Raw genomic sequence first — 143175 nt, 5'->3', positions numbered from 1 at the left:
TTAGTCTCACATTTGTTATTGTGGGTCTCATACTTGTGTTTGTGTTCGTAATTTCGAGTCGCGTTTGGTTAGCATTATCCTCATAGACTGTGTGTCCACGTTTGTTTCGTGACTTCCGCTGCGTTTGGTTACTTACTCTCGTGAACTGTGTGTCCATGTTTGTTTCGTGTCACAAGCCGCGTTTGGTTATTTACTCTCGTAAATTATGTATTCACGTTTATTAATTGTTCTGATAAGTCCCTATAATTATAAATTCGATTATTTAATTATTTATATTCCATTAGTTTTTATTTAGAAATTTGTTTATAAAAAAATTTTATTTTGTAGATATGCTGGGTGAAAAACTGATCGAAATTTCTCTTTTTATGTAACGATAAATGTTTACGTATTTTATTTTTGAAGAAGTTTGATTAAGTATTCCACATATGTTATATTTAATGTTGTTTGTTTTTGGAAGAGTTAAATTCCTGATTGACATGAAAAACAAAAACAAAAATTAAAACAAAAACATTGAGGCTTTGTTATGACAACTATTATTAAAAGTATTAAAATTTTTATATAATTTCATTATTTTTAAAAAAATAAAATAAAATAAATTTTTATTTTAAAGCTTATGAAAATATGTAAAGTAATTACATGTATATTAGTCATTTTTTATTTTTGGGATGTGATCACATGAGTTTTGAGGATCGGCAACAAGTTGTAATCTGGCTCGAAATAGATGCTACGAGGATTCTCTGAAGATATTTACGTGCCCTTGCCCTCTCAACAATGACGTTTTAACTGGAAAACCGAAACATCAAGTATGCGTCCTTTCAATAAAATAAAATGAAAAAAGAGATTATGATGGATAATTCTGGAATGATGCTGGTTACTGGGCCATGCCGTCCGACCAAATATTTTCTCCCGACTTTATTTTTATGATTTTCCTCGCTAAATTTTGCGATATAGATATTTAAGGGAATGCCGATCAATCTTAAAATCTCGCTAGCATTCTTTCCCGGACATTGGAGCATCGGCCACCAGGTGGTCAATGGTCAAACTCAGTTTTTGGAATTTCGTTTTTTTGCACTTACATCGTCCATTTTAAAGATTATAAGTTAATTGAATAAATTACTTATTGAATTTTATATTCAGCAGTAATATAAATTTTAAATTTATTTATTGTGTAAATTGTCCCACGATTTTAAAAAACGATACAATCTAACTCTGTTATTAGTAAAAGTTAACTTTAACTATTAATTAGCCACAAAATAAAGGGAACAAAATCAAAAATTACAAAAAATGATTATTATTATTTTGTAATTTTTGGATCTTTGCCTATAATTTTTAGATCATTTATTATGATTTTTTTATGTAATTTTTGGAGTATTCTTCCATTATTTTTTAGTCAACTAACAATCAAGATTGATTTTTGTTAACAATAAAAGCCAAACTGTGCCGTATTTAAAAGTTTGAAAAAACAATTTGCATAAGGATCAAGTTTAGGATCTACAATGTCATTTGATTTAAAGTTCATAGAGTAATTTGTTTATTTAGCAAAGATTATATGCTAGCATTCTTTTAATTAATTTCAATCAAATAATATATTTGTCTAGTTAAAAAACTATGCAAATTTTTTCTTTTACTTTCAAAATTATATAACTTTTTAAAATGAAAAAATTGCTAAATGGCTTCATTTTAATTCTTAATTACAATATATTCAATTAACTTAGATATTTTTAGTTAGACAGAATAAATGTTTTATTTTGAGATTCTTGACATAATAACTTTTTAATATAATAGTGCAATTTATATATATTTATTATACGTGTGTGCAGAGTAAGAATTCTCCTACTACAATACTCATAGTCAGTTTTAAAATCTTTATAAAAAATAATCAATGTGTTGAAGTTTACATATTTTTATTAATAATTACTGAAAAAATTTATTTCTAAATATTATGAAAAGAACTTAAGTATCAATGCAAATAATTTCTTATTTGAATATCGTATATCCAACAGAGAAAAATATATTTGTATTTTTTTAAAAAAAAATACAACTATCGATCTTTGTAATTTTCAACTGCAATGTTTATTCCTTTATTTTTAAATATGTTCTTTGGAATGAAAATGTGACACTAACAACATTAAATTATTTAAGTATAACTAATGGTATTAAATTGAATGTTAAAATAAGAAAGAGTCAAGGCAGTCACACATATACAAAATAATAAATATCAGCAGGAATTAATTGAAGAATTTGCTTGGCTGCATGAAGACAAATCAAACTCAAACACCAACATTGAACAAAAATAACAACCAATGATTTCAAAATTAGAAAAAATAAAACAAAGTAATTTGACGTGGTGGGCAAAGCCAAAGCAAAGGTGAATAATACGAATTCAATGTTTATAAAAACGAAAGAAATAAAACATAACCTTCACTTGATGCTCAGTTAAATGATATTGGCTACATGTTATATAATTTAACAATATTAAAGCTACATCATCATCTAAAAAATATAAAGACTAACATTGCAAACAAAAAAATTATAGAGACATGAATAAATAAAAAATAAAAAAAATATGGATCAATAATAAAACACATAAACTTTTAAGAACTAATGGTTATGTTTTTTGAAAAAAAATTGAGAATATTAATACATGAATTTATCTCGGATACCATTTTTGAAAATATATACAGCCACAGCGTCTAGAATATTCAATGCAAACAGTGAGGGTGACGCATCGATGAACAAACATTAACGGGGTTCGGCCAGACTCCAGGCGTCAGTATTGTATTATTGTTTAGGTAGCTTTGGCACTCTTATTTTATTGGGACCCACTCGCAGTTTTAATTTTTAAGTCAGCGGCATTCGGTCTCCCTCGAAGTCACCCTGCTTAGGTATTTTTTGTTCGATCGTCATTGAAAGGTTCACTACTCAGTTGACAATTCGCAAAGCACAAACTAAACAACGTTGACGTACTCCAACAAAGTCCAGATCATGTGTACATAATAATTTTAAAACCCACGATTGGCGGTAGCTTGTGCGTCGTTTCTTATTTGAAGTTGAACGCCTGTGCAGAACGCTCTAGCAGCGAGCCATCGCGCGTCATCAGCCACTAGCAATCCGATGCTCCTTGTTTTCATGTGCATGAATCACATATTCTTTATTTAAAAATATAAAATATTTTTAATTAAATCTCATTATTCAATAAAATAGTTAATTACTTTTAAATTAATCTTATCTTTTCATATTTATCTCCATTAAACACACTCTAATAAATATAAAGTTACTATCAATAGGAGTATTTAAAAAAAATAATAATTATACTTTAAAAGATTAAAAATATTTTATATTTTTAAATAAAGAGAGTATTACCTTATCTTTCTTACAGGACACTTCTTTGACATTTGACATTTGACATTTGATAGGAAGTTAATCATATTTTTTTAATATTATTTTTATTTAAACTCATTAACAATAAAAAAAGAATGTAATAAAATTTTAAAAATTTTCATTTTAACAAGAATAAAGTTATCAATTTATTTTTATTTTTTGATAAAGTTAATAATTTAACTATTCTTTATTAATTTTAGATAACGATACGAGGGAGTATAACGTGAATAGAAAGGCAAAGGAGACTGACGCCATCTCGGCTAGCATATCAGTTACCGAATTCGAATATCTGCTAACATGCCGGACTTTCCACCACCCAATCACAAACTCACAAGCCATGGGATTTCATTCCAGGAAGAATATCAGCATATCTTGGGGCGCACGAGGATGCTTGTGAGTTGTGGACTTCCCTCGATAAAGCCCAATGGCCACACTATAATCTGATTCCTCGGCTGTATTCCTCAGTCCAGCGTCCCCGGCAAGCAAGCCCAAAGTTCCCGACAGAGGGGATCCACACTTCCCCACCATAATTACTAGCATTCTCCCCTTGATTTATTTATTCATCAATCTTAATCTTTTCATACTTTTTATACTCATCAATATATTAAATTCACAAAAAAGTTACGTTATCCAAACATGATAAAAGCCCTCCACCTCTTCTTATAAAAAACTGCCCTCTTAATAAAATAATCAAGAAAAGAAAAATGTATGAAACTAGTCTGGGCATTATAGGTAAAATATGTTACATAACATTAAAACTTAAAGGCCATCTACAAATTCCAAAGGCTCGTTTAAAGCTTGTTTACAGATTTCAAGGATTTAGAATACGCCTTCCATCCCTTTTATCAATTCTATCAAATAAGCTTGCTTTTTAAACCTTTATACCGATTCTCCACAACAAACATTGAATGCTACCAAAAAAAAAAAAAACCAAATAGCAGGTCATTATCAAAAACAATATTATTAAGTATAAAAATAATTAGGGGGTAATAAGAGATAATTATTATTTATTTATTTCGCAGCGCCGTTTTGTCTCATCCCTACGGGTAGCATACAATAACAAAATAGCGCAGCAAGCCGGTGAGGATCAAATCTTCGCAATCGGCCAAACCATCCAGGCCTCCCCCTTCTTCCTCGTAGGTGTCGTCTCTTCAGCCTCTCCTTGCTCATAAGTCATAACCCCACAGCTCTTGCTCCTCACCCAAATATCTGCTCCCAAAATCCCCATGGCCGCATCTATCACATTCTCCAGGCTCCTCTCAACCACCGCCGCCGTCGCCACCTCTGGCAAATCTCGCCTCCCTCCTAAAGCATTTTCCTCCACCCTCTCTTCTAAATTCTCCCTCACCCCTTCTACTCTCAAATTCAACCATCGCCGCCCTATTTCCCTCCCACTCTCTGCTCCTTTCACCGCCAAATCCACCATTTCCGCCACCATCTCCGTCGGCGACAAGCTCCCCGAGGCCACCTTTTCCTTCCTCGACCCTGCCGGCGATGTCAAGACCGTCACCGTCTCCGAACTCACCAAGGGCAAGAAGGCCATTCTCTTTGCTGTCCCCGGCGCCTTCACCCCGACCTGTTCCCAGAAGCACGTTCCGGGCTTCGTCGAGAAATCCGCCGAGCTCAAATCGAAAGGGGTCGACACGATTGCCTGCATTTCGGTTAACGACGCCTTCGTGATGAAGGCGTGGAAGGAGGCCTTGAAGGTCAACGAGGAAGTGCTTCTCTTGTCCGACGGCAACGGGACGTTCACCAAGGCGATTGGGTGCGAGCTCGATTTGAGCGATAAGCCTGTTGGATTGGGTGTGCGCTCTAGGCGGTACGCTCTTCTGGCGGAGGATGGTGTTGTGAAGGTCTTGAACTTGGAGGAAGGCGGTGCGTTCACATTCAGTGCTGCAGAGGATATGCTGAAAGTGCTCTAACTTCTTAAACCACGGTGAGCTAGGCCTTGATTTCTTTCTAGTTTTGCGGATTATGGAACGCCAGTATGAGATTACTGTTTGTAGTTGGCTCAGTGAATGAACCTCAATATTATGAATAAACAGACTCTTTCGTTGGTGTTGTCGCGAAAAACAAGAAGACGACGTTTTGTTGTGATTTGTTATGCTTGATGTACTTGACAAAAAGGAATAGAAAAGGATGGGATTTAACGGTAATCGTTTCCACGTAAATGGTCAAGTGTTTGATGGAACGGCGTTTATTATTATCTACTTATCTTGAGACACAGAATACTATGATCATATTTAAGTTGTGTGACGAAATTTGTGCAAAATCTGCCTTGCTCCGGGAATCATTGAAACATAGCCCTATCATTTCGAAGCACTTTGAAATTGGTATCAGAACATGGAAATGAATACATTACATCATTTCCAGAATGCATGTTCACTTTTCACCGTATTGGTGGCTGCTTTTGGAAAACGTAATTTCCACCATTCATTCTTTGACACACACAACTCACACTGTTGCTACACGAATTATGAAAATATAATCTACTTCTGCCCCTTCTAAAACAAAGCATGACCCCCACGATTTCTCACGAGACTGTGGCCTTGACAAATTAACGATGTAAATTGGAGTGAGAAGCAATAGAAATCGTCTGCAGAGTTTACATTGTATTGTGGCTACAACAAATGAATCTAATACTTCTACTTGATCACTCACGGGCAAAATTGTGACACTGTTCTAGAATGTCGAAGATTTACTACTTGAGCCTTGTACTAGTTATTGTGCTCTGCAACTCAAGTCTGAGGAAATGATTTGAGCTTCTTGTAGCATACCCTTGTGGCTAAGTCCGGAGATAAGTTGATAACAGATGCGTTCATTTAGGGAAAAACCTCTGTCAGACATTTCTGTATACCAAAAGTACGCCTCATTGAAATCCTTCAAGTCGCAATATCCCTTCACCAGTATGTTATATGTATCGGCTTTTGGAACCACTCCTTTAACCTTCATCTCTTGAACAACATGCTTGATTTCCGACACCTTTTTATCTCTAAGCCATACCAGAATTAAGCTGTTATAAGTTACTCTGTCCGAATTAATACCCTGCTCAACCATCCGTTGGTGCAAAGACGTTGCCTTCTCAACATCCCCTTCTTCAGTGTAAGCGTAAATCATTGCATTATATACAACCCGATCTGGAACCAAACCCATTTCTAACATTTCCTGAAACAGCTTCTCTGCTGTCACCGCCCCTTCCTTGATGCTTGCATTGATCAAAGGATGAAACGTCCTAACAGAAGGTTTTATGCCCTCTTTCTTCATATTATCATACAATTCAAGGCATTTCTGGGTGTTTCCTGACCTAGCAAATCCTGCGATCAAGGAGTTGTATGAGATCACATCCGGACTGTATCCATTGCTAATCATTTGGTGAAAAAACTCTTCAGCTTCTGTTATCCTTCCATCTTTTCCGAGTCCATATATGAGCGAATTGTATGTTACAAGAGTTGCACCTGGTCCATTTTTAATCATTTCATCAAAAAATCTCAAGGCGTCTGTCATTTTGCCCATCGTGCAACTGCCTTCGATGAGCATATTATATATTTCTGCGTTTGGAGAAACCCCCCGGTTTGACATATCCGCAAAGATCAGTTCAGCTTCAAGAAGCTTGCCTCCTTTGCACAGGCAATTTACTAGAATACCATAGCTTAAGACACTTGGTTCTATCCCTGTTTTTTCCATTTCCTCGAGGATCTGGAAACATTTGTCAAATTGACTCATGGAGCCGTAGCCATTAATTAAAATGTTGTAAGTCTCCAGACTTGGGAGAACACCCTTTTGTACCATCTTCTTCAACCATCTCTCAGCTTTGTCCACCTCCTTTATTTCGAAGAACTTGTTAATCAGGGTATTGAAAGTCACATAGCTAGCCTCCAATCCAAGTTCTTCCATTTGTTCAATTGTCAGTATGGCTTTCTCTGTGTCATCCTTTTGGCAATATCCATTCACTAATATATTGTACACTATCTTACTTGGTATAAATCCACTCTCTGTTAGTTTGGCCAAAACCTCCATGGCCTTTTCAACCATCCCCGCTCTGCATAATCCATCCAACAAAATACTACAAGTATATTCGTCGATTGTCCACCCTTTGTCCGGTGAAGTATAACCATTTCCACTCGAAACATCATCAAATATAAAACGAATGAATCCATCGGGCAAAAACTTTTGAGCCTCCATCTCTTGCAACAACGTCCTCACTTCTGCCATCCTCTGTGAATCACAAAGACCACTCAGCAAAGTATTGTACGTGACAAGATTAGGCTCCACATCTTCGATCATCATCCTCTTCCTCAAAGCCAAAGCTCTCTCTATTTCTCCCACCTTACAGTACCCACCAATCAGCGTATTATAAGTAACCAAATTCGGAACCAGCTTCCTTTTGATCATTTCATCAAACAGATTGTGGGCATCCGTGGTTCTCCGCGCTTTACACAACCCACCTATTACCAGGTTATAAATAAACGACGATGGGCTAACTCCAACCTCCTCCATGTCATTCATCAATTCCAGAGCCCTTTTCAAGTCCTTCAGCATCACTGCCGCCTGAACAGCTTTGCCGTAGGAGAAAGTGTTGGGTCGAATACCAGACTCCACAAAATCCGAGAAAAGATCAAGAATTTTCTTATACTGTTTCAAAACAATCAAAGTTTCGAGCAACCGATTCACAGAACCAGTCGAAGGAAGCATACCATCTTTCCTCATCAAAGAGTACAACTCCACGGCCTCATCGACCATCTCGGACTCGGAGCAAGCCCGGAAAAGCAAATTTGAGAAGACGGGTTTCAAGGAGGGTGCTGAGAGAGAGAAGTAGGCGAGAATGTCGAAGGGAGAAGAAAATGGGCTTTTAGAAAGAACCAGGGATTTGATGAACTTTTGGACGGCATGTCCGCGACCTTTCTCAAGTAAATTTCGAAAGTTGCTAACTCGTTCAAGCCGTTCCTGTTCCTGTGAATCGGGTTGGTTGCTAAATTCTACAGGAAGCTCATTAATTTGGGTATAGTGGGTTTCAGAAGGTGTCTCTGAAACAGGTTGGGAGCAGAAGGAAAGGGAGAGTGGAACATGTATGGAATTGCAGAGGTCTTTCCCGAGTGATCCATGCAACTTGGGAAGGAGAACATGAGCAGAGCGCCTTCCCATCTGTAGTGCTTCGCGAGGTTGGATCTGTTTTCGTATAAAACTTCTCCTTCTCAACTACGGGCTTCCCAATTCTTATTGGACTTCTTGCTTCATAGTCTCTACCCAGAGTATTAGATTTCTTTTGGGTCTGATCCGCTACGCCCACATGTTTTTCTTGAACAAAAAGGACTTTAGCTGTGATCATGTCACCAAACTTGTGTTTGGAATAATGAGATTTGGAGATGGATTTATACTTAGACCTAATTTTTCATTTGAATATATAAAAATTTATGTATTTATGTTACATTCAAATCCAAATTCATTTTTTATTATAATTTTTAATAATTTTAAATTTTCTTTGCACTATAGTCATTTGAAATTTTATCAACTTTAAATATCTCATTCTCTTTTTATTTTTACTATTAATGTCTCTATGACTATCATTTTTTTTTCATATCACACTCTCATCTTTCATTGATTGAAAAGTAAAGGTATAATCATCACTTTTAATTTTCTATTTTCGTTTTGAATCTTCACTCATTTATCTTTTTTATTTAAAAATTTTTAAATTATACAAACAAAAAATTTAAATACATAAATTTTAAACATGAGATTTAAAATGTGAGATTTTGAATTTATAATTTAAATTCACTAATCCAAATACTAAGTAGAGTTACTGGAATAAGTATGAATATAATAATATTTTTTTAAAATAAATGCGGCTATGAAGATTGAACTTCTAAGGAGACTTGTAAAATGAAATATATTTTCCAAAAAGACTTCTACTCTAAAATAGAGAGTATTATATTATTTTTGGGGGGGGGGGGGGAGAAGATGCCTTCAATTAGTGAAGAAAGAGCGGATGCATGGGATGGCTTGGCTTGGCCGGCCAAAAAGAGAGAGACGATTTAACTTATAATTATTGTTGATCATTATTCGTTGAGATCTTAATTAAAGTGCCAACATCTAAAAAAAAATAGAGATAATGAAATTTTTAACCCCACGAGTTTGATTCAATTATCAATTTAATTTTTATTAATTTAATCTTTTATATTTTTTTAAATTATCGTATTAGTTCTTTAAATTTTAAAAAACAAATTTTATCTAAAATTAATATAATGTATAAAATATTTTGATAACTTATTATGCATGTGTAGCTAAGTGAAAAAAAAAACTCTCAAATCAATTTAATTTTTATTAATTTAGTCATATATGATACGTTTTGTTCTTTTGTTTTTTAAAATTTCTAAGTCCTTTTTGTTTATCTAAATAGTTATACTTCTGTTCATTGATTTATATGACTGCTATTAATATTTATTATTCATGTTAACAGATTTAATAATATTACCTTCTATTTAAATAATAATAACCAAATTGTCTTTAGGCCAAAAAATAATAAAGACAAAATCAATAATTAAAGTAAAATTAAGAAACTAAATTGATAAAAATTAAACTTAAAAGGCTAAGTTGATAATCAAGATAAATTTGATGGGCTAAAATTTTATTATCTCATAAAAATAAAACTTTAAAATTACAGATGTTTTAAAATTGAGACTTGAGAGACTGCACGAGAGTTAGTGTTTTCGAAGGACGCTGGCTCATTAAATAATAATAATAATAATCATAAAAGACGAGGGAGGTAGGAGCCGAGGAGAAGGCTATAACTTATGATGAGAAAGTCGAGTGAGAGAGTTTCGTCACGGCCGTACATGCTTAGATTAGCAAGGGACATTATAGAAAGTTGGTAACCCTAACAGAGGCCTCAATTTTATGAAGGCACGCGACAGGGGGGATGTGAAGTGCTCGAGAACCATTATGGACGACCACTTGCGAGACTATTACAAGCCTATTGAGTCTTGCCTAATGGACTTAGGAATTCCATAAAAATATGATTTTATTAAATAAACTGCTTAATCCGACAGGAGGCTAGTTTGAGATTTAAAAGAAGAAGAAGCATGTTAAGTGATTAACGGTTACCATGCCCAGCCTCCCCCTATGAGGTTGGTCCGTAGCTGCAAGTAAATTTAAGGGGTGTTTGGTTTGAAAAAGGGATTGTTATGGAGAGGAGGGGAGGGTTTTAATGTTATCTTGTTTGGTTCAGAAAGGGAGGAAAAAAAATATAAATATATATAGACAACTTTATCCTTGTTAATTTTTTTTAAATAAAATATAGTTATGAATGTTCTTAACATATAATTATAAGTATATAAAATAATTATCATTATTAAATATATTATTAAAAATTTATCATTGTTAAACTTGTTTAAAAAGATGAAGAATAGTAATTAAAAAGGAGACATATTGATCATTGTATAAAAATATATACCCCTCCCCTCCCAATCCCCCTAATTTGGAAGGGAGGGGAGATTTCTTAAGATTTTCTATGATTATTAAGGCCGGACTGGACCGGTCAGTTTAACCGAGAACTAGCCAAGTAGTTGGTCCAAAACTAACACATAACCAGAGGAGAAGAGAACTGCTTGTGAACCGCTTGAATCGGCTGTGAACTGACTTTGAACCAGAAGAACTGGCGGTTTGAATAGTTCAAACAATTCACTTTATTTTTTTTTCTTCTCTCCAAATTAACAAATAAGCTGTTGCTTTTTTTATTTAAAAAGACATTTTTTTTGGATGAAGGAGACATTGTGACTAAAGTTCTCTCAAGTTGCAAGAATCAAGTGCAAGCATCATCTTCTTCGAGCGCCTTCTTCATGAATCACTGAGTCCTCTTCATTCTTCCTCATCAGTCATCGCACTCGAGCTTTGCATCATCAATCTCTCTCTTCATCTTGCGACTGAAGCTCCCTCTCGATCTGTTACCAGTCGCACCTAACAAGCTCGTGGCACACTTAGTCTTTGAATCAAATGACTCTCTTTGGGGACACTAATATCTATGTAGCTCCTAGCTATTATGTAAGCCATAAGGCATAAGGAGTCAGCCTTATTGGTCCAAGAAGAAGTGAGAAGAACTCGTGAAAAAGCAAAACCATCTTTATGCACGCAAGCTAAATCATATGAGAAACCAAATATAATAAATGTTTTAACTTTTTAGAAAAAAAAAGTCAAATAAATGGAGGCCACAAACTTTAGGATGGTATTGGTGAGGAAGTGTTTAAATTATATTACTTAAAGTAATATTTTTTTATAAAAAATATTAATTTAAGTACTATAATTATAATTTTTAACATATAAATATTTGAAATATATTAATTTAATTATAAACGGTCTGACCTCGGTTCAACCTCAATCCAATTATTAAACCGTGAACTAGTACCTTGATTAGTTTAATATCCGATTCGGTTTTAATGACATTGAGATTTTTTCTTCACTTTTTCAAATCAAATAAAAGAAGGAAAGCAAAATCCCTCCCATCCCTTTCCCTTTAACCAAATAAATTCTTAAATAAGATGAATAGCAATATGGATCAAAATAGATAGGAGAAGATGGCGGGTCTAATTTCTATACATGCACCCTATAAAATTGAGGTCTCTCGCCTATTATCTCATTCTTTTACTAAACCTCTCTCTTTTACCTTCATTTTTTTAATAAAAAAGATAAATATATTAACAAGAAAATGTAGCTACTATGACAACGTTAAAACAAAATTAACAATAAAACTAGATAGAGTAAAAGCGAAAATATAAAGGTTTCAGGACTGCACTTTTGAGCTCTGCAGCTGGTAAAGTCTTGTAAAAATATAAGGACATCCTGATTAAGGAGGTGATTTCGTGTAGGGCATAAGCAAATTCCCTCATTGTGCCAAACATGCAAGACTGCAGATTTGGCCAATTCTGAAAGAAACTTCAAGAGAAATTCTAAATTCAAAGCAAGAAAGTTCAAAAACAGAAAGTCATGAAGAGTGAAGAAGATATATATCCAAATATGCAAAAAATCACCTCAGCACAGACTTTCTCATTGAGAGAGAAATGAATAACGCAGTCGGCTTTTTTCAGTTTCTTGAATAAGTGAAGCTTAACACTCCAAATAGGAAGACCGAGTTGAATATGAGGCTAAAGCAAAATACGCGCTGAACTTTACTCTTGAAATATGTGGCAATTAGTCATTATGACACTGTAAATATTGTCCTTGAAATTGACAATTAACTTGATCAACATGAATAATCTTTCCATAGAACCATATCAAGTGAATTAGAAAAAATATGCTTTCCAAAAGCTGGTCTTGTTGAGTATGATGGAGTTCATAAGAAATCTACAATATTAAAGAAATAAACCACCTATTTAAGAAATTAGAGAAGCGCATAGCCATAAAGCCAAACTAAATAGCTCTAGTATAAGGATAATCACAAAAAATGTGGTTAGGAGATTTTGGAGAATTACAGCCAAAGATACATTGCAAAGTGAAATTGTGATAGTATTTTCGTAAAATATTTCTTGCAAGAATAATCTCATGGACAAGCTTCAAGATAAAAAGGAGAGTTTTAAATGAAAGACAAAGCTTTCAATTGAAACTTCAAATGCTTTCTTTAAATAGAGCACTTGCCTAAATTGAAGAAGATGTTCTTTGAAAGCCTTCCTTAGCAAAAGGAAAATTCTTTTTTTCCCCCTACCTAAGAGGGTGGTTCTAGATTAAGGAACACTTAAAACATGAATCTGGCTCTTTTGGCCAAGCAAATTTGGAGAGTGCTTAATGTTGAGGAGCATTCTTTCTTAGAAAAACAATCAAAATCAAATATTTTAAAAATTCTAAGCTATAGTTAAAAATACCTCACAATGCCTCTTGGTTTTGGAGGATATTTTTAAAGCTTCTAATCTTACCAAGAAGCATCTTTGTTGGCATGCTAGGAGAATCTCTCTTTACCTTCTGTTTGATTTGAGGGAAAAGAAGATCAGGATTGATTTTAATGGGTTTTATTAAAAGAAAGGAAAGAAAAGAAAAGAAAGTTTTAAAGTTTTAAATTATTTCGAATTACTTTTTTATCTTACATCATCTTTCTATTAAAATTTTATAACATAAAATTTCATTTTTAAAAATAGAACCCATTAAAATCTCCATTCTATTTATCAGATGGAAGAATTGACAGCTATCTTAAATAATGGTTTCGTGGAGCATTAATGGGATAGATAGAAAGACACAGATCCTTTGGATATGCCATTTACAAAAATATATATCTTTATAAGGCAAATGACTTTATTTTTTCTCTGTTTCTCCAGCAATAACTCTTGTCCACTTACCATCTGCAAAGCGGACTCTAATAAATGCATTCACAAGCTAAAGTGGGATGAGCCTTTATTCCCTATTGGCTTCCTTTTCCATTCAATTCACAGATATGAATAGAAAGGGGATACCAAGAAAGAAAGAAAGAAAATAATATTTGTGTAATCTTTTCCCATCTCTTCAAACTGTAAAAACGAATACACTGTAGAGAAACCCCCCGAAATAGAAAAAAGTAATAATGGTGAAGAAATACTGCAAAATCTAAGAAACAATCCATCCAATAGCAAAGATGTTCTGCTCTCTAGAGGATCCGACGCCCCCAGTGCTGTGTTTCTTCTCTTCTGTATACTTCATTTCCATGGCAACAACTTTGTAATCTCCGTATCTTTGCTCACTATTCACAAGAAAAACAACTCAATTCTTTCAAGTCACTTTCTGACCATGCATATAGTTGAGAAGTGATCGCCTTTTTTCTTTTCTTTTGTACTAACAACCTATATAATTGACAGAACCTTGCTGAAAGCACAACACTATTTTACAAAGAAGAGAGAATCATTGCACAGAAACTGGAATTGCCGAACGAATAGAGTCTTCTAGGAGTTGGGAACGAAGGTGCCAACATATCCAAAAGCCAAGATGAAGAAGGCAATTGCTTGCATATAAAGGAATATAAAGTAGTGATTTTTCCCGAACAAGAGATCATAGCAGCCACAGAAGAAGAGGTAGAATCCGACTCCAAGTTCCAGCAAGTGAATCCTATCATGATATGATATTTTCACGCAGACCACTTATATCGGTAAGTAATTCTGATTCGGAAAGCTAGCAGGGAATCTTATGAGACAATTAAGCCAAAAATGTTACCTGTCTCCAATCCTGAATCGAGGTTTCTTGGGTGCTTTAGCCGCAGCTTTAGCCTTGAAAGCATCTCCAAGCTTCTCAGTGACAACCCATTCATTCACTCGACTCGCCTCAAGCAGACCAATAATCGTTGCCTTTGTTCGATGTAGAGACATGCAGTTCTCAAAAAGAATCCAGAAGACAAGCAAGTGAAGCGACCTTAAAACAGGAAACATGTTCAACAAAATCAATACAAGTACGAGAATCACAGCAAAAGGTTGTCTTCAAGACCTTCTAGATACATATGCTAGCTTGGGTTACGAGGAGAAACCTTGGAGTTCCGACCGCATTGAGGAGGGTGATGATGGAAGGGATATACACAGCTCCCCATTTTGGGACAACAACCTCTGGCACCAAAACTGTCGCTGGTAATACAATGCAATAGAACACGAACGTGTTGATGTGGGCCACCACCTTTCTAACGAAGAAGAAGCTGTAAATGACGTGTAACTTCTTCCACAAAGACACTTTCTGCACAGCAGATACACACACTTGCCAACTCAGAGGATGAAGAACAGAGAACGTGCTCTTTGGTGAATACAGGGAAGGCAATAGCTCACCTTGTTTCTGACAATCTCCGCTACCATTTTCCTGAAGAGATTTGCCGGGCCACAAGACCACCTGTGCTGTTGGAAGCGGTAGGCCTTGAAAGTGCTAGGCAGTTCATTCTTGACCTGTTACAGTAAAAACAAGTTTAACAAGACATGCATTTGTAGGAATGACCGTATTCAAGAGCATAAAAATGTTGAAGAGAAGAGAAAGTAAACCTGGATTTTGCCCAAGTAGAGGAATTTCCAGCCCTTGAGACTGGCTCGGACGGCAAGGTCCATATCTTCTACAGTGGTCCTATCCTTCCATCCACCAGCCTCATTCAGCGCTGCAATCCTCCATACTCCAGCAGTCCCTGACGTTAATATTCGCTTCTCATTTCATTTTCAACGTAAAACTCATCCCAACGTGATTGGATTTTTTATTCCTGATCTGATGTAAAAGACGGAAAGTAAATCATATTTGGAATCGTGTGGCTTACCGTTGAAACCGAAGAAAGCGTACGTGGAGGACCCCACTTCCTGTTCCACGGTAAAATGGTAATCCAGCGACATCTCTTGCATCCTGGTCATTAAACACTCGTCGGAGTTCACTGCAAAGAAGGAAAAAGGCCACGTCAGCGTTTCCAACGTGGTATGCTGCTAGTTTTAGAATGATTTTTGCGGAAGAGATGGGGGAAATAAATTCATTGGTCGGCTAGTAGAGAGAGACAGTGACTGGGAAATGAAGTCCACCATTAAAAGCTGCACATGCAGGTGCCGGATACAGAAAGAAGGAAGAGAGGAAGATGATGAGAGAGATGAAGCAGCAGACTAGGAGTAACCACAATGATGACATCAACGACCACAATGATAGCACCATAAGAAGAAGGATGGTGTCAATCACAAGAGACAGATATACCCTTGCTTTGAGACACCTTCCTTTCATATGTGGCCACGACCACGAGCGCCCAACACTAATAATTCAAGGACATGGACCATCCCTTTACGAGTGTTCTGCCTTTGCACATGTCCTTTACTATTCTTGGCTAGTGGAAGAAGTGGACTTTACCCTCTCTTTCTCATCTCAGCATTCTCTACACTCACTCAATTGTCAATAAATGTTCCTCACAAAGTATCATTGCATTTCCGATCTCAAGAGGAGGACATGTTTACCAGATTTATTGTTCTCTCCCCCATACTAATTATAATACAGAGTTAACTAATTTCACGGGCATGAAAGAGTGGTAGTTGATACCTAAAGCTTGTAAAAATTGTTTGACTTTTTCTTCACTTATATTAATAATCATAATAAAGTACTGTATGAAAATTAAAAATAAGCGACTTCATCTAGGCTATAATATAATGCATTGATAATTATCTTATGATTCTAAAAAAAATTAGGAAAAATCTTAATCTCTTTAAAAATTTTATATCTCCCCAATCATACCCTCATTAAATATCTTATATAAATATCTTAATAATAAAAATTAAAATTTTAATGCATTATTTATTCAAAAATAATAATAAATAAGGGATATAGTTGAAAAAATAATTATAAAAACTACCTAATATTCTGTATTTTTTATCAAACATGTCTTCTAGAAGATGTTCTAATCCGAATGGAGTAATTGCTAACAACTTGTTGCAGTTAAGGAGGGGTAAAGTTGAAAAGAAATTAATTATCACATCTCTACCTTCTATTTACAAGTAAGTAAAGTTTTAAAACTTTGCCCTATAATTAAAAAGGAAAGGAGTGTATCTATGTGATTGGTTGTTCAGGTAGAACAAGTGTGATCTCTGTATTATATTAGCCTTGAAAGTATATTATCATTTACTAGTACGTTCCAACAATATATGTAAGAAAATGTTAGCGAATTTAAGGGCCTATTTAATTTTGTTCTCATTTTTTTGTTTTTATAAAGTATTTTGTGATACAATTTTTAGAATTGTTTTTTTCAAAACAAAATGAAAATCTATTTGATTATGTTAATTTAAAAACAATTTTAAAATTACAAAATAGGCTGATAGTTGTGGTTGTGGGTGGTTAATAACAGAGGTTAATAATAGAAATTGATTAAACTTACTAAATTTTCTAGTAATCAAATGTGGTGTGTTTTGAAAACATTAAAAAAAAAAGAAATGAAAATGACTTTAGGATATTTCTATTTTTTAAAGACAAAAAATGATAACAATTTTGAAAATAATTTAATATAAAAAATTTATCCAAATATATATATTTTTTGTTTTTTTAAAAACAAAACATAATTTTTAAAAACAGAAACCAAATAGGCCATGTGTCTCACAGGACTTTCCTCCACAAGGTTGTAAGTAGTGGAGGATGAGCTACGCTAAAATAAGGCTAATTATGAAAAAGGCAAGGTTTCTCTATTTTTCTCCTCTTAACTGATCTTGAACACACTTTCGGAAATATTTACCTCTTCTTTGCCCCCCTAAGATGTGGCCCAACTATTAGCCTACTTTTCGGCTCCAACAGCTATAGAATTAATTGCTGCTGTTTGTTATTATTAACTTATTAACAGCATAAAAGGGGAGAAACTCACGAGAACCATTATTTGTTGTTAACTTGCTATTATTGAAGTGCCCTCTATTACAGGCCATCGGACAAAGGAAAAGAATCAGCCGGAAGCACCGAAGCATTGTGTTCACCAATTTTTATATAATATTTTATTGGAGGGTAGTTTAAACTTTATAGAGCGGGTCCCATCTCAACAACAACAGAAAAGCAAATCAAGGAAGACGATACGAGATGCATACGTGCCTTGGAACGAAGACAACCAGGGAGGCAGGGACGACTCTACTGTAATTTTTGTAATGTCATGGAACCACCAGGTAGGACCCACCTCTCTCCGCCCAGAGAGAATTTCCAAAACAAAAACAAAAAAGTAATAACCCACCGACAGTTTTCTGGAGGAAACTCTGCTTTTAGAACTCTCATCGTGGAAAACGAGATTTAATTAAGAGTATAGAGCCGCCATTGGACAAGAAGAAAAAAAAAACCTAACAAAAAAAGGAAGATGTTTAATGAGAAAGAGTTAATTACCAAATTTCCAGCGAGCCTGAACGAGGGCGATTTCAGGGTTGTGAGCAAGGAAAGGTATTGAACGCCAGAGGAAATCAGGCTCAGGCTGAAAATCAGCGTCAAAAATGGCAACATAGTCGCAGTGCTTAACGTAGCCATGCTTCATTCCCTCTTTTAGAGCACCTGCTTTATACCCATTTCTGTTGTCTCTTACCTCGTACTTTATGTTTATCCCTTTGCTTGCCCATCTTTGGCATTCTAGCTCCACCAGAGCCTGCAATTTATCCGTTCACTTCCCGACATCAATCCTCGATAATGCCATGTTAAATATGTAGTAATATTATAATCCGTGTCTGGATTTTTCTGTTCACCTTGATTGTCGGGTCTGTGGAATCATCGAGAACTTGTATTATGATTCTGTCGGAAGGCCAAGAAAGCCCACATGCTGCTCCAATCGAAAGCTGATAAACCTGCATTAACAAGTAGATCCAACAGAACTTAACCTGAATTCTAATACCGAGAATTAATAATGCAATTCCGATGGACTGTGCGAGCTAGAAACCGAAGTGGGTATATTGGAGTACCTCTCTTTCGTTGTACATTGGGATTTGAACGAGAACCATAGGATAAGCCGAGTTTCCCAGCTCAACGTCGTCCTTTAGTGGTTCCCATTTATAACGCTTCTCTGGTTTTCGGCCGAACAGCTTCACCAAGGTAATGACAATGCCCATATACACCCTCTCCACGAAAAGCATCAGCGACGTGACCAGACACAGAAATACTGCCAGTCTTAGCAGAGGAACCACCAATGGTAATTTGATTTGACCCCAGATGAACCCGAGTTGCATAGTAATATCATCTCTGGCCCCTTGAAATGCGTCTGGAAGAACGGTCGTGGATGAAAGACGATCCATTCTGAAGCTTTTTTTTCCCCCTTCCCTTTACAGTAATGGGTCGTCAGAGAAACAGAGGAGGCAAAACCCACTAGAAGGATTTAAAGAAGCAACTTTTGATAAAGAAGGAGGGATATCTCTGTTTGGTGTTTTGCTTCAGGGCCACGCAAAACAATGGAGGCAGAGCTGGAATGTTTGTCACTGTGGCTAAAACCCCACTGAGCTTGAAGAAAACTGAGGCGGATCTGGAGCAATGAGACCCCAGAAGTAATAGCAGAAGCTAAAGAAGACAGGAAAGGAAGCTAAGTTTGTGTTGCTCGAGTCTATCCTCTTCTCTCTCTGCGTCCTTCTTCTCTGCTTCTGTAATCAATTCAGAGGAATGCGGAAGCAGACAACATTTACAGAAGCGGAAGCAGAGAATTAAGGAGCTTCGTGACTGTAAATATGTAACTAATAAAACAAAAATGTGTGAGAGAGAGAGAGGGGAGGGGTAGAGAGAGAGAGAGAGAGAGAGAGAGAGAGAGAGGCCCGAAGAGTATCGGATGGGTGTTGTGCCTCTGAGTGTTGTTAGGCTTTTATAATGTGCCAGTCTCTGCCTCTCGATGCTGAATCACCCTGGAGCTATAAGTAACACAATCCTTTTTTTCGCGTCAAGCAAGAGGGGGAATAGAGACACAGTGATGTAGTGGCTGGAAAAATAAAAATCTAAAAATCGAAATGAAAAAAAAAAAAACATAATAGTAATGATATTTTTTTTGCCAAAAATAATAGTAATGATATTAATAATACTAATGATGATTACATTCTTGGGCATATGATTTTGCTACAAGGCGTCAGTTTTTCACTTGTGCATTAAAAAAAAAAAACAGAGAGAGAGAGAGAGAGAAATCATACCCGTATTCTGCTCATGGTTTTCTATATAAGAACATAGATACAGAATTATTAATATATTATAGAAAAGTAGCAAGAGTATGTAGTTATTATATCATTCCTAATGATTAACATGAATGTTAATTTATTCCTTAAATTTTATGTGATTTTGAAACAAATAAATCTCCATCAGTATGAAAATCGAGATTAATTAGTTAGTACATTAATCTTTCATCCTGAAGTATTTAATAATAATTACATTTTACACCACTTTTCAGCTAGCTTTCAACTACGTCTGAGCGAATGTTCCCCCCCCCCCCCAAAATAACTGATGGCGTGTATATTTGTATCCTAATTGCTTTCATATTGTTCACAATTAGAGTTTTGTGACTTTTTTTTTTATTTTTTTTGCCAGTAACTTGTAAGTCGTAACAACTTTTAAAATAGCAAACGCAGCAGTTAGTTTTTTTCCCCAGAGTGTATGGCATTTAGTTTGGAAATAAACTAACAAGGGTTTGAATTTAAATTAAATTTTTTATTTTGATATAAAAAACTTATGAATATCTAAATTCACTTGAAATTATAATTCATTTATATTTTAAAATTTTTTATACCCTGATTATTTAAAATTTTAATTTTTTTTAAATATTTTATTCTCTTCACATTTTTACTGTTACTGTTTGTATTATTATCATGTGTTATTAGTTAAAAATATAAATAAAATCATTATTTTTAATTTTTTTACTTTCGTTGCAAATCCCATTTCATCTCTCTTTCTTTATTAATTTTTTTTAAACCATCCAGATAAAAAAAATAAAATATATAAATTTTAAATAAGAGATTTTGAATTTAAAATCAAAATCCCTCAATTTAAACCCTGCCCTAACTTCATAGGATTATATTTTAAAGAATTAAATTAAATAAACGAACTTGACGTGTCCACCTGGTGGCGGCACATTATCATATATTGCGTCATAGTAGTAATTATTTTGTTTATTATAGGATGAAACTTTTTAATTTAATTAAAGTTAAAATATTTTAGCATAATCTCTATATTTAACTGCAATGTGCCAGTGAGTCAACTTCAATAATGTTACATTTTAATATATTATAGTCCTCTTCTTCTAAATTATAAAATATTTTTAAAATAGTTTTAGTATTTTAAAATATAAGATATATTAATAAAAATAAAATTTTATTAATTATACTTTTCTAATATTATTATTCTTTGACATTCTCTCTTTTTAATATTATTTAAAAAATAAAGCATAAAATGAAAAACATTTTTAAACATTTATATTTTGTCTTAAAAAATAATATTACAAAATATATTAAATAAGATTTATTGATTGTACCAAAAAAAATTTATTAATATATATAATTTTATTTAAAATTATTTTATAATTTGAGACGTAGTAAAGTATGCACATTATAAAAATTTTTGTTCAAGAGAATAAATTTTAATCAAATTAAAATTACAGAGAATAGATAGTTAATTAAAGAAGGGATAGTGACAATAAAAGACTTTTAAATTTTGTAACTGACAATTTAATTATTTAAAATGCCATAATAAAAATGAAGGCTCTAGTAACCTTTTTGTCAATAATTTTTTTAAGAAAAAGATCATTTATCTTTATTGAAAACAACAAGATTTAATTACAACTTTTATTTAAAGAATCACAACATTTATTTTGTAAATTATAAAAATTGAATAAGAAATCACAAATTATCATGTGTCATTTTTGTTATTTAAAAAAAGTTTAATCACAATTTTTATTTAAAGAATAACAACTTTTATTCTGTGAATCATAAGAATTGAACAAAAAATTATAATTTTTAAAATATAATTTTTATTATTGAAAAATAAATTCTTAAAATAACAATCTTCACTCACAATTTTTATTTAAAAACTCACAATTCTTTTTTTAAAGAATCACAAAAATTGAAAAAAAAATTATAATTTATTAATAAAAATAAAATGACCTATTCTCTAAAAAAGTTATTGACAAAAAATTTTTGAAAGACTTTATTGACATTATATATTAAATTATTATTTATATGATTTAAATAAATTTTATTATTATTGTTTTATTGAAGAAAGGTTGCATAGGCCAAGTGCAACAACGTCGATGTTTAGAGATGAAACGGCAATATAAGCACGGTTCATAAACAAAGTAGTCAATTGATTTAAGTGCCAGTGGACTATGACCATTCAATCATTAAATGAATTCACGGATTTGCCCTCACTACTATCCACGTGTATGTGACAGCTAAGGAGAGACGGATGGGATGCAAGCAAACTTATACTCCTCTTTAGAAATTTTTAAAATAGATTTTGGCCCCCAATTCAATATTTTATTTTCAGGTTGGCCCCCTCATCTATTAACTTCTAGATCCGCCCCTACAACTATGATGCTTCGGCTGCACAGAAGATGTCTTCTTCTTCTTCCTCTTCTTCTTCTTTTTGGTTTGGTAAACAATGGGTCAAATTCAAAATGCCTTCTTACAAACCTACAAAAAAAAAAAAAAAAGCCCTCTTACAAATAAATGTGTACTCCACACGATACAATATTCATTCAAACAGACGCCTCCCTTTATTTGATTCTCAGTTTTTACATTCTCCCTTTTGCGAATAGCTTGACGAAACATGCCTTCTTTCTGTGGGCCGTGACCTACCTGGTAAATCAAATGGAAGAGTTCTAACTGAGCATAATACACATTAAAATTGTTAGCATTCTTCTTGAGCTAAATCGATCATATTCAGTCTCAATGAATTGAATTTGAATAAGCTAAATGGCCTAAATTTACTTACTCAGTATATGTTTTGTATGATATGATAATAATCATTTAATTTAGCCAAATAATTATTAAAAATTTTGTTGTGCAATATTTAAAAAGTATTAAATTTTAAATCTTTTGAGTGGATGTGAAGTGTTTTTTTTTTTTAACCGAATAAAACGTGGAGTATTCTGATCGGGGGGATTGTTTTAATTTTTTAATGAAAATGTATATTACTACTTTTTAAGTTTTGATAAAAGTTAATGGTTATAATAGAGACGTGTACGCTCATTGAGTTAATAAATTTATGCATTCACTGAATTCAAATCTCAATGAATTAACTGTATTTAAAATAATAGAATAGAATTAAGCTGCTTGTAATTTTTGATTATTTATGGATATTAATTTTGATGGGTTTTTCTTTTAAAAAAACTTTTCAGATCAATCCGGATTTTCTAAGCCAAATAACCTGTAATTCTGTTCGAGGCATTGAAGTATCGAACTCCTTACAAAAGATGATTTCCACCTTTACAAATTATTGAGTGACGATAATAGCGACACCATTTGGAAAAACAAATGAGAATATAGAAGTATCTGAAAATTCTCTGAGACTTAGTACAACAAATTAATTAATTAAATTATGAGGTGATCTCATTAACGTTAAACAAGATTAGTTATCGAAGAGTCTAGTTGGTCAGCGATTATAATTCAATTGATTGGCGATCCTTCGTTTATTGAATTGAATAAATAAAAATACGTTTGAAACGACAACACATATCAACCACCCTTTAGAGGGATTGTTGCGCTTGTGATCCTCTAGCTCACTGCCGAATGCCGATAAACTTCTTCAGGCTTTAATTATAAACCCTATTCACGTTGAATTTAATTAAGGATATATAATCATTATTTCAGCATAGTATTTTTTTTTTATACTTCTATAACATATATTAGTTCATGGAGTGCTTCACAGTATTAGCTCTCACAATGCGTCTGGCAAATGAAAAAAAAAAAAGTCACACTGCGCGAGTTATCATTACATTATTAAATAATTATTAATTATCAGTCAACATGATTTTGGTGATTTTACGGAATTTTAATTTTAGGTCGAATAAATTATATCCGAATATTCGCACATCCACGTGCTCCAACTATCAGGGGCTAGTAGCAAATTTTCTTTGCTGCAGGGATGCGTTTCTAATCTTTTAATTTTATTAAATATTTACTTTTTTTTAAAATTTGTTATAATTCAATATACCCCATTAAAGATGTTCGCATCTTTTCGGTTGCTCTCACAATCTTTTCTTAACACTAAGACCTAAATCTTGCCAATACTTTTTTAATGATGAGCTTGGATCGAGTGAAAAATTATCCAGTATCGCATATATATATTTTTTTAAAAAAAAGGAGTTAATATGAAATTCTAAAGGAGCTTCATTCAAGGAAGACCTGTCCTGACTTTAATTTAAATATCTCAGTATTGCTAAATATCAAATAATTTACTACCCAAAAAAATGTGAATGAAAACAAGAGGTAGAGTAATAAAACTAAAGAAGTAAAAAAAAATTAAATCATAATGAAAAATCAAGTTAGTTTTTTTTTTTTAGCCAATTATTTCTGCCAGTCCCAACGAGGGAATGAGATCCAGAGCCAAGTCAAGATTTTGCCAGATATTCAAAGCTATATTTTTTATTAAAAAAAAACGAAATAAACGTTTGGTTTCTTCCACCGTGATCACGATAATTAATTTAGAAGGGGATGGCCAGAAACTTCAAGCTGCGGTCCAGGCATTGGAATTTCTCCAGAAAGAAAAAATTTACCTTATGCGGAAAAAACAGCACCATTAGTTCTGCATGCCAACCACCTCCCCCTTCTTCTTTTTTTTTTTTTTTTTCCATTTTTTCCCAACTCATGCAATTCGCAAGAGGCTAAGAAAAGAAAAAACCGCATTACCCGAATCTGAACTTTTAAAAGCCTAATGTCACGGATGATATCTTCGTGACCGTGTAAAGACCAAGATAATGAACAATCCGCTGGTTAGCCTCGCATAATATGGGTAAAGGGGGCGACATTGGCATTGGGGGTGTTCTGCCTCAGTCTTCGGACTGAGTGCACAACTGGTCGGGGGCTAGTGCCGCCTCCCTGATGAGCCCATGGCAGAGCGAAACCAGTGTGATCCGTATGTGGTAAGGCTTGTCCTAAGGATTATCGGGTCCTCCAGGACACCGCACGGGCGCCGTGTGCTGCGCCAGACTCTTAGCCCGTGACAGAGTGGTATCAGAATAAGACGTACTTTACTGCCGTGTGCCTGTGGGGTCCCACGTTGGGACTGGTCGACCTCGGCACCACTCCAGAAAGGCCTCCGAGTAGGTGGGTCCAAAAGTGGGGACTCAGGCGGGAAGGTTGACCGTTGTCGACTCCACTCCTGTTGGCTCGCTGGTGCGAGTGGGTCCGAAGAGTGCAGGACTAGGGTGGCCACTCAGTAGTAAGCTGATGTGTTTGTGGCAGTACTGTACGTACGATCTTTGGGCGGAGTCGTTCTCCCCTAGCACGAGGGCGTGCTAGATTGGGTGTGGGAGAATGTCACGGATTATATCTCCGTGACCATGTAAAGACCAAGATAATGAACGATCCGCTGGTTAGCCTCGCACAATATGGGTAAAGGGGGCGACATTGGCATTGGGGGTGTTCTGCCTCAGTTTTCGAACTGAGTGCACAACTGGTCGGGGGCTAGTGCCGCCTCCCTGATGAGCCCATGGCAGGGCGAAACCAGTGTGATCCGTTTGTGGTAAGGCTTGTCCTGAGAATTATGAAGTGCTCCAGGACGCCGCACAGGCGCCGTGTGCTGCGCCAGACTCTCAGCCCGTGACACTAAGCTCTAAAAGTAAAACAAAGTATATAGTTTTGTTCACTAAACTGATCAGGAATAATGCGCTTTGCTTAAAAAGGTAATTATCATACCTGCTGGCCAAAAGAATAAATAGGCCCCTTCAAAATGATTTTAATTTCCAATTACGTTAAGCCTAACATGAAAGGATTCGCTGCTCTAAAAATAGTGTGTTTAACACCTTAACCATTTATATAGATAAAATGGGATTTGACCTAAGCGTTTGTTGAAAGTAATCACGATATAGTCTTTGGTCTTATATAACGATTAATATAAATCACCTTTATATAATCTTATTATTTTTCATTTTTTTCATAGAGATTATATAGTGGTTGTTTATAATCAATTGTTATAAAGTCTGAAAAATACTTAAATAGACCAAGTACATCATATCATTTGTAATCTGTTTAATAAAAAATAATATTTAAATAATATTAAATATAAATTAATTCTAATATTAATTATAATAGAAAAAGATAAGGCAAAAAATTAAGTGTGCATTCTTTTATAAAAAAATAAAATTAATAAAAAAATGTCACATTAAATTTTATTTAGATTATTTGAAGTATTTAATTGGATAAAATACAAATGATATGTTGCACTCAATCCACTTAAGTACTTTTCATAAAGTCTTCATAACTATGTAACGGTTATTTTAAATAATTATTGTATAGAGTTTTTTTTATTTGTTATTTATATCTCATAAACTATATAATGGTTGTTTATAAATAAGCGTTATATAGTTTCAAGACTTTATAACAATTGTTTGAGATAATTGTTATATAGTTTCTGCTAAAAAAAAAATTCAGCTGTCTCTACTTTTATGGATTGTTATATTTTAGAATTTTTAAAATTCTCCCTCCCACAAAACCTCTCTTGTTCACCACAATGACACTCCCCTCAGCCGAGAATCATCGTTTCCAGGCTAACCCCTGCTGTTAACCATCAAAGGTAACACCATGGGTTGTTGTTGTCGTCACCATCGTTATCATTAAGCGTTGGTTTTTGCTTGCCGTGGGTTTCGCGTCTATCAATCCCTTCCATTGCTGCTCATCAAGCTTTCTCTTCTGTTTGTTCTCAAGTTGGTATCAAGGGACCAAATTAATAAAAATTAAATTTAAAGAATCAAATAAATAACTTAAAAAAACTCAAGGAACTTAAAATTGTTTCATCCCTTAAAATTAATACGGTATCCTTTCATTACTCTTCATCTAGTTTTTCCCCATACTTCCAATTCTTAACCATTTCATATAATTTCTCATCCCTTACCCATCAGAAAGAATCTGCCGTTTAATTTAATTATTTTAAAAAATTATATCAGTAACATCTTTCTATTAATATATTGCAGATGAACCTAAGAATATTACGTACATTGTTTACAAACCTACCAAGACACGCAAGTGAAAAAGCTTCACTTTAAAAAAATTAAATCAACTCATCTAGTTTTATTGGCAAATTAAAGCCTACCAACTTAATCATCCCTGAATGAACTTATTAGTTTCAAGTCAGTGTATGTTAATCCTGTTGAAGTTAATCTCAAAGGGGTGTGAACTGCTTCAATCTGAGCATAATTAACTTGGTTTGAAGTCAGAGAACAGGTTACATCAACATGTTATGATTAGCATTTTCTGGATTTTCGTCGTGTCATGTATGTTTTGTAAAGAATACACCAACGACCGATGGTGGGGGAAACGAATTATCTATATATAATCATTTTCAACAGTCACAAATCTTTCTATATCATCACCTAATTCTCCTTTATCCCCAGTCAAATACCGCATAACATTTTTCAACACACTTGCTCGGGACATTAATACACATTGTACATTATCATTATTCATCTAATTAACACTTTAGGAATATACTAATATCACTTCGTTTTTATGTCTCTGTCACACAGACAAAGTAACACAAGTAGAATATTATCAGTGGCCAACAGTTTCAATGTTTTCAATTAAGATCGATTTAAACTGTGATTAGCCAGAAAGCAATATTAATTGGGTAGATAAACTGTCACTGAGATTAAATTAAACATCAAATTCGCTCCATTAAAAATGAATTAACTCATCATGATGTCACTGTTATATAATATTTCAGTTTAGTTTCGTGTGGACTAGAAGTACGTATAGCATAATTCCTAGACAATCGGTATATATTATTAGTCACAAATCTTTATTAATCTTCACCTAATTAACCCAATTAATATTCACTTACTTTGTACTAATTATTAAGTTAAACTAGATTTTTCAACTCTTGAATCATTCCCACTTCCAAAGTACCAACACTCGATGATCTTCAACATAATGATACATCCTCAAGTATATATTATCAATTAAACAGCTAGTTCCATGTCTCCGTCTCATATATAGACAAAGCCAGCGTCGGCAATAGTTTCGTCCACAAAAAAAAAAAAGATACATAAATAAATACACAGTATGGTTAATGTAAGTGTGTAATAATAAAATTAAGGTGAAGTTCGACGAAAGCCAAACTATTTGGTGGAAGGTGATGTGTGTGTCTAATTTGTTCAGGTATTCAAAGGAAGAAGAGATTCCACATCCCCTTTAATCTATTTATTGTTTTCATTGTTATTATTTAATAGCTCAATTAATGATTATATAGCGATAGGAAAACTATATACAAAGATTAAAGTCTGTGCATTTGAAAGAAAGTAGCTTTATATCGACAACAAGTCAACAACAGAGAAAAAGAAGAAAGCGTCGTCGTCGGTGGCAACGTAGAGTATTACGAAATTGATTGAAATATTTGAAGGCCGAGATATAAAGCTGGACGATGTAGGTGCCTCTCTGGTCATAAAACGAATGATACGAAATGATGTGCATATATGTGTATTGTCTCTATAACTTTTAATTCTATCACAAATAAAAATAAAATAGTTGTTGCACACCTATGTAGTACTCGTGATACTATAGATATAAATGCGAATATAAATATTTATTTTGTGTTGTGAACAATGAAAATAAATAAAATATCTTGATAGAGAAGAGGGTGAGTGAGTCAGGGCTTTGATTTCAGATATGTATGTCTGTGTTAGAAATTAGATCAATAACAAGACATCGCATCTTATTCTACACCCATTTATCCCGTTCATTCACATCTTACACTTCAATCTTAAGCCTGTCTTCCCCCTTTCGTCTTCCTCACTGCGTTGACTAATAATATACGTAAATATATTACAAAACATTTAATACACCAAAAATAATTAACGCACAAAAGCAAGTGTCGGTTAGAGATATATACATACAGGTATACATCCACTCCTCGTCTGAATTAAAATTATCTTTTTTTTATAGTTATGAATTAAAATTATTAAGTTCATCATTAGACGTGTTTTTTCTCCCTGGCTAGTATATTGAACAGTTGACACGTTTGAATCAGCATTGATTTGAATTAAATAGATCTTACCTTCAACGGAGGCAAACTCTTTTGGTTAATACTCGAATAAACTATTTCATTTATAGAAACCGACAACGAGGCACAAACGTGATAACATTACATCAGCACGAGATTTTTGTTTTTTTTCCTATTGTGCCCCCCTTTATGCATCTAGCTGGTATCCAATTGTTGAGAGAGTGCTTTTCATTTACACTTTGGATTCTTTATTTGTAATTTCTCTTTCAAGAATTATTGGAATAATAAATAATGGTTTGTCCACATTGGCGGGCAACACCCATACATACCAAACAGAGAGATTCAAATACTTAGCTAATCATGAGCCGAAAAGCTTAGTTAATCACCATTCACCACATACATATTAATAATATTTGATTTGCCAAAAATATACAAACACAAGTCTAACCTATCTCCATGTACTGTTTTGCGAAGTGGATAAATCATCAAATTATATATGTACTGTGTGCTGTATTTAACCAGTTAAAACATAAGAATAAGAAAAGGACGATTCTGGGGGGATAAGATTCGATCGAAAGTATCCTCTGGCTTCACATAGAAGGATGCTCCACAAAACAATCATGAAGACGTATACACACACTCGTACACACGTACTGCTACTAATGCTGTTCCTTCCATCAAAAGATAAAATAAATATTTCACCCAATCAATACAGGCGGGCACCATGAGACGCCAACCATGTGCACTCCATATGCAATGTAATGTGCTGTAGTGCAACGTGGTACCAAAACAGCAGGCACGACAACATATGAGTGTGTCATGAAAGTTAGCTTCCAAGTGCTGGTCGGTATTACAGACAAGTCTGAATTAACAGTGTTCCACAGAGAAGATAAATTTTTATGGATAAAAAAATATATGAATTCAATATTTTGAGGTTTGGGTTAAAATGTGAGGTCAAACTCATTTACACGTCTGTTGGGCAGGTTGGAATACTGTTAATCATAAATATGCCGCAAAGGTAGAAAAGTTGGATGTGGGGGCGTAGATGAGAAATGAAGTTGAGATTTCGTTGTTGGTGGTAAAAGAGAGTGAAGGAGGAGGAAGAGGACATGGAGGAGTGACAGGCTGGAAGAGAATCATTAGTGGGGGTTTCCTAGTTTTGAATATTACGCTGTCAGGCATGGTTGTTGTCGTACACAATTTGACACGGGGGTGTGACGGCAATACACAACACGCACTTACACATGTGTGAGACTCAACAACCACTCTGAAAAATGTTTCACATCTCTCTCTCTCTCAAACACCAGATGACAACTCTAGTGGAGTGTGGCAGCCGAGGTGTCACTTTTGGATTCCAAGATTCAAAGTTCTTCATCCTCAAGTTAAATGTCCTCTTAGTTCTTGTTCCCAACCAATTAAGATGCTTCTTGCTCGCAATGGAAAGCTCACCCTCAGGTCTCATTTCACCCCCTTCTCTTTTTGTCTTCTCTCTTCTTCTTTTTTTGACCGATTTCGACTTCACTCTTGCGCGCCCACATCTGATTTTGACCATTTCAATCAGTAATCTCACTTCTCTGCACTTCACTTTCTCCCACGAATCAAGTTCAAAAGTGATGATATTTTTTTGGTATCTATAGATTTGAAAATTTTAAAACTATGACCTTTTTTTGTTTTAGTGAAACAGGGAATATGTTCGTGAATCAGTCAGAGTACAAAACAACGTATACCCGTATGAACGAAAAGAATCAAAATTGGCAAACAAAGACAAGAATACGACAGGACAAGGGGCCAAGGAGGTTCTACAGGCTCAGAAAGTCCCATGGCTCTGTACATATGGTCGCGATTCTGTATGAAATGGGACCTTTTTTTTTCCGACTCTTTGTACCCTTGACTCGACAGTTAACACTGTCAATATTGCCATACTTGACCCTAGAAGGGGAGAAATACAGCCATAACATGGTCTAATTTATGAAGAAATATGAACATTATAACGCAGCGATGTTTTGACCATTCATGCATTTAAAATCGCCATATTGTATCTGACATGTTTGTGTGTGTGCACGTGGATGCGATTCGAATTTTAAAATCCTAGTCCTTCAAAAGTGATGATAAAAAATGCTCGTGGAAGTATAAATGGAAAAAAGGTGATGAAATTACGTTATTAGTAAAGTTAAAGCCGAGTTACTAGAATTTAAAAATCCACGCGAAGGACAGAGTGAGAGAGAATATTGAATATAATATAGGCGTTGAGTAGTAAAGTGTAGTTTTAAGCCACTTATTATTTGTGTATATTTCTTTTCATTTGTGAGGGGGAGCTGGAAGGTAAGGTAGAACTTTGCCGATCCAGTTTTGCACACAGACACAAATAAAAGAAATAGCTTTTTTTTTAAACTGGGTTTAATCAAGGATTAATTAATGTTTAATAAAGAGCAGAAAGGGAGTTGCCGCCAATTGTTGAATGAGATCTCTAACTTCTGATTAAAAAACAGCAAGACATAACAACCATATATGTTGTAGACTGTTCTCTGAAACTTCAACAGCAGCTTCATTCAAATAATAATAATAATTTATAGTGCGGAAAGTGGGATGATCAGGATAAATAAATTAACATGAAACGTGACCCAATGATGATGGCTAATGTCTAACCAATTCACTTGGTCATTTGTTCCTTTTTTAATTAATTTTTTCCTTTTCCTCTTTTAATTTTTCCCGAACTGTTGTCGGTACGGTGGTGTTCAACGACCTACTTGAGGATTATATCTTATATTCTTATTTACATAACTCGCAGTCTCATATATTCGGATGTGTGCGCGCGCGCGCTTATTGTGCACACGCGCGAATGAGATATAGGCTGGTGTACCAGCAGAGTTTTAAAAGAAATAAAATATGTTGGCCAAAAAGAGTTTAAAAAATTACAATTATTAAATTTAAATTTAAATTTCAGTGAATAAGAATATTTTGACTTTGAAAAAAACACGCACAACATACCAGGACACTCTCCATGTTTTATTTATAAGATAGAGAGAGAATTTTTTTTTATTCTATATACAAGTTATATCATTGAATTTATATTATAAAATGTTTTCACCTTCCATTATATTAAATGTTGGAAGGAGAAAATAAATTATTAAGAGAGAAAATTAGTGCAGTGACCATAAAATATATAGGCTCCAAAAATTCTAGATAGAGTTTATAAAAAATTTAGAGCATGACCCATCGCAAATTTAGTTAGAATGTGATGTTTTTTCTTTGTTCAACAAAAACTCCCCTTAACAAATATAAAATTTTTGGCACCATATATCCAAAATAGAAAAAAAATTTCACATAATTGATCCATGATTCAGAATTCCATATTATATGCACCAAACAATTTTAAATAAAATATAAGATTTTTTTTAGATAACAATAACAATTAAAGAAAAATTTTAGAATTTCACATTGTTGAAAATGGTTATTTATTATTTGGTTGAAGTTGGCTTGGCTTCTCATTTTTGAAAATAGAAGATTAGACTGAGATCTATTATCTATCATCAAATTTTTACTGTCTTTACATCTCTTGGTAACATCAAATTTTTTGCAGACTTTGTTTAATTCGTTTTGGACAAATGATTGTATTTTTTGTATTACTGATCTGCAATACTACATCATTGATATACGACTATATATCATTGATAAACAAGTTGAAAAGTTATCACTGATATGGCTTATATATCAGTGATATATAATAGTATATTACTAATATATTATGGCAAATCAGCGTAATTAGACAATCAAACATAAACTTATTTATCATTAATATACAATCATATATCAATGATGTAGTACCGCAGATCAATAACATGAAAAATACATAATTGTTTACCTAAAATGGAATAAACAAAGTTCAAATAAAAAATTTTGAACTTTTAGCTCACCACAGAGAATCAAATGTCTAAACTAATAAAATAAAAAATCATGAATCTGTAGCTCTGTTCCCTCGTTGCATGCTCTGTTTTGTCAAGTATCGTCAATATCTCTCACCTCGTGTTTGTCTCTCACTGTCATGATCATTGCTTGCTCACATTGCTCTGCTTTCTTTTGCCTTTGAGTTGTTTTTTCTGTCGTGATTGTAGCTCACATTTATTTTTCTCATTCGCTTGATTTCTCACATTTTGAGTCTCTCTTGATACCTGCAAAAAGTAGTGTTATAATTTTAAAAGGACAGTTTTGTAAATTAAATATTAACTAAATATTAAAAAGGTTATTTTTAAATTTTAAAAAAAGATAGGCTATTTCTTTTATTTGATCTTATGATATGAGTTATGTGTGCAAAAGCCTCTTGTTAAAATATGCATATTTAATAGGAATAAAAAAAATAATTTATTAAGTTTATAAATAAAATTGATGAGTTTTAAAATTTTCTTTATTTTTAATATAATATGTTAAAAATAATTCATAAATAACAACATAGGAATATATAATATCATTACAAAAGAGCCTGCCCCTGCGAATGTTGGACAAACTGATAGGAGTATGTCACCAAACTTGAAATTGATAATCGAAAAGCTAAAGTCAAACCATGAAGTCAAAACGCCAAAAGACAAAAGAAGAGGGGGCGGGGTTGGTAGGGTGGGCTTGCCTGTAATCTTGTGGGTATTTCACAAACAAAGCCCATCTGTATTTATTTCAGGTCTTAAAAGTTCTTTTTTTCTTGGGCCAAGTCTTAAAAGTTAAAATTGAGTATCAATTAATGGCATTACTGACCCACCAAAAAAAAAGGTCGAACTGCACCAAAAAATTACATATTAATCATGAAACTGAAACATTAGCACAGTTCTAAAAAGCAAAAGAACATTCAAATCACAAACCAGCGACTTTTGTCCCCTGCTGAAAAGGTCAGTGCAAATATAATTTTATGTAAGAATGAAATTCATTTAATTCGATCAACGAGGTTGTTTTAAAATGTATGTTTTTTTTTTTTTCAGTTTTTCCCTCATCCATGTCAACATTCCTGCTTCCCACGTTATTAATCTACATGACTGCCATATCACCATTCTTTTAGTCCTGTCAGCATTATTTATTGGTGTTGAGAATTGAAACGTTGAGAACTGAAATGATAAAAATTAAATTTAAAAAATAAATTAATAACTCTCCCAAATATAAAAGACTAAAAGCTGCATTATCCTGAAAATGTATACAGATTTCAAAAACTCTATGGGAATGAACTCACTTGAGTTAAATATGTAATATTGAAATAATATAGTTGATTGATCGGGCTCGGGCTGATGCCCCGATCCCAATTCGAGTTTCAACTAATGTACAGATCCATAACTTATGAAGTATTTGTTGGGGGCCAGATTAGAAAGCCCAACAGTATCATCCAATGTTTGCTGAATCTATTACATGACACATTCTCCAAAACATAAAATAAAATTTGATCACGGAGGATGAACAGGATGACTTGGAACGTAACGTTCTAAGAAACTCTACTGTTGTGATTCTTAATAATTTTACAACTTTGATTTTTGCAAGAACTTCTTGCATCTAGAACAGGCATAATTCATGCATCTAAAATACAATTAGCGTGAGAGTGATGCTGATAATTAAAGAACATGTGAATAAGCATCAGTGTACCATACAAGTAATCTCTGACTCAATTACTGAAACAACAAACCTTAAACTTCTCCGGGTAATGGCTAACAATCTTTCTGATACAATAAAAGAACTAGAGACCAGACAAAAAGACGAGTCCTCATTCCTTTCCAATTCCTGACAATATCCTAATATTAATAACACTACAACAAATAATCTGGTTGTCAACACAAAGGTACCAGTTAGCTTCATTCTGTTATCATGTCAGCCTCCAAATCACCTGAAAGAAGAATCAAAATGTTGCTAATGATGATAATGAAAACATGTTGAGTCGATTCAGAAGAATTGTACCTAAAACCTCTATTGTGCAGGCAGAGATATATTGATGTCTGGGTGCGGCCTGTGATCCGACAAATGTTGAGAACCGTTCAAGTGCTCATTGGGTGTAGCATCCAAGTTCTGTTCATCAATAGTGACAACCTCGGATTCTCTCTGGCCTTGTTCTGGTATCTGAGACGTTGGTTTCAAGAAGGCTTCACCATTAAGATTTTCATGTGAGACCGGCCTACCTGCCATCCCCGTATCTGGACCACCTGAATTAGGTTGCTGCTTCTTTTTATATTTCTTATGGTAAAAACCATTTGACATGAAGCTGCCCATCACAATCTGGAATAAAGTCGAGGACAATAAGCTGAAAATTCTAAGTGCCAGGTGGATTCTTGAGTCAGAAGCCGAAGATAGCGTGAATATCGTACCTGGATTGGGCTAGCAGCTGTCAATAAACCTGCAACTCCACCTCCTATGACACGTCCATCAGGGCCAGCTAGTGAGACACTCAACCCACCAGTCCGACTTGTCATGCCACTGCCATTGTCGTTCATTGTGAATGACCCAGACAGAGATAAAATCTCAAATCGACCCTGAAACAAAATAACGGACCAAATCACTCCGCAATATATATATATATGGGCTTTATGAAATTAAAGAACTGTTGGGAGGAGAGAGATCATGCCTCGTAAGTCAAGAAGCCACCGGAAGAGCCAGGTTGGCGCATTGTGACATTAGAGATAGCTCCATTGGCAGAAAGAATGCATATTCCTCTGGGACCGTTCTGGGCGAATGCAAGAATTTTTCCTGCAACATCCTGCAAGGTAAAGAAGTAAGCTATCTATCATGTGTACGAGATTGTAGCATACTGCCATGTCAATCTATCACTTTGGTTCTGCAATACCTCTCCGGTACGAACAGTCACCACATGAGGTGTAAAATCCCCGCCAGCTGTGTTTGCAAAAAACCCACCTTCAAAGATGACAAGGCAGATGTTAGAAGATCTGTTCCTCAGGTAATAATTTCATCAACAAAGGATTGCATCATCACACATTTATGCGGTGCACGCACCGCCGGGTTCAACTTATTTCCGCAGTCACAGTTCGACGCAGGGCAAAAAATTGGGAACCCGACAACTTTACTTGGATATGAGAAAGTTCATATTTTTCAGCGATTATGAGCCTTAAGTCACCGTTTGTCCAGCATCAGAAAGAAACCGTAGCATAGGAACAAAATGAAAACAAAAGATTTGATTCAAGGTAATATATCATCCAACATCTTGGACTTGCCCGACACCGTCCCAGGGACAGCAGGTTCAAGACCAAAAGTTGGGTGGAGAGAAACTCACCGAAGGATGCGAAAAGGTGGGGAAGAGGCTTAGGTCGACCCCTTTTGGAGGATAAAGAGAAGGGAGAGGCAGACCGTTGCTGATACGATGTCGTCAAGTTTCCATCGGAGTCATATTTTCTGGGCCTTCCCCTCTTCTTTTTCCCAGACAAATCAAAGCTGCCTTGGCCTCCGCTCACCGGCGTTGTAACGGGTTCTGCAACCACTATTGCCCCTGCACTGTTCACCACGTCCATCTTGGTCACCTGAGGCAGGGATACAGCAATAGGTTGTGGGGTTGAGCCCGACACGCTTTCTTCCATTAGAGTACTCTGCATAGGTTATCTGTGTTCGTTGCAGGATGAGAAGCGACAAGGTGAAGATGAATGCTTTGAACTTTGAACAATGAGGTCCCTGGAAATGGCGCCACAAGCTGTAGGCCTTTTTACCCTTGCTGCAGAATTAATGTTACCACCTAGGTTTGCTTTGTTCATGAAAGAAAACCAGACTCATAATACTGCCATTTTCCCTTCCCACGGCACTGGTGCGCTCTATTAATACGGAAATTACCTTAAAAAAACGAAATAAATAATCAACTCGCGTTTTCTTCAAAATGCGGTTTTTATATTTTTAAAAAAATTTATATTATTGAACGCGCCACTTCAGCTTTAATGTCAATTATTAAACGCAGCACTTAATATTACTAGAGCAGTTCAGTAATTATAATCCTCATAGCAGTTAAATTGTCCTTTTAAATAACTGTGACTTTAATCTACACCTAAACTTTTGTCATGGGACATGTACTTCTACACCTCGGCGAGCAAATTCTTTTGGCCTGTCGTGGTGCATATGGAAGTATAAATTGACCCTTCTTAATTTGGTCAAAATAAAATTTTAAAACCGTGGGAAAAATATATCTCATTGATGCGCCTATGCTAGATAGCTTAACTGGTAAAAGTGAAGCAACTCAACAGTCATCAGGACTTACCTAGTCACTCGTGTTATGCAATTTTCAACATAATGAAGCACTGTCCAGCAATGGTGTACTATTAATTAAACTGGCATGGGCCATAAGATCGACACCAGTAAGTTTTAAAATTCATTTATTTTTTTTCTCTTATGAATTAATCTCATGTCCATGTATAATTTAGAAAAGTAATGAGCGGAGATAAAAGAGGTTTAACATATTGCCGGGGTATGATAGTTTTGTAGCTTGTCAAACGAAAGATATAAAACACAGTAAAAAGAGCAAAACGCTTGCTCTTGGTTAGGAATATTCTTTCCTTGCTTGATAATCTTATCTTTGAAATAAGGATACTTTTTCAGCAGCAAGAAGAAGAAAACCGAGTTGAACAAAAGCGAGTCGTCAGAAGAACATTTTATTAGTAATGCGAAATTGATGCAGACACACTTTTAATATAATAAACAAAAGTAATTTTTAGACCCCAAAAAAAGTAATTCTCATTGGCGTTTGGGGAATTCTTGACTCGAAAACAAAACCTGCTGCTGATTTTTATTTTTTTAACAACAAAGGGGGGAAATTGAAAATTACAGTTTAATATACACCCGCTTAAGAATTCCTTTATAATTTTTTTGACCAAACGCGCTTAAGAAGTTCGAGTCCCTTCCTCACGCTTCCGAACTTTAGCGGGATTTGAAATATATATATTTATATATTTATATATTCGTTGGTTTCACCAAACTCTAATTCCAATAGATATTGGAGCACTCCACGCCCCTGTAGATTTAAGCTTGCTCTTTAATTATACCCTATTTAATCTTATTTATAAGTAATTTTTAACATATTTTATTAGAATTAAAAAAATTAATTTTATTAATTTTATTTTAAAATTTAATAAATTTTACCTTTATCCTTAATGAATAAATATTCTTAAATTTTATTATTGATATTTTTATTAAAAACATTTAATAAGGACAATGTAAAAAAATATTAAAAATTAATAAGAGTCTTATAAATAGAATTAAAAAATTTTCTTTTTTTTTATAAATAGAAATAGAGGAGTATTAAACAAAATTACCATCATTAGCATGACAAAATCGATTTTCTCACGTAATACAGTGGAGGTAAGAAAAACATATCTTTTAGCCTTTAAAATTGCATCAAGGTTAATTGAGGAAGGTCATTTTAGTTTTCTATTGAAAAGCTAGAATTTAAAATTATGACAAACTTTAACCATGTGACAGTGGGAACTTTAATGAAAGTTGACCATAATTTTGAAATTAAAAATTTGGCTTTCCTGTAAATCAAATAAATATATATATGTGCATATGTATATAGAAGACAATTCATCTATTAATAATTATTTCCATAAAATAAAAAATTAAATATTGTATTATTAAATTTAAAAATCAATAATTTATTTGTTTATTATCTAGTATTTACATAAATATTGATGTATTCCCTTCAGTCACACACGCAAATGTGGTCACAAATTTAAAGATAAAAATCAAAACAATTTCCAGACGGTTTTAATAATGCAGCTAAACTCTCTTTGAAGTGATGACGTAAATACAAGTGACTCATTTTAAGAATACGAGGTATTAGTTTAATTCATCGAAAAAAGAATACGGGGTATTACATTTTAATTTTAATACAGTATTTGTGTATAATTCCTTTTTGGTACTCTGTTCATGCGAGAATTAGCATAGATCACCCTTGTTAAACGGAATCTAAACAAATAACTGTACTACTGCCAATGCCACTCATAACTTTTAAACAAAAGATTTGGCAAAATTTTTATGTTATAAATTCGTGTATAAATTCAAATAATTCATATCAATATTGTCCAATATAAAAATATGCTATTGATCCAGTTGAGACGTGTGACGGTGTGGTTGCTTCAGTCATTTTATTGGTGCTATTGTCATTCGAACTTCTAAGATATTTTTTTAAAAAAATTAATGTTTTAAAGTATAAAATACTTTAATAAAAATAAAATTTTATTATTGATTTTTTTCATGTTATTTTTTTCATATATTTTTTTCTTATATTGTTTAAACAACGAAATTTTCAATTAAGAATATTGTTAAAGATTTATATTTTTATTTTAAAAATAAATTATAAATTATATTTAATAAATTTTATTAATATGTGTTATTTTGTCTAAAAAAATTGATAATTTAAAATTGAAATAATATGATATTATTTTTTTAAAAAAAGAGTATAATGTTAGAAAAGAAATAATATTATTGGAGGGAAAAAACACAGATATGATTATGAATAATTGAATACACGTATTATGCTCTGAAAAAGGTCAGTGAAATAAAAGCTGTCGGTAAGACCGTTGACCGTCCTGACAAAATGACACTGCCCATTATTATAAATCAACTAATACAATAATTAAGTAAATTACTACTCAGCCTAACATAAAATATTTATTTACTGGTTTTCGCGCACATCATGAACTTGTGACTTTTTTATTTGTATTTATTCTTCCAACCACAAGTATTTTTGTCCAAGGGGCTAAATTAGTCAAAAAGGGTACCAGATTCGTTTAGAAAGAAAAATCAATTCGACATTGCGTTAATTCGTTTTAGACTTGAGAACCTTTTTTTTTTTTTTTGGGGTCAAACTAGAGATCCCTATCTAACTTCCATCTATTTACTTTTTTTTCAAAATCAATTGATGGAATTAATAATACAAAAAATGATTTTTTTAATTTTTAATTGTGTGCATAAAAAGAGAAGACGCGTATGATGTATCTATTATATATATATGCGTGAGAAATTGTTAGATAAATCAAATGTCACATATCTTTTATAATCTATCTAATAAAAATATAATACTTACATAATGTTAATATAATTTAATTTTAATATTAATAACAACAATGAAAAAAGATAATAAATTAAATAAATATTGTGTTATAAGAATAAAATCAACTAACTTAATGATATAATATTTTATTTAGATGATTTAAAACATTATAAATGAACAAGACACAAATGACACGGTACATCAATCCACTAAAAATTTTTGTATGTGACCAACGTTACACATGAATTATGACATACGATAGAGTATTATGAACTTAAAATATGTTTAAATTGAATGTTTAAAATATTTTGCTCGGTGAAATCTTACGGTTTATCTTATATTTTATGTTAATATTGATATTTTTCTCCTTTTTGTTACAAATAAGAATCTTAAAAAAGCAGAAGTATTATTTAGAAGAGTTATAAACAACTCTAACCCTACATTTATCTTTGTAATTTTTAAAAAACTCAAAGTATCATTTATTTCACTCCATTGGCGGTGATGTTTTTTATTTTAAGTTGCATGCATTTTATTATGGAAATAACTTCAGATTAGTAAAACTAATTTAGATGCAGAGAATTTGTTGGCATTTATTTTTTAAAAAATATTATATCAAATTCACAGAAGTTTGAGAATATCTACTTCAATATTTCAATAATTTTACACTCGCATATAAACTTGGTTAACGTAATATATTGTTACACATATCATCTACCAGTAGCAGGGCTGTGTGAAGAAGTTTTTGGGCCCAGGACAAAATTGTTTAAGAGACTTAATATATTATCATTCATCTATTTTTATATTATTTTTTAATTTATTAAAACCATATTCAAATTTTTTATTTGACATTTTTGCCACTTCACATCCTATAAAAAATTAAAACAATTACAATTATAAATAAAAAATAAAAAAAGAACAAACACACATGATGTAATGGATACTTGAGATTATAACTGTTGGTTTTTTTTCCTTTTTAAGCAAAAATCCCATTTTAAAATAAAAATATATAATCAACATTAATACTTAATCGAAAAAATAATAACCAATGGTACAGAATATAGGTAAATATTTTTGGACGTCCAAGGCAACCATCTCATTAACCTAACAGTTCACACGGCCTTGACTGGTAGCATGATATTATAATTGCTGGTGGGAAAAAAAAACACGGTATTATAATTATATATTCCCTTCATTTAAAAATATAAAATATTTTTAATAGAATTTCATTTTTAATAAAGTAATTACTTATTTTTAAATTAATCATATTTTTTTATATTTATCTCTATTAAATACTTTATAATAAATATAAAATCATTCCTTAATAGGAATACTTTTTTTAAAAAAAAATAACAGTTACACTTCAAAATATCAAAAATATTTTATATTTTTTAATGAAAAGAATGTGTGAATTTACTATCAGGATGTTAGTGCTCCTTAAAAGCGCAGAAAAATATAAATAAATGAATCAATTTGATCGATATAGAAAGCTCTGACGTCGATTAATAAATCCGTGAAAACTGATTTTATATAGACGAATCACAACTTGAAAAATATAATGGTTTGTTGCCGAGGAAGAGGGTGGTGGCGCTGGGTTAAAAATTAACATAATCACAAGTTCAAGCACGAAGATTTTACCACGCTATATCTATAGTAGCTCCTGATTTTTGTTTTGAACTCCTGTAAATTCTAACTTGTAATGTTGTATTTATCTCCTAACACACACACACACACATATCTCTCTCTCCCCACACCGTGGGGCTGAGGCTGAATATCTTGTTGCCTTGTTCAGTGTGTTTACGGACAAAAAACGGAAGAGCAGATTAATCCATCGCCATGGACACTGCTTACAAGTATAATAACTAGCAAACTCTGGCTATTCTTTTGAATTTCGAAGCTTTGGTTTCAAGAAAAAGGGGAGGACGAAAGAAACAGAACAGAGCCGAGTGTTCTGGTAAGGCATTTGTAAAGTGCAATTAATTGCCTTACCCAAAAAAAAAAAAAAAAAGGTGAAGCGTACTTGATTACTATAAGTTGCACAAAGGGCAGGGTTTGATCCGGCAGGGTTTGATCGTGCTCGTCAGGCTCAGGCTAGGCTGCAGCACACTAACGTCTACAGCTTCACCCTTTACCGAAGCTCTCTGTTTCTGTTTCCTAAAAGCTAATCCTACACAGGCTTTGCTAACCAATCATCTACTTAATTTCTGGAAAAAGTTACAATGAAATGTCGGGGGTTACAATTACCCAAAAACTTAGTTTTTCTATTTTAAAATAAGCAATAATAACAACAACAACAATAATAATAATAATTAATGTACAGGTTTTTATAGTTTTTTCTTAATTTCAAGTTAGGTTCTGGATTTGGCAAAAAAAAAAAAATTCTTATAATTTATTTTATTTTAATTAAATCCTTATAGTTGATCCATTACATATGATAATTCATGAAATTTAAAATTATTAATAAATAATTAATAAAATACTTTTAAAATTTATAAAAAGATATGATTTAATACTTCTGAGTTCTGATCCAAAAAAACTGATTTAATAGATATGAAGTTTTTAAAAATTATTTTAAACAGAATAAAAGTTGGTTTCCAGCTCAACTCTGTTAGTGTTAATCATAATTTTAGCTCAATTTTTTTTTACTTCTTAAATTGTTAAAATCAAGTATAGATATTATCGTTTTCAAAATTAATGTAGTATTTGATTTTAATCTCGACCGCGTCTCTTTTGTTAGGGATGAATTTTTCTCAATTTGTAGTTAAGACAATATTTTTTAAATATTATATATTAGATTGTATTAAATTTTCAATTTGTTGTTGTTTAAATTAGATTAAACTCTGAATTATCGCTGAGTGATGCAAAATGTCCTCCGTGGCTTTTTAAAACACGACAATAGATGCCACGGTTTTTGTTAACAATTCCATGCCCTTGATTAATTAATTATTTTATCAAGGGGGCATATTATGTTATTTGTATTAAATTTAATTATTAATAAAAAAAGTTAATATGCAAGTGAGACCTTAAACTATAAGTCAAATGACGATTTGAACTCTATATTTATAATTAATACATTTTAGACCTTGAATTGTTAAATTTAGGACATTATCACTCCCACCATTAATGTATTTCTAATGTCCGCTAATGGGATCCATGCCATCTATATTTCATTACGAGTTAAATAACAATTCAAACCTTAAATTTATTTTTAGTATATTTTGAATTGTAAATAATTAAATTCAAGACAATTTGGTCCCAATTATTAAAATAGTATAAGCATCTATTACTTTAAATGTGGGTTTAAATAAACGGCATTGGATTCTCTCTCCCCCCCCCCTCTCCCTCTCTGTAAGGCCCTTTTGTAGAAATTCCCCTTGCCTTTTTATGGAAATTCCTCCCCCACAACAATTTTAATTTGTGCTCCTCTAAATACTTGAATGTATGAGTTCAAGGTTCATTGGGTTTGACTTGATAGCTAGATTTGATATTGCACTAGGTTGTGATATTTTGATTGCTTCGAAAGGAGCCAAGTTCATGGATATCCATGTGAGATTCGTTTATAATCTATTTTGTTTCAATTAAGCAAATTAGAGATTGATTTCTAATGTAGGTGATGTAGATTCATATGCGTTTGTTCTGTCATGGATTCCAGTAAATCGTCACGAGTCATATACACACTTTTGGCCAATCTCACGTATTTCATGATTTGCCACTAACTATCAACAAGAAGCATTGGTTAGAAACATAAAGCAAATGAAGGAGCAAGGCAACGGTGGAAATAGTGTCATAAATAAAGAAGCATGCACCCTCTTATGTTTTAAAGCAAATGGACGTTAATTTTAAATTAATGATAGAGGCGAGATTACTCCAAATTTAATTGTTGACAGTTTAAATTATACTCTCTCTATTAAAAAATATTAGGTATTTTTTGAGGAGTTAAATGTTAAAAAATATAAGACATTTTTAGATTTTGAGGCATAATTATTGCTTTTTTTTTTTCAAAAGTTGCCCCATTAATAATGATTTATATTTATTATAGGGTATTCAATAAGGGTAGATATAAAAATATAGGGTTAGTTTGAGAGTAGATAACTACTTTATTAAGGGTGAGATTTAGTTAAAAATGTCTTATATTTTTTAATAGAGGGAGTATCAAATGTGAGTTTGAGGTTGAAATCGCCCTTGAACTTAAAGTTTAACGTTTAAATTGTTATTTACCCCCTTTTCAATGAACGTTGGGCCCAAATTAACCCTACCCCAAGTTTTATTATTTAAAATTTGTCAAATATAAGTATAAGGTTTAAATCATATTTAAGTTTATAATTCAGAATCTGAATTGTATATTTACTCATGAAATAAAACTCTTGCAAGCTCTGAGCTACCGTGCTGCAATCCACTTGTCATTTTCTAGTCTATTTGTAAAGTAATGGATGAAATTAACAACAATGAAGTTATCCGAGTGAATTTTAAAATTTTAAATGGATTTATTGTCAAATTTCATATAGACTATCTGACTAGAGTTCAATGTTGAACTACATGTAACTTAGCTTTTATTATTTGTTAAGTAGTTATTGTTATATAAAATGAGATTGTGGTTTTTTATGCAATTGTAGTGAAAGTTATTTTTTCCCCAGACTCGTCCAGTTTAAGCTTGAAAAAAGATGACATGATTCAGCCATTTAGAATAAAATTCAGGCAAGAAGAAAAGCATGAAACCTAAATAACATTAACATATTCTTTTTTTGGTAACAAATATTCTCTCACTCTTTTACTATAATAGAAGCTATCACATGTTTCATTATTTTTCATAAAAAACATTAGAAAACTTGAGAAATATTTATCAATTTTTTTAAACTGCTCCTCACATAATGAAAAATTATTTTTAGGAGATAAACTTGTTTCATTGAGTACAAGGATAGTTACGTTCAAATTTTTAATTTCAGTCATAATTATGGTGCTTAACCAAGATTTTTTAAGGGTGAATCGATTAAAATTTAGACAAAATTACATATAAATTTCATATAAGAGATTTATTTACAAATAAATCTATGAAATTTGGAAAAACATGGCCAAGCGTGTTGGGACCGGAGAGTATTTGAAATTCCACGTGAAAAGACATGGATGTCCCCGCTTACTAAAACAAAATAAAAAATTGATAGGTTGAAATCATATTTATTCTTCATTTAAAGCTGCAGCTTCAATGTTTATGAGTAAAAATTCTTAATTCATAAATCATATTTTTTATTTTATAAATAATAAATTAATGTCATATTTACTATTCATTTATAATTATAACTCCATAATTTATAAGTATGAATTCTCAATTTACAAATCATATTACATGTTTTATAAAGAATGAGCTGAAATCATATTTACCTTTTACTTATCATTATAGCTTCATAATTTATAGGTAAAAACTCTTAATTTACAAGTTACATTTCATTTTTTTTATAAACAATACTATATATATATATTTTTACCAACATAGATAATACTATATTGAAATCATATCTATCATGTACTCGTAATTTCAACTTTATAACCAAGGACTAAAAATTTGAAATTTACAATTAAATCCTTTTTTTGATATAATTTGATATATTTTATTTTTACACCTCAATCACAAATTACACTTAAATCTAAGAGATTTAATTATGATTTCTGAATTTAATAAAATTTATTTACAAATAAATCTTTCATACCAATATATAAATTTGTTTTTTGAAAAATTACTTGCATTGTGAAGGCCTGACAGTGACAGACGTAAATAATGATGCCGCTTCACTTGAAGGATTATTTACTTCTTCTTCTTCTTCTGTTTTGCCAAAAAAGCCAACTATATTGATTATAAAAAAAATATTAATTACTTCAAGATTAATATTTAAAAAAAATGTTAACCTACAATCTCATCTCACGTTGCTCGTATTTTTGAAAGTCGGACAATGGGGAGTGAAGTTGAATTCGGCAATCAAGGACAGCTGTAAAAAAAAAAAAAAAAACCTAAAAATAGGTTACTTTCCTTTGTCACCGTATATCTCTTTTGCTTTACCAAGCACGCCTCTGGAAAATCATAATCTATTGGATTTGGTATATCCATACATTTATTTTATTATTTCTTTAACTCAGGAAAACCCCTAAAAAGCATCCCATCAAGGGCAGATTCTCAAGCCTTCATCGTGTGGGCCCATCCATCTTTTTTTCTCCCTCGCTGATTCCAAGTTTCAAACTTTCAAATATTTTTTTTATCATCGTAGAATAGTAATATTCAAATAAATCCTCACTTTCCCTTGCATTTCAAAAGCGGGATTCCGTTTTTTCTTCCTCGGGGAAAATCCAATTAAATACACTTTTCTCTCTTATTGGTCCTTTTGAACTGATATTTATCCGCAATGCCATTCTTTTCAAGTTTCAAGTTTCAAAATGCACATTTATGCAGAGGATGGCAAAGAAATTCCAACCCTGTCGTGACCTAATATGGAGATGTGTGTGGAATATATAGGGACCACAAAGTTTGAGGGGATAGAGAAAAACCATAACTTGGTTTGTAATCAAGAATATATATATATATATATATATATTAAAAAAAAAAGAGGCTCAAAAGTTATAACTGGCCATGTGGGTTCATCTTCATGCCTTGACCCAAGGCCGCAATAAATATCATTGGAACTGTTCCCATCCGCTGCTCTTAATTCAACAACCTGCCTTTTTAAAAGGCCTTGCAGCTTTTCCATTAAAAATAATCACTAATCACTCATTATATTAATTTTGCATTACCAACTTGTCTGTGACCATTCAATGAGGGACTTTCCCCTTGGCATTTTCGATGCATTTATTCCTAACAAGGTTTAGCCCCGAAAGCACTGGTCATGTCCTTATTGGCTTATGACTGCTACTATTGCAATTTTATAAAACACTCATATTCCCTACATTTTTAGATTGTACTTTATCCATATCACAATATAATCTCTCTCTTTTTTTTTTAATTTTACTTTGTTTAAAATAAAATATAGTTATATCCTTATTTTATTGAGTATAATTAATAAGAATATTTTAAATAAATTAAATATTATATTTATTACATTCAAGAAGACAGTTTGAAATATGTGAATTTTTTTAAAAAATTAAGATTTTGAAAACTTTTTTTGAGAAATGTAATTTTATTCTCTTTTAATTCCAATCATTAAATTTGTTTAATGGAAGGCAAGTGAGGATATTTAAATAAAAGGATATTAATTGGGTTCAGAAATCCGTAAAATGCTTTATATAGTTATATCGAAGTAGATGACTTTCTTAAAAAATGCTTTAAATTTAAAACGAAAGGACTGAATGAGTATTGCATACTGAAATATTGACTGATCAACAATTTATAACTCTAACACTAAATTATTAAAAAAAAAAAATCTCCCAAATGAATTTCGTTTGTTAAATATCCTCGTCTGGACCATTGTTTTTGAATTCATGGGGTTGGTGTACACAGTAACAGGTGTCTACTGTCATATGTGTCCATGACTCTGAAGGCCTCAATAATGAGGTCCAAGTTGGTTCGTCCATATAAAAGGACCTGGCCCAATACTAGCATTGGCCTAGTTTGCCTTTCCAGGCATTCAAAGGCACCTCAACTCTCCATCAAAAAAAAAAAAAAGGGTGAATTCCTTGCTGCTCCATCCTGTACCTCTTCTCAATTTTACCTATTCTACATTCTACAATATAAAATGAATAAACCAGATTTTAAATTAAAAATATATACAAAAGAATCCCATGCCTGTTGAACATGCAATTCGGACCATCGCCATGTCTTAGTTCTCACATCACTTTCCCTTTCTTTTCTTTTTTTTTTTTGGGTAAAGATATCACTTTCGAGATCCATCCAATTTTTTGAGCGTTCCATTTTTCCAGGATGAAGGTACACCGTACAGTTTGCAAGCTTGACTGGGTGACGAGGATTTACATCACATGAGTTATTAGCCGAATAAATAAATAAATAAAAAGACTAAAAAGAGACCTGCAAGTTGCAAAAATTGAATCGAATCTAATTTCTAATATTTTAGAAAGCAATGCCATAGATTGAACACTTTGGCCGCAACCAATCAGACAATGAATAATTGTGCGTGACGGCCATAGATATGCTCCTCAAAATTCCGCAGTTGCCCTGTGTCCATAAAACGACGTAAAAAGCGGACAAAACGCACTGAAATCCCCTGGTCAGTGCTCAAATCCAGAGCCAATTTCGAAGTGAGGGGTGTGAAGGGCCCCACCAAGGGGTATCTTCACTTTGAACTTGCTGCAATTATTATCGCACAGCACTAACCACTTAACTGTTCCCGTGATTTTCCCATTCCCATAAAGCGCAAACCCAATACAAACTCTCATATTCTTACCTCGCTTTGGCTGACCCATTTTTTTAACTCTCTCTTTTGTTCCTCTGTTTCTGACCCTTTCGTCCTTGTCCTCCTTCCTTATCCTCTTTCCCCTTTCACTAATCCCTCCGTTTTGGTGCTCCCTTGAAGATGCTTTGCTCCTCTTCCGTATGCCGGTCTCAATTTCTTCTTCTTCTGCTCAATGTCGCTTCAGACACTGACGTCTACTGATTTTCTCCATGTGAAGGGTACGTATATGCTCTCCCCTCAACCTTCTCACTCTCTGATGGTTTTGAATCTTAGGGTTTGTGTCGTGACGCCTACTGAGTGTAGATCAACGGTTTATGAACTTTTCTTCTGTTTTCTCAGTTCCTTTACTGCCAAGACATTCGGGGCTAGTATTATCGTCGCCCTTTCGAAATTGCGATAATTTGTCCTCTATACTTTGTCTATGATTTTCATATTGTCATTTATATTTCACAAGCACAGTCCATATCTACCGAATTCTAGTGATGCGTGCACCTTTTTGTCGAATTGCGTAGTGGATGCGTTTTCACTTGCTAATTCGTGTGCACGTGTTTAATTACATTCAGGTTACTGAGTTTCTGCTATTAATTGCATTGGATTTGGCATTTCAATGGGGGGTGAAACGACGAACGGGTCATGGTTCAGCGTATTTTGGCCTGTCGCTCGCAAGACTGCTCTTGACAACAAGGCGTCAATCGGAATTTTGGCATTAGAAGTTGCCAGCTTGATGCTAAAAGTGGTCAATTTATGGCGCTCTCTGAGTGATATGGAGGTAACGGGTCTGAAAGAAGAGATCATAAATTCAGCGGGGCTTAAGATTCTGGTGTCTGATAACGATGATTTCTTAATGGAACTTGCATTGAATGAGATACTTGATAATTTTGAATATCTCACAAGATCTGTGGCCAGGTTGGGTAAAAGGTGTGCTGATCCGGTATACCATCGTTTTGAACTTTTTGTTGATAACCCAGCTCAGTATTTTTTTCAATGGTCTGGATGGGAATATAAATCTAAAAAGATGGAAAAGAAGGTGAAGAAAATGGAAAGATTTGCTGCTGCCATGACACAATTGTCCCAAGAGCTCGAGGTACTTGCTGAGCTCGAACAAACATTCAGGAGAATGCAGGCAAATCCTGAGCAGAGCCGAGTGAAATTGCTCGAGTTCCAGAAAAAGGTCACATGGCAGCGCCAAGAAGTGAAAAATCTTAGACACATGTCTCCTTGGAATAGAAGTTACGATTATATTGTCCGATTGCTGGCAAAATCACTCTTAACAATACTTGAGAGGATCATACATGTTTACGGAAATAGTCATCTGTCTGCTCAGCAACAGAATGATTGCCTGGCTATGGATGCTAGCCATCTCCCGCGGAGCCATTCCTTTTCTGTTCCGGTGCATTCTTCTTTTCACCCATCATACAATCAGTTTAATGGATTTCATTCAGAACCACTTGGGAGCAGGCCAGTGTCAAACTCAGACTCTGTAACTGACAAGAGCAAAAGAGCAAACACACTTCAACAAGCTCTTAATGCACCTGCTTTACGTGGAAAGCATCTTCGTTCAGCAAGCAAACAATTAGCTCATATTGGTCCCTTCAAAGGATGCATGTGGGTAGGCAATGAATCTCCTGTTGTACAGAGCTGCATGCCAGCAACCGGAGGTTCTATGAGGTTGAATAACTGCCATATGAAAAGTGTTGATAAAATGAACATTGTGGATAAATTATCTCTCTCTTGTAGGAATAGAATATATTCTAAATTATCCTTCAAAGGTCGATTAAAGCCATCTCCATTTACCCTTGGCGATTCTGCTTTGGCTCTTCATTATGCAAATGTTATCATATTAATAGAGAGAATGGTATCATCGCCTCACTTGGTTGACCTTGAAACTAGAGACGATCTGTATAATATGTTACCAGCAGCCATGAGAAGTGCTCTGAGAGCTAAGCTTAAGTGGTGCACCAAAAGTAAGGATTCTTCTATCTATGATGCTAATCTTGCAGAAGGATGGATTCAGGCACTCACGCAAATACTAGAATGGTTGGCCCCACTCGCACATAACATGATAAAATGGCACTCCGAGAGGAATTTTGAGAAGGAGTACACAACTTCAAAAGCAAATATTTTACTTGTCCAAACTCTTTACTTTGCAAACCAACCAAAAACTGAAGCTGCAATGATAGAGCTTCTTGTTGGCTTGAATTATGTATGCAGGATTGATAGAGAAATTGGCAGAAGAGATATGGCTGAGTTCGCTGGCGCTAGATCTTGTAATGGTGTATGTTTGGGAAAGAATGATATCTGTAATGAATATCCTTAATGTTGGAGACAGTAGTCCTCGTGGCTCACAGGAAAGAGTGATCGGCCTTGTATAGCTCTCATTTGCAAATGGGAGGGTTTACCGTATAGCACTTTCAGGGTCCCGACATGTTGAAGCTCAGGTTACGTTTTGTTGTGTCGTTTAAGACAGGGTATGTACATGCATTCAGATACAATCTTAATTCTTACATGATTCCAAACGAAAGAGAGCTTCTTCGGTATCATTCTAAAGCATTCGATCCCCTTCTTTGTTCTTTTAGTTCTGCCAACTGTAAAGCAAACCATCAGACACGACCTTCTATATTCTATTAATCTCGTCCTTTATTACCATCGTCTTTTCTCCTTCACTCTGTCCACCCTCTCTTTTTGCCCCCTTTTTCTATTATATTAAGGGTTCCCCCCCTCTTTCTTTGGATTATGATCCGTTCAACTGCAAATAAAAGCAAGTATTTTATTTTTAAAGTAAGAATATGTTATGGGGTAGAAAAAGCGTTACTCCTTATGAAATTTGTTCAGTGATTACATGCTGCTGCAGTTCTGGACCACATCTCATTGAAGTTCAAAGCAGTCTAATATATACAAATACTGACAAACTTCTAAATGCAGCTTAGAAATTAAAACAATGCACTTCACGTTTCAGACTTTAAGATGCAACGAAGGAATTGGAGGTTTTGTAGAATTTGAGTAGGCACAAAGCGAAAAACCGGAACAGGCGATTAGTTTTATACAGTAGCATGTCCTTTGAAAGGGGATGGCTTGACTCGGAGGGGAAGAGCCTTCCTTAGCGTGATTCCCATTTTCTCAGTCATGTCCATGTCCTGAGCCTCAATCCCATCTGCTAGAACCCAATCAAAAGCATGCAAGAGTGAGCCCAGAGCCAGGGGAAGCACACGAGACGCAAGCGGTACAGCAGGGCACATCCTTCGTCCCGAGCCAAACGGTATGAACTCGAACTGGTGCCCCTTGTAATCCCTCTTGCTTCCCTCCATGAACCTCTCTGGCTTGAAAGTTAACGGGTCTTCCCAAGAATTCGGGTCCCGGCCGATTGCCCAAACGTTCACAAGAACTTGGGTCTCCTTTGGGATGTAATAACCTTGCATCTTGCAAGAGTCCATGGCCATGTGAGGCACCAAGAAAGGAAGAGGTGGGTGAAGTCTCAGTGTCTCCTTGATCACTGCTTTTAGGTAATGAAGGTCCTCCATGTCCTTTTCTTCCAGCTTCTTGTTTGGCTCTATTTTGCTCCTTAGCTCAGCCTGCACTTTGTGCAGCGTTTTCGGACTGTGCAACAGCTCTGCCATCGCCCACTCCAGCGTGCTTGTTGTGGTGTCTGTCCCTGCAGCAAACATTTCCTACACATCCAAGTTCCGTTGTATAGTGTCATGAATTGGTAATAGTCGCAGTAATTACTGATCAACTCGGAAGAAAAATAGCGAGAAACTTACGAAGACAATGACATTAATTGTCCTCGGAGAAAAACTATAGGTGCCGTTGACTCCTCCTTCACGAAACTCCAGCAAGACATCTAAGAAGTCTTTCCTCTTGTCTTGATCTGCGCATCGGCAATCATCTCTGCGGCTCTCCATCCTTTCTTTGATGAAGCAGCCTGCGATCTCGAAGGCTCGCTTTATGTGAGACTGCGACTTCCTCTTTATTCCTTGAGGATCAAGCCACCTCAAAAATGGCAAGAAATCTGCAGCATTTGGCTTCCCAGCCAATTCCATCACCTTCCCCGCGTGGTAAAAGAATTTTTGTCCCCTCATCGATTCTGGTTCCAGCAAGTCCTTCGAGAATATAAGGTTCCCAATGAGATTAAAAGCCATTAAGAAAAAAAACCTCCCAATATCAATAGAGGCACCACCACCGCCAGCTTCTTCAATGAAGTGAACCATACGGTCTATGCACTTCCTGCGAACCCCTTGCATGGCGTCTAACCGGCTCATGACGAAGAACTCGGTGGTGCTCAGGCGCCTCAGCATCTTCCAGTGGTGGCCGTATTGAGACGTGATGAGAGAACCCTCGTGGCCGTAATCATCCTTCATAGCCTCGTATATCTTCCTGCCAGCCAGAACAACGTCGTGGTTCTTGAACATGTCGCGAGCCACTTCGCTGGAGGATATGACCACGGTGCACATGGAGCCTAACCAAAGGGTCATGATCGGGCCGTATTTACGAGCCAGTTGGGCGAAGGACTCGTGGGGTGACCAACCCAGTTGGAAAATGTTGCCAACCACAGGCCAACACGGTGGTCCGGGTGGAAGCTGGAGCTGAAGCTGAAACTCCACGCTAGTTTCCACCACCTTACGCTGCTTTCGTTTCAAAGCCGAAGTACCAAACCAAACCAACGCAGCTAGGATCAGACCCACAATCACGCCCTCCATGATGATGCTTTATATTTTAGCCGTAAATTTTTTTTACTAACTCAGTTTGTTCAAGCAGGTGCTTCTTATCTTATATAGCTGCTTCGGCCAGCTAAAACGTACAAACTGATTCGGGCTTTGGGGCTAACGTATAAATGGATTCTAGCGTACAAAATAATGCATGTTTTGTTCAGGTTCTGTGTTGTCATTTTGTCCGTTGAGTATCTCTTTTTCCTACAGAAGTGTGATGCCTTTTCATTTTGGAAGCAGTTGGGTCAAATCATAGATGAAGATACGAGCGAAGCTTTGAGCAATCTATCAAAACTCTCAACCTCGTTGATTGGCTTATTTTCTGTCTTTAGTGATTTGCTTCTTCAAAAATGTCGAGACTATATAAACTCGCTCATAATTTTATTAGATCGAGGTATTGTAAGGAGGGGGATAGTCAATACACGCTCTGATTGCAATAATCATGCTGCTTGCTGCTTACTATGAAACACTTACATATATATATATATATATATATAAGTAAAATGAAATGTTATTCGATCTATTTTTTACCTTTATTATCTTTCTCGTTTGTTCATAATATCACGTTCATGTATTTCAAATTGCTTGTAATTGGTGCAGAGGGGGTAATTTATCAGGGCATCACTAATTCAACTTGAAAAGGATTTATGGTGGATGGCACAGCACTATATTATTGGGGACCATATATTTCTGGATTACATACAGGGGACCGTTTTAATGTTTACTAATTAATGTTAATACGATCAAACCAAATAATAATATATATAATCGGATTTTAAAAATGTCCGAAAGTCGAAGCTTTCCCCACAAATCATAAAATTATCATTAGTCGTATCCTCTGTGATTCCATCCATAATATTTTACTCAAATTATATTTCAATGGCAACGTTTTTAAATCCTGCATTATTGACCCTCGAATTATTTATAATTTAGCTCTGATCTGGTTTTTGTTCGTTTCAATTCAATCTTTTATAATTTTCTCTAATTATTAACTAAATTTTTTTATATATATCTATTAAGGTTTTCAAATAAAATTTGATCGTTAGTTTCTCTTATATAATTATCTATCGGCTTGTATTAATAAACCATATTTAAGCATTATTACGTAATTTTTCTATTTATATTAACTGTGAGATATTTTTTTTTTATACAGTGAGATATACTATTTTACTAGAAGGATTGCCAGTGAATTCATTATTTAGATATAATCACTAAAGATTTTCATATTTTTAATTTTGTTTTTGAGTAAGAATTAGGGTTAATAATAAGTTAGGTCAGACATATGTGTAAACTTTTTTTAGGCTTAAGCTTGAACCTATGACAGGCATGGCCTGGCTTGAAGCCTTTTTAAAGGCTCACTTCATATGTAATGTAAGTTTTTTAGGAGACTTTTAACTTTAGGCTTCAAAGTTTCTAAGTAGGCCTTGAGCCCATCAAAGCCTTCATATTTTAGATTTTACTAATATGAGTTAATTTCTTACTCTACTAGTTACGCAGAATCATTAATTGTTAATTTCTTACTTTACTCGTTAATTTATTAATATGAGTTACAAATTATATGAGTTGACATATCAATAATAAGATTTGATATCAATTATTCAATCATAATTAGTGACATCAATTATTAAATTGCTAATTTTACTTATTAATTTACCAATATCAATTGTAAATTACTGATAGGTCTTGTAATTTACTAACTTCATTCATAAATTATTGATAAGTCTTATAATTTATAACTAATATTAGTAAATTAACAACTAATGTTGTTAATTATTTGACAAGCGAATGTAATTTACAATTGATATTAGTAAATCAACAAGTAAAGTAAGAAAATTAATAATGAGTAATTTTATGTAACAAGTGAAGTATATTTTAAGTTTTTTAATGATAAAATTCTTTTGATATTTTTTTTCTCTGAACTGAATTAAAATTTTAATTTTTTTTAAATTTACCTATAATTAAAGAACTACTGTGTTCCTTAATTAAAGTTGCAATATTTTTCAATATTTTTTTCCGCACATGTACGATGTTGCAAAGTTTGTCATCATTTACCCTACATGGCCCATATTAGAATGCGCTCGCCCGCCCAAAACTATTTCCCTGGCTAGGAACTGGTTTGTCTCCTCATTTATTTTTCATATTTATTTGTTTATTGTAGTTATTATTATTATTTTTTTGTCAGGTTGAAATGGTCAAGACGAAAAGGCTCACTAAAAAATGTTTTAAGTCAAAATTGTCGATCTTCGTTTGTTTTTTTTTAATTTTCAAACTCGTACTCTATTTTTCTTCAGCTACCAAGCTTGGGGCTATCTAGATGGTGATGATGTGAATGGGAAGATTTAAAATGCAAAATGCATTATCTCATGTACGTACATAATTTGTAATAAATTTGTTTTTCATTAACAGCATCCAATTGTGTTAGTTAAAAGAGTACTGTCATTTTTCCCCACGTCGTATATTACTTACCAAGCCCTCACTCGAAATGTGTGTGTGTCCCCACACGCACACATATAAATAAATTTTGGAGGCCTTATGGACCATTTATGGGGCCACGTTTTGTCAAAATCATATATGAATGAATATAAATAAAATGGGTTAAATATCAGTATTACAGGACCACCACAGAAAAAGAAAGCAAAGCATGTGAGCTCTTCACAAAAGTTGGGTGCACATAATAAGATGCAGGTATACAATAGCTCTCATCTCATCATCTCTTGCTATTTTTTTATTTTTTACCTTCTTAGATACTTTTTATTGCTTGTATATTCATCATTATTTATTAGATTGCCGTTACTCAACTTCCACTCTCCTAGGAGACTAGAAGTATGCTTGTATGTAATAAAAAATCTTGTCTTTAAAACATTTCATAAGTCACATGTAGCCTTTTACCCTACACACTACATGTATAGAACATTGTGAAAAGGTAAATTTAGAAGAAAGTAATTAATTATCCATATTTTTATGCAAATTAATTTATAAAAAAACCATCAATTCCTTCTAAAAAGTGATTCATATGTAAAGCCGGATGTGACAATTTAGATAAGATCAGTGGAAGCATCTCATCAAGAACAAGAAGTTACTCAGGTCTTCTGTATTCAGTAACATGTGCTGTGGCAGAGAAACAATGTGAAATTGAAGTAATTTAGAAAAACAGTTTATAGTGCTCCAATGAATCACTTTGAAAAGATGAGCAGATCAAAGCGCTTGATCTAGAATCAGTGTGTTCAAGTTCTATACTTGCATGTGGGGATCCAATTTGGTCCAGATTAACATGTGATCTAAAACATGGGCAAAATTAACAGTATTGATTTGCATTTTTAACTTCACACTGGCTTTTTCCTGTCTTCGGCAGATGAGCTTTTCTTTTCTCCATAGAGCCAAGTCTCTGCTATTGGACAAACTTAGTGGTAGTGGTACTACTGTCTGTCACACGTGGTTTTGTCACAAATGTTCACAATCCTGGATGTGCTGTCCAAACACACATTGGATCTTGGAAGCTGAAAACAAGGGCTCTGGCTTTTGCTAAGAAGGAAGTCCTTGAAACTAAGAACCCTCTCATCTGCGCTCCATTTTCCGATGATGGAGGAAAATTAGAAGCTAGAGGAGAACGCAAGAACGTTACAAATTAGGGACGCCAATCTCGGCGCTTCTTTATTCTGCCTTTTCCAAGTCAATAAAAGCGAGTGGTGGTGGCACAGTAATGGGACACTTCAACAATGAAATGGAAAAACAAAAGCTGAAACATTTCCCTCACTTTCTGAGACATCATGCACAACCATATAACCATGCTGATGAGAACACTCCACACACAAGGCTGAGATTTACATGTCCATGCCGTAGCCATAATGCCCCACCCCCATCATTCATATGAACAGCTTCTCAAGTTTTAACCCCCACCACAAGACAAACATGGGCATTAATACAGCTGTAAACAGGTAAAGTCAAAATAAATACTGGTTTACTGGTTTTTTTGTTTTGGAGGTGGAATTTAAGTTTGCATGCTCGTTTATTAATGAACTGGATCACTATGGGTTGGTGGTGCAAAAAAGGTTTGCTTCCTCATGACTTAAAGTAGACTCCTCTTTTTTTTTTTCACCTGCACAAGATTACAGAGGAAAAGAGAGAGAGCAGGAGGCAAATCAAATAATGGCTTGCGCTTTATAGGTGAGAGCCTCAAGGATTTGTCGACAACAGAATAATGCATGTTCATTCGGCACAGTGAAAGATTCACATTCACAAATGAATTTATTGCATATTATTCACGGTCAATGGCTCAGTGGTCCACGCATCTGGAAATTAAATTCAAAAGAAAGGGTTTCGTAGATTAACAAACGGTCCTTGATAATATGAAACTTTAGAATGCGTAGGAAAAGAAAGAAAAGCCCAAAGGAATCAAGAAATCACCTTCTAAAGTTGTTTACGATGCATTGTTCTAGATCATTGCCATTCCATTTCTTTCCCACTTTCATAATTATAACCAATAAACTCTTATCCGTAATCTGGAGGGATCTGCGCCTAGAGTCTACGTCAATCATCGTCCAAATATCATCAAATATTCCACCGCCAGAACATATCTGCGTATAGACATGATAATACTATAACCCCTATAGATCTGTTTCTTATAAATAGCAGGTTTAATAGCTAATGCATGCTAATTTTTTTTCCGAATTTTTTAATAATAGTGGACTCACCGTTACAACATACACAGTGACTTTTCTGCTACAGGATTCTGCTTTACAACACTGAGTAATGACGTAAATGGACGTCCTCTAGTTTCCCCGCTGCACATTGCGGTAATCAGAAAGATTTCACATTAATATAGGTTTAATCTTGCGCATGCTGTTGTCCAATTGAGTAATATGGCGCCAAAGTCAAAGAGCACTTTGGCCTGAGGTCTAGTGAAGATACGTAAGAATACGGGATGATATAACAGAGGGACCAACAAAGATGAACGTTTATTGTTTAATCCTAGTACTCTAAAGAGTCCTGTTTAAACCATTCATATGTAGCAACATAATAACAGTACAGTATAGCGCCAACCTGACACTAACGAGGCAAATGAGGCCAATATTAAAAATTGATCTTTGTTCATACCTAATTCATCAAGAAGCATACAGGAGCGAGTAATGCTGGAGCAACGGAACTCTCATACAGTACTAGCAAGATTAAAGAGCAGGAGGATCAAGTCAAGCAACATAACAATTTTCTTTTTCTTTGTTTTTCGCTTTTCGCAGAAAAGGGAAAAAGAAAGGGCAAATGCTGATGCTGACCTGGCTATTTTATTTCATGGCTGAATAACGGTAATCATGAGCACAAACAACCTTTCCAAATCCCATACCAGTTGCCACCTTTAATCATCACATTGCCTCTGCCATTAATTACCACTCCGTTGAATGATTAGAACCAATCCTCACTCACACACCCTCTTTAATCATGTCACGTCCTCCCCCTATCCCCTTTGAAAATTGAAAATTCTTCAGCTTTGTCTTCTCGCTTTGAACTGATGACCAACACTTGAGTGTCTGCTCTGCTAGTATTTCTTTTCGTTTGCAGACAACAATGGCGTTATTTCTCCTTCCTTCCTGACTCCAGATTTCAGAGATAACGCTCGCCATAACATGACCAAGCCTTTTGCATTGAACCTGGCTTTCGCCTTCGCCTTCAATTTGGCTTTCCTCTGTTTCACAGCATCTCTGTGTTTATCTCAGAATGACACCCAAGTGCTCACTCTTTTCCGCCTCCAGACCGACGCTCATGGCTATCTCCTCCCCAATTGGACTGGAGGCGACGCCTGTTCCGCCACGTGGCGCGGTGTTTACTGCTCCTCCGACGGCCGTGTCGTTGCCCTGTCTCTCCCTTCCCTCAATCTCAGAGGACCTATTGATTCGCTCTCGTTGCTTGTGCACCTCCGCCTCCTTGACCTCCACGATAACCGTTTGAACGGCAGCATTGCACCTTTATCCAACTGCACCCGCCTGAGGCTACTTTACCTCTCCCGCAACGACTTTTCCGGCGAGATACCGCCGGAAATAGCTTCTCTCAAGCATTTACTAAGGCTTGACCTTTCTGATAACAACATCCACGGTCCAATTCCCGACGAACTCTCTTCATTAACTCACCTTCTCACGCTTCGCCTACAGAACAACGTGCTCTCCGGCCAAGTTCCGGATCTATCTGTTTCGCTCGTTAATCTCACAGAGCTCAATTTCACCAACAACGAGCTCTACGGACGCTTACCCGATGGAATGCTGAAGAAATACGGCGACAAAACCTTCTCTGGGAATGAAGGTCTGTGTGGTTCAACTCCATTCGCGGTTTGTTCCTTCACACAGACCCCTCCTTCTTCGGCATCACCGCCGCAGATAGTTCCTTCGAACCCGAGCTCGTTGCCTGAATCTCAAACAAGCGTAATTGTGACACCCAAAACTCAACGGCGAAAGGGGTTAAGCCCCGGGGCTGTAGTAGCCATAGTGGTGGCGAATTGCGTGGCATTGTTGGTGGTTACCTCTTTCATCGTGGCTCACTGTTGCGCAAGAGGACGAAGCTCCAGCTCGGTGGTGGGTAGTGAAAATGGCAAGAGAAAAAGCGGCAGCAGTGGCTCCGGAAGCGAGAAGAAGGGGCACGCCAATAATGGGGGTGCAGATAGCGACGGGACTAGCGGGACAGACCGAAGCAGGCTTGTGTTCTTCGATCGGAGGAATCAATTCGAGCTGGAGGAATTGCTGCGAGCATCGGCGGAGATGCTGGGAAAAGGCAGCTTGGGGACGGTTTATAAGGCGGTGCTTGATGACAGTTCTACTGTGGCGGTGAAGAGGCTTAAGGACGCAAACCCATGTGCCAGGAACGAGTTCGAGCAGTACATGGACATCATTGGAAAGGTCAAGCACCCCAACATTGTCAGATTCAGAGCATATTACTACGCCAAAGAAGAAAAACTTCTCGTCTATGATTATCTCCCCAACGGAAGCTTGCATTCTCTTCTTCATGGTCAGTCTTCGTTTTGAATTCATGTAATTTGGTTCTTGAAGGTATATTTGAAATAGATTAAATATTCTATTTTAAGGTGTTAGAATAAATTAAAGAATGCGTTAAGAAGCGTATCCTACAAGATCAATTTGCAGATTTTGTCCCGTCCTTAATTTCACCGTTTCGTGATCAATGGCAGGAAATCGTGGTCCAGGAAGAATTCCACTAGATTGGACCACAAGAGTGAGCTTGGTTTTAGGAGCAGCAAGAGGGCTAGCACGTATTCATGCAGAATACAACGCAGCAAAAATACCTCACGGGAATGTCAAATCTTCGAATGTGCTTCTGGACAAGAACGGCGTTGCTTGCATCTCAGACTTCGGATTGTCGCTGTTACTGCACCCTGCTCACGCCATTGCAAGATTGGGCGGATACAGAGCTCCAGAACAAGCAGAAGCGAAGAGGCTGTCTCAGCAAGCAGACGTATACAGTTTTGGGGTATTGCTCTTGGAAGTTCTCACAGGGAGAGCTCCTTCGCAGCACCCTTCACCAACTCGACCTCGCATGGACGAAGAGGAACAAGACGTGGATCTCCCCAAATGGGTCCGATCCGTTGTGAAGGAAGAGTGGACAGCAGAAGTGTTCGATGAAGAACTCTTGCGTTACAAGAACATAGAGGAAGAGCTGGTTTCGATGCTCCATGTGGGGTTGGCTTGTGTGGCTTCACAGCCAGAGAAGAGGCCAACCATGGCAGAAGTGGCCAAGATGATTGAGGAGATCAGGGTGGAACAATCCCCCTTAGCAGAGGACTATGATGAATCGCGTAATTCACTTTCACCTTCCCTCGCCACCACTGAAGATGGCCTTCCTTGACTATTTTGCGTTGGTGCATATGTTACTGTAACTACCTAGCCGTTTCAGTATTGCTCCTCACTGTTTAGCCGCCGGTGCATAATCTCGCTGTACATCAGTGATGGACTTCGCTAGCTCTTCCAATTGTGTTAATTTACGTGTTCTTTTACTAAAATTTGCGAGCTGTGTAATTGAAGCGTTGCGTGTAGGAAAAATCTGATGATTCTATGACTACGCTTAGAATAAGTATTATTTACTTACTTGAACTGCAAAATCTAAATTTGACGTTTGCATCATTGATCGATCTGGATGACCCAACTTCGTTGTTTCTTCTGCTGAAACAGCAACGGTGCATGTTACATTCTCAGAAGCAGACTCACTCTCATTCTAAAGAACCAATACCATCAAGTTTTATCCGTCCCTCTTTTTCAAACTCATCCACTCACCCACCACTTGAAGCATATTGGGAGCACTAAATCGACTTTAAATAGCTTTCCAACGTTGGAGCACGCGAACAATCATTTCCGTAAAGTTCATTATGAACAAGTTTCAGTGACACCTTCCAGCACTAAATCCGGTGCCCCATAAAAATTAAAGGTTTTTACATTCCGAATAGATTACAGTCCAACGGCCTTCAACTTATGTCAGCCCTCATTACAATTAGAATATAAAAAATCAAAAGTTACACTTCATTGACTGACCTCTATATTTCACGTCTCTCGACGACTAGACCCTTCATTCTTCAATCCGTCGGTATTACAATGTGCTTATCTTCTACTGAGATCAAAGGAAAAATGGGCTAAACTGAAGTATAGATAAACTCACTTGTAGGTCGAATTTGAGTCAAATTAATGTTCGCATATTCTATCAGTAATCACTACTATTATCATACCATACCACAAATCATCTAGGGTTATGATAAACATACACAAGCATCATCATCATCATTATTATAATTATACAGAAGCACATATTACAACCAGTCAACTAGACTACCTACAATAGGGGTTTCGCCGATGTTTCAGCTGCCTCCAACCCACTCTGCACCAGGTTCACCACATTGAACCTGTCAAATTGTGATATATTTCTTTAATAGGCTCCTCAGTGGCCGCACGTGTTTCACTAAAGAGTCACCAATATTTGCTCCATCTTACCTAGTAATATATGTTAAACTGTCAGCTTATGGATCCGGTTTGGTCAATTAGTGTACCAACTTGTTCTCCACACAAAGCTTTTGAGATGTTCCCAGGCTCCAGGAGATTAAAAACCACAACTGTACAAGAAACCCAGTAAGTAGGAAAAAAAAGGTCACTGTCTTGCTAAAAATGAGGTTTGGATGCTTGAAATTTTTTATTTAATTGCAAAAACGTTAACCAGGCAATGCACCAAACCCAAAAGATAGCCTTAAAACATCAAAGGCGATATACTAACCAGGAAGAGCATTTTCCTCACAGAAAGTCAGTGCCGTCATATCCATGGAGGTGGCACCTCTTGAAACCAGCTCCCTGAAGGATATGTGCTCAAAAGTGAAATTGCCATCCCGGGAGTTGCAGTCATATACACCATCTACATTAGTACCCTTGAGAACAGCCTCAGCATTAACTGCGGGTTAAAAGGAAATTATGCCACAGCTGACAAAAATTACAAAGATGCTTGTGTTGTCTCTCTGCGTAAAGGAGAGCAAAGGAGAGATGATGTGGAAAAATAAAGATGTACACAATTTGAAATGGCATACTCTCAGAAGCTCGAAGAGCTGCAGCTATATCAGTTGAGAAGAGTGGATTTCCGGTCCCAAAACCAATGCCACCAAATATAACAACTCTTCCTTTCTCAAGATGTCTAATGGCCCGCTGCCTATTGTATGTTTCAGCAAACTCGTGCATAGCAATGGTAGTTTGCACACGAGTTTGAACACCCATCTTCTCTAGCGTTGATTGGAGCAATATAGAATTCATCACAGTGGCCATCATGCTGGAAAATTCAAGAAGCCACAAGTTCAGATCAGATTGATGTTATATAGAGAACAATTAAGGGTGAATTATCTTATTAGACAATATCAGAATCATATATATCTATAGTTTCTTCATGGTAATAATAATATAACCATCGGACTCAAGGCCAAGAAGGCACCAGTCCCTAAATGACCCTATTTGCAAGGCAGAAAGAATATACTAACATAAAACCACGATATACCCTTAAAGCATTAGCAAAAAATTATGTGAGAAGAATCATATATAAAAATAAGCATCACAGAAACAATTTTGACCAAAGTGAAAACAAAATGAAATCATAAAGTAAACAGAACTTTCCAGACAGCTTCAACAGTGACAAAAAAGATAATTGTAACAAACATATTAATATATATTTTATTCATTATAAAATTCAAATTGGCCAGATTCAATGCAATTGAAAGGTAAGAAGTTCAACCCCATGGAAGGGAAAGAGTGGGCTTATGCTAATCATCCACACAAACAAAACCAGTTCATGAGATAATACGGATTGAGTTTGACAACACGTTCTTATCATCTTATGTGACATCATGCTGTGTACAGTGCATGCACCGAATAGGACAAATTATCCTCCCAGTGATTCTACTGCAACCCAGCCAACTCAGCTAACTAATTTATTTTTCAAGAACAAAGGTGAATATGAAGCACAAACACTTCTAAAAGGTACATGTCTCTGACATTTACATTAGACATGAGTACATGACACGATGATTAATTTGCACATGTATACTATATATTTTCTCATAATGCAGTGTACTCATTGGTGTCTTGTTTCCTTGTTAGCGGGCATGTTTCCTACAATGAATCCTTGTTCCCTGGCATTCCTATGAACCGCACAAGGTAGGTTCTCTAGAACTGCTGCTAGCAATCTAACATAGCCCTCAACAGCCAAAATTTCAAATTTGTTTTCTTTGGACATTAACAAAAAAAAAAAAAAAAGTCAGCACAGACCAGTACACTGATCTCTATTGCAATCCACTTTTTGTCATTGATTTCTTGATAGATGCCAATAACATGGAACAAACAGTATATCGCAGAGCAAATTTGCAAGGAACATACCCAACTTGGTATGCAGTACATCTTTCTAAACCAGTTGCAGTTACCCATGCATCTCCACAGAAAAAGTTACGACCTCCAACAACAATTGCAACCTGATATATCAGATAAAAAGGCAATTGTCAGCTAGCGAACAGGGACAGCACACAGCAGACATCCTAGAATTCAGAGGATAATCATGAGAATGCAGTACCTCCACACCATTGCGAGAGGCTATGGCAACTTCTTTTGAAATTAACATGGCCACCTAGCAATTGAATCAATACAGACAAACAAACAAATTTAGTCTTGTTGTACCATCCAAAAAGAATGTTTAGACCATATCATTACTTTACTAAGAGGTCATGAGTCAACTAATGATATCAAACTTGGTAATTCGAATTATGAATAGCCATATAATAACAACTTTGAGGACATATAATGAAAAAAGTCACAAACCTTTGGGTCAATACTGCAGGTAGCAGATCCAGTAAGAGCTGCTCCACTAATTTTGAAGACTACCCTTCGCCATCTAACGTTTGACATTGGTTTTGACTTCAGGCTATTCAGTTGACCTCCACTGCTGGATATTGTGACTCCATATCTAAAAATTAAGAAGAAGGGGTGTCAGCAATATTAGCTTATTCATGAATTCCCGACGAACAAGGAAAGAGATCTTTTTTTGTTTTTTAAGAAAAAGAACATATGTGACAAAAAATATGAGGAAGCAATTGACCAATATTCTCCCACTTATGACATGCTGCACTGAAAAGTATCAACGTAGTATGAAAAGCTCTCAACTCTCCAATTCACTGGCATCAAAAATTATTTTTGTAATTATAGTGGTGATCATACAGATTAGCAGATTCAGTCACTACAAAGATAACTGATGTCCTCAAATCATAAAATAAGTACAACAATGGATATAAATACACTGAAATACAAGCAAGCACAATTGCTTTTGGATACACATTTGGCAGCAATACAAACAAGAAGAGAAGCTAGGAAGCACCTTACAGATTTTAAGATCCTAAAGAACTTAGGGTCATGATAATAAGCAGCATGAGGATAAGCAACCTACCCATGCAGAATATAACTTCTACAAGGATAACCAGCTTAGCCATGAAGAATATAACTTCTACAAGGATAAGGAGGTTAGCCATGAAGAATATAACTTCTACCTGCCTTCGATAATTCAAGCATGTGCTTTTCTGAAATTTAAAGACTGGACCTCAGACCTAGACAAACCAGATCAGACATCAATCCACTTCGGAAATATAGTCCCAGCGTCCTAGTTCATGTCACAAACGATATGTCACACATTCCGTAAGTTGCTCTGTTTAACCCCCAATAAAAGTGTTGCATAGCTAAATGTGCGTGAACATTTATTCATGTAAATTGAAGATGAAAAAGTAAGCCAGATAGGATACTTTTGATTGCCATTTCTAAAATATTGCTGAATCAACTCAAAAACGGCGGCAGCCAACCGTTGACACACATACAGTAAACAACTAATCTGCATGGAAAATGTGTAACTCAGAGAAGCGAAGTGCTGACCGGGTTTTGGGACGGCAAAAGACTATAGTTTCTGATAATATGGCTTCCAAAATTCTCAAAAACGGGATTCGGTGAAAACGGGAAACGATGGAAATTCTGCTAGTGTATTCCGACTTAATAATAACAGCAGAACATTTCAGCTGGTTCTGCTCGACACTACATGAAGAACTCTGCATGTAACTAGGTTTCCAGACAAGAGGAAAGAAATAAATTGAGTTATCCCACGCTAGATCTCCATAAGCTTCTTCGTGCTGGCATCTAAAAGCCAAACACTTAAGAGTTTGAGCGATAGAGCGATAGTCATAGTATGATAACATTGGGACAGAGGGCTGAACGGAGAGAAAATGCCAGCATTAAATAATTCCAACGGCAAGGCATCACAAATACATAAGCACTTAGTCACTAGCAAGCAAGAAACAACTGACAATAGTCAGGGTATAGGCTAGTGTGTTAGCCTTGGTTTCGTCTTGTTTATCAAAAAACAACTATACGAGTTTATCTCACCTCTTTGGTAGTCTCGGCGAATTCCCACCAGAACCGATCCCCTTGTCTTCATCCTGCACATACTTTGTAGATAGCGAATTGCCAACGATCTGTTCCATCTGCTTGAACCAAGGCCAGTGACTGGCTGAAATGCAGCCATTGCTCATCCTATGCCTTTCCAACTTGTACCTCTTCTTCAAGTTATCAACTTTATTCTTGCATTGCTCCACGCTCTTTGTTTGATTTTCACACCGCTCACTCACAATTGCCGCCACTTCCTCCCAATCCCTCCCTCTAAGGTTCCCTCGATTCAGCTGAGTGAACTTCTCTGTATAAGCCTCCAGAAGGCAAACGATCGCCGCGTCGCTCCACTCCTCCCTGTCCTTCCTATACTCCCCGCCGTTTGAAAGCTTGGGCCTTTTGTATCCGTACGACGAAGTTCCGTCGCCGGCCTCCTCCCGATCGTTTCGTTTGTCGCTCTCGTCGGCATCGTTATCAAATCCATAAACTTCGCTGGCGTCGCCTACCGGTTCCGATGGCACAGGCGTGACGGCGGAGGAGAAAGAATGAGGTGCGTAGGTCTGGTGAAGATGGTGATGCGGGCCAGAGCTCGACTGGTGGTGATCGTCACTGAGGAGGGAGAAGTCGTCGTCGTCGCAGGAGGCCATAAGAGAGGACGTTACGGTTAAGGTCAAGGATCGTGAACGACGACGTTAGGGAGAGAGAATCGAACGTTCAGAGACGCAGTCACGCAGTGGGGGAGGCGTTCACGGAGCGCTCCTGCCGTGAGTCGATCTGCTACTTGCCCTGACGGTCCCGTTAAGTGACTGGAAGATCAGATCCAGCATTCGCCCCTATGTTGACACGCTCTTGCGCGTGCCATACGTTATTTTCCTAGATGAAGGAATTGCATGGTGTGACATAAACTTGACAAAATTTTCACGTGTAATGTCATCAATACCTTACTTATTTTGAAGCCAAAAGATAACTTCACTGGAAATAAAAAAAAATTATTTGACAATGTATTGTTTATGTCTTAAAAGTTTTGATCAATAAATTTGTTGAAAAGAGCTTATAAAGATACCATAAATATCAATATTAATAAAAATAATTATAAAAAAATTATTCACAGGTCTTATAAAATATGTACGTGTGTTGAGCTGCTCAATAATCAATACTCCTCCAATCCTATATATTAATTACTTTTTAACAATATAATCTAGCCTTCTTTATAAATTACTAGTTAATAGGATAGTTTTATTTTAAATTGAAATCCCTAATTTATCATTGAAAAGTAAGGGAGAAAAATATAAAAAATAATATTATATTATTTATTTATTTTTTTCTCTTTATTTAAAAGCTATATTTAAAATTTCACTTATTTTTATTCATTATATTTTTATTATATTAATTTTAATAAAATTAATAAAAATAATTTATAAATAAAAATATAGAAAATATATACACAGCATTTGGGTAACAAAAAAAGACTAAATATATGCCTAGTAAATGCAAATGCCATGGTTTGGTATAATGGCTAGTAATGGGATGGGCCTGGTAAGGCATTGATAATGATGAACATGTAAAGGAAGGAGAGGGTTAGTTGGGCTTGGAAAATCGGAGTGGGTGGGCTTATGAGGAAATCAGACCCGCAATCCAGGATTGGAGGCAATGGCAGGCAAAACAGGAAACCAGTGACTTTGGAGTCAAATAAGGCGAAGCGCATGCAAAGTAGAAGAAAAGAAATGAGGCATAGGAAGCGGGGAAAGACCGGTGAGCAGGTAATTTTCCCATATTGACGGCCCACAGAGAAAGAGGTTGAACTGTAGTCCTTGGCCTGAGGAAAGGTGAAAAAAGAAGAGTGGGAGGCATGTGAGTGGGCATGCAAGATATAAACATGCGGCTGGCCGAGCCCACAGTTTCCAGCTAAAACCATGCCTTCCTCCCCTTCTCACGTGCCTACCCACCCCACACACCTCCATCCACCCTCCCTCCCCTCCACGCGCCGTTTCTCTTCCCTTCGCTGCACCGCATCCACGCTCTCAATTTCATTCCCATTCATATCATTATTTTTTTAATACTTGATTTTAATTTTAATTTCTTCTATTTTAAATATCATATGATGCAATATAATATTACTCGTTTAGCAATTAAACGACATATATTTTTCCATAAAAATTCTAAAATATCTGAATCTTATCCTGTCGTCCAGATTCCCATGCGGATATCAATTCGTTATTTATTTGAAAAACTGACGTTTCCTGATATTTTTCAATATTAAATTTAAATGTTTGATTTTAATATATATTGAAATTGAGAACCGAAAAATGAAAATGATACCAAATCGACATCCATGTCAAACCCGAACCCCCCAAGTCTCCAACGAAGACTGGTTTCGGCGCAGTATTGAAAAGTAAACCGAGGCTGGGTCAGTAAAAAACTAAAAAGTAAAAAGCGCCTGGGCATATTCCCAGGACCTCAATTCTTTTCCTTAATTCGACAGTGTTCGGACTCTTCACGCACGCCTCTCCTCCTCCAAACTCTTCCTCTCCGCAGACCCTCTTAGCTGCCTCCCCTGCTTGTTCGCTACCAAATATGCATTCCTCTCACCTGCTTCTTGAGGAACCCATCAGGATGGCCTCCATTCTGGAGCCATCCAAAGCTGTAAGTTTTATCCCCCCCCCTCCTTGTTTCTAATCGCCGCTTTCTCAGTTGAAAAATATTTGTCGAATCTCAGTTTAGATGGATCCGTCGTGGTTTTTATGGAGCCGATTTTCTCATTGGCTTTTATTTTATTTTTATTTTTTTGTATTCTTTCTGTGTTTTGATTCCTTTCTTCAATTCTACAGAGTTTCTTTCCTGCAATGACAAAAATTGTCGGCACACTGGGTCCTAAATCTCGATCAGTAGATGCTATTTCTGGCTGTCTCAAAGCTGGAATGTCTGGTTAGACGATTTTTTGTTACTTGATTGTCATTCATAGGTCTCGTTTGGTTCTACTTATGCTCGTGAGAGCAAGTTCTTATAAAGCTGTCTTGCTCTCAATTTGTACGCGACTAACATTCTGTTTTCGGCTTTCAGTCATAGAGTGAAACTTTATTCGCGCTTTCGATTGTTTCTTGCAGTGGCTCGTTTCGACTTTTCTTGGGGTGACGCGGAATACCACCAGGAAACGCTGGAGAATTTGAAGGCTGCCATCAAGAGTACTAAGAAGCTTTGTGCCGTAAGTTTTCTTCGACCTTTTTTCATTTCCTTGGAGATGTTTTAGACAGATAGTATCCTATCTTTCGCTCTTACAACTGGGCTTGCTAGATGAGATAAAGGTGACTGAAAGCATGCCAACCAATGATTCTTTGGCTCGTTGATTCTATTTAACAAGAAGTAAATAAGGCATTGTCTTTAGCTTTTTACTGTTGTGTAGCAAGAACAAGTATATTCTGATTGCGTGATGCATATGGATTTCTTTTTTTCTTTTTTCTTTCTTTCTTTCTTTCTTTTTTTTTTTTTTTTTTGAGTTTCCCTTATTAAATTTTTTTAATGCATAAAATGTTGACTTTTGCTACTCTTTGGCACTATCAGGTTATGCTGGACACGGTGGGTGCAGAGATGCAGGTTGTAAACAAGACCGAGAAAGCTATTTCGCTTCAGGCAGATGGCCTGGTGGTTCTAACCCCAGACCAGGGACAGGAAGCCACTTCAGAGATTTTGCCTATTAATTTTGATGGACTAGCAAAGGTTCATTGATATTCCCGTCCTCCGTGTTTTTATCCTGATATGATGTGACATACTACGTATCTTCTATTGTCAGAGTGAATTTTAACTTGCAACAATTTAAATTTTTATCTCTCTGCACCCCCTTTGCCCCTGGAGTGTATGCTTGAAGTCAGTAGTTACTTTCCTTAATAATGCCTTGTGTTGTTGGGCTGGAAAAATATGTGATGTCTGATTGTGCCCAATCAAAATCCCATCTTTCAAAGATATTTGAGTCATCTTTCAATTTCAATTTTGCTATTCATGTTAGAAGTAGCAAATTCCAGCGTTTAGCTGATTTCAAAACAAGTCCAAATATCTGTATTGGCCCAAAATTTTTTCTGTGTAATTTGAAATAACTTTAGCTGAGTTTCTTATTCCAATTGTAACTCATTGATCGCACAATTATGCTGATTCCTCATTCTTCTAATTCTAGTTTCTATGATAGTCAGTCAATTTTATTCTTTTCTATGCAATGTGTCCATTAATTTGAACCTTGATTTTTTATGTTCACTTTTGTTATTTACAGGCTGTAAAGAAGGGAGACACCTTATTTGTTGGTCAATACTTGTTCACTGGAAGTGAAACAACTTCTGTATGGCTAGAGGTATGTGGTAACAAGTGTTCAGCTCAGAAGGCAAAAAAATATCCCGTATATCTTTTAGTTGTGTACTTGTAATATTACTGTGTCTTTCCTTGAATTATCTGGTTCAGTTTGAGTTGGTTGCTTTGGTAACTGCAACAATCACTGGTTTTAACTTACGTACACTGATTTTGTGTTATGCAAGCATTCATTTGCTGTGCTTCTGTAAGCATGACTTTTAAGTACGAAACAGTTGTGGCCAAAGGCCCTAGCCAAAATCAGTTACTCTTGAAATCGTGTTTGCATGATCAATTTTGACTGAAAATTTTGTAGGTATCAGAAGTCAAAGGGCAAGATGTTGTTTGTGTGATAAAGAACTCGGCAACATTGGCTGGGGCATTGTTTACTCTGCATGCCTCCCAAGTTCATATTGATTTGCCTACTCTATCTGAGAAAGACAAGGAGGTAATTTCTGCTGTTATCTTGCATTCATAATTAGTTACTACCCATGATTCCACATGCTGCATTTGTCTGTATTGCAGGTTCATTAAATTATCCTTGGATTTTTTTTTTAAGGTTATAAGCACGTGGGGAGCTAAAAACAAAATTGATTTTCTATCATTATCATACACTCGGCATGCAGAAGATGTTCGTGAGGTAATGTGCATTTTACATTCAATACTGCTGTTGATTTCAAGCTTGCATTTATAACTTCTAATTTATATTAAATCTGCTTCAGGCTTTTGACTTACAGAATTTTATATTCATTCAATGCAGGCCCGTGAACTGTTTTCTAAGCTAGGTGATCTCAGTCAGACCCAAATTTTTGCAAAGATTGAAAATGTTGAGGTGAGTTTCTTTCCTTAATGATATATTAGACAAACTATTATTTCTCTGTAAATCTTACTGGCAACACCGACTTGGATATTGTCTCTTCATCTGTGTTTTCTAGGGCTTGACCCATTTTGATGAAATCCTAAAAGAGGCTGATGGTATTATTCTTTCCCGCGGAAATTTGGGCATAGATCTTCCTCCTGAGAAGGTTGCTTCCCAAGTGTTTATTCATTTTGATTGACTTTTTGAGCTTTGAAGTTCGTGCATTCTGTATATGTCATGTATTGTTAGGACTGATTGCTTTGGAGAATCTATAGATGTTAATCAATTGCCTACACATTTTTGTAGGTATTTCTATTTCAAAAGTCTGCCCTTTACAAGTGTAACATGGCTGGGAAGCCTGCTGTTCTTACACGTGTTGTGGATAGCATGACCGGCAACTTAAGACCAACTCGAGCAGAAGCCACTGATGTTGCCAATGCCGTTTTAGATGGTAAGCCCCTATCGTGATACTCCTTGTTAAGTTGATGTTACCACTAGTTTGTGTGTTGGCTAGTAACCCTGTAAATCATAATCAGACATGAAAATTTTCTTATCCAATCTTGGTTGAATTCCTCTTTTATGAAATTTTTTGGCTCGTTCACTTTTCCCATTAGGATTCCAGTGTTCTTCTGATATTTGTTTTACATGTTGTCCACTAACCTACTATTGGTGATTGCTGTGACATTAGGAAACATTGGTATTATATTATTCAGATTTTGTTCCTTTTCAATGATCTAGTCTGTGCAGATACATTGTTATATATTTAGGCCAATTTCAAAATAGTTATTTTTGCTTAATTGTTTAATAAATGCAGGAAGTGATGCAATACTTCTGGGTGCTGAGACTTTGCGTGGTCTATACCCTGTTGAGACCATTTCTACTGTTGGAAAGATTTGTGCTGAGGTAAGTTCATTGTATAGTTTGCTTATTATGTTTGTTTATATTTGATACTTTGGATTTTTGATCAAACTTCAGGTTTTTTTATGTTGGATTATGAGCTTGTGGTTGATGGTCCTCCAGTCTAATGCATGCATTTTTTTTTATTCTATGGAGCCCCTCCTTTTGATAAATGGACCAGACTAGACATACTTATGAAATATTATACATTGAAAATGATATGAACTAATTCAACTGCCAATGTCTGAGAATTATTGCAATCTTGCTGATATTTTCTCTGCCTTTTCATTTTCCTCTTGTCTGCATAATGTAGGCTGAGAAAGTTTTCAATCAAGACCTATATTTTAAGAAGACTGTCAAATTTGTTGGAGAACCGATGACCCACTTGGAATCTATTGCATCCTCTGCGGTTTGTTCATTTTCTTAATGCTATTTATTTCATTATTAGTGATAGTAACTTTTAATGCATGATTTATTTCTCAAGAACGAAGGTTAACTCTGTTGGTTTTGCTTGGTTGTCATGGTGTTTGATATTCTTGTATTATTGAAAGGAGGCTTCTTATTTACAACTATTTATCTACTTAGGTACGGGCTGCTATTAAGGTGAAGGCCTCTGTCATCATTTGCTTCACTTCATCCGGAAGGGCTGCAAGGTACTTTATCAATGAATTAATAGATTAGACTATGTTCATGTTGGAAAGTTGATTTTGGCTGGTTGCTTTCAATGTGGCAATCAACACAATGTGTTATATTAATGCAACATTTTTTCCTTTTTGATATCTCCACTTATTTCAGAACATTTTGAGACTTCTAAACTTGTTGCATGTACTTTTCAGATTGATTGCGAAATATAGGCCAACAATGCCAGTTCTCTCTGTTGTGATCCCCCGACTCAAGACCAATCAGCTTAAGTGGAGCTTTAGTGGAGCTTTTGAGGTTAGTTCCTGACTTTTGAATCTGCTGTAACTACTTTTCTTTTTGCTGTCAATAGGTGGGACTGACTTCCCTCCCTCCTTTTGACAGATTAAGCTCTCTTAACAGTAGCTAATAAGGTTCCTATAGAAGGATCACCATGAACATATGATGTTAGCAATGATCAGTATACACTTGTTTAAATAGGTTCTAGGAACTTTTTTTTTTTTTGGCCCCTAGCTGAACTCTCATATGCTTTTGAACGGTTAAATAATAGCAACTGGTTCTTTTTTCTTTCGCTTTTTCTTTTTTGTTCAGGACTAACTTCCACCCATTTGCTGGAAAGATCATATACACATAATGTCATTTACATAACTAGTTGAAATTTAGCGTAAAAGCAAATATGTGGTATATGGTTGGCAGAACTTAGAGGCTGAAGATAGGATTTTGAGCCCCATGAATTAGTACTTTACTCTTGAAGTAGAGATCAACTACAGGATAACCTTGGAACGATTATGACAACATATAATGAGATGGCTCTTAAACAATGACAAACTCCTAACCATTTATGATTTCTGTTTATATTGTAAGACCGGTCGTTTCATAATACTACTATTAAGATGATATGATTTATTAGTGTGGTTTCTAGCACTTGCTTATTCCAATGAACTATTATATTATTGATGCATTGTATCTATTTGTTTTGGGTCGTCGATTTATCCAAAATTAAGAATTACATTTGTGACACAGGCAAGGCAATCCCTTATAGTAAGGGGTCTCTTTCCCATGCTTGCTGATCCTCGACATCCTGTAAGTCACTGTTTTCATGGGATTTCTATTTTCAGTACTTTCATCAGATTATCCCTGCCTGGTTTTTTTTTTTTTTTTTGAGAAGGAATTAGTTGCTGAATTTAGGTCAAGGTACAGAAGAGCTGGACTGAGGACTGTGTCCTTGCTAATTGTTCTTTGAAAAAGTATGAATGAACAAGAGAGACTCGGGATAAGTTTGAATGGATAAACCATTTTACTGATGATCACTTTCACTGTCAAATCTTATAATGCCATTTATGACTCATGATGCTGCCATTAATCATAGTGTTCCCAGAATTTGATCTTAATGCTCCATGCCTGCAGGCGGAGTCAACAAGTGCAACAAACGAATCTATTCTTAAAATTGCTCTTGATCATGGAAAAGCAGCAGGAGTTATAAAGTCACATGATCGAGTGGTTGTTTGCCAGAAAGTTGGTGATGCATCTGTGGTTAAGATTATCGAGCTTGAAGATTAAAATTGCATTTTTCCAGAACAGTTTTAGGTTTTCCTTTATTGCTCAATTCCCATAATTTTGAAAGCAGGCAGATCATTCTGCTGGCACTAGAGGTTATTTTCCTCTGGGTTTGGTAGCTAGATATACATTTTGTGCATGGGAAAGGAATGTGAATGCAGTTGTTACTGGCTGTCAAACTTAAATTATCAGAGGAACATGCTTGCCAATTTTTTCCCATTAAATTATGATATAGTCGCTCAATGAACGAATAGTCTATCTGATACCATTGTCAAGCTAGGATGCAATATTATTCACAGCTCCAGTACGTTCCAATTCAATTCATGTTTGACAATGGAAGTTCTGAAACTTACATGGTTGATCCAAGTCTAGTGTTGAGTTCTTTATCGCTACTAGGTATGATAACTATTGTATGAAATCTGAATTACTGAGTTGTGTATGACTTGTGTAGATGGTATAATTTGTACGAGTTTTTTTTTATAATGTAAGATATTTTTAACATGTTTTGCAAATATTAAGGAAATTCATTTTTTCAAAGTCTCATGAAAAATTGATTTGTTTTTTTCAGTTTTACACTCATTCACAGTTAATCTATAATTTCTTGTGCATAATTATTCAACATACACTAACCAATACTAGAGTAAAAAAGAAAAAAATATTTCTTAAAAAGAGAAGTGCAATTATTTGTTCCTTCAAGCTTTGCCGCTGGATAAAATTTTAAAAATTTAAAACAATGAAAAAAATTTTAGAAATTAATTTTAAAATACATTATATATATATATATATATATAAAGACAAATGGTTATATTTTTTTTTTCTTAAATTTACAAAAGGTTATTTTGAATCAATAATAACTCAAAATATTCTACATGATGGGATTTGTAAACAATTATGTGTGGGTGTGTGTGTGTGTGTTATGCCGAGGTGGGCGCTAGTTGAACAATTTTTGAGTTAAGCTGTATATAGTGAAGTGGTTGATAATGATTGGTTAAAAGATTAAAGATTCAAAATACTTCTCAACTAAAAAAAAGTTAGAATCATCCTTAAAGTTAAGAAAAGATCATTTATATTTTTTAACTGCTTAAATTTTTAATTTCATCACCTTGTAGTCTATTCCATTAAATTTCACCATTAATATAATTTACATTTAATTTTTTTAATAATTTTTAGTAGGTCTCACCATTTTTTTATAAGATTAAGAGTTTAAAATGCCCCTCAATTAAGAGAAAAGAGTTAGGATTGCCCATAAAGTCAAGAAATGATCATTAATATATTTTAACTACTAAAATTTTTAATTTCATCATCTTGCTATCTTTTCCATCAAATTTCACCTTTAGTGGGACTCATATTTAATTTTTTTAAATATTTTTAATGGATTTCACAATTTTTTTAAAATTGTAAATAAGTTTTTTCAAGGTTTGGACTACACCTCTGGGTGAGTCTCTATTCAAACTTGTAAAAAATTAAATTTTATGCTAGATCTCTTTGATGGTTTCAAACTCAATTTTTCTATCATAATTCATAACATTGCCTTCAAATATGTCATTGTTAAATGGTGCTGAAACTGTACCAACCATAGTAGCAACATGCTTCGAATGTTTTTTTTAGCCTGGTCATTCACAAGATAACAAAACTATAATTGGCTTGTTAGGTGCTTTGCCTATTACTCCACTTGCTTCGTCAAAGAGAGAGGGATATGTTTTAAAATAATAAAAAAATATTAAAAAATGCTAGAACTTAATAAAAATAATAAAAATTTCAAATGTCAATCGTGCTATATGTGAAAATTGACATAATAGAAAGAAGGGTGATAGAATGGAAAATTTTAACAATTGATAGATATAAACAATCATTTTTTAACTTTATGAGTAATTCTCACCCTTATTATTTAGTTGAAGGATATTTTAAACATTTAATTTTAAAAAAATAATAAAAAATTAAGTGAGTTCTATTATTATATTTTATTATTAAAAATATTTTAAAAATTTATATGAGTTTACTAACGAATAATTAACTCTAGGGCTATGGGTGATGCAAAATTTTAAAGTTAAAAAATAAAATTATTTCTAAATTAAAATTAACGTCATCTGTGAACTTTTGATTGCAGTTGAGAAACAAAAATCACCAGTTAAATTTTAAAGTTAAATGTTAGTTACGTTGAAAGCTGTCAGTGCATGCTTAGCGAAGTGTCGAGTTTTAGTAAAACTGTGGTACTTTGTTAAAACAAAACCTTGACGTGGTGAGAAACGAGGAGGAGCGCGTGATTTGATTTAGTCAGTTGTGTCCCACGGGGAATGTGGATAATGGGGCGACAAAGACAAGCAGCCTTTGTTGTTGCATTGAATTCGGACAGTGCTATTGTCAGTTGGCCTTCTCACAGTCAAATTGCTGTCCCGAGCCGTACAGGAACAGGTGATCATCAATTCATTCCAACTCCACGTCGCTCCATCAGATCTTTTTTATATTTAATTATTCCATTTATTTTAATTAATCACAATCACATCATTTTTTTTTTTTCCTCTTGGATCATGATTTCTGCAATAACATATTGTGTGTTTAGGGGGAACGTATCAGCTCCTGTAATACCAGATTTTGAGTGTTTAGATATTCTATAATTTTTTTTTTATTCCTCTGAATTTATATATTATATTTATGATTTTACACTAATGTAATGTAGGTGATACGGATTCCAATATGGTAATTTAAATATAACATGCTTTCGGACAACGAAAGCGCTCGTGGCCTAATGGATAAGGCGCCTGACTTCTAATCAGGCGATTGTGGGTTCGAGTCCCACCGGGCGTGTTTTTCTTTTATCAATCTTTATTTTTATTAGAAACATTACCATATAATCTGGTCAAAAAAAGATGCATAACCATATAAAATAATATTAATGGTTTGAAATTTATATTTATTAGAAACATAACCATATAAAACAATATTAATGATTTAATAATTCAAAATCAAATTAAGTTCCAGCTTAAGTAAGCATCACCCAAAAAACGCTTGTTCTCCTCTCCCATAAAACGAAGTCCTAAAATTTCGATAGACATAGTGATAAGATATATTTCATTTGGTTCCCTCCATTCTCTATCAAGTAGCTGGTAGCTCCCTTCTACTCATTATCAGTTCTGCGTATGGCATTAATTACTGCAGCAACTTCTAGTGAACTAATTGATGGCTTCTTTGGATGATTACCTTTCATTTTCCTTTGCTTTCACTTTATCTCTGGAAATATAACATTACTTCTTAATCCTTCTCCTTACAGTTACAAGTTCACAAATAACCTGAAGATGACAATGTGTTTCTTACAATATACATGTACACGTATTCGAAGTTTCAAACATATTGCCATTTCATTTAAAAAAAAGAGGATGGGAGAACCGTGATACATTATATGTGATAGAACCACTTTCACGACATATTTATATTCTGTCTGTAATCCTCCACATATCTACCACTTTAGCTAGAAGAATGTTGCTGCTGCTGTGGTAGGTGATGGTGAAGATTGACTCAATAGCTCAAGCTCCTTCTGGCGTAATAGTAAAACCATCCTCTCATTCTCCAGCTGCCTCCTTTGGTTCTCCAGCTTGGCTCTCTCCATTTCCCTCTCTTTCTTGCTGCTAAACCTCGCCCATTTCAGCCTCTGCTTCTCCAGCTCAAAAGCTTCTACCTCGTACCTCAGTTGCTGTTCCTCCAATTGCATCACTTTCCTTTTCATCCATTGCCTTTTCTCCCACGCGCTTCTCCCTCCATCTTGCAACACGCCCATCACTTCATTGCTCGTTTCCCGCATTAACGTAGACGAAGCCCAAGAATCTTCTTTTCTTGATCTCTTCGTCGGTGGTCTTCCTTCATAAGTCTCATCCTCGTCTTCATGTGCATTCCCAGTTTTATTGCCCCTTGAAACGCCTTCTCCTGACTCTTCGTCTTCATCAGAGGAATCCTCTGAATCGTCATCGTCGTCGTCATCTTCATCCTCTTCCCTGCTCACCTCTTTCGAAATCTTGAGTCCTTCTGATTCTGGCTTTCCCAAACTCGCCATCCCAACTTCCGATGAGTGGGAGCACCGCTGGTGTTGTTGCGGTTGTGCCGCTTGAGATGGTTCTGCTCCCATCTCTGGGGATTGTTGTTGCGGCCCACCAGTGCCGCCATGGCCACAACTATTGTGGTAAGCACACATTTCCCTGAAGAAAAGATGCTTAGAATTGAGCAATTTTCGAACTTCTTCTTTCCTTTTCGTTGACAAGTCCATGGTCTCCAACAAGTTGTGATTTTCCACAACCAGGCAAGCCGTTCCTTTACCCAGAATATCGTTCACCCTCTTGTACCTCTTATTTAAATCATTGAACTTGTCCTCACATTGTTGAGGAGACACGAAGAACCCCTTATCCATCATAGCCCTCGACACCGATTTCCATTTCCCCTTCTTCTGCAACAGACCCGCAGGCTTCTTCTTATCAGCCCCTTCCAAACCACCTTCGTCGCCAATGTAATAAACCGAGATTATCAAGAGCCTGACCATAGTGTCCGTCCACTTCATTCTGTGCCACTGCGATACTTTCCTCTTATCACCGGAGCTGACGTTGTCCTCTGCCGCGAACACGGCTTCATCATCGTCACTGAGAGGCATTTGTTGATTCATCTTAGCCGAATAGGGGTGCCCATGCTTGATCGATTGTTGGGACGGTGCTTGAGGAATATCAGTTTCATGGTGGGAAGAAGCATAAGAAACCATTTGAGAATGATGCATAGGACGAGGATTTTGAGGATTAGACAAGTTTTGCGGCTGCTGCTGCTGTAAGGGGTCCTCTGCTACAAGCAACCCAGAACTGATGCTAGAGAACATTCCAGCACCTAGTCCATTGGTTTCCATCAACACATGAACCAACTAATTCACAAATATCCAAACAACACTTGCGAATGGCCTAGATAATCAAATCTGGTAACATTCGACGAGAACGTACCCGTTGATCGAATTGCTGAACAATAGGTGCAAGACTAAATAAGTAAGCAACGGAACACTGACATCAACCGTTACTTGAGCCAAGGCCCAGAAAGATTGCTGCTTTTACTACTACAGAATACAGATTCTTGAAGGATTGGAGAAAAACGAGATGAATCCGAGGAAGGCGAGAGGGAGGATATAGGATAGTAATAGTACATAGTATCATGGAAAGAGAGAAATAAGCGGTATTGTTTATGGGGGGTGGGAGCGACGGAAAAAACTGCCCATGGTTTTGGTTTCTTACAGCTTTTGAAGAACGACCCACAGTTTCTGTTATTGTTTTCTTTTTTTGTCTACGTGGTTATCTGTGGTCAATACAAGTAAGCCCAAACCAAATGCTTCTTAATTCCTGTGTGCTCCCTCGGTGCTCACTTTCACTTTGTTTTTTTCTGCTTGAGTAAAATACAGTGATCACTTTTCTATTTCGTTTCAATTAAAGAGATTTTTTTTTTATTTTTAAAACCTACACTTAAAAATTTTAAAATATTACATTTTTATCTATAATTATGTTAAAAATTTTAAATTTATAATTTTACCTTTATAATTTAATTTTCTGCTATTTCTTCCAATTTTAAAAATTTTAAAAAACTTTGTCATTATTTAAATAAGAAATTTAAAATTAATAAAATTTAAAAACATAAATATAAATTATTTAGAGTAATTTATTATATTAAATCATTATTTATATATTTAAATTTTAAAAAATACTAAATACGTTTGTCTAGGTTAAAAGTTTAAAATATAAATAAAAAAATATACATACATACATATATGTGCGCGCGCATTAATTTTTTTTTGATAATTTGAATGATTGTAAACAATATTTATATTTAAATAAGAGGCATTTTGATCTAATATATATAATTTAATGGCCAACAAATATTTGGATAGATAAAAATGACATTTTGAAAATGGAGGAATATTTATGTTTTATAACTATTTATATTTTGAAAAGTTCACAAGTGTTTCAAAAATATAACAGAACCATCTATAATTAAGATAAAATAAAAGAAAAGTTAGGGTATTTTATTCTTTTCATTATTTAAAGATTTTCTTAATTCTTTTTCTCGTGATTATTCCTCATTGCAAAATATAAAATTTATTTATTTTATAAATTTATTGTCACAATTATATTCTTTTGTGCCAGGATTGTAATTATAATTTTATATTAGGTATAACGTAATTTGTAATTTTTTTAAAAAATATTTAATGCACATAATTTTGATTTAGTTATAACCTAATTTTTAGACATTGATTCATTTTAACTCGTTCCTTATAGTTTGGGCTTTATTATGACCAAATTTATGAACTATTACTTGACACAATTTATTTTCTATAGTTTTAATTGTTCCAAATATTTGTCTCTATGTTTTAAAAAATAAAATTATAGAGATTAAAATTATTTTAAAATTTAGTGACTAATATTTTAAAAAAATGATAATAATTTTTTTTAAATTATGTAAATGACATTTTGATTTATTAAAATACCATAATTTTTTTAAGTCCTTAAAAAATTTTTATTATTAAAAAATTAATATAAATAACTAAATTACCCTTAATTCAAACTTACAAGTTGTTGTTGAATTCTTGTAATTTAAAAAAAAAATGTGAATCTTAAAATAAAACTTGTAAATGATAATTGTTATTTGCAACACTTGAGTAATATCATAATTTTAAATACAAGCTTACGAATTGCTATAAATGGCAATTTTAAAGACTTTAGAAAAATTATAACATTTTGAAAAATTAAAATGTCATTTATATAATTTAAAATAATTTTATTATCATGTCTCCTATTTTAAATTATTAAGACTTTTAATATCTATAGAGATTACCATTTTAAAATAATTTTACTCTGTATAATTTTATAATGTGACCAATATTTTAAATTTTTAAAATTATAGGGCATGATTTGCGCTGAGTCAAAATTCAAACATGTTTTGTGATTTACGTTTCAAATTTCAGGTCATGTGAATGTGGAGATTCTGGTAATTAATGAGATACGATTCTTTTCTTTTCTTTTTTTCCCCTTCGATTAATAAAATATGATTCAGGTAAGTGGCAAGTGCATGCTTTTTGTGATGTGGTTTTCTTTTTTGGCCTAGCTTTTGTGATATGGTTGAGAATTTTTTTTTGGTACTAGATCGTTCGATATTTTGAAGTATTCTGAATTTATTACTCGCCTTAGACAAAACTCGAATCTCGATGTTGCAGACCTTAAGATGGTTATGGGTATTCATGGAATGACATCTTTAAAGTCATTTTAATTATCACATCTTTTATTTTTCAAAATTTGAACCCTCACCTTAAAGAATATCAATAATAACCCTTATCAATTTTATCAATGTGATATAGTTGAGGTTGATGAAACTGACTAAGATAGGCTGGATTCAATTAGTCTCACTGTTACTAGTGTTTGAAAAGTCCAGTTGGCCCGCCGAATTCGATCCAGCCTAATAATCTGGGCCAGGCCGAGTCAAGTCTGAGGGCATGAACGGATTTGGATGGGACTGTTTTTTTTTTAATTAAAAAACGATGTAAAATATAAGACATGATGCACGTGATGTGTTAATTAATAACATTCCATCCAATTTATGAGCACCTATTAACAACTTTGTGTGTGTTAAATAATTTATTAAAATTATTTAAATCTTTTAGAATTTTAAAATAACCTTAGGTGAAGCTTGTAACATTTTAAATTTCTATCTCTAAATTAGTTATAAACAATTTGAGATATATGAAGGAACTTTGAGGCACAAGAGATTATCAAACATTTATTGAAGATTTAAAGTTAAAAAAATAAAATAATTTAAGAAAGAAAATTAATTGATTATGAAATCTATGAATGATATTATTTCATAGTAATTAAAATTTATAATAATTATTTGAGAAAAGAAGATTTAGCTAAAATAAAATAAATTATGAGCGTTTAATTTTAAAGATCAAATAATGAAAATAAAAATGATATGTGTGCATGAGTGTAAGAGAAAGAGAATAGGCGGGTGTAACAATATATATTAATTAATTAAAATATAATGTAATGTATATCAATGGAACAAACTGGATGGCGAGAAAAACGGCCCACACCTATTATCCTATATATATATATATATATATATATATATATCACCTACCTTAGATATACAAAAACACACATTCAAAAATTATTCCTCTCCCAACAGCGACAGTGAGAGTGTGAGAGACAGCAGATGTGAGCGCGAGCGCGAGGGAGGGCAAAGTTCAACAATCAAATAATTCAAGAATTATTTGAGACTTTTTATGATCATACTTTTAATTATTATGTTATTACTTATAAGCTCAAGAAAAATAAGTAACTCAAATTTTTTTTCATATGTGTGCACACGCTATATGAACGAACGCATAAAACTGTAAATTTATTTATTGAAAATTTTGATGTTATTTGAATCTTGTTAAGCATGCATGTATATTAGCTATGTATAATTGTTAGTGTTCTTTTTTTTTATTCTTTTCAAAAATGCTCGTGAATGCAGATCAATAATTTTTAATTGATGGAAATTATATGTTTTTTTAAGTGTAGTTGATTTCTTTCAAGCATGCTTGTAATTTGAGTTAATTGAACAAAATATATTGTATGTGATCTACATGCTGTACATGTGTGGTATAGATGCATTGGGGATGGGTTGATAAGAAGACGATGTGCATGTATATATGATTCAATAACCATGTGGTTTACCTCCACTGCACACATAGTGGTTGGCCTTTTCTTTTCAGAGCCCCGTTTCTCAATACTTACCTGGCCAGGTTTGTAAAGAGGGAACGTGGGATAGTGACACCTCCTGGTTGGGTTATTTAAGGAAGGGAGTCATAGTTTGGGCTTAAGCTCTGTTCCTTTGGCCAGGTATATCTCAAACATCGGAGAAGTTTGGTTAGTCCAGCATGTAGGTTAGACCATATTTAAGCCTATGATTCCAGTTAGCAGAATAAGGATGGATAGAGTAACAAGGGGGATTAGTTGTATTGCATATTGACTTGTTATAAGCTATGTCATATGAAATTCTTATGTTATAACTGAATGATTATCGTGAACTCACTTATATATTGGTTGTATAATTACGTGGTTGTGGGTTGTGCATGTATGGTTAAACTTTAGATTACTGAAACGTTAGTGCTCACTCCTCTCATCAACATTTTAGGTAGGCTTAACGGCACAAAGGGGAAGCATCTGGGAGCTTCAGGCTTAGATTGAGTAAGCTTTAAGTCTCATTTTAGTTTGTTGAATAATCATTTGCCAGTATATGTCTCATTTGTCATTTGAGTTGAGTTTTGAAATTGTTATTATTTATTGATGACTGAAAAGGGTATTGTTAGTTGAGGCCTAACGTAGAAGTTTCTTAATGGATCTATTTGGGGTAAATATTTTAAATATAAAATTTTAAGTATTGAGACATTTATTGAAATAGATATTTGAGTATTTATGGTAAGATGTGATGTACGTGTCTTTAAACTTTAAGAAGCCTAGACTTTTGTTGAGTGAAATATTCATTTATTTTAGATTCTTTTCTATCTACCAGGGTAGATTTTTTTCTACTATGATAGGGTGTTATTTATGATTTTAAATTTTATAACTTTCGTAGCCTTTTTAACTAGTTTAATTATTTTTACCAAGGCTAGGTTCTAAATATCTATTTTAGTAGATGAAATTTTTGTAACCATGATAGTTTCTTAAAATATAGATTAGCTCTTTTCTACCGTAATCATCTTTACAAAATAAATTTGATAATTGACTTTAAATCTTTATACCATAGTAATTATTTTTTATTAGTTTAAATCTTTTTATTACCATAGTATTGGTTAAGTTTTTAGTTAGTAAAGTTGAGGTGTTATAAAGCTCACCAATTAGATATCACTTACTTGAATATTAAAATACCGACTAGTAAAAGTTGATTCAATTGAGAAGGATTTGGCTTATATTTTATAAGGCAGTTGAATCAGATTTCATTATCAATGTGAACACTTTATTGATTGGCAATATAAGCAATAAGCAATTGATGTTGATATTATTAAAGTTGAAGGTGATGTTGAGGAGCAGAAAATGAAGTGAGGTATAAAGAAGAGTGACAGTGAAGCCTATATTGTTACTGTCAAATCACAACTTCATTATCACTTGATGTGGGTTATGAGATGGAAGTGCTATAAGTCTATAACCCAACATGGTGTCGTGGACTCGTCGTGGGAGATGGTTCCATGCCATACTACCTCATTTGGAATCAATTCTTCGTAACTTGAATGTAAGATCTAAAATAATAGCAGGTTTATATTTTCAATTATCTTAAATATAGAAATTAGTCAAGAAATTTGTTTTGATCTTTAATATAAGATCTTAGTCTTATTTGTCTCTTATATTTTTGTTGTTTTTTCAAACTATTTATAGTAATTTAAGAAACTTAATAATCATGGTATTTAGTAGGAATGATTAAAATAATGAATGCTTTAGAAAAACCATATATAGTTTTTACAAATGATTGATTTTTTAATATGCATAAATTAATTAATCAACTCTTACATTTAAAAGTAGGAAAGAGTATTTGGCATGGGATAGGAATGAAGTTGTGAATTTTCTATAAAGGCAATAGAGGATCGGATTATTTAGCAATGTATGCACCAAACTTCTCCTATACTTTATTTTGGTATGATGTTTTATTCTTGTTGTAGGCAGTAACCCCCAATGACAACTCAATTTTTAGGTCCCCCGCTTCATATATTCTACATTTTCCCTTGGTGACCCATTTAATAAATGCGGTAGATAAAAGGTGCGTTTGGAAAATCTACTTTTCACATCCTAAAAGTGCTTTTCTACTTTTAGGATGTGAAAAGTTGTTTGGAATTATTTTATTAGATGAACCGTGCTTTCATAAAGAACTTCCTAACTGGGTTCAAATATAAAAAATTGAAAGATACATTTTGTAGCTTTTTAAATGTAAATGTGGGCATGTGAGCATTAATAACTAATACCTAACATTGCAATTAACCATGATACCTTCATTTATTTTTTTTTCATTCTTTTCATGCAACCAAGGCTTTAGGATCCTTATCTCGTAATTCTTTACTCTCGCTCCTCCGTCACTCCTCCTTCATTCCTTTGTGTCTCCTCCACCATCTGATCACAGATTGGAGCCCCTCCATTTCTTCCTTCCCCAAGCTCCTCATCTCTTCTTTTGTCATCCTTCCCTGACATTCAAGTGCCCCATTTCTTCATCTCTACCTTGAACATTTCACGGATCAAGCTCCTTTTTAAATTTGGATGATGTTTCAAAGATGAGAGAAGTCAAAACACCTTGGTCTGTAACTTGTCGAGTACAACCACTAACTTTCGAACCATCTTGTTAAACTTCGACCTCCTCCTCTGATCTACTCTTTGATCTACAAGGTATGATAAACTCCAACCATTTTTTATTATATTTAGAAATGGTGGTCCTCTATTTTGCATTAACATATGAAAAAGAAGCATATGTATGTTCAATCTGTGTTGCTGGTCTTTTGTTTAGTTTTGATTTTGCTCGTACTGGCCTTTTGTTTCTTTTTTTATCAAGCTTATTTCTTGATTTTACATTCATATCTATGCTTTCTAAGTTAATAGCAGATAGAAATTGAAAGATAAGGAGTGAAATATTTAGTGTCCAGAAACTTTTATCTTTTTAATCATGTCTATACTATAGTATAAATATTTATAGTTCTTTACCAATATGGTCTTTAACCAAATTACGTGGCTATAACTGTGTGAGAACTTGGACAAAGGAAGATATCCAGTAAGACAAGGAAAGGCCATGACTAGATCTAGTTTAAAGTTGTTAGTATGTTGAGTTGATTCAAAAGAGAAATTGAATACAAAATGACCATAAGAGCAGATTGATGTGTTCCCTTTACTTTGGTATCTTCTTCCTGTTATGTGGTAGCAAGCAGTCCTAGCATTGTTTTGCATTAGTTTACAAATCCTCTATTTCTCTCACTCTATGAAGCTTGCCTATGTAAAATATTTATATATGGTTTTAAAATGTTAATAAAATAAAACTTTCCATAATTTAAGTTATAATTCAAAGTGGGTTGGTTATGCGAATGGAGAAATCAGTCATAATATACTTGTACGTGATTGCCACCTTTTTTTTTAGCAATATACAAAGAGAGGTCTTCAGTGGAAAAAATGAGACACAATGTATATTATGTATAAATATTTTAACTCTTCCAACTTAATTATTGAGCATATGACATTTTGATAGTAAATATAAGTAAAGAGAAGGCATCCTGGACTACTAAAAAGATCAAATTATTTATCAAATTAGCTTTCCAGTAAGTTCAAAAAATGAGTGTAAAGGTCTACCTTATAAAGGGGGGGTTGGGAGGCACTAATGCAATAGTTCAACGCATTAAGCTTTAGAAGTTTTGATAAGGAGCAATTGAAAAACAAATGGGACAATTTGAGGAAATACTAAAATGTATGGGACAAACTATTAAACAAAGGGACCGGTTTAGATGGGATAGCGAAAAGAATATTGTATTAACGCTAAAAGAGTGGTGGAATCAAAAGATTAAGGTATACAGTTATATATATTATGTTATATATTTGATGTTTTATTTTGTAAATATATTGGACTCAGTTCTTGTAAACGTGCAGGAGAATCGTGAGCACAGAAAATTTAGACATAGACCATTTCCATATGTACATGAATTGACAAGGTTGTTTCAACCAATTGTAGCACGGGTCACTTGCATGTGGAGGAGGTCTCCACTAAATTGGATGAGTTAACTTGAATAATGCATACAGTAGTGGTATTAATTCAGGAAGCAAGCAAAAGAGAGGTGAAAGTGGTCAAAACAAAAAAGGAAAACGTCTTGTACTTGTAATGATTAATTTAGTGAGTCGTTTAGTTTCTACACAAAAGGATAGAGTTACAACACTAAAGTCAATTCTTAATTCAATGGAGAGTGGAACAAAACTAGTTGATCAACATGTAATGGATGTTGCAAAGGAACTTTATGGAATTAAGGAGATTACTTGTGATGAGGCACTTCTTGGACAATGTTTTGTGGCCTTGCTAGATAAGACCGCAAGGGACATGCATATTGGCCTTAAGGACAATAGAAGAGCATTAATGGCCTATTTAAAGTGCTTGAGCAAGAAAGCATATTAGATCAATTCTTACTTTCCTTCTTAATGTTTTAAACCTAGTTAGTGCCAGTCATTTTGTTAGCTTTGTTTTTAAACTAATTGTGTTATTTAACTTTTGTTTTATGTGTTTTTATGTTAAGTTATGAATAATGGTGTAACAGTTGTTAAATTATGTTATACAATTTTTATGGATGAAAGTATGAAGTCTCGCTCATTATAATTACTTGTACATGTGAAAGACGATGAGTTTGAGGCTATTACTGCAATAGTATCTAATTACTCAACATATTTATTGAAAGAGCCTTACAGAACCAATTCACAATCAGGTTATACAAGGGTGCAAGAAATTTTATAAGGACATCCTCAGCATTGTTATAACATGTTTCGAATAGAAAATAATGTTTTTTCTTTAACTTTGTGATGAATTGGTGCGACATGGTCTACGTCCAACCAAAATAATAGGGATTGATGAAATTGTTGATGTATTCCTAAATATTGTTAGACATGGGGTAGGGAATGAGATGGTATAAGAACGATTTCAACATTCATCAGAGATTGTTCACAGTCATTTAAAAAATGAGAGAAGCTAACAAAGGAATCTGTCAAACCAAAAGATCATACTTTTCAAGACATGCATCTAAAAATTTTAGGTGACTTACAATATTGGCCATTCTTTAAAGATGACATAAGAGCAATTGATGGAATACATATCCTATGCATGGTCAGTGTTGAAGAGCAAGGGAAATATATTAGAAAGAAAGGTATTCCAGCACAAAATATTATGCCACATGTGATTGGGATATGTGTTTCACTTATATCATGGCTGGATGGGAAAGAACTACCCATGATGCTCATTTATTTGATTATGTACTCACAAGGCCAAACATGATTTTTTTCACATCTACCCTAAAGTATATTTCATATTTATCTAATTTTAAATAATTTTTAAGATCCTACAATTTCTATTTTTTAGTGGTAAGTAAATATTATTTGCTGGATGTTGGCTATCCAATATCACGTGGATATTTAGATCCTTATAAATCTTATAGGTATCGCCTCGCAAATTTCAAGCATTCATCCAGATTTGCAAACAATGATGAGGTTTTCAATTATTATCATTCAAGTGTAAAGACCACAATTAAAAGGATTTTTAGGGGTTTGGAAAAATATATTTGGAATCTTGTGACACATGCCTATTTATCTATTTGTGATGCAAGTTCGTATAGTTGGTGCAATAATGGCTATACATAATTTTATTAAAAGAAAATCTATGACTGATTCTAGCTTTAGGCATTTTAAGGATGAAAATATGGTTAATACTAATGATAATAATGATAAGTATGCATTTTTATCATCAGTTCCAAATGTAATTTCAAACATGGCTTCTAATAGAGAAATGAATAAGGTTCGAGATTCTATTAAAGATTAAATTGTATATTATAGATTGAACGGTTAATTATATAACTATTCAATATTAATGAATATTTAACTATTTATTACATAATTTTTTCCAATATTAAATTTGATGTTGTTTTAAATTCGTTTCACATTTTTTAAATATTTCTAATATATTATATTTGTACAATAAAAAATATAAATTATCATAAATTAATGTCTTTTCTAGTCATTGCATATTTAAAAGTATATTTCAAAAGAAAATTTTTTTATTAATTCAAATAACTTTCATTCTGCCAAACTAACTGTTAAAAAAATATATTCAAACACAAATTTTGTTATAATAATTGACTTTCACTAAACTAACTTTAAACAAACTGAAAACCAAATAAACACAAAGTCACCCACTCAATGCCCATTTGATAAAACACCACTGTTTCATTTATTATCTGATGGATATTGACTCTTTACTAATCAAAAGAGAATGATACTTCTATTACAAAATAATGGTCCATGTGATCCTATTTAAGTCACATTATTAAATTTTTATTATGATTTTTCTCTTTTACCTATTAGATGATAGAGAGAAAAAGAATGTTGGTAAAACATGTATATTTAATAGGGAAAAAATGAGAAATTATTAAATTGTTAGACAAAACTAATAATTTTTAAAATTGTTCTTTATTTTGATAAAATGTGGTAGAAGTAATTTATAAATATAATTAGAAGAGTATATTTTATGTTGAGTCAAGAACACTTGGCCATTTTTATTTTGGTGTGCTTTTTGCAATTTGTTTAAATTAATTAAAAATAATGCTTAGTATACTTTAAGAAGTAAAAGACAACATATGTGTTAAAAACTGCATAACTAAAATTCTCCCTCAAATGGCTCTATATTTGGATTTGTCCCTGTATGAGTTGATAAATAATGCAGTTTTTAATAAATTTTATAATACTGTACATATACATTGATGTTGACTTGATAATAGAATGTCCATTGAAAAATTTAAATATAATTCACGTGGTTAAGACACGCTTTCAAGATTACAGTTAAAAGTTTTTTTTAGACTATACTGTTCAAGACAAAAAAAAAAAGTAAACGTGCCTTTTTATTTTTAAAATATTTTTGAAAAACACGTGGCACCCAAAATTATTTAGTATAAGATTTTTGTTTTTAAAATAATTAAAACGTAATATTATCTACCCAACATTAAATAATAAACATTAATTGTTAATGTGACGTGAGAGAAAATAATTTAACTAGTAATAAATATTTGTGAGTATTTCAAGTTAAGGTGAAGAACGTTGCATTTTAATTATTTTAACAATGAGAATGCTATGCCAGATAATTTAAAGTGTTGGGTGTTTATTTTTTAAAGCCAAAGGTCACCCTCAGAATCAACGCATGAGTTATGCATGACAAGTTACAGAGGGTTCATGTGGTACTTTTATAGGTTTTATGAAGGAGAATTTTAAATAAAAATCAAAGATGTCACTTAATTATTAATGGATCATAATTTTTTTGAAATTTTAATTTAATTTAAGAGGTTAAAAGTAAACATAATTTCAACAATAAAAAGACTAAAATACCATTTATTTATTATGTAAAATCACTATTGTTAATTTTTCTATTTCACTTGTTAATTTGTTGATATCACTTAAAATTATATTTGTTTGCCAGATAAATAATAACATTAGTTGTTAATTTACTAATTTTACTTGTTAATTTACTAATATCAACTATAAATTATTAGATTTGTTAGTAATTTACAATTCATTAGTAAATTATAAGACCTATCAGTAATTTATAACTGATGTTAGTAAATTAACAAGTAAAGTTAGCAATTTAATAATAAATATTGCTGTTTATGATTAAATAAATGATGTCAAGTCTTATATAATTATTGACATGTCAACTCATATAATTTGTAACTCATATTAGTAAAGTGATAAATAAAATAAAAAAATTAATAATTAATGATTATATATAACAAGTGAATGATATTTTGATCTTTTTAAAGTTAAAATTATTTTTACTTTTATTTTCTTAAATTGAACTAAAGTTTTAAAATTTTTTGAGACATACTAATAATTAAGTCACATTTCTTATCTTTATTTAAAATTCTCTCTTTTATTAATTAATCAACGAAGCTGTGCACTATACACTTTTTTTAAATTATAATGTGCAAATAAAAAGATCGTGCACGCATATAGATTGTACGTAAAACAATCATACTCATAAAAAAATGGAGGTCCTAAAAGGAAATCTATATATCCAAAAGAAAATCACGCAGCATTGAGGAAATGACACAATTTGTTTGGGCCCTGTCCGTCAAGTCAAAATAAGCCCATCCTCGTGACGCGACGGGAACGGGGGACGTTGCGTGGGTAGACTCGGACATTTCCACGTGCCTTTCTTGCCCTTCTTAAAGCATTCTTTTTCTTTTTCTTTTTTTCTTACCCTTTTGATTAGTTTCTAGAGAACCATAGAAATTTACAAATAAGGCATAATGTATTTTGATTTATGTTGAAAGCTCAAGAGTTTTAAATGAAAATATATTCTAGCATAAAAATACTCACATGCCCGTCCTAAAACCATCCAATGTTCAACTGTTTTTTTCCCTCCTCTTCTCTTCCTTCTCTCTCCTCTTCTTCTTCACATTCCTTTTCATTCTCTTATTGCCTTTCTTCTCTCCCTCCTCTTCCCTAGATCCCATTCTACATGCACAATTTGTCTAGTAACAAGGCAACAACAAGCGAGCTAAAGCCACAAAAAAAGGACAAGATTTATTGATTACGTGGCAACAATGTTTATGACTATTTAGTCATTCATTTAACTCTATTTTTTTTCACATCCTTGATATTGATTTGTTTCCACAAGTAAAGATGCAGTAAAATAAGCAATTAAGTTCGTATAAACTTCAATTGATAAAGCCATATACCTTAATTAGCTTTGATGCAAAAAGCCCTGAAAGGAGTTTATTTGTCTTTTATTTAGATACATATTTTGAGTAAGAGTTGAAATTCAAGTTAACTTAATTCTTTCTTGCAATAAGATTGCTAATAACTGTCAAAAAATTTTTAAAAATCAGAACTTGTTATAATTGGGTTGTAAATATTTAAAGTCAATAATTACTTATTTTTAATTGTTAATAGTTAGATCTATATATGTGAATATTCAAACACTTAGTTATACATATATGTGAACTTTGGCAATGTGCTAGGTCTAAATCTTTGCCGGTCAATATATAGACTTTTATTTGTAGATATTTGAACATATATCTGTGAATATTAAGACAATTTTTTAAAAAAATTTAAGCTTTACTTATTTGCTTAAGAGCATAAAATGGTTTAGGTGTGACATTTTGTAATGACTGTTAGAATGTCCTAATAATGTTAAAGCTCAAAGTATTCCTACATGGAAAGAAAAAAAAGGATGAAGCATCAAAATATAATTAATATTTCTGTAGGATTATGTGTGTGCTGTCTCAATTTAGTTTTTTTGTAAATGGGTATATAACATATATTATGGTGTATATTTGGAGAACACTTACTCTAGTATAAATGAAATTATTTGTACAAAATTCTCAAGTTTATAAATAATAAAAAGTTTGTGTGTGTGCATGTATTAGCAAAAAAATGTATATACGAGATAAATAAATTGTTATACATTAATAAAAAAAATAATATGAATATTATATTTGAGAAAAGATGAGATGTCTTGAAAATAGTCTTATGTCTCATTTTAAACTATTTTTTTTCCCCATCCCTTAAAGTTTCATTTCATTTTTCTTTTGAGTTAGGATAAACTTGTCCAACATGATTGAAATAGTATGAGCCAATCAAGATGGGACAAGCATGAATGCCCCTAATATCATCAAGCCATCCATTCCACGATCCACGTGTATAAGTGGAAGAAACTGCATATATGAACAAGTTCAAGAGAACATCATCATCCTTTGCCATTCACGCTCCAACACTTTTTTGTAAAAAATATTTCTGGGTTCACATTTACATTTGATATTTGGTTTTGAATCTTGGTATCAAAGTCTCTGTCGATGCTCTTGCTGATTTTGCTGAGGGCTGCAACAGTAGAGGAAGAAATGCTAGAAATGAGTGTAATCGTGGGGAGGGAGGGAGGGAGGGAGAAAAAGTTTCCAAAGGGCATTATGGTCTTTCTATTTAAATCGATACAAATCAAAGAAAGAATACATCTATTCATATTTTCTATGCATACACTTGCATTTAAAAAAAAGTGTCCAGATATTGCTTTAAAAATTGTATCTAGATATAAATTTTGGGCAATATCTAATTTTATTAAACTCACTTTTGATCCATGAGAAGTATTTGTTCGGGAAAAATGATGAGAATAAAATGAATTAAAGAAATAAAAATAGAAATAAAATGATTCACCCTTTCCTATGATAATTATGATAAAATGATAAAACCCAATGCTAAATTTTTGAATTATAAATCTAGATCTCATGAATTAAGTTATTTTTTTTTATATATGGAATTGACCTATCTTCTCAACATATTTTAAACATTTTGACTAAACGGTGCTTAACCTTTTGATAAAACGAAACACGTACTAAACGAATAAATCAACGAAAAAACGGCTATGATTGTTTCTCAAGTAAGGCATCAATGTAGGCACTAGCACTAAATCACTGTCCCGGAAAAGCTGGACCCCACCCAACCCCAACTCTGCTTCCGCCCCAGCTTGCAAAATCCCTCGCCTCGCACCTTCCTGCTAAAATATTTTCACGGAAGTTCTTTTCAAGAAATCGCCCAGACTCATGCAAGGAAACTGTGACTTAATTCTATATTCCATCATTACACGAGCTCGCCAATTGCGTTGAATCCTTTCCACTACCTGTTTGAATAATTCTTAATTCCTTTTTCGTACCTTCTGTTCTTATTTCTCATTCTCCTTGTTGGCTAGCCTCGCTCGGGCACTTTTGCTGGCACCATGAACTGAAGAAATAGATCGAGTCTCTGTAATTCTGAGGACCTTACAGAGCATGGGGGCCTCGCTATCCAGCCTTGGGACGAATGGCTCGACCATTGGTCCGGGCCTTGGGGACATCCCGGAGAGCTGCGTGGCTTGCGTTTTCTTATATTTGACTCCGCCGGAAATATGCAATTTGGCGCGGCTCAATCGAGCTTTCCGCGGTGCGGCGTCCTCTGATGCAGTGTGGGAAACAAAGTTGCCCTCGAATTACCAAGATCTGCTCAATTTAATGCCTCCCGAGAGGTACCAGAATTTGTCCAAGAAGGATATATTTGCTCTGCTATCTCGACCAATACCATTTGATGATGGCAATAAGGTGGGTGTTCTTCAGGTTGGTTTTTATTGATTATAGTTATGCACTTCCTTTCTAATAATCTGAGGTTAGGGTTCTTCTGGAATTCTGTTTCTATAAAGGGTGTGTCGGATTCTTGCAATTATCGGAATGTATTTGGTTGGGAGTTTGGGGCAGTTTTCTTTCGAGTTTGGATAGATTGGGAGTCTGAATTTGAAACATTTAATCTTTGTATTGAGTATTCTGTTAAGATAATGCAAGAGGGTTTTACAGGAAGTATGGCTGGACAAGGTGACGGGAAGGGTTTGCATGTCCATATCGGCAAAAGCCATGGCGATTACTGGAATTGATGATCGGAGATACTGGAATTGGATTTCTACTGAGGAATCTAGGTTAGACTTCAGAAATCTCTGAGTCTTAGTACTTGATCATATGCTTCAGATGGATATGATATGATCTCCATCAATGAATACAGAGATCGTTTCTTCATCTGTCTCTTCAATTCTTTAAATCTACATTTTGCCAGTGATTCTAAAAATGATTTGCTTCAGAGGTACATAGCGTGCTTCTTTTGTTGTTTGATGCTTTTCATGCCTCTTGATCAAACATGTGCTGCAGATCACCTGGGTAGAACTTTGGAGTGCTGAACTTGAATTGTAGGTTAGAACACCAGATTTTGAGGTTAGACCAGGGTGAATATGTAGGTTCAGTCCAGGTGATTGGTGAATGTGCATGACAATGCATGGACCTCATGCTCTCATTCTTATTTAAAAGTGAAGGCTTAATATTATTATTTTTGCTTTCCAATTTATTCCTTGATTATTAGGGCTGTATTACAACAGAGGATTAGTTGAATTTAATGGAAGAGATTGTCTTCTAATAATTGGTTCCAGATATTACTAGACTTGCAGCTCACTCTGTAAAAGTTGCTTCTATTTATTTGGTCTGGAGTCCCTCAAGATTCAGTGCAAGTACTTAATGGTTTAAGTCATTGCAAATTGCTTGTATATTCTTGTGACTGTTTTACTGTTGTTTGATTATTTTTCCTTCTATGGTTTATTTGCTTTATACTTGGCTTTTTGGGAAACTAGGACAGTAAAAAATAGTGCTTTTTAATTGCCATATGAATAAGTCCATGGTTTCGAATTAATTAGGTTCCAGCTTTATTTTTGTTTGTTACTGTGGTTAGACCTAATATTTAATGTAAATATTTCAGGAGAGTATATCGGGTAGTTAATTAGATAATATTATAGGATATTTCATTCTTATTCGATCTCCATGATTTTTGGAGATTTGATCAATCTCTTGTTTGTAGATCCATGTAAATGCCTCTCGAGCAATATGCGGAAGTTTCCATAGCCTAATTGCTACATGGTTTCAGAGCATGGCTACTCACTTTTGACCCCTTATCATTCTGACTCAGAAAGTATCGAGCATGACTTGAACCCTAATCACACTTCCTTAATGTCGAAGAGTGATGGTTCCTTGAAAATTGATCCGAGCAGGGCAGATGGTCCCCTTGGGTCAACTACAGCCACAAAGGATCATCGGTGCATGTTGTCATTGTCAAGCTCAATGGAGCGAACTACCGTATGTGGGCTCATGCAATAAAACTTGCAACTGGAGGAAGTGGGAAGATGGGCTATATTGATGGCTCATCGAAAATCCTAGAGGAATTCAAGATGTAGGAGATTTAGTAATGGCGCATTGGCATCATCGTGGCTGATAAACATGATGGTTCTAGAGATCCAGCAAAGCTTTATGTTTCTTTCCTCAGCTCATGACTTTTTTTTTTTTTTTGAATAACAGAGGATTACAAAGAAACACTAGGTTCCAAGCAGTTTATCCCATAGATGTAGAACTTGCCCTATCATCATTCACCGCCTTACAAGAGTAAGGTGGGGGATGATTATAGATAATCCAACCTAGACTATTGCTAGCATTAGCGGTCAAAATACAGGCATAACAATTTGCCTCATGATGCATAAGGTTAACAAAAACATCCTAATTCCTACACAAAAGTGATCAAACTTGATTCACAACATCTCTCTATGGGTGTTGATCATAATTACTACGAAAGATAAGGTTGATAGCATTTGCGTAGTCAGTAAAGACTCATATCTTTCAATACCCCTTGATCCAGTAAAGTTGTAAACCATGTACAATTCCAAGAATCTCAGTAATTGTTACTAGGAAATTTCCCACACAAGCATTAAATCCCATAATCCAGCTAGCACTACTATCCCGTATAACTCCTCCACACCCGTATAACTCCTCCACATTTGGCGATACCATCCTTCGGTGATCCATCAACATCAAGATGAACAGCATTAAATTATGCTCTAGTCCAATGCTCTATATGAGAATGATGCCACCTTCCTAGATTATAAGGGCTTCGGATCAGATTCAGATTTGCTTTAGCTTTATGCAATGTAGCCAAACCAGAGCCAGTCTTATCCAACCCCTCCTTTGAGAAAGCAAGCTTACAACAATCACACCAAATATCCCAACAAGTATAGCCAAACAAAACATCCTAAGGTACTTGGTTAGTAAATTCTCTTCCAGCTTCTTTCTTAAAGTTTCAGGTGATCCATTCATCTTTGTTTATCTGTTTAAACTGGTTCCAAAGCTCCAGTTTGATCAGTATCTTCCATCTTTCTTCAGCATGGGGACAATCTCTCAAGAGATGTAGCACATCTTCAATTCTATTGCATCCTAATGGGCAGACAACAGATGGTAAAATCCCAATTGTATCTTAGTTCCGATGTGTGCAGTCTGTCGTTTGCCATTAGCTCATGAAATTTGGAAGGTTGTATGAGATTCATATTCTGATGGGAAGGATCTGGCATGATTGTATGAGCTTAAAACAAAGGCTTGGTGTTATTGCCTTTTGGTCAGAGTTAATGACCATATAGCAAGAACTGGATTTAATGATGGAAGTGGAGTGGTCTAGTAGTAGAGATGCTACTTGCTATAAGGAGTAAATTGAAGGCAAATGCATGTTTCAATTTCTCACTGGACTCCATCAATCTCTGGATGATGTGTGGGGATGAATCCTGAGTTGTATACCACTTCCATCAACTAGGGAAGTATTTTTTAAGGTACGTCATGAAGCTTCTAGACACAAGGTAATGCTTCCTGGAACTATTTCTACTCCATCCCCTTCTCTAGACTTTGCTGCACTTGTCAGCAAGAGTGGTGATGATACTAATTAAAAAAGGCCAGAAAGGGAAGGTTACCTGTGACCATTGCAAAAAGACTGGGCACACTCGTGACACTTGTTGAGACATTTACGGTAAGCCAGCTGACTGGAAGTCAAAAAAAGGAAAGGCTTGAGGGTACCGAATTGATAACGAGGAACTAGGTAAGTTACTTGGGATGCTCAATGTGCTTCAAAACAGTAACCAAAATCAGAAGTCAAATCATATTGCTTCTTTGGCTCACAAAGGTAATTGTGCCATACTCACCACTAATAATTTCAAATGGATTTTTGATACTAGGGCAACAGATCATATGACTTTTGATTCAACATTGTGCAATACATATTTTCCTAGTGCTGGGAATGACAAAATTAGTACATCAAATGGAACTTCGTCCTCAATAGTAGGAACAGGAAGTGTGGTTATTTCCGAAGATATGAAATTAGAACATGTGTTACATGTTCCTTATTTAGCTTGCGGTTTGTTGTCTATTAGTAAGCTAACCAAACAAGCAAATTGTTTGGTTCATTTTTGTTCCACTCATTGTATTTTTGAGGGCCTCTTATTGGTCTTTACTACCTCGGCGAATCAACCGTGAGTAATCTGTGGTCTCGAATTTGGTGCAATGTTGCATCTACCTTTGAGAATAAAGACTTTAAAGATATTATGTTATGGCATAGGAGAATGGGTCATCCAAACTTTCAATATTTATATTGCTTGTTTTCTGAGTTTCAATCTAATAAAATTTCTTCCTTTCATTGTACTGATTGTGAACTTGCTAAACATCAAAGATCAAGTTTCAAACTTGTTAAGTATAAGTCTACCTGACCGTTTTGAATTATTTATAGTGATTTGTGGGGTCTTACTCCTATTCCTAATCGCACAAATACAAAATGGTTCATCGCCTTTATAGACAGACGATCATACCAGAATGTGTTGGGTTTACCTGTTGCACAATAAAACCTCTATCCATCTATTTTAACTGAATTCTATACAATGATAAAAAATCAATTTAACACTATGATTCAAGTATTACGTACTGATATTGGCATCAAATATTTCAATAAATCCATGGATTTGTTTCATAAAGAAGATGGTATTGTCCTAACACTCCAACAAAATGGCATTGTGGAAAGATAAAACAAACACTTGTTAGAAGCTGCCCATGCCTTACTTTTTACCTACAATGTTTCCTAATACTTCTGGGGGGATGCAATCCTTACTACAACTTATTTGATAAATCGCATGCCTAGCTGGGTTCTCTCCTATACTACATCACTTGAAAAATTGAGAGAATCTTACTCCATCACTCATCTTGACTTTAACTTGCCCCTTAAAATTTTTTGTTACACCACCTATGCTTATGCTCACTCATCCCACAAATTGGACCCCAAAGCTGTTCCTAGTATTTTTCTGGGATATTTCTCGACTCAAAAAGGGTATAAATGCTTTGACCCTAATTCTAAACAACTATACATCAGTCGTGATGTTACCTTTGTTGAGAATGTCCCATTGTACCCAAAAATTTCAACTTAGGGGGAGAGGGGGAGTGACTTTCAGCTTGAGTGAAATTCCATAGCTGCTTCCAGCACCTGAAAAACCACCTTCAGCACATGAAAAACCTCAAAATCATCCTACTGACCTTAAATCTCTTGTCCAGCAAACCACTGAATCCAGGATTCATTCTCTCAGGCCAGAAAGTAACCAAAATAAAGAAGGCTCTTAGAAAGGAGTTCAAGGTAAAGGATCTTGGCAACTTGAAATAATTTGTGGGCATGGAGGTTGCAAGATCACAACATGGAATCTATGTGTCCCTAAGGAAGTATATTCTTGACTAGTTAACTGAAACAGGCATGCTAGGGTGTAAACTTGTAGAAAAACCCATTGTCCTGAAGAAGAAAAAGGATTAGAAGAAAGACAAGGAATCAGAAGAAGAGGAACTTGAGGATGAAGAAGAAAGTGAGAAAAACGAACCCGTAGAAAAAGAAAGATACCGGGGATTATTAGGAAAATTAATCTATCTCTCTCACACTGGGCTAAATGTAGCCTTTTCTATGGGTGTGGCAAGCCAATTTATGTGTGATCCTAGAAGGAGGCATATGGAAGCTGAATATATAATTTTGAGGTACCTAAAGGGCACACCTAGTACAAGGTTGTTATTCAAGAAACAAAACTGATGGCCTATGGAAATCTATACAAATGTAGATTGGGGGGAACCTACCAGGATAGAAGGTCAACATCAGGATATTGCTCATTTGTGTCGGGGAACCTGGTCACTTGGAAGAGTTAAAAAGAGAGAGTAGCCTTAAAGAGCAGTGTGGAATTGGAATTGAGGTCACTGGCTTAGGGCATCACAAAAGCACTATGGATAAGGCGTGTTATAGATAAAATACATTTCAGAATTGACCCTCGATTAGAGCTCTACTATGATAGCAAAGCTGCAATTAGTATGGCACTGAATCCATTTCAACATGAAAGATCCAAGGATGTGGAAATAGATAGACACTTCATAAGGAAAACAGTTGAAGAAGAGATTGTATGTCTCATCTATCCGCCAACTAGACTTCAAGCTGGTAGCATGCTAACCAAGGGTTTACATAAATTGGCATTTGATAGTTGTATAAGCAAATTGGATATGATTGGCATCTATACTCCAATTTGAGGGGGAGTGTGGTTAGACCTACTATTTAATGTAAATATTTGTTGTAAATGTTTCAGAAGAGTATATCAGGTAGTTAATTAGATAACACTATAGGATATTTGATTCTGATTCTGATTCAATCTCCATGATTTTCGGAGATTTGATTAATCTCTCATGTATACATCCATGTAAATGCCTCTCAATCAATATACGGAAGTTTCAATAGCCTAATTGCTACAGTTACCATCTGGTGACATTAAAATTTCTGATGTTTAATGGTCTGGCAATTTTGAATCCCCTTTTAGAAAAAGCAAAATAATTAAACTGTTTTTGGCTCTTAACTACCAGTGTTAACTTGTTGAGGTGGTTCTTCGGCTCAACTTTGAGATCAAATGTGCTGAAAATGACCTTGAGCAGTTCCTAGAACTGCTGAATTGAAATTGGCTTGCCATTCTCTTGGAGCAGTTCGCAGCAATCTCCCTCTTTTTATTGCCTCGTGCTCTTTAATTTGGCCATAAGTTAATGTAAAGCTTATTGAAATTAATTAGACTCTGTGGCAATTCTGTAACTATGTAATTCTGCCTTCTGTGAACGTATACTTGACTGAATCCTGACATACTTTTTTTAATCAAAACTAAGCTATTCTTGCTACAATCTCTGCTTCTTCTTTTTTGGGCCAACCTTATTCTTCAAATATTAAAGCTACTTTATTGCTCAAAATCAAAAGAGAAGATACCCATGGCATTGTCATGATCCAATGCACACATTCATACTTCTCTGCTTAGACTTACGTATCTTGATCTGGATGATGATAAACTATTTTCCTTTTTTTTGGTTAATTTTATTTTGAAGTAAGACGGAATATTTATATTGTAAATTTGGTAAAGGACTGTTCGACAATAATTTGGAAGTGAAATTGGGAGATTAAATTATACCTCAAGTAGAAATGTTTAGATATTTGGGAGCCATTATTCAAAATGATGGCGAAATCAGTGGAGATATTTCACATAGAATTTAAGCTGGGTGGTTTAATTGGAGAAAAGCTAAAGGAGTTATTTGTGATCGTAAGGTGCCTAATAAATTTAAAGGAAAGTTTTATCGCACTGCTATCAGACCGGCAATGTTATATAGTAGTGAACGCTGGGTTCTAACGGGACAGCAAGAGCATAAAGTTGGAGTAGCAGAGATGAGAATGTTACGATGGATGTGCGGACATACACGTAAAGATAAAATTCGAAATGAGCACATACGCGAAAAAGTGAGGGTGGCACCTATTGAGGAAAAAATGGTAGAAAATCGGTTGAGATGGTTTGAGCATGTACAACGAAGACCAAGGGAGGCACCAATGAGAAGAGTGGAATATATAACTTTGAGTCCGATTAAGAGAGGTAGAGGAAGGCCTAAGAGAACACTCTTGGAAGTTGTTGAACGCGATCTCTTAATTAATAATATTCCTAAAAGCTTGACAAACGATAGAACACAATGACGTGTTGCAATCCATGTAGCCGACCCCACCTAGTGGGATAAAGGCTTGTTGTTGTTGTTGTTGTTGTTGTTGGTTAATTTTATTTTAGCTTTCCATGACTTAGAATATATATTTTTTTTCAATATGTATTCAGGTTGATCTAATTTTAATAGGCTGACCTGATTTTGTGACCAGAAATTAAACTGATTCGTGAAATTCTCAATCAAGTTAAATAAAACCATCCAAGCTGATGTACCTATGTTTACTGTTTTCAATATAGATTAGTTTATGTACCCCTGTAAGTTCCACGTCACGATATACTTTAACTAATTATTCAACTTTCTGCTTATATGATATTTGTGCTGTTTTTATTTTTTTTCAAATTGTAGGATTCCTAACAGATTTAGGCTTTGAGGTTATTTAATTTCGCCGTTGTATTATGCCAGCATTACGTTACTTTCCTATTTCTACTTTCTTTTACTGCTTATTGTTACTTTCTTAGAAATAGTGTTTTACATGCTTTATACTTATTATCTTCAGGTTTCATACTGTGGCTTATTTGCTACAAATTTGGTGGTTTGAAGTTGATGGAGAGGTGAAATTTCCTTTTGCTGCCGATACTTACACTCTCTTCTTTAGGCTCCACCTTGGACGATTTTCCAAAAGGCTTGGCCGGCGTGTGTGCTATTATGAACACACGCATGGTTGGGATATAAAACCAGTGAGATTTGAGTTATCTACTTCAGATGATCAGCAAGCATCATTTGAGTGCTGTTTAGATGAAACTGAGCGAGATGATGCTTATGGTAACCATAAGCGTGGAAACTGGGTTGATTACAAGGTAGGGGAATTTAACGTCAGCGGATCGGAGCATATAACAGAAGTTAGATTCTCTATGAAACAGATCGATTGTACACATTCCAAAGGTGGGCTTTGTGTAGATTCTGTATTCATTATACCCAGTGATTTGAAATGGCGGAAGACAAGAGGCGTTTTGAAGTAGCCACAAGCAGAGTAGGAAGTTTTTTGTTTTTTAGTGTGGTCAGACATCTCATAATACTCTCTTGGAATCCACCATACAGCATATACTTCCGAGGAAAATTAAGAATGAGGATCGAGGAGGATGCCATCTTTTGCGGGGTTTTTTTGGCAGTTGGTATATCTCCTCTCTGGTCATGTAATAATTTTCTGTTTTCTAGTTGTTTCTATGGTCTATACATATGTTAGATAAAAAAAAAAAAAAAAAGAGGGGCTGGAATTTGCTATCATTATCTTGCTTGCTCCAGTTGCCCTCCCTGTAATTTCTTTTGTAACTTGTGGCATAGGAATAGAATTTTACTCAGACATTTTGTATAACTTCTACCTTGGCTCTATCCCATGACATTCGGGTTTGATGCTAGATATGCATAAATCCTCATGCGTTCAAGTTTTTTTTGAGTGAAAAATGAATTTCATTCAAAGGAGTGAACTGTACAACAAAAGCCTAGTAGCAAAGGACAGCACAAACAAGAGGCAAGTTTAAATTTAAGAGAATTACATTTAAGGCTTTATGAGAATTTATCGCAATAAAGATTCATCGATAAAGTCTTATGAGAATTTATCACATTGATAAGGCTTTATGAGAATTTATTGCAACAAGGAGAATTACATACATATTATTAGAAGTTGAAATTTAACTTATATTTTTTATTAGAGTCTTTTGAGAAATTTAACAAATTAAATTTTAACTTTTAACATGTATGTACTTTCATAAAACAATATTTAATGCAAAATTAATTGGTTTCATTGTAATAAATTTTTTTCAGAATATATGAAATGTCATTTTCCCTTTAATTTTTTTTTTTTCCTTTGCTAAGCAAGATGTTCGAACCTTAGTGATTTTTTTTTCCCGAAGAAATTCATTACTCAAAACAAGTCAGGGCAAAAGCTCAGTACAAAACTCAGCCAATGCCAGCAAACCGTTGTGATTTATGGCCGAAAAAGGAAAAGAAAAGGAGCTTTGCAATTACGAGGGGTAAAATGATTCGAGGTTATGTGGAAGTGCTTTCAAGAGTAGATTCACTTCTGTTTTGGTTCTGCTCCTCTATCCATCCTCATTGTTTGTTATAAATGTATCTAACAGTTTTCTTGAAGAAGCCGTGTCAGTAGAAGTAGAATCCTGGGCATGAGAAAACCAAAGCCAAGTGACTAATAGGGAATAGGATGTAGTTTGCTTGTGGTATTTCGGCAGGGAATAGGATCTTGTAGTTCTTTGATTCTCAAATTCCACCCTCAAGTTAAAAACATCGTACAGTTTCATCCTTTCATATTTACTAATCGTTTCAGAACCAGCCATCCTGATGTCAGTGCCCGTCACTAGAGTAAATACAACCTTCCCATGTCTCACTTCCTTCCTTTACATTTATGGCTCCTTGCCAACCTAACCAGAAAATCACAACTGATTTTTTTTTTTTTTTTTTTTGCTTTCTAGTAGTTCACGTCGATACTTTCTCTAACTTTTAATTTTATTCAAACAATTGCATACATTCTTTTTAATACATTATATAAATTTTAAAATTTTAATTACATTATTCATAATTTATAAATATTTTTTTGGCCAAAAAAATAATTTATAAATATTTTGACTTCTCTGCATTTTATTTGCTATCTTAATAGATTATTGATACTTGTTGCTAAAACTAGGGGTGTAAATGGGCGAGTACGGACCACCCGTGACTGTACCCGTCACCCGCCCATTTATGAGTAAACGGGTGGCCACTCGCCCGTACCTGCTTATGCCCGTTTGAACCCATTTTTAAACAGGTGCAAACGGGTCTGGGCCACCCGTTTACCCACAACACCCATTTTCTTTATAAAAAAAAGGAATCAAAATATATAATTTTCATTCCACTAGAACTTGACATAAGTACTCAAGTAGCATCATTTTAAAAGTTTAAATCTCTGAATAATACAAGGACAAATATTTTAACAACAAATACTAAATAAACAAGGATCAATAATTCTAATTTTTAAAGTGAAAACCCAGTCTCATCAATCCTCATTTATCTTCTTCGAAATCACTTGATACAGCAGAAGATTGAGCTATTGACTCTTCCTCTACAAGACAAATTAAAACAATTAGATTAGTAAGTAATAATATATATTATATAATATGGAGAATTAAAATGAATATAATTAAAATAACTTATTCATATTATTATTACCATCAACAGCACGTAAAATCTCATCAAAATAGTCAATATCAATCTCTCCCAATGGGGTGCATGATGTTGATGATAGACAATTCTGCATGCAAATGAGTGCCTCGGCCATTTTTGAAGATAATGAACTCCTGAAAGTATCTAGTACTCGATCCCCAGTACTAAAAGCAGGTTTCGAAGACACTGTGGAGACAGGCATAGCTAACAAATCACGTGCAATCAAACCCAAAACTTTATACTTGGAAGAATTCACTTTCCACCATGCCAAAATATCAAAACTATCATCACAAGCATCAACTAACTCTGCATTTAGGTACTCTTCCACCTCTGAAATTGGTTTCTTTAGACGTTTACTCATTGCAGTGACTAAGAAATTTTGCATTGCCACATCAATAATTTTTTTAGAAGATAGAGGAACTTGCTTTCCTCCACCACTGGCACTACTATCCCCCATCTCTATACCAGTTTTAGATGGTTCACTACCACTGGCCGTAAGAGTTGCAGAGTACTCATCAAACAAGCGATGCAAAAACCCTATAATCTGCTTTTTCATCATTTCCCTCTTCGTGTAATCACCAATAAAATGTTTAAAAGCAACTTCAACATAAGAAAATTTGTATCTAGGATCAAGAATCACAGCTATTACCAATAATGGATTCATGTTTTCTGCCTTTCCCCAGTACTTGTCATACTTACTTTGCATCCTTTCTGCCATGTCACTCAACAAAGAATTAGATTCAATTGTAATTAAATCCAATCGTGTCTTGATTGCAACTATATTTTGAAAACAAGTGTTTGATGTGACATAATTTAATCCAAAAAATTGAAGAGTCATAGTATAAAACAACTCCAAAAAGGTAAGAAATTCCTTTGCCACACTCCAATCATAAGCATTAGGAGGTTTAACTGTACCTTCATCACCATCATGATCACCAAGCTCATCTTCATCCTCCTCTTCCATCCTATCAATAAAGCTTGAGCTAGAAGATAGTTTAACTTTCTTTTTGAAGTAGTTCTTGTAATCTTGATCCTCATCCTCCATTCTATCAAAGACCTTAGTAAACTTAACGGTGTTTTGCAACATGATGTATGTTGAATTTCACCTATTATGACAAGAAAAAGATTTAAATGTTAGGAAGAATTACATATTATAATACAAACAATCATAATTTAATAATAATATAAATTACCTAATAGGACAATCAATGGTAAGAAGACTCTTTGAATCAATTCTCAATTTTTCAACAAGCTCCTTGAATTTTTTAAGCCTACCAGGAGAAGATCTAACAAACTTGATTGCATGCCGAATAAGTTCAATAGATTGATTCATATCTTTAAGGCCTTCTGAAATGATTAAATTCAAAATATGAGCAGCACACTGTATCTGTAAGAATTCTCCATCACAAATTAGACCTCCTAAATCCTTCAAACGCTTCTTTAAAAATACAATGGCAGAATCATTAGAAGAAGCATTATCAACTGTAATTGCAAATACTTTCTCAATACCCCAATAGTATAAGCATCCCTCAATTTCATTGCCAATGGTGTCCCTTTTATGATTTTCTACCACACAAAAATTCAAAATTCATTTCTGTAATGTCCATTCTTCATCAATCCAATGAGCTGTCAAACACATGTAGTTAGAATTTTGAATTGAAGTCCAACAGTCTGTGGTGAGTGACACACGAACTTTAGATTTCTTAAAATACCTCTTCAAATGCCTTGCTTCTTCTAGATATATCTTGTAGCACAACTTAGCCATAGTGGTACGAGAAGGGCATGTAAATCTCGATTTAAGCACTTCCAACATTTTTTTAAAACCTTGCCCTTCCACAACTCGAAATGGCATCTCATCCAAAATAATGAATTCAGCAACTGCTTTTTTGCATCGTTCTGCATTATATGGTTGATGAGTCATTGATTTACCAAAAGAAGTAGAGAGTAAGGACTGTCCCGCCTTGGCTTTGTTTGGATTCTTTGGACAAGAATCAAAATGTCGCCAAAAGTTCTTAGTCTCAGTTTTAGAAGAATGGCCTGGAAAATCTTTTCCACAATAGTTGCATTTAGCTTGATGCTCACCTTTTTTATTTATAAATTTTTCATAATGATTCCACATTTCAGATGTTGCACTTCTTTTTCGTTTAGGAGGTGGAGCATCTTCAGCTTGGGAAGCTCTAGGTTCAATAGGTGCTGGTGGGATGGTGGGGGCATTGGGAGCTTTAGATTCATGTGCCCTTCCATAGCTTGCACATTTTCTATAATAACTTTAAAAGTAAAAACTATACAGCAACCAAACCAAATTAATCACAAACACATTTGGTATTAGGTACATCACATTAACCAAAATATCAACAAAATTATAAGTTTTCAATACTATAGAAAGGGGGTTACTAAATGCGAAAAAACATATAACGGAAATTGGTATGATCTAATAGATTAATATTGTAATATGAGGTCAATCAAACATGATCAAAAAAGAAAATAGAATCAACTTGCAATTGACCATTATTAATCTATACTAAGAGCTAAAATGTTGTACAGCTTTGCATGGAGGTTAAGAAACATGCTAATTTCTGAAGGCTGGTAATAATGATGTGAAAATTGGGTGAAGAACCTATAAAGTATAAACTTCGACAAAAGCAGTTACCAAGGAAGGGAAAAAACAAAATACTGGACATTCATTTTAAAGGCTGCTAAGTTCTATGAAATCAGATCCAAATACAGTAAATGAAAACACAATAGATCCATTTTGAAAAGCTCTCAACATTACATTCGCAAGTGAAAATCCGTTCCCCAAGCACTGCTCTGTTTTTAACTTAATGAAATAGAAATGAAACTAACTTGCTAAAATACTTGCCGAGGTCGATGCTAGAGGGGTGGTGTGTGCGTGCGTTTGCTAACTGGAGTGGAGCCGAGGTCGATGCTAAAGGTGGAGCATGCGTGCATCTGCTAATTGGAGTAGAGTCGAGTTTGACACTGGAGGTGGAAGATGGAGGAAGACGAACTGTGAGGCTGAAGGATGAAGATGGAGGCTCTCGCGCAAGCAACGACTCAAGCGAATAGGGAAGAAATTGAGTAGGGTGAAGATGGCGAATGAGTGAGCTAACTCAGCTAAGGCATGGGCGAACGGCAGCAACCTCACGAACACAAAGTCACAGTGAAGCTCACGCACATGGTCTCCTGAGCGTTTGGAATTGACAACATTAGGGTAGAGCCGTAGAGGACTCTTCTTCATCTCAACCTAGAATTTTTTTTTAAAAAAAGATAATCTATACGGGCGGCTACGGGCCACCCGGAGTCTAACCCGTTACCCACTCATATAGACATATACGGGTATATACCCGTTCATACCCGTTTTCCTTCCTCAATAAATGGGTATGGGTTGACCCGTTTATAAACAGGTCGGGTGAGTATGGACGGATATGCGGGTTTGCAGGTATATTGCACACTTCTAGCTAAAACTGATATACTTATGGGTTATTTGAAATGTTTGTCTTGTTTGCCCTACATGCACTATGCAGATAAATAAATGGGTTTGCATTTGGCGGTCATTTCAGAGTAAAATGAAAGGCCAAGATTTGGCCATGCATGAGGAGCACTTGGTGATGAGCACCAAATGCCAACGCGTAAATATATGTGCCCGACACTTTCCGGTATTGTAGCATTTTGGAATTCGTTGTCCTATCCTTGTATTCTCTCAGCTCATTTATTGGATGTCAGCCGCTCAGGTTGTGGGAACCATAACAATTTCTCCACACGTCTATAACACAGTCCTCGTCGTTTTTTTGTTTTTTTAATTTCCTTCATCCTCGCCCCTCTGCTCTGATGTTTCAACTTTAAAGCCTTCCCTCACGGTTTCCCACCCCACAAGTTGATGCTCCCTCCGTCTCCACTTATAAAAATTTTTTTAAAACGTTTTTTTTAATATCAAAGATTATTAACATATTTTTAATGAATAAATTATTATATTTTTATTAAGTTAAAAAAATAAATACTTTTATTAATTTATTTTAAACAAAAAATTTATTTTTTATTTATAATAATTAGAGGTAAAATTAAAATGTTATATTTTTAACTAAATAATTAATTTTTATTGGCTATTGTGATTTGATTAAAAATATTTTATCTAAATATTCAATTTTTATTGGCTATTATAATTTGATTAAAAATATTTTACACATAACAATGAAGAGAGTATCTAGTAATTGAGATTACCAACTTTCAAATCACTAATTCAATTACATTTGCTCAAAAAGCAAAGCCAGATCCCAATTTCATGCACAGATAGGAAGATAGAAGCAGAGGTGAAAGTGAGAGTATATCGGCTTTCATGTCTGCTACACTGACAACTTGTAATTAACTAAGGTGAAAGAACAGAAATGACCTGCAACTTCTTCTTGTTTTTTCTTATATTACTCTCTCTCTCTCTCTCTCTCTATTGGTCCACTATACAAGTCTTTTCATTTCTAGGACCCGTTTTACCTGTTTTACGAATGTACCATGACCTGGCCCCTCCATGACGGTTGCTTTTTAGTACCAACTGACACCTTGCCTTCTTTCTCATGCCATGACTTCACTGTTTTTCCCTAACACGGTCTGTTCATTAAAATAAAATGAATTTGGAAGAAGTCTCTCAAATGTCACAACCCTCTAGAGTGTGTGCATGGTCCTTCCCAACCAAACCTGGATCGTCCCCTATAAATTTTAGGGTTGGAACAGATGGAATAGATAGGGGAAAGTGAAGCCAAATATGGATTGGGATTGGAGCACAAGACCTTCTGTTGTTCCTCAAGCCGACTCTTCCTTTGGCTTCCCCTTGAACTCTAACTGCAGTACTCCACATCCAGGTAAAACACCAGTCTCTTCCTTCTAAAGCATTGTCCTTTATGTTCCATACACAACTGCACTTCTTTTCCTACTACTAGTTTTGAAACTTGAACAGTCATTAGAAGCCCAATCAATTCGTCCTGTTTTACTTCTTTTCTCCGTGTCACAAAATAGAGAGTCTTCTGATGTAATGTTTGAAAGGCACATTTGGGGTTCCAGCTTGATTCAATAATATTATTCAACTGTGTGTGTGTGTGTGTGTTGTATTGTCTTGTCTTGTCTTGAAGATCGATCTCATTCTTCACTGCGCAATATATGCTTGAATATTCAGGAACGGAAGTGAAACATCTAGCAATGACAGAGAGACAAGGGTTGGTTCCGGGTATGGACAAGGTCAACTACGAAAAGCAAGAACAGAAGAAGAAGAGATTGACAAGCAAGCAGCTTGAGTCTCTGGAGAAGAGTTTCGAGAAGGAGAAAAAGTTGGACACAGAAAGGAAGATGAAGCTTTCGAGGGAGATCGGGCTGCAGCCTCGCCAGGTTGCGGTTTGGTTCCAAAATAGGAGGGCTAGGTGGAAGGCAAAGCAGCTTGAGCACTTATACGAAGCCCTCAAACAGGACTTTGATGCCATCTTCAAGGAAAAACAGGAGCTTCAAGAAGAGGCATGACATGCAAACTTCATTAATTTACCTGTCTAGATAAAATGTTCATTTTTAATCTCGTGGCTTCTATGCAGGTTATGAGGTTAAAAGCTATGCTGAGAAACCTAGAATCCAGGACGCAGGCATCTGCAGATCATCAAGAAATCTGGGGAAGAAAGTAGAATGCATTGCTTCAAGCATAATTTATCATCCCAAATCTTGAGAGGGCACTAACCTGTCTTACCTATTAGTTTTAGCATATATAGGATTTAGTGAGGGGAGATGATTCTTAGGATCTTGAGTGGGTTATGACATTAAAAGATTTGCCCAGACGTGTTGGCACGATAGATGACTTGTTATGACAATTATGAGACAGCTAAAAAAGGGCATATTGCAGTAGTTTCCAGTGAAATTTTTTTTCATTCTTATTTTTCTGTTTCATAGATGAAGATCTAAAGGATGCCTGAAAGATTATATATTTCGAAAATTGGTTAATTAAGATCACGTTAACAATGGATTAAGTTTCTCTAATATATATTTCCGTAACTTCCACTTATGTAGAACCCTCATGAATAGAAGACTTTTTTCCTTCCTTTTCTCTCTACAATTGAAATAGTAACACTTCATCAATTTTTTACTAATTTGAGTTGACCTAAGTAATAGGAACTTTCATCACCCAAACAAGCAATTAATACAATTTGAATTTCAATATTTATATAGGCAACAATTTAGTTGCTATCATTTGTCTCAGTATCTAGAGGAAATGATTATGTTCTCAGCGAATCTACTCTATGTACTAACAAAAAAAATATAGTATACTTCAGGGTATTTAATAACACAATATTTTAAGCGGTCTTACTTCCTGTTTTTTTTTTTGGGCCAGAAGAGGTCTCATCTTCGTAGATTTGACCTATTTAAAGATGGAAATGGACATGCATACCTGGAACCATGGCCGCTGTTTGTTGCTGAATCTGCTCCGCGCTGAAAATCTTAAAACCAACGAGCTCGTGCCGCCATCTTTAACGGAGATGACGTCGTGCCGATGTATGAAAGGACAAAACGTTTCCTTTTTTTTTTTAGGGGGGGGGGGTAACAAAACTTTAAATTATCAAGACATCACATGAACGTCACCTAGCCCAAACAACCCATTCATGAGCTAGTAAGCTACTTTGGACCTAGCCAGCTTTGATATATAACCACCTGGATTGACACGTACAAGGAAGGAGAAGCCCATTAATTACCCGGAATGACAAATGGGGGCGTTCGATTGTGCAAGTGCAGTGACGTGTGGATGGGGCAACAAAAAGATTCATTTGGTCTTGGGCTTCTATGTCTGGGCCCAATGATAGAGGGCTTGGGCTTGTGGGTCATTTACAGTGTAGAATTGGGCTGTATGGAAGAAAGGGGTCTACAAGTTCACCGCCCAACTGTCCCATAGGAGTCATAAAGCACATAGGTTGGGCTTATGGGCTTGGGACATCCTTTGAGCGTCAATCATTCTGAATCTGTGTCTAACCGTCTAGGCGTCAATATGCTTGTACAGTATATTCTCTCAAGCAACTAATTTTTAAAGGAATAATGATAGAAAGGTCTTAAATGATTAATTAATTTAAATTAAATCTTAAGTATTAAATTTTAAAAATTTACAAGTTTAGCTCTCAATTTTACAATTTTATTATATTGAATTTATAATTTGTGTTTCAGAATTTAACAAGGAAAACAAAATTATTTATTCTTTATCCATGTTAAAATTTAAAAAATAAGTTATTAATTTATCAAAACAAAGTTTCAAATTTGAAAAATAAACTTATAAATTCTTAAAATTTGACACATAAAATTTAATTTAATTTAATTAATTATTTTAAAATCTATTTGTCATTCTCTCATTTCTAAATATAAAATGAATGATGACATTTCTCCTGACTTTGCAATGCGTGTTATAAAGGAGTTGAGTCCAATGTCATCCATCATACTCATACCCACCCTCTTTGATTTGTATTTTGTTTTAATTAATTACACTTCCTATTTTATTATAAAACAGCTCTAATCATGAATGAATAAGTGATGACTGAGTCATTAATTTTGTCTAAAAATAAAATAAACTTTTAATTTTACCCATACTTGAATGAAAAATTTTATTTTTGTGTTATATTCTCTCATATAATTAATAAAGTTAAATAAGAATAATATTAAAAAAAATATAATTATACCTCATCAAGTATACTTCTTCCAGGACTAAAAATTTGGCTAGAATACACCCTATAATAAGTATCCGGGCAGTGATCAATGACAATGCAATTGATTACATATTTAGGTCCATCAACTTAACAGACAGTGCTAGTGGCATAATGGATGTCTGTTGGGTGCCGTCCTCTCTCTCTCTCTCTCTCTCTCAGGCTCTCGCCGTATCTCGTGCTATTTGATCATTTCATATGTTAGCAGTGCTTGTATATGGTTATGTTTCACAAAAAAACTTTGGGCTTGAGCATGCCATATTGCCATTCAATACAATACATCGAAGCCCCTTTCATCCACGTGTTGAATCCTAAATCAAATCCATCTTGAATGCATCTTGAATCTAATTAGATCGCAGCCTTACAGATTTAAAATAACTAATAAGTGTTGCTATTTATTTATGCCTGCTAAGTTATTAAAAGACTAATTTAATTTTAATTTAATGTTTTCATATAAATCATCAAATATTTTTTCTGTACTATTTTAATTTTAATTTAATGTTTTCATATAAATCATCAAATATTTTTTCTGTTTTTCTCCCAAATTTTGTTTCCCATGAAAGAGAATGCATCATATTCGACTGTTTTAAAAAAATCCATGTTTTTTGATAAAAGTAAAGTTAAAATATTTTTTTAATTTTAGTAAAGTGATTGAAAATGACCTATAGTCATGATAAAGACTAAAAGCGTGGAGATTTAAAAAAAAAAAAAAACAAAGGCGAAGAAATTGGTATCTGGAGATAGGATCAACGCATTAGGCCGACGCCTGCGTTCTGAATCACACGGGACATCTGAATGACGCCATTTCTGACCAATAGAAACATGACAAGCAAGAGGTAGTCTGGCATAGTCATCTCTCTATAAAATCAACGCGCATCTCAAACAGTGAAATCAAACACCGCCAAAACTCAAAAATTAAACTCGCCAGATGCCCATAAACTAATCTATATTCCCCGTCAGAAGTTAACTGATTTATTACAAATATTTAAAAATAATAAAATGTTATCTGTGATTCAAGATAATTAATCTCCTGATCCTCAAATATTCTTCCTGCCTTTCATGACCTGCATCAAATTAAATATTAATTATTAATTACTCATGTGATTGATATTCCTTCCAATTTTTTTGATGGAATGGAAAGAGAATTTTTTTTATCTCATTTATAAATTATATTATTAATTTTTTATCATAATTTTTTATCTTTCATTAAATATTAAAAAATGAGTATATTATAAAAAATATATATTTAATAAAAATAAAATTAAGAATTTTTTAAATTTTTAAATAAAATTAATAAAATTTAAAATTTTTTATATTAATAAATATATTAAAAGTGATTTATAAATAAAATTAAGATAATAATATATAGAATATATCGGCATGTTTATGTTCACCACCAGGTACACTTGTCACTTGATTATTGAGCTAAACACAAGTTCATGATTTTCACGTAAAGATTGATAAGTCCGGGTTGAATTATAGAATAATCTTTTTTTTTGGATACTTATAGAATAATCTTTTTATATACTAATATATGTCGATTTCATTATATTCGTTTTCTAAGTCGTTGCACATACATTAAAAAATGTAATAAATATGTAAAAGTATGGTATATTTTACTAAATTTAGCTCTTACTTGATACTTCTAAATTCTTATAAAAAACACTGTAATATAAAATAATAAATTGCTTCCAGAGTAAAATAAAGATAATTTTTAACACTGCTCTGAAATTCTAAATCATATGTACTATGAAACAATTTTTTTCAAAAAAAAAAGGAGATCATAATTTTTAATCTTTATAATTTTATTGAGTTTTGCTTTTAATTTCTATAATTTTTTTAATATTTTCAGTCCTTATAATTTTAGAAGGATTGAGTAACTTTTATTTTTAAAGTCCCTATAATTTTTACTTCTTCAATAATTTTAGTCTCTATAGAAATTGAAAAAAACTACAAAAGATAAAAGCAAAACCTGATCAAACTATAGGATTAAAGATTATGTTTTTTAAAAAAAATAATTATAATGAAACGGAAGATAAAAGGGTTTAGAAAACTTCAATTCAATATATTTGAACCAAACGGGCAGTAAAGTATTCCCCCAAAGCAACAATGATTGAGGGTTGTTTAAGGTCCCGATCTGAATTTTGTTGTTCCATCGCAAACATCATTACTCAAACCATGTTATTAGGAATTTTTAATTATCAATTATTCGGACGAGAAAGTCTCCCTTTCCAATATATATAAAACATTCCTAACACGCCAAATCTACCTCCTTCGTATAAAATTCTTATACACTGATATATCATCGTGCAAATAATTAAGACATCGATTTCTAATAAAGATGCGTGTATCATTACGCTAATATGTAAATTTATTCATCGAATTCTCCTTCATTTACATTCATACAAAATGTCTTCTTCCCAGATTCGTTGTCAAATGACAAAATCAAGTGTATTTTTTTTGTGGACTGAATATTTCATCGGTGAAGAATGCAAGCACCATTCAAAATGTAATAATTTCAATCGGTCAAATCACTTATCTTGATTAAATATCCACATGATTGCTAACGACAGGGTGCTTCATGTGAGAGGCCAGTGTAAGGCCGACCAACATCGAGAATCCCATGTGAATTCGTGATGCGAATTAAAAGACACATATTCTGTTGCGAGCCATCCCCGATTAATTTCATTTCTTCAATAATGTCATATTCACGAGGGTTTAATTTCCAGTATATCATTGTCGATAATTGTATTAAATAAATTAATGACTTATTTTACAGATTTCATGTCTTGAGAGACTTGATTCCGCATTTGAAATATAAAGATAAAAACACTCTTTATGAAACTGTTCATTAAGACAAATAAAACTCCATCCATGTTTTAGAGGTGACCCTAAGTCCAAATCAAAGATAAGCTTGTATCAAGCCTTAAGTAGACCACCAATGTAAAAAATAATGTTGAGACTTACATGACATAAACATCCAGGATGAGTGAAGTGTCAAATGCGTTGAAGCCATGCATCCAGCGCCCAGGCGTAATGTTTGAATGATCAGGAATTTTCACACTCATTCGGAGGAACGTGGGTAAAGAAATTAGTCCAAAGAACAGTATCAGGTTTGAAACTCGTTATATTGGCACTCTAACAAGTAAATTTAGAGAGTTGACATCGCACCACTTCAAGAAGCTATGGAGTGGAGAAAAGCCTAAAGAGTTTGACTATAAAATTTGAATTTTGGTACACAAGGTAGGTCTACACAAAGAATTGGTTTGATATTACTTTGTAGACAAGAATACGGTCGAAAGAAAAATAAGGTGGAAATACAAAAAGAATCGAGGGGTAATATCAATTCCCTGCAATTGATTATTCGGAACAGTCTGCTCCATGATTAAGGAAAAGTTGTGAGAAGGTTTAACTTCTTTTTTTTATGAGGAGAAAAATATGGAAAAAGGAAAACTAAGAAAATTTTTTAAAGAATAATAATTATTTTTTACTATTTTTGAAAAATTATTTCTTAGTTTTTTCTCCCCCATCTTCTTCAACTGATTGATCAGGCAAAAGGAGAAAAAACAGAGTAACAAATGAGAGCATTGTATTGGAATCTCGCTGTTACTATAAGAATCTTATTAATTGACATTTTTTAAGTATCTTCTGACTGGGAAGACTACCAATTGGCCCTGCCTACTTTTGAAGTATTAACATAAGAATCTTATCAATTCCTAAAGGCCAAACGGTGAATTTGACCACACGTACGTACAAACTCGTAATTGGCCCTGCGCTGCTCATTTCCTTGCTGTCCCTGCTGTCTTCCTTTAGGAGTTGGGACAAAACAAATGTTCTGTTTTCTGGAATCAAAATAATTTAATTTAATGCACAGATAGAAGTTATCCCCTGATCCCAGACGCCACACCATGCGATTCTCTTCTCAGTCTCATCCCCACACCCTTTGCATCGGAGAGGTGGTGGGCTCAATTTCAATTCCCCACAGGCTGGTTTACCCTCCTTCTCCTTCCAAGAAAAAAAAAATATTTTCCTTTCCCATGATCTCCTTAATCAATCCAAAGTTCCAAACCCAAGGTCAGCTCCTAAAGAAATACCCGAAAATCTAATGCTATGCTTAATAGAAAAAATATTAAAAAAATAAATGAGAAATGCACCTATTTTAGTATTAAATAAGAAAGGCCCTTTATACTGTTGCCACATAAGTACTACAAAATTATCAAACATTTTGCATGACATGTATACTTTTTAGGCATAATCATCTGTTGTTTGAAATAAGCAAGCCCATTGCATTTGTACATCATATTATTAATTTTCTTTATCATAACTCTTAAGCTGGAAACAAACAGAATACATGAATGGGGAAGGTGGTAGCCAGTAGCTAACACTCGACCACAAAACTAATCTCCACTCCCAAGGTATAATCTGACCTTATTAATTGGGTGCAAGCAGGGGTTTCCATGCTGGTCAATTAGGCACTGACCAACAATCTTACCTGACGCTCACTCTACAAACTAAAATTTTCACACAAAGGAAGGCGCATAATGCAGCCTTATTGCTTGGATGCAATCAAGAAGCTTCCATGATGGTCAATTCGGAGTTGACCAACAATCCTATTCTAACACTTAATCTATCAACTAATTTTCACACAGGTGAGGGCCCAATGTAGCCTTTATGACTTACGACTTGCATGTAATCAAGGATCTTCCATGATGGTCAGCTAGTTGTTGACCAACATCATCAAATGCTCCTATCTTTACCTGAATTTGCAAGATCTTTGCTATACCTTCTTCATTTCTTTTAAATCATTGGCTGCTACAGAACCCTAAAAATCCCATAAATTCATGGTTGTGTATCATTCGAATGCTCTTCTCAGTGCCAACCACGCCTAAAACAGAAAAAAAAAGGGGGGGGGTGTTCCAATTCAGTATACGTTGAGACATTTCAGAAATATTCGAGAAAGAGCTTTGTTTGTTTGCATTACCCATGGTGATGGCGCTAGCAAAAATGACGCCTGAGAGAATGAATATGATGATGGATGCCCTCCTAAGAATTGCTATCAATTTTCTTACCACGAATTGTCCCCAGAAGCCAGCCAAAATAGACACTGACGTCAGGTATAACGCTGCCAAACATATACAGAGAGACGATAAGGCTGGAGAATATATATCTATATACACCTAAAAAATTAATCCGATCTGTGAGAGTTGAACTCTCCACAGTATAATTCTAACATCAATATTGAATTTATATATTAGACTTTGGAAAAAATCAACATACATCAGTATGTGTCCGCGTGCAATCAGTACGTTACCGTAGATTGAAAATTGAATGTAAATTACCATTGTCATTCTTTGGGCCAAGCAAAGTTGAGAGTTGAATGTAAATTACCGTAGGGAATGGGGAACCTCTTGAGAAGGTCAAATTCCACCACCGATAAAGATGAAGAGAACATCATGACAAATGTTGCTGTTGCACTAGCAACCTGCAATATAGTCATATAGATACAGTATAACCCTCAGTCGATCAATCTAATAGCCTGAGAACAGCCTGAAGCTAGACAGTAAACGGAAATTGAAAGGCATGTGAACACCCCCCCCCGCCGGGGGGTTTTTTTTTTCCATCGCACCTGGGGAATGACGCCAATCTCGAGAAGAAGAGGTCCCAAAACGAAGCCACCTCCAGAACCAAGAAGGCCTCCAACGGTTCCCCCTAAGATGCCACACAGTGCGCAAAACGCAAGGTTAAGAGCAGTCCATTCTATTGAAGCCTGACACATGGATTCCTGGTTGCCTGTGGTCATCCTGTGTCTGTGATCCTTGTACAGCTTGATTGCTTCATACCCAAACACCACAAGTGCTATAGGAAACTGTAGTATCAAAGAGAAAAAAAGTTATCAATAATTTTGGCTCAATACCCCACAACCTGCTACGTCAAATATTACTAGTGTGAGCGTTGAATCTGATATGTCACCTAACCTGTAGGCAGAAAAGCACCCAGTACCATGTACTGCACACCTTCAGTTCATTCTGCAAAGCAGGACCAACACCAAAAATATATATTCAAAAGTGATAGCACAAATGTAAACTTGAACGTTGTATGTGAACATGAGAGAGAGGCTTGCCTTGATGACTTGAAGTAGTAGGAAAGAAACCCACACAATCATTAGCACCAAAATCCTTTTCCACCTAAGGTTGAAGCAAAGAATTTGCTGAAGAATTTAGGTAAACAATGAGTAAAATTAACAATAAGTTTATCCCGCCTATAAATTAGCAAGTAAAAAAAAAAATAGAAGAGTGCTTTAAGAAATTACATACCATAGGTGATTTCTCTTCTTTAGGTATCAACGGTTCATATTCTGTATCGATTAGAACTGCATGTATTTCAAGACTTACGTCACTGTCACTTTAAGATCAGAGAAAAATATTAAGGCACATGACAAACTGCAGCATACATGAGAGGGCTACTGTGCCAAAGAGTAATTATATATACTATAATAATTACAGCAACTTTTTCCATTTTATTTTACTTCAATGATTGGTTTGGTGAGACACTGTTTTGTGGGGTCCTAGAGGATACATTAAACAAGTCCGAAAATGAGTCCTAATCGTAGCTGTAAGTTGAGATACGGCTGTCTTACGTTCTCCACGGGAATTCACCACAGTTGCTTGTTGCTTGGCAATTTCTTTCTGCAGTGAGGGGAAAAAATCCAGAAGAGACGCGGATGAGTTGCCGTCACTTAAAGCTTCTGTCACACACACACATGCTCTACATGGATGCTATAATATTCGTATACTATAATATTCACAATCTGACATGATACAAAGAACTGGCCTTCTTTTGGGGAAACACTAACCTTCAGAATAGTCTCTTCCTTCCACATCTCGATTCCCTTAAAGAAAGATCTAGATGAAGTTCCTGCGGCCACAATAAAATTAAAAAAAAAAATACCGGGTAAGCAGCAGAGATTGTGAGGCTGAAAACCAGTCCAATTCAAAGCATGTGAAGAGTTGTCCGAGTAATAACAAAATCGGCTAGAGACCTATGAAGAGAATAATGATGAGAACAGTGATAAGCCAATAGGGGAAGACAACGCTGAGGGCGACCCCTACGGTGATTCCAAGCATAAGCATGGGCTGGAATAAAAGGGCCAGGTCATAGTCTAAAATGGGCACTTCTTTCGTCGGATGCGGCACTCTCAGATTATACCAAACTGATGACGCCGATGCCCCCATTATCATACCTGCAACAAATGCAACGGCAAAATTAGTCACAATCCAAAGCACCAACTTCAAAACAAGCAACAGATTAGCTCGAGAGCGTTAAAATCAGGCTAAATAGTACGGATTTTTTAAAAGGGCAGTAGAAACGTCATCTCCAAGAAAATGGTGAGAAAAAAAAATTGAGTAATCGTTCGTCCGCCGTTTCTAGAAAAAATAGCTTGTCTTCTTCAGCATTAACAAAGGACAGAGAAAAGAGAAATGCAAAACAGAATTACAGAGACACACAAAGAAGAGCAGAAGAATGAAATTAACATTTAGAGAGAGCAGCAGCCGATTTGGTATCGAAGCCAAGAAGCAAAGTGAGCATGGGAACGAAAATGCCTCCCCCGCCCACGCCACCGACCGTTCCACATGCCGATCCTACGAACCCAATTACCGTTGCCAACACGACCCTCCAACTGGCCTTCAATTCCTGCATCCACAAGAACAAATTAATCAACACTCGTATATTAATATATATGCATATAGTCTTGAAGTTTACATATCGCCAGAATAATTATCTAGCTATGAGGAGAGAAAGAGGGGCGTACGGGCCAAACTCTGTCGTGTTCGGATCCGTAACACGCATGGGATTGAAATGGGAGGGAATTAGAGGAAGAAAGAGATGAGGATGATGGGAAATATGGTGGATAGATGAGGATAAACGCAGAGAGGATGGCAGCAGAGAAGGCAGAAAGAAGGTAAAAGACGAATCTTCTTGTGGCGACGGGCATGGCGACCAATGGTTGCGGCGAAGAATGATTTCCGGAGAATATAGAGCGGCTATCTATTCGGGCCAAATGCTATTTAACAGCGACGAAACTGCTTCTCCCTCACATGCATCTCTCTCACGGGTTTTTTATTTTTTCACGGCTCATATCATACCAATCCCAGATGGTGGCCAAAAACAAATGCCAATCCTCAATGACTACGAGATGCAGGCAACGTGGCGTTGTGTTGTTGGATAAACACAAACTCAATGACTCCACTGGTGAAATTTGTTAATAAATCAGAATTATTATTATTATTATTATTATTGAAAATTTTTATACCTAAAATTTTATGAAGGCTTTGGTTGTCACTTTCTTGAAAAAATGACAACAAATATTTCAAAATGTATAAATAATAATTAAATATCATAAAATGTGTTAATTATTATTTAATTCTTAAGCATTGATTTGTTATTTTGATCTTTAACGAAATATTTCAGTTACCCTTAATAACTATTATACTTTGAAAAATGACTACTTTAATTTAGCTATCCACTAACATGAGAGAAAAAAAGACTTTATTTTTGCAAATTTATTTATTAATCAGGTGCGGTTAAAATAGTCATTTTTGGAAAAGCAACGTTCATTTTTTAATCTGTTTATAAATCATAAATTGGCAAAAAAAAAAGTTATTTTTTATTCTATTTTAGTTAACAGCTCGATCAAAGTAGTCATATAATATTCACTAATGTTTAATACAGGGCACTTAATTGATAAATAAATTTGCAAAAAGAAGATGGTTATTTTCTATGTCATTTTAATCAATAGCCTAACTAAAGTAATCATTCTTTAATGCATAATAGTCACTTAGGGTGGATATGTCATTTAGTTAAGAATCAAAATACCACACAAATCTCTAAAAAATAAATAATAATTATCACATTTCACAATACTTGATTTTTATTTATGCTTTGGAAAGTATTTTTTGCCAATTCTCCCCACTTTCTTTACGCTCAGCCAATGTATATTATTTTTTTAGGTTAAAGTATACTTTTAATTTTTTTAATTTTACATAATGTTTTAATTTGATCCTTTAATTTTTATAAAATATCTTTTTAATTTTTTGAACTTAATATCATTAATTTTAAATAACTGCAATCATTGTTGTTTTAGAAAATCAAAACATGAAACAAATGACTACTTCATTTCTATAAATTTGTTCATTAATCAAGTGCAATTAAAATAGTTATTTTTAGAAAGGAAGTATTCATTTTCTAATATATTTATAATTTATAAATCACAGATTCGTAGAAAATAAAAAGTCATCTTATACTCTATATTAGCCAAGAGCTCAACAAAAGTAGTCATATAATAGCCAGCAACCTTTAATACTTGCACTTAACTCGTAAATAAATTTGTAAAAAAAAAAAAATTATGTTCTGTTTTGTTTTAATCAATAGCATGACCAAAACAGTCATTCCATAACGCATAATAATCACTAGGGGCAAATACGTTATTTTGTTAAAAAAAATCAAAATATCAAACAAATCCTTAAAGACTAAATAATAATTATATCATATTTAACAATACTTAATTGCCATTTATATTTTAGGTAGTATTTTTTGTCAATTCTCCCCACTTTTTTTTGCACCCAGCCAATGTCATTTTTTTAATGCTAAACTGTGCTTTTTGTCATTTAATTTTATATAATTTCAGTTTGATCCCTTAATTTTTTTTAAAAGTATTTTTTTAGTCATTTAAACCTAATTCCATCAGTTTTAAATGATTATTTCATAAATCAACCATTGTTATTTTATAAAATTTAACTTAACATATTAACATTTAATAATGTTTTGTTAATGTTTAAAAATTCAATGTAGGACTATCTTTTTTTGGATGAAACTAACCAGTTTTTGAGTTTAAAAGATTGAAGAAGTATTTTATAAAATTAAGACACTAAAATAAAACTTTGTATAACATTAAAGAATTAAAGGTGCATTTTAGCTTATTTTTTAATTTCCATCCCTTATGAAATCTGAAAAAGTGAAGAGAATCCAAATTTAACACAAGGCTTGTTTGGTTTTGTTCTCAATTTTTGTTTTTAAAAACTATATTTTATAACATAGTTTTTAGAATTGTTCTTCAAAACGAAACAAGTTGTAAATTTATTTAGTTATGTTAATTTAAAATTATTTTTATAATTAAAAAATAAACTAATAGTGATGGTTGGAGTTAATTAATAATGATAATTTATGATAAAAATCAGTCAAATTAATTGTAATTTTTAATAAATAAATATTGTACATTTTGAAAATAATGAAAAAACGAAAATAATTTAAAGTTCTTTCTATTTTTTTAATAAAAGCAGTTTTAAAAACAATTAAATCCAAAACATATATGCAGATAATTTTTTTATTCTCAAAAATAAAGAACAGTTTTCAGAATCAGAACACAGACAATATTGGTTTCACAATTCACACTTTCACTCGTGATTCGAAGAATCGGGAAAAATTATTCACCACCGTTTCTCTTCATGATGAATTCAAGTCAGTGTTGTTTCCTTTCTCCATATAAAATTGTTTCATCCACGTGCTTCCCACCGTTGGTCTTCGCGAATTTAACGCTGATTTGATCTTAGCACTATTTCTGTTCTCGAGCATTGTTTCAATTTCTAATTCAGGAATACCAATGTCGCTATTGCATACATCTATTGTACTTCATTTTGCTCTCATTTTCTTGTTTAATTAAAAAAATATTGAAGGAGAAAAGTGAGAGAAAAAAAAAACTGTCTTATAGAAAAGGCAAGCTGTCATTTGACACCCTAAGTTATTATTATTATTATTATTATTATTATTATTATTTTACTTTGGGATTATCCTTAATAGACAGCTTTCATTCTCAAATCTTTCGCCACCATTCCTTCTTTGTTTTGCATCAGCCAATCAAGAATCAACTACTGTGAGGATGGTAGTCAACAGTTCCCTTTGAGAGCCACCTCACTTGATCCCAGATATAATGAGGGTATGAGACAACCATGGAGGGAGAGAGGGAGAGAGAGAATTGTCGACATGCTAATAATGATGGCACAGTTCTTTTTAAGCAGGAAGTTAACATTATTGATGTTAATGGGCAAGGACAAGCCTTGCAAAAACGCTATGTTCCCGGCTAGACTTTGGATCGATTGAACAATATTCAAATGTCAAGGCAATATTTATAAGCTGCCTTGTTTATAAACAAGTTACGAACAATTATCTTTATAAACAAGGCAGCTTACTTCAAACTCTGTGATCAGTGCAGATATAGATTGAAATCTTGCTCACTTTAAATAACAGGAGATAGTTTATTTTGTCAAGCTGTTGCATTGGAAGGTGAGTGCGGGTATCATAATTTGGTGAGGGACCCAGGTATGGAAAACACAAGTGGCAGGACCAACCAAAAAAAAAAAAAAAAAACACTCCGTCATAACAACCAGAGAGAAAGTTGTGAGTTAAACTCATAAAGAAAGTGATTTTGGTTTTTTTTTTTTTAAGATATTCAAGTATAAGTGAATTTGAGTTGATAATACATGAAGTTATAAAATTAAATTTAATAATCTATACAATAAAATAGAAAATCTCATAAACTATGATTTTAATGTTGAGTCAAAATGCCGCTATTTCATCATTAAAACTTCAGGAAAAATTTATTGTTTAATTCTTATAGTTTTAACTCAATTATAATTCAATCCTTGAATTTTGACTCATTATAATCTAATTCATGAAGTTTTGATTTGGTTATAAATCAGTCCCTAAACTTTATCTCTTGTAATTTAGTCCTTAAAGTTTCAATCTCTTAAATATTGGTCCCTATATTTTAAAAAAATAAAATTATAAAAATTAAAAATATTTTAAAATTTATCACTAATATCTTAAATTACTAAACCATTTTAATATTTATAAATATTAAAAGTTCAAAATATTTTTAATATTTTTAATTTTATTTTTTAAAATATAGATAATAATATTTAAGAGGTTAAAATTTTAGAGACTAAATTGTAAAAGGTAAAGTTCAGAGACTGATTTACAATCGAGTCAAAATTTTAAAAACTGAGTTATAATAAATTAAAATTTAAAAACTGAATTATAACTAAGTTAAAAATTATAAACATCAAATAATTAATTTTTCAAAACTTTATCATCGATCTATTTGTTGTCTCATTTGTTTTGGGCTTTGCTCTTCGTTTAGTCGGGACCTGTGCGAAAAAAGATGCCATTAAAAACTCTCAATCCATGTTACATTTAAAATCCAAAATAAAATTGGTCATGGTAGAAGCAGCCGACGCTTGATTGTACCACAAAAAAATATAGGGACTACGCTTAATATTCAAATGTAAATAGAAATGAAGACAAAATATTTTTATATTATGTTTAGATATACATAAATTTAAATTCAAGTCAAATTTTTCGTGCGGGCACTTAAAAATTAATGAATTTGGATTTATCTATATTTGTATGAACTTGAAATACATGATTTTTTTTTGAAATGAGATATTTTAAATCTAAATTTTAAATTCAAATTCATTAATCCAAATAATACCTTAGGCAGCATGTGGATTGATAGGTTTAGATTTAAATTTTAGATTTAAAATATTGTATTTCAAATATAACATTTAAAATTTATTTATCTAAAAATATTTATTTAAAAAGTTTAAAAAAATTTAAATGAATAAGAGATACATTAAGATTCAAATTAAAAATGATAAGTTTATTTTTATTTTTTAATCAATAAATGACAAGAAAAGATATTAGAGTAGTTAAGGTATTAATAATAAAAACATAAAGACAACAAGATATTAAAAGTGATTAAAATTTTAAAAATGAATAGGATGTAGGGAAATTTTAAAATTTAAAAAATTATAATTAAAAAAGAATTTTTATAAATTTTTATACATTTCAAATGAATGATTTGATATAGGTTCTTGTCAATGGGAACACAATATTAAATTAGTTGGTTGAATAACTGTTTGTTGTCAAAAAGATGGCCATATAAATTAAGATTGCAAGCGGGACGCAATGAGCCTTGATTAATTGATCACGATATGGATTATATCTGTGAGTTGTTTGTCGCCTAGAACATCCAGTCAAGGAATAGCACGTGCGCGCGCTGTGCCTCCTACTCATTTTATTGTTCTTAAAATCTAACTTTTCTTCACCAACCACCCCTTCTCACGTGGGCTTCCGATTAGCTACGGTATGAATTTTCATTTCATCTGTCCGCGGTTTCAATTATTGCGCAATGAATTATCCACCGTGCTCGTGACTGTGACAAGCATTTGAACGGGAATCCCAGGAACCATGTTCTCCACGCCAATCATTCACCAAGTGACCTGGACAAATTAATAGCAACCGAGTGGACTCTCTGTCCCCATCAACTGAGTTTCCCATCCGAGTTACAACACAAAATCAACCCTTAAATCGATAACTGGAACAAAAAAACCTAACACGATTTGATCTACCACTCCAATGGAGCACGATTTTGCTCCTTCCTTGGATAGGTTGAGTGAGATAATTTTAATGAATATAACAATAAACATAAAAATAATGGAAAGAAAAATTGGGCCATGATCATCACGCTGCATAAATCACCATCATCTCTCATTTATTTCTTATTAAATTCCCATCTTCGTCTAGGCTTTGGATCTCGGGTCTTTTTCCAAGTAGGCTAGTATGTTAAGAATCTTGCGTCACAGGCGCCGCAGAGGACTCTGAATTTACAATTGGCAGTTTCGCAGGTCTCCTGGGATCGCACAATAAATATATTAACTCGTTAAGATTGACCCAATCAATCAGATTCATGCGTGTGAAAATATATGTAACACGTTGTATATCTAGCAGCAAATATTCTAAGATTTTCAGGTCATTTTTTCTGTTCTAAAATGATTAATTGTAATTTGATCTGACTATAGTTTCTTCAACATTACTCATTTTTCAAAATAACAGTACCTTGTCAATCATTATTAATTCATGATGTCTGATTTACTCGTGGACAATAAGTTATCGTCAGTTTATTTATAAGCATATTATATTTGAGGGGTTCTGGAGTTTTTCCATGGCATCCTTGAAATCCATAAAAGTACGACACTATTATAAAATATAAAATTTAAGGGATATTTTTTACATCGATTGAAAATCAAACGCTGTAAAAAATTAAGGCAATGACATTTTTGTAATAATGACAACGCATATTATAGTTTTTACAGCAAGTGAAATGCGAACCGCTGTAAAAAAGGATTTCTATAGCGGGTGACTAAACACCCGTTGTAGAAAGTCAAGCTTCCTACACCGGGTGACACTCACCCACTGTAGAAAGTTGAGTTTCTACCGTGGATGCTTGGTCACCCGCTATAGAAAAACACTTTCTACGACGGGTGTTTATACACCCGTTGTAGAAAGTAATTTAAATTTTTTTCCTTTAGTCCGTGCCTCCTCCTTCATTTTCTCTTCTTCTTCCTCAATCTTGCTTGACCGGCGCCTACCACTCCACTCCTCTTCCTTCATTTTCTCTTCCCGATCTCACTCCCTCCTCCTGCCTCCTCGAAATCCGCTCACGCCCCTCACCCCCTGTCCCTCCTCTTCCCTTTTCGAGCCCCCTCCCCCTTTACCCCTCCCCCATGCTGCGCCGCCTTAGCCCCACCTCATCCCTCGTCCCCTCGGCCCCCTCCCCTTGCCCCGCCCCTACCTCTGCACCCACCCACCTCCCCCTATCCCGCCCCCTCCCCATCCCCTTCCCCTTCCCCTTCCCCACGCCCCCTCCACCTCTCCCTGCGGCTCTACCCCTTCTTCCCTTTGCCACTATTTCCTTTGCATTCCCCTCCCTCTTCCTTTTCCTCTTCCTCCTGTGGCTTGCTCCTCCTCTTGTTGCTATCGCCACTCTTGATTGATTAGATATGGCTCTTAATTTTTGTAAAGATAATTTTTTTATTTGATTGTATTTTTTGTTAATTTTTTTAATTTATGAGGCTGATGTGTGTGTGTGTGTGATGATAATGATATTGATTATTATTGAGATTGCTGTTAGTGACTTCATAAAGTCTTAAGTTGTTGCATGTGATCATTAATTTAGTTTAAAATTATCAATTTTCTTTATTAAAATTTTTTAAAAGTTTTGGGAGGTCCAATTTTTAGGGGAGGTTCTGTCAAAATTTTTTAAAATTTATTCTTTTCCCTAAATTATTTAAATTTAATTGTTACTGATATTGATTGTTGTTGGAAGTGCCGTTAGTGGCTTCATAAAGCCTTAGATTGTTGCATGTGATCATTAATTTGGTTTAAAATTATCAATTTTTTCTATTAAAATTTTCTAAAAGAAGACGATAGACTCGTACGTATATTTGTGCAAAAATATTAATATAATTTACACTAAATATTTTAGTTACTAACTTGATGATCTCGAACATAAAGCAATGAAAACATATCAAAATATAGTCTTGCAAAAGCACGGACATGAGCTCAAGGATCCTACATGAGTCGAGCCAAAGGTAATGCTATACTTTATGAATATGTTCAATTACTAAGATTTTTTATTGATTTTTTATGATTTATTCTTATACAGAGCTGTAGACAACCAGTGAAAATAAATTTGTGTGGCCTATATGTGATGAAACATATGCTCAACATTATCATATTGGGCATAACTGAATTTACAAAAGAGGTATATATATTTTTAAGAGTTTTATTTTGTTATATTATTTGAGAGTACATAATAAGTCTTTTTTACTAATTATATTTTGATGTTTGACAATTTGGATCCATTTCCCGAAGCTGAAATTGAAGACATTCGCATACATTGGGTAACTTATTTTGGAGAGAATTTGTGAGTTTTGTAAAAAGTTTCATACAATTTAAGAAGTTTGTTAGTTGTAGACAACTTTTGAAAATATTTGTTGACACAATATTTTGGATAGCTCAATATATAGTTTTTAGATAGTTTATAGATAACTTTGAGTTTTGAATAGTTGTTAATTAAATTTTATATTGAAAATTATAAATAAATTGTGCTGTCTGATTTGATTGTAGTAATTTTTTTGTACAAAGTAGGGAAAATTTAAAAATATGAACATTTATTTTAAAAATAAAATACACTTTTTACAGTGGTTATTACTATAATCAGTGTAGAATAGTAATTTTTACACCGGTTATGGTAATAATCGGTGCAAAATGGCAAACTTTCTATACCGGTTGCACTTTCAACCAGTGTAGAAAGTACTTCAATTTTTAATTTTTCAATCGTTGAACTATTTTCTACATCGGTTACGATTAGCCGACGTAGAATGTAATCGATATAGAAAGTCCCTGTAACAACACCACCTATTTAACTGCTGTAAAAAGTCATTTTTAACCACTGTAAAAAGTTATTTTTATAATAGTGCAAGCTTTCACTAAGGTGTTAAATTCTTTTACAACCATTAATTCTGCATAACATGCCATGAAAATTACTGACGAATTGATGCTTTTTTTTCTAGCATAAAGAAGATAAATCTCATTTATTCACTTGTGCCGAGGAAAAATGTTATATATACCAAGCCCCAAAATAAAATGCCAATTTTTATCCTAAATTATAAAACATTTTGACTATTTAATTTTTTAACGATGCAAACTATTTTGAATTCTAAATGTAAAAGAACGAGTGTTATTTTATACAAGTATATAATATTATTTCTCTTTGAAATATCAGTCTTAAAATTTCGGCATTTTGATAATGGAGTGCTCATGTTATTTGACCAAGTTGGTTCCTTTTCGTCCTTGCCTCATGGCAAGATTTTAATGGAAAAAAATAATTTATCCCTACACAACAAACACATTTTTAACTTGCAAATCACTTTTTCATGCATGTCTCTCCTTTCACGGAGCTCCAATAGCTAGGAGGTATACATGACCTTAGTTTTTGAGGACAGTTCTCAATATATCAAACTGGTATTTATAAATGGAGTCAGGAACAAGTTTCACGTGATAATATACAGTGATCAACAAGCCGCAAGAATTGATGTACATCTTATGCGTGTTAAATTAGTAGTGCATGTTTATACTAATAACTGCGTTATCAAACTACTAACAAATAATAAATGAAATTTAAGTGCTCCTTCAGCCTATCAATCAATTCTATTTTATATTTATGCTCTATTTGGATGGAGTGAAAATATAAAAAAAAAAACTAGAAGAGAAAAGACAAAAGAATAACTTTTTTTCTTGTTTAATTTGGACGAGAAAAGAAAAATGAGAGAAAAGAGATTAAATAAGGCGCGGGACTCATAATATTTTCTCCCCAAATTTTCTTTTCACATGTAGAGAAATTTTCAGAGCAAAAAATTTTCTTTCTCGCACTGCCCTCCTCTTCTGTTATCCGGCTTTTACTATCATCTTTGCGTGTAGAATTCCTTCTCCTCTTATTTAATTAGATCCGTGCCTGGAAAAAGATGCATAGGAATATACTTGAATCCAGGAATAAAATACCACAAAATAATGCCACATTGACGTTGAAGCTCAAAAACAAACTCCAAAATCTCACAGTAAACTTCAAAAACTCAAAACATTTTTCTCCAAAAATGATAAATAAAAAATAAATTTTTTAAAATTAAAAATTAAAAATGATCAAAAGATAAATTTAAAATTTTTTAAATAGACAAATAACATGAAATTATGAATTTTTAATTTTTAACAGAAAAAGAACATATTTTTTAAATTATTTAGTTTTAAAATACAATAACATGGAATATACCCAATAATTTTATTTTAAATTATTTTGATAATATTAATTTTAATATTATTTTTATAAAGATAAAAATAAGAGTATTACAATTATATATATATAGGTATTATAGTTACTGTAATATTTATTTATTTTCTTTTTTAATTTCTCTTGCTCATTTAAACATAAAAAATGATAATATTTTCTTAAATTTTTTTCTATATTTTTTTTCTCAGTTTTCTTTTCTTTTAATTTTTTGCCGATGGGCTGTTTTTGTCATGTTTCAATTATTTCAACGCTCGGTTGATTGAATGATTTGGTTTTGAACAGCGATTGTCGAAGTGGGCCACTAGGACCCCAATTCCAAATTGGAATTGTCTGCCTAGGTTGACGTGACGATATTCTTTTTCAAAGGTCTCATGTAAAAAATTAATTATTATAAAATTTATAAATAAATCAACTCAAGGTATTGATAATAGATTTTATAATAATTAATTTTTTTATGAAAGATTTTAACGTAATTTTGCAAGAAAGTTCCCTTCTAATTTCAATGTGAATGGAATATTGACTATCTCGCTGTCATTGAAGGAATTAGGTTAAAATTTTGAAAAAATATCCTCTAAAAAATCTTGCAGAATTTTTATATCAAAAGAAAACATTAAAAATATGAAATTTTACTGTATTCCCTTAATACCTGTTTGGAAATAAGATTTTATAAGAAAATACGTAATTATCTTTAAAGTTTAAAAATTTGATGGATTGTTAATTATATATGATTAGTTGTCAAAACCTGAATTTATATTTATTTATACATGACCAGCAGTTGTGCAATTAAACATGTACTATCAATTATAGTTATTTGTTGATTCTGAATGGGTTGTTAATTACATATAGTTATTTATTAAATTTCAACAAATGTTTGTTTATATATCCATAAAATCTTAGAGGTAAATAGGTTTTTATCAAAAAAAAACAGAGGAATTTTGAAGTCAATGTGGATTCAAAAACTATCGAAAACTACAGCCAATGGCAGCGCAAGATCCTAAATCAAGGGGGTGCAATTTTTGGGCTTTAGCTAAACTTATGTTTTTTTTTTTTTTTTGAATCTAAACATTTTTAAAGTTAGATTAAGGGTTTGAACTAAGAGGTACAGAATAATAAAATATATAAATCCTCTTTATAATTTTTTCCCAAATTCAGAGGGCACATTTGCCCCTCAACTTATAGACAGCACTGCCCACGACTATAGCCCCGCCATTAAAGATCCATCAATGCCTTCTAGATCTGTCTTCTTCCACCATTCATGTTGTTGCAAACCTCCCTAGATGCCTTGTCCATCTCTGCCTTCATCTCCATACTACATCTAAAATTCACTTCACAAGGAGAATGAAGGTGAGGTTCTTTTTTTTTTTTGGGAATAATTTCAGTCAAACACCATGAAAGGAACTTATTTATTAATCAACTCAAAGAATTCTAAAAAATACACTGCAGGCTTTTGGGACTCAAATGAAAACAAGATTAGAAGGTAAATGACTGAGATTGCTGCCAAACACTATTTTTGGTAAGACTGAAACACGTTTCAGTAACATCCCAATTTTTGTTGTTAGAATTTAAATAATATTAGAAAATAATTTATTAAGTAAGCTGAAATTTAGATTAATTTAATTTATGTTGTCTGAAATATAAAAGCACACAGGATTGTGATTTGATGAAATAAAAGATGAAATTGGGAAAACTCTTGATCAAGATAGACTGATTATGATTATATTCTCAAAGTGTCAAATTATTATTTTATACACATAAAAAAGAAGTAAAGAACTAAATGCAATAAATATTTTATTAGGATTGATTTAAATCTAATAAAATTATTTAATGATAATGGGAAGTTATAATGAAATTATTTGATTAAAGGTAATTTTTTCGAAAGAGATTAAATTTTAAGGGTTGAGACCAAAAAAAAGTGAGAGAGAGGCTGAATGATTAGAGTTTTATTATATAAATACATGTATAATATAATATAGATTGTATATATAAGGGAAAACACAATCATTTTTTTAAACACAAAGACCATAGAAAAAAACCGTGCAAAACTAGTTCAGATCAAAACATATAAGAGTGCTACATTCTGGTGGAAGATAGTCAAAAGAAAATACAGTTATTGGTTCCTATAATTTTTAGAAAATTTTACTTTTAGTTCTTATAGATTTTTTCAATATTTTCAATCTTCATATGGACCAAAATACTAAAGAAACTGAAACTATATGAATCTAAAAATGAATATCACCCAATTTTTTTAAAATTATAGGAACTGAAGACATTAAAAAAACTATAAAAATTAAAAATAAAATTAAATAAAATTATGAGGATTTATAATTTTGTTTTTTCTGCATATAATACAAAAAAAAGGGAAGGAAATGGATGGTGAATGTGGGGCTCAGCCCAACCCAACTGGCAACTAAAGTTGCCATACACGATTAGATCCCACCACGCGCCCACGCTGCCCTTCCTCTTTCTTCCAATACGCACGCGAGAAGAGCATGCAAGAGGGGGCGTTGACCGGACAGCGAGGGGGAGGAATTTTGAAGGCAATGTTCTGTAAAAAATATTTTAAGACTATATAAATGTCTTAAATATTTTTTTACTATATTTTTATTTATTTTTTGAATTATGGATTGAGAAAAATTTAAGAATTGTTGGATTTTCAATTTTTAGGTGTTTTTATTAACTATTTAATTTTCAATAGAAATAATAATGTTAGAATAAGGGTTTGTGTGGTTTAGTTTCACTCAAATAATTGATTTGAGTAATTAAAGTTAGGTTTTAATTGAAAAAATGGTAATTTATGGACATTGTGGTGATTTATTTTGAACTTAATGACTTGATTATGTTTATTGGAGATTATATTGAGGATTAATCGATTTAATTTGTTGGTTGATGTTGGAATTTACAAATTAAAATGTTTTGGATAGACCACTAAGTGTAAAAAAAATTAGAATTTAAATTGTTTTGAGGTTCATGATGAAATGATAATATTAGTAATTTTGATGGGAATTTTAAATGTTAAAATTTTGAGATTTAGGATGAATCGAGTAAATTATTGTTGTTTAATTTCTCTAATAGATGAAATAAAATTATTGAATTATACAAATATATTTGGAACGGTGAAATTTGTTTGTATTAGTTAATTGAATTTTTTTAAATAAAGTCTGATTTGAAGAAAAATGTGAGTTCAAAATGATTTAAGGCTTAAGCCAAGCTCTTGAGTTTTAGGAATTTATAGATGTGAAACTAAATTTTTCAATAAGTTAATTATATTAATGGGAGATTAAATGAATGTATTAGAAATAAATTAACAATAAATATGATTGAGTTTTAAGATTTAAGATGTATGGAAGAGTGTTGAGTTAATGAGATTAATTAACTCAACTTTAAAATTAGGATGTGATTAGTGTCTAATCACAAGTATTAATTATGTTTGGCATTATTATGCATGTAGATGGTAATATTAGCGATCATTTTGGTGAAGAGTTGTGTGTGCAACGAAGTTTAATTGTTACGAGTAAAGATAATCTTTACTACTATGTTGTTGAAAAATAAATGCTTTTGAAATATGTGTTAGAATGAAATTTTCATGCTTGAAAGTACGTAACATTGTTTGGAATTAATATTTGTTTGTACATCACACATGCATGAATTATTCTATTGCAAGAGGTTATTCGGGAGACTTATTATTAAAAAATGAATATACCACATAATATATCTTCATATGATCTGTGAGTAATACTTCGTCACTTGAAATAACTTGCCTTTAATTGGGTGAGTTAGGCTTTAAGTAGGGGCTTTGGTATTGAAAAAAGAAGGAGATAAGGCAATAGTCTTAAATATTTCATTCAATTATATTTGAAATTGTTTGAAACTTGGTCAAACTAAATTGTTTGAAAATTATTTTGTATATATTGCTTAGTAATCACATGATTAGTTATATGAAATGTGTTATAACATAAAAATTTTGATTACTAAAACCTTTGTTACAAAAGGGTTACATGTCAATTATCTACGCCCTCAGTCTCCACTGGCTCAAAAAGATATGAACAGTAATTAATATATAAAATTACACACTAATAATCAAATTACAACTCTAATAAATACATTTCTAGGCTAAGATAGGTTACTCTCACTCTTTAAAATTTATTATTAGCCTAACCCATACTCCAACCACATCCCATTAACTCTATTTAACAATGGCGGAGCCACATGCATTTGAGGGGGGCACCAAATGAAAAAATTATTTACATGGGGATGAAGGTATATGTATTTATATTTTACACCTCTCTTTTTTATATTTTGCACTACCCCTCTCAAATAGAAAAAAATTACTTACATGAGGATGAGGATATAGGTATTTATATTTTGCACCTCTTTTTTTTATATTTTGCATTTTAAACTCATTTTATATTACTTTTAAACTCAAATCCAAAATTATTTTTGTTAACTTAAAAGCCCAATAAATTTTAGCCCACAATTTTAATAGATCCAAATAGTAATATTATTTTATAAAAAATTAACATTTATTAGACCTTTAAGAAAATAAGAAAAAAAATAATCTGCCCCGCATTGTTTGAAATCTCAAATTAGAATTGCAGAAATATAAGTTGAAACTAGAAGATATATTGTTTATCTATTAATTTACCTTCTCTTAAAATTAACAATGGTGTTACCTACTGCCACAGCAACAGTTGAAATAGCCTTTTTTGCTATAAAGTTTGTAAAAAATTGGTTGTGCAGTCAAATGGAAATTCATGAATAAATGGTTATCTCATGATTTATATTAAAAAAGATGTATTTAAAAATATTAACAATAAATTGATTGTTCAACGATTTCAAAACATAAAACCACTAAGAAAAAATTTGTAAGCCATGTGATTATTAAATAATTTTGTTATTTTTTTAAATTATGAATATGTAAATGATTTCACCTCCTCTGGTCAAGGATCCTGGCTCCGCCATTACTATTTAACATCCATAAACCTATATAGCACTAAATTAACTTCCCATAAACTCAAAGAACTCAATAGGTTTGGCCATAATCTAATGGAAGATGAAATCATCATCCAAACCTATCCAAAACATGATAAAATTTGAATAAGGGAGAGGGAGAATAGATGGAAAGCTTACCCAATTTATTCTTTAACTTCAAAATGCCTCCAAAGTAGTTAAAGATTGAAGCTCTAGTAGCACAATACTCCTTATCTGTCATCTTTTTGTGTTATTCTTCCTCTTTTCTCTATTTTTTTTGAACTAGCCTTGCAACAGATTTGACAAAAATTTATCTCATTTGTCATGGCGCATGGTGCAACTGACGTAGCACGGCCACCTTAAAATTTGGTCTTGCTTTTGGGCTTGGTTGACCAAAGTTTCATCTTACTACACTTCTAAGGCTGTTCAAAGATCTAACAAACTTATTAGTGATTCGAAAACACCATTAATTTGATAAATGCTCTAATTTATTAATTTATCCTTATAAAATTATTGAGATTTCAAGTTTATTACATTAAGTATGTAATGGTACTTGAACAAATCAAAACATTACTTGTTAAATGGCCAACTTTATAAGTAAAATGTTTAATATATCAAAATTGCTAAGTAATGATAATTGAGAGGAAATTTTAGGATAAAAAGTGAAATAGAAAATTAGTTTTTTTTTTAGTATTTACTATTGCTAGTACAATCCTCAACATAACTGGTTAATATCATAACATTACGTGTTAAATCTCTTGTATTACTCGTTAAATCTATAATTTTATTTGTGAATTTGTCAAGACTAGTTAAATATGTAACTTGTTAAATCGACATATTAACTTGTATTGGTTGAAAACGTTACATTATTTATTAATTCCCTTACTTTATTTATTAACTCCATCATATTACTTGTTAATTATCTAACTCATGATAAATAACAGCAATCCGATTAATTCCCTTATTTTACCTGTCAACTTGTGTTAAATCCATTATGTTATTAGTAAACTCCATTATATTACTAGTTAAAAAATAACATTACTTGTTAAATTCATGGTAATGCTTGTTCGCAAAACTCAGAATCCTTTCAAAATTTGATATTAGTAAACAAGATGCAAACATATAATACAAGGGGAAGGAGTTATACATAAATAACAATAGTCACTAGGAAAATGACAACTTTATATTACAGGATAGACAAGTAGATTTACATTATAGATAGCCACAATCATTTTATATTTTGCACCCTTCTATATTCTTTCTCTGTCAATAGGTCGCAGCTCCATGTTTTCACCATATCATTGGTTCCATCACGCATGTTCTTGTACTAATTATCTCGGTAGAATTCTTTCTTAAACTTTTGCAGGGAATGCAATTTCTCATTTGCTTCCTCCTTTATCGCATTATTTCTCTGCATCCTAAACAAATGTTTACAAACACACCAAGGGTTAACAAACACATAAAAAATTCGGCTTTGTCGTTCACCAAAATATTAAGCGATTTTTGAGGTTCTACACACTAACCTTTCAAAGTTTCAACACACCCATCACAACAATTCAATGGAAGGTGGTTCTCCAGAAAGGTTGAGTGATGTTCCACCAATTCCCAGAGGAAGGGGTGTTTTTGTCTTAGGAGAGTGAAGGAATAGGTTTTGATCTAATTACCGAAGATAGTGTTCAATGGCGGGGGGGACGTGCATGGGAAGTTCACTTGTGTCAGAGCATTTCTAAGATTGTGGAGGAAAGGATTTTGCAGACTCTCTTCTTCATTTCAATTCAAGAGTATTTTAGTCATTTAGATTTCAATCTTATTTTTATTTTAGTTCCACAATTTTGTAGTGCATTTTTAGATTTTTTTTTTTGGTCTGACTGGTTAATAATTTTATTCCACGATGTTTGACTGAAATTCTCTCTTATTTTTTTGCCTAAAAGAAAACAGTCAAAGATTTTTTCATTTTTAGAACAAGGGTATTATAGTCTGTAAAAAACATAATCACACATTTAAATAATTTTTATTTAAGCATTTTCATGGTATACAGACACCATTTTTTAAAGCTTATCCCCACACTGACTTCCATCCCAGATAGTGTTTCAAGTTTGACTTTGACCCACGATAATTTGCAAAATTGTATGAACCATTGAATCAAGGTCTGGGAGAGAAATAAAGGAGAATAACATAAAAGTTTGAAGAGGTTCAGTTAAATTAAATTAAGTCTCAAATGTCAAACTTTAAAAAATTTTGAAATGAATTTATAATTTATTTTTTTAAAATTTTAACATCATTAAACAATAAACAAATTAGTTTTCCCTGTTACAATTTAAAACATAAATTATAAATTTATCAGAATGAAATTGTAAAATTGAGTGTCAAAATTTGTTACTTGAGATCTAATTTAAATTAATTAGTTTGTCAAAATTTGTTACTTGAGATCTAAGTTAAATTAATTAGTTCTCTTAAGACTTCTCTGTTATTCTAAAAAAACAATTGTGATTTACAGTTTAAAAATTTTAATGTGATGAAATCAAAATAAAATTAAAAATTTGAAAAGTACACTATACTAAAATATAATTTTCAACCGGAAAAATAGTTTAAGTAATTTGTATGTATATAGAAATTTAGGTTCCATTTTAAATTTATACACAATACAAGAATTATTACAGTACCTTCATGAAAATAAGAATTTTGTTGAACTGGAGGGAGTAACTACTTTTTAGATATTTAAAAATCTTATTAAAAATTGATTTATTGCGTACTTTTCTCATTCCATTTTATAAAGATTAGAAAACATAGTAAAAGTTTATGTTTTTAGAAGATGTCAGTTGTTTTCCAATGGAAAAAAAAAAAAAAGGTAAACAAACTCATCCTTAATTCACGATAAATGCATAAAATGACAATCAAAAGTAAGGCTGTGCAAAAATCTTGTAGTCTCGTTCGGTCCGATCCAACCCATGAAAATTCAGTCTTGTCCAGTTTTGTAAAATATTGATCCTATAGGACTAAAAAGATTAAAAAGACAGAACTGATTTTTCGGGTAAGATCAGACTAGAGACCAAGCATCCGGACTAAGTGGTCCAGTTTGATCCTATATCATTATTTTAATATAATTAAAATTAGTTTATAAATTATTAATTAATAAGCCTTAGAAAAAAAGTCTTAATCCTGCCTTGCACTTTGCACTCTGATAAAAAAAAATCTCAACACTGTTATTCAGCAGCACTTAGCGTCTCAGCCACTGACTCAACTTTGCTCTCATTCTGTGCGCCAAAGCCCTAGCCCCTGCCTTGCACTTTGCACTCTGATCTTGATCTATTCGAACTTTGAAGGAACATGTTTGTGGACTGATTTTTATTACTTCTGTTCTTGCTGATTTTATTCCTCTGGTCTATTTTCGATCTTTCCTCTGATTTTTTATTAAAGTTATGTATTTATGTATTTAAATCATTTGGAGTTTGGACTGTAATTAAAATATTATTTTCTTGGTGTTAAAAATTATTATGGATTTATTATGATTATAAGTGTTTTTATTATCTTAATTGAGTTTGTTAAGTTGAAATAGATTATTGGTCATCATAGAGAAAAAAAAACAAAGGCCAAATGAGTATTGGACTAACAGGATCAGTCTCCCAGTCCTATGGATCAAGTTCAGTCTTGTTAATCTTTAAATTTTTATAGGACCAGACCGTATTAGAGGTTACCTAACCCAATTCTTTTTATAAAAAGGATTAAACTCTGGGTTAGATTAAAGTGCAGTCCTAATCAAGAGGATGCCGCTTCTCTCTGACCGCACTATGCCTCTTGCTTTTTCGGTTTTTTCCCCCGCATGACCCATCATTACATGGATGTAACTACATAGATTTGTTGGCCAAAAAAAAAAAAACTACATGATAGAATTTTTATTTTTATTCTCATTAAATGTATAATTTTTTATTATATTATATGTTCGTTGTATTTTTTTAATAGAAATTTAGACGGCGAATGCCCCAAAAACATCGTAAATGGGAACTGTCAAACCACAATATCTAGAACGACGGCCTTTTAAGCGGGGGCAATCGCAGAGAGGTCCACTCGTTTTTGCTCTTGACTCATTCAGGCCCATGCGTAGGGCCTCTGGCTAAGAAAACTCTGTTTAAAAAAAAAAAATCAATGGCAAAGAAAACTAAGGGCTACTCTTTCTATTAGTGTTTTTTAATGTTTTCTCTCATCATATAATTTTTTATATTCTAAAGAGAAACTTCATGGAATTCATATTTTTAACTTGAGAGTCCATTCTAGAGTCCATTCTGGAGTACATAGCAAACAACTTGCATTAATTGAGATATATATATACTGAAATATAAATCCACTAGCATTGGCCAGCCAGGATCACATCTTCTCGCGGCGGTCCGAGCGGCTCACGCCTTCATCACCGAAGTGTCCCACGTCGTTGAAGGTCTGGCCAGCCATCTGGTCCGATGCTTTCAGCTTCGTCGCCACCTGTCCTGGCCGACTCTCTCTCACGTCTATCACCACCTTCTGCCCCCTCACTTCCCTCTCTCTGTCATTAACGATCAAACCATTATCCCCCTGTTCTATGCTTAACATATTAAACCATACTTCTTCTTCTTGTCCCCCCCAAAAAAAAAGTTATAATAATAAAAATACTTACCGATCACCCTCGAGCTTGGATTCATTGGCCTTTCGGCTTGCTTCGTCTCCATGGTCTTTTCCTTGTAGCTTTAACTCTTCCATTTCCCGCCTTGCCTCCTCCTCTGTTCCGCTCAGTTTCTCCTGCACGTCCACCGTCGCGTCATTTCACGTTCCTTTTTCTTAAACATCCATTCTCATTTACAACAAGAGTCAGGCGATATAAAAGTATAAAACGAATGCATTAATGTAAACATTAGTCGAGACCTTGGTCTTCTCTCTTGTCTCTGCAGCTTTCTGTTTGGCTGCTTCGGTGGCTTCTGCAGTCTTCTTCTTAGCCGTTTCCGTCGCTTCTGTGGTCTTCTGCTTGGCCGCCTCCTTGGTTTCCCCGGCCTTATTCATGGCTGCCTGTGCCTTCTGCTTAGTCGCTTCCGCCGTCTCATTAGCCACATGCTTAGCCGACTCGCTAGTCTCCGAAGCCTTCTGCCTGGTCGCCTCCGCAGTCTCAGCAGCCTTATTCTTGGCCGATTCCGCCGTCTCCGAAGCCATCTGCTTAGCATCATCTTTCTTTCCGGTCAAGTAACCCATAGCCCTTCTAGCGGCATCCGAGGCGGAGTCCTTCAACTCCCCAAGCTTCCCCACGGTAGTGTCCTTCCCTTCTTTAGCTTTCTCAACTGTGTAGTCTTTGTACTCCCCTGCCTTCTGCACAGTAGCGTCCTTACCTTCCTTGGCTTTCTCTGATGCATACTCCTTGTATTCCCCTGCTTTTTGCATCGTGGTGTCCATAGCTTCCTTGGCCTTCTGGGTTGCATAGTCTGTGTACTCACCTGTTTTCTGCATTGTCTCGTCCTTCGCTTTCTCTGCAGCATGCCCTGCTCTTTCCTTGGTTGCATCCTTTGTTTCTTGGGCCATCTGAGCCGAGTAATCTGTGTATTCTCCAGCTTTTGCCTTGGTCGCATCCTTAGTCTCCTTCGCCTTCTCTGCAGCGTAATCCTTGTACTCCTTAGCCTTCCCTGTCGCCGAATCATAAACCCCACGAGACTTGTCAGCTGATATGTCTCTCACTTCTCCTTTATCCTCGCCAGCCTCATGACGCTTTCCAACCACAGCTTCCTTTGCGTGCTCGTATGTATCTTGCACTGCTCTTAACATGGACCCTATAACGCCAGGCTTCTGCTGGTCACTGTATCGATGACCTGCTTCTTCATGCCTCTCTCTGTTGGCTTCTTCGAGGTCCTTTGCGGCTAACTTAGAGGCTGCCTCCGCACGTTCCTCCCTGAATCTCCTTTCTGAACTGATATTATTCCCTTCCTCGCGAACTCTTTCTCTGTTCACGTCTTCCACATCTTTAGCGGCAAGCTTCGCCGCTGCCTCAGCTCGTTCTTCCTCGAATTGTCTTGAGGCCATTGCTCTCCCTTTTCGCTTTCTCACCCGCTGCAAGCAAACAGATATTACTTTCAAGCGTTGGATTTCGTTTTCTTATGGTGCTGGTATATGAGGGAGGGAGCAGCTTCAGGTTTAATATATAAAGCGCCAACCATTAAGGGGGTTGTGACACGCGTAATGAAATGAAAGCAGAAGTGCCACGTGTTGGGATGTGGGAATGAACACGTGTCAGCCAAGCTCATAAACTATGTGACACGGTTCTAGGGGATGCCTCTGGGTTGTGACATCTAAGGCTCGGAACGGCTGAGTTAAGACATTGTCAAAGCGTGTGGTTTACGCGTGCAGTGATGTGGCATCTTTTGGCTAAGGGACAAGTCAAAGCGGCTGAGTTGATCGTCTGCAGCACAGCATCATTTTAGTCGAGGCATCTTCTCCTGGGGACTTTTTCCCCGCCCTGTGGACGGGCTTGATTTTCCGCAATCACCGGAAGAGTAGAAACTCATTACTTGTTCAAAACTGTTTTTATTTTATTATTTTAAAAATTAATATTTTATAAAATATTTTAAAAAAAAATAAAAATAAGTATTTTTTTATTTTCAAAACAATAGGTTTTTGTTTTTTATTTTCCAGAATAATATTTGATTTTTTATTCTTCAAAACACTTTCTAAAACATTACCAAACAAGTTTTTCTTTTGTTTTTTTATTCTGAAAAATAGAAAAATGTTTCCAAAACATGTTACCAAACAATGCCTTAAATGTAAAGTCAGGAATAGGAATTGGCTTGGAGTGTCAGTTTAAATAAGGGTTTAAACTTGAAAAATTAAATTTTTTTTGAAAAATCAAGCTTCGAAGCTTAACTCTGATAAGTCCTGAGAAAAAGAGTTTGAGTATGAGCGGCTCTCCAAATTGTGTTCCCTAAAAAATCAATACTGGTTTAAGTATTTTGTTGTCAAAATAATCAATGTTGGTTCTTTTGTCATTTATTTTAACATTATATTGACATTTTTTTTACTTCTTTCTTAAACACAAGTACTTTATGAGGTCAATTTCTTGATTTTAATTAATGTTGCACTTCATGATGCACAAGTTTTTGATTCATCAAATTTGAGAATGTTGATTTAAATTGAAAATTTTTATCTTTATTTTAAAACTTGGAGGATGTCATTATATGATGACTATTTTTGTAAAGTTTGGGTTTATTTTCTCAAGCATGAAAATGAAGCTATTTCTTATTTCTAAAAGTGAAAATTTTTAGGTGAGAATTCAACAAGAAGAAAGGTTAAAAAGTTGAGAACAAACAACGTGTTAGAGTTTTGTGAGAATGATTTTACTAAGTTTTATCATAATAATGGCATTTTTAAATATAAGACACTTATAGAAAAGCCCCAACAAAATGACATGGTAGAATGTATTAAAAGAACTCTACTTGAGAGACTATGATGCTTGCTCTGTAATGATGGGTTATAGTATCTACGTGATTTATATGCTAAAGCTACATTCACTACATGTTAGGTGACCTTGTTAATTATTATAATTTAAGAATTTTTCAGTGTCTTGCATGTATACATATTAATGACAGTAAATTAGTTGCAAAAGCTACAAAATGAATATTTCTTAAATTTGCATGTGAATTTAAAGGATATTGATTATGGTGTTATAACTTTACTATGAAAAAAGTTATTTCTAGCAAAAACGTTACGTTTGATGAAGATGCATTATTTTCTTTTAGAAAAAATTGTTGTGTCTCTCCTTATACTAGTGCAAGTAATAAGCAAAATATTAGTGAAAAAGTGGAGTTAGGGGTGAGAGCTACTATTCCTTCCTTTTTTTTTGGTATATAGATGGGTAAAGCTCAAACAAAATTAGACTAAAACTAACTATGGGCAAGTCAAGCCCTTTATTATGGAATATAGCTTCGATAGAGGAAGTTATGATCAAATATATGATGACATTACAAGCACCACTCTTACCATCCATTAAGTGTAGGAATATTCTATTGCTTAATTAAGATCGTCCAAAAAAGAATATTAAAATGCCTGCTTGATACATTGATGATGAATTAGTTACTTATATATTTTTTATTACACAAGAAATTCCTAAAGGTGCTGAGCCTTCTAGATATTCTGAAGCTATTTCTTGTGCTAATTTATCTAAATGAT

The 143175-nt window shown here is 33.9% G+C and overlaps 14 protein-coding genes, 1 long non-coding RNA gene and 1 other non-coding gene across 19 annotated transcripts; 7 read left to right on the top strand and 9 right to left on the bottom strand.

Moving 5' to 3' along the window:
• Nucleotides 1-4447: 4447 nt before the first annotated feature.
• Nucleotides 4448-5552, top strand: LOC129321635 (peroxiredoxin-2E, chloroplastic). The gene has a single exon (XM_054967480.1). The coding sequence runs from the start codon at nt 4608-4610 to the stop codon at nt 5301-5303; it is 696 nt and encodes a 231-aa protein (XP_054823455.1). The 5' UTR covers nt 4448-4607; the 3' UTR covers nt 5304-5552.
• A 118-nt stretch (nt 5553-5670) lies between these two features.
• LOC129321628 (pentatricopeptide repeat-containing protein At5g12100, mitochondrial) lies at nt 5671-8724 on the bottom strand. The gene has a single exon (XM_054967470.1). It carries the CDS (start codon nt 8521-8523, stop codon nt 6103-6105), a length of 2421 nt encoding a protein of 806 aa, XP_054823445.1. The 5' UTR covers nt 8524-8724; the 3' UTR covers nt 5671-6102.
• Nucleotides 8725-13819: 5095 nt separating this feature from the next.
• LOC129291480 (glucomannan 4-beta-mannosyltransferase 9-like) lies at nt 13820-19587 on the bottom strand. The gene is made up of 9 exons (XM_054928854.1): nt 18729-19587; nt 18516-18614; nt 18166-18418; nt 15605-15715; nt 15342-15478; nt 15135-15248; nt 14846-15045; nt 14539-14733; nt 13820-14433 (listed from the first exon to the last, which is right to left on the bottom strand). Exons 1-9 carry the CDS (start codon nt 19056-19058, stop codon nt 14271-14273), a joined length of 1602 nt encoding a protein of 533 aa, XP_054784829.1. The 5' UTR covers nt 19059-19587; the 3' UTR covers nt 13820-14270.
• A 14781-nt stretch (nt 19588-34368) lies between these two features.
• On the bottom strand, nt 34369-36700 carry LOC129291763 (AT-hook motif nuclear-localized protein 1-like). Its single transcript, XM_054929291.1, has 6 exons — nt 36188-36700; nt 35744-35811; nt 35525-35656; nt 35268-35432; nt 34864-35178; nt 34369-34792 (listed from the first exon to the last, which is right to left on the bottom strand). The coding sequence occupies exons 1-5, from the start codon at nt 36501-36503 to the stop codon at nt 34873-34875; spliced, it is 987 nt and encodes a 328-aa protein (XP_054785266.1). The 5' UTR covers nt 36504-36700; the 3' UTR covers nt 34369-34792; nt 34864-34872.
• Nucleotides 36701-48271: 11571 nt separating this feature from the next.
• Nucleotides 48272-50983, top strand: LOC129321945 (protein PSK SIMULATOR 1-like). Its single transcript, XM_054967957.1, has 2 exons — nt 48272-48545; nt 48891-50983. The coding sequence occupies exon 2, from the start codon at nt 48935-48937 to the stop codon at nt 50642-50644; it is 1710 nt and encodes a 569-aa protein (XP_054823932.1). The 5' UTR covers nt 48272-48545; nt 48891-48934; the 3' UTR covers nt 50645-50983.
• Nucleotides 50984-51162: 179 nt separating this feature from the next.
• LOC129321952 (iridoid oxidase) lies at nt 51163-53048 on the bottom strand. The gene is made up of 2 exons (XM_054967968.1): nt 52086-53048; nt 51163-51992 (listed from the first exon to the last, which is right to left on the bottom strand). The coding sequence occupies exons 1-2, from the start codon at nt 53019-53021 to the stop codon at nt 51366-51368; spliced, it is 1563 nt and encodes a 520-aa protein (XP_054823943.1). The 5' UTR covers nt 53022-53048; the 3' UTR covers nt 51163-51365.
• Nucleotides 53049-56135: 3087 nt separating this feature from the next.
• LOC129313297 (uncharacterized) lies at nt 56136-58434 on the bottom strand. Of its 2 annotated transcripts, XR_008593887.1 has the most exons (5): nt 58301-58434; nt 58125-58186; nt 57722-57811; nt 57435-57604; nt 56136-57319 (listed from the first exon to the last, which is right to left on the bottom strand). It is a non-coding gene; the product is annotated as an uncharacterized LOC129313297 (long non-coding RNA). The 2 variants fall into 2 exon arrangements; XR_008593886.1 differs by lacking the exon at nt 58301-58434 and having other exon boundaries at nt 58125-58288.
• A 210-nt stretch (nt 58435-58644) lies between these two features.
• Nucleotides 58645-61128, top strand: LOC129313273 (leucine-rich repeat receptor-like protein kinase PXC1). Its single transcript, XM_054956233.1, has 2 exons — nt 58645-60017; nt 60196-61128. Exons 1-2 carry the CDS (start codon nt 58649-58651, stop codon nt 60867-60869), a joined length of 2043 nt encoding a protein of 680 aa, XP_054812208.1. The 5' UTR covers nt 58645-58648; the 3' UTR covers nt 60870-61128.
• Nucleotides 61129-61658: 530 nt separating this feature from the next.
• LOC129313281 (uridylate kinase PUMPKIN, chloroplastic) lies at nt 61659-66827 on the bottom strand. 2 transcript variants are annotated; one of them, XM_054956250.1, is made up of 8 exons: nt 65954-66827; nt 64352-64496; nt 64107-64160; nt 63917-64008; nt 62584-62819; nt 62280-62450; nt 62003-62121; nt 61659-61914 (listed from the first exon to the last, which is right to left on the bottom strand). In XM_054956250.1, exons 1-7 carry the CDS (start codon nt 66598-66600, stop codon nt 62024-62026), a joined length of 1443 nt encoding a protein of 480 aa, XP_054812225.1. In that variant the 5' UTR covers nt 66601-66827; the 3' UTR covers nt 61659-61914; nt 62003-62023. The 2 variants fall into 2 exon arrangements, with proteins under 2 accessions (XP_054812225.1, XP_054812219.1); XM_054956244.1 differs by having other exon boundaries at nt 61659-62121.
• A 1591-nt stretch (nt 66828-68418) lies between these two features.
• Nucleotides 68419-74481, top strand: LOC129287905 (pyruvate kinase 1, cytosolic). The gene is made up of 16 exons (XM_054924175.1): nt 68419-68596; nt 68782-68878; nt 69058-69155; nt 69512-69667; nt 70212-70289; nt 70599-70730; nt 70842-70922; nt 71043-71114; nt 71218-71307; nt 71448-71592; nt 71956-72044; nt 72352-72447; nt 72624-72691; nt 72875-72974; nt 73701-73760; nt 74085-74481. Exons 1-16 carry the CDS (start codon nt 68528-68530, stop codon nt 74235-74237), a joined length of 1584 nt encoding a protein of 527 aa, XP_054780150.1. The 5' UTR covers nt 68419-68527; the 3' UTR covers nt 74238-74481.
• A 2485-nt stretch (nt 74482-76966) lies between these two features.
• Nucleotides 76967-77039, top strand: TRNAR-UCU (transfer RNA arginine (anticodon UCU)). Its single transcript has one exon. It is a non-coding gene; the product is annotated as a tRNA-Arg (tRNA).
• Nucleotides 77040-77564: 525 nt separating this feature from the next.
• Nucleotides 77565-79407, bottom strand: LOC129321961 (uncharacterized). The gene has a single exon (XM_054967978.1). It carries the CDS (start codon nt 79108-79110, stop codon nt 77701-77703), a length of 1410 nt encoding a protein of 469 aa, XP_054823953.1. The 5' UTR covers nt 79111-79407; the 3' UTR covers nt 77565-77700.
• Nucleotides 79408-93483: 14076 nt separating this feature from the next.
• On the top strand, nt 93484-102821 carry LOC129317274 (F-box protein PP2-A15). The gene is made up of 3 exons (XM_054961636.1): nt 93484-94113; nt 94363-94481; nt 101936-102821. Exons 1-3 carry the CDS (start codon nt 93808-93810, stop codon nt 102396-102398), a joined length of 888 nt encoding a protein of 295 aa, XP_054817611.1. The 5' UTR covers nt 93484-93807; the 3' UTR covers nt 102399-102821.
• Nucleotides 102822-108913: 6092 nt separating this feature from the next.
• On the top strand, nt 108914-110463 carry LOC129303220 (putative homeobox-leucine zipper protein ATHB-51). Its single transcript, XM_054942380.1, has 3 exons — nt 108914-109442; nt 109754-110085; nt 110160-110463. Exons 1-3 carry the CDS (start codon nt 109346-109348, stop codon nt 110244-110246), a joined length of 516 nt encoding a protein of 171 aa, XP_054798355.1. The 5' UTR covers nt 108914-109345; the 3' UTR covers nt 110247-110463.
• A 6097-nt stretch (nt 110464-116560) lies between these two features.
• LOC129319278 (sulfite exporter TauE/SafE family protein 4) lies at nt 116561-120376 on the bottom strand. Its single transcript, XM_054964293.1, has 12 exons — nt 120109-120376; nt 119831-119990; nt 119338-119538; nt 119152-119213; nt 118936-118984; nt 118613-118668; nt 118420-118506; nt 118274-118324; nt 117925-118164; nt 117687-117780; nt 117280-117420; nt 116561-117183 (listed from the first exon to the last, which is right to left on the bottom strand). Exons 1-12 carry the CDS (start codon nt 120289-120291, stop codon nt 117101-117103), a joined length of 1407 nt encoding a protein of 468 aa, XP_054820268.1. The 5' UTR covers nt 120292-120376; the 3' UTR covers nt 116561-117100.
• An 18852-nt stretch (nt 120377-139228) lies between these two features.
• LOC129287088 (late embryogenesis abundant protein ECP63-like) lies at nt 139229-141128 on the bottom strand. Of its 2 annotated transcripts, none has more exons than XM_054923245.1 (3): nt 139897-141127; nt 139652-139773; nt 139229-139540 (listed from the first exon to the last, which is right to left on the bottom strand). In XM_054923245.1, exons 1-3 carry the CDS (start codon nt 141034-141036, stop codon nt 139369-139371), a joined length of 1434 nt encoding a protein of 477 aa, XP_054779220.1. In that variant the 5' UTR covers nt 141037-141127; the 3' UTR covers nt 139229-139368. The 2 variants fall into 2 exon arrangements, with proteins under 2 accessions (XP_054779220.1, XP_054779225.1); XM_054923250.1 differs by having other exon boundaries at nt 139440-139569; nt 139897-141128.
• Nucleotides 141129-143175: the final 2047 nt, after the last annotated feature.

This window comes from Prosopis cineraria, unplaced genomic scaffold (assembly GCF_029017545.1).
Source record: "Prosopis cineraria cultivar Desert tree isolate PC_DT_omini unplaced genomic scaffold, ASM2901754v1 PC1, whole genome shotgun sequence".
Lineage (NCBI taxonomy): Eukaryota > Viridiplantae > Streptophyta > Magnoliopsida > Fabales > Fabaceae > Prosopis > Prosopis cineraria.
This window is presented reverse-complemented; position numbering and strand designations above follow the sequence as displayed.

Bases quoted from the DNA above. Each gene is read 5' to 3' on its own strand.
- LOC129291480 (XM_054928854.1), bottom strand. From the start codon at position 19,058: ATGGATCGTCTTTCATCCACGACCGTTCTTCCAGACGCATTTCAAGGG. The intron at 15,046-15,134 runs GTGAGCTATTGC...TCTGCTGTGCAG, and splicing joins CGGAGATTGTCAGAAACAAG to AAAGTGTCTTTGTGGAAGAA. The intron at 14,434-14,538 runs GTAACATTTTTG...ATATCATGATAG, and splicing joins CGATTCAGGATTGGAGACAG to GATTCACTTGCTGGAACTTG.
- LOC129313273 (XM_054956233.1), top strand. From the start codon at position 58,649: ATGACCAAGCCTTTTGCATTGAACCTGGCTTTCGCCTTCGCCTTCAAT. The intron at 60,018-60,195 runs GTCAGTCTTCGT...GATCAATGGCAG, and splicing joins CTTGCATTCTCTTCTTCATG to GAAATCGTGGTCCAGGAAGA.
- LOC129321961 (XM_054967978.1), bottom strand. From the start codon at position 79,110: ATGGAAACCAATGGACTAGGTGCTGGAATGTTCTCTAGCATCAGTTCT.
- LOC129313281 (XM_054956244.1), bottom strand. From the start codon at position 66,600: ATGGCCTCCTGCGACGACGACGACTTCTCCCTCCTCAGTGACGATCAC. The intron at 62,820-63,916 runs GTATGTTCCTTG...TGAATTTTCCAG, and splicing joins TGTACTGCATACCAAGTTGG to CATGATGGCCACTGTGATGA. The intron at 62,122-62,279 runs GTTAGTATATCG...TTTCTTGTACAG, and splicing joins TGAGGAAAATGCTCTTCCTG to TTGTGGTTTTTAATCTCCTG.
- LOC129291763 (XM_054929291.1), bottom strand. From the start codon at position 36,503: ATGCAGAGTACTCTAATGGAAGAAAGCGTGTCGGGCTCAACCCCACAA. The intron at 35,812-36,187 runs GTGAGTTTCTCT...TCATCTTTGAAG, and splicing joins CCACCTTTTCGCATCCTTCG to GTGGGTTTTTTGCAAACACA. The intron at 35,657-35,743 runs GTATTGCAGAAC...TTTACCTTGCAG, and splicing joins TGACTGTTCGTACCGGAGAG to GATGTTGCAGGAAAAATTCT.
- LOC129303220 (XM_054942380.1), top strand. From the start codon at position 109,346: ATGGATTGGGATTGGAGCACAAGACCTTCTGTTGTTCCTCAAGCCGAC. The intron at 109,443-109,753 runs GTAAAACACCAG...TTGAATATTCAG, and splicing joins CTGCAGTACTCCACATCCAG to GAACGGAAGTGAAACATCTA. The intron at 110,086-110,159 runs GCATGACATGCA...GCTTCTATGCAG, and splicing joins AACAGGAGCTTCAAGAAGAG to GTTATGAGGTTAAAAGCTAT.
- LOC129321945 (XM_054967957.1), top strand. From the start codon at position 48,935: ATGGGGGGTGAAACGACGAACGGGTCATGGTTCAGCGTATTTTGGCCT.
- LOC129287088 (XM_054923245.1), bottom strand. From the start codon at position 141,036: ATGGCCTCAAGACAATTCGAGGAAGAACGAGCTGAGGCAGCGGCGAAG. The intron at 139,774-139,896 runs GTCTCGACTAAT...GTGGACGTGCAG, and splicing joins AGACAAGAGAGAAGACCAAG to GAGAAACTGAGCGGAACAGA. The intron at 139,541-139,651 runs GTAAGTATTTTT...CGTTAATGACAG, and splicing joins TCCAAGCTCGAGGGTGATCG to AGAGAGGGAAGTGAGGGGGC.
- LOC129319278 (XM_054964293.1), bottom strand. From the start codon at position 120,291: ATGCCCGTCGCCACAAGAAGATTCGTCTTTTACCTTCTTTCTGCCTTC. The intron at 118,507-118,612 runs GTATGTAATTTC...TAAATTCTTCAG, and splicing joins AAGAAGAGAAATCACCTATG to CAAATTCTTTGCTTCAACCT. The intron at 117,781-117,924 runs GTGCGATGGAAA...ACTATATTGCAG, and splicing joins AGATTGGCGTCATTCCCCAG to GTTGCTAGTGCAACAGCAAC.
- LOC129321635 (XM_054967480.1), top strand. From the start codon at position 4,608: ATGGCCGCATCTATCACATTCTCCAGGCTCCTCTCAACCACCGCCGCC.
- LOC129321628 (XM_054967470.1), bottom strand. From the start codon at position 8,523: ATGGGAAGGCGCTCTGCTCATGTTCTCCTTCCCAAGTTGCATGGATCA.
- LOC129287905 (XM_054924175.1), top strand. From the start codon at position 68,528: ATGCATTCCTCTCACCTGCTTCTTGAGGAACCCATCAGGATGGCCTCC. The intron at 68,597-68,781 runs GTAAGTTTTATC...TCAATTCTACAG, and splicing joins TTCTGGAGCCATCCAAAGCT to AGTTTCTTTCCTGCAATGAC. The intron at 72,975-73,700 runs GTTAGTTCCTGA...TTTGTGACACAG, and splicing joins GCTTTAGTGGAGCTTTTGAG to GCAAGGCAATCCCTTATAGT.
- LOC129321952 (XM_054967968.1), bottom strand. From the start codon at position 53,021: ATGGAGGGCGTGATTGTGGGTCTGATCCTAGCTGCGTTGGTTTGGTTT. The intron at 51,993-52,085 runs GTAAGTTTCTCG...TTGGATGTGTAG, and splicing joins CAATTAATGTCATTGTCTTC to GAAATGTTTGCTGCAGGGAC.
- LOC129317274 (XM_054961636.1), top strand. From the start codon at position 93,808: ATGGGGGCCTCGCTATCCAGCCTTGGGACGAATGGCTCGACCATTGGT. The intron at 94,114-94,362 runs GTGGGTGTTCTT...AGGGTTTTACAG, and splicing joins CATTTGATGATGGCAATAAG to GAAGTATGGCTGGACAAGGT. The intron at 94,482-101,935 runs GTTAGACTTCAG...TATTATCTTCAG, and splicing joins ATTTCTACTGAGGAATCTAG to GTTTCATACTGTGGCTTATT.